This window comes from Ovis aries, chromosome 9 (assembly GCF_016772045.2).
Source record: "Ovis aries strain OAR_USU_Benz2616 breed Rambouillet chromosome 9, ARS-UI_Ramb_v3.0, whole genome shotgun sequence".
Classification (NCBI taxonomy): domain Eukaryota; kingdom Metazoa; phylum Chordata; class Mammalia; order Artiodactyla; family Bovidae; genus Ovis; species Ovis aries.
This window is the reverse complement of record NC_056062.1, coordinates 74,202,291-74,334,809: the sequence shown is the minus strand read 5'-3', so window position 1 is coordinate 74,334,809 and position 132,519 is coordinate 74,202,291. Positions and strand designations below refer to the sequence as shown.

Sequence of the window (132,519 nt, the reverse complement as noted above, 5' to 3'; positions counted from 1 at the left end):
TAGCAGTTTTATTCATGAGAACCAAAACCTGGACACAACCCAAACGCCTATCCACAGGTGAGTAGAGAAGACAATTGTGATCTTTCTGTACAAGGAGTCCTGCTCAGCCATTAGAATAAATAAACAATACATGTGAGTCCTTAGTGAGTCTCAAAAACATTACAGTGAGCCAGAGAAAACAGCCCCAAGATCACCATATGCTTTCCACTTAGGTGAAATTCTGTAATAAGCCAAACTAACCTATAGTGAGAGAAAGCATCTCAGTGGTTGCCTGGGTGGAAGTAGACAAGATTGACTGCAGATGAGAATGAGGGAGCTTTGGGTGATAGTGGATATGTTTTATGTCTTGATTAGGATGGTGGTTGCACAAGCGTATCCATTTATCAAAATAACCCGAACACCTAAAATCAGTTCAGTACAGTCGCTAAATTGTGTCCGACTCTTTGCGACCCCATGGACTGCAGCACACCAGGCCTCCCTGTCCAACACCATCTCCCAGAGTTTGCCCAAACTCATGTCTATCAAGTTGGTGATGCCATCCAGTCATCTCCTCCTCTGTCGTCCCCTTCTCCTCTTGCCTTCAATCTTTCCCAGCATCAGGGTCTTTTCGAGGGAATCAGTTCTTCCCATCAGGTGGCCGAAAATATTCATTCCTTCCAATGAATATTCAGGACTGACTTCCTCTGGGATTGACTGGTTTGATCTCCCTGCTGTCCTAGGAACTCTCAAGAGTCTTCTCCAACACCACAGTTCAAAAGCATCAGCAGTTCTTTGGTGCTCAGCTTTCTTTGTGGTCCAACTCTCACATCCATATATGACTACTGGAAAAACCATAGCTTTGACTGTATGGAACTGAAATAGTCATTGGAAAAGATCCTGATGTTGGGAAAGATTGAATGCAGGAGCAGAAGGGGTTGACAGGATGAGACGGTTGGATGGCATCACCGACTCAATGGACCTGAGTCTGAGCAAGCTCCAGTAACTGCTGATGGGCAGGGAAGCCTGGCATGCTGCAGTCCATGGGATCACAAAGAGTCGGACATGACTGACTGGACTGAACTGAATTATATATAGCATACACTTCAATCAGGTTTCTTCAGGAAAAAATCATTTTCCCCTTTATGCACAAAATTTGAAATTTAAAAAGATGCAGTTTTCTGAATCAGTCAAGGTGACCGGGTCCCTATGAAGATGGGAGCACGGCCCTCCTACAGGGCCCTCTGAATATGTCACAGGCTTACAAGGGCGTTAAGGTTTTCCTAGTCCCCAGTCTCTGAGAAGTAAACAGGGGCCTGGCTCACAATAATGCTCAGCTCGGAGGGAGGGCTATGTTCCCAGATCCCTTCTCTGGGGAAAGCCTGCCCTCTCAGAATAAAGCGCAGCCTACAGCTAGGAGGGTTATTGATGAATCATGAGGCTTTTGTAGGACTTAAAGGGCTGTGATTCACATGTGTCAGAGTTGATGGGAAAATTAAGGGTTCCCTTCCCCAAAGGGGGGGATAGAGAACTCTCTCTTTAAATATTACATTTCTTTAGATAAAAAACTAAGTCACTTCAGCTCCTCCCCACTGATTCATTCGGGAGAAATACCTGTCAGGTTTTATGTCTGGTGAAGTCAAATCCTTTCTCTGAACAAGGTAGTGTAGGGTGAGGGAGATCACTTAGCTCTTGTCAGTGTTTATTTAATGTAGAGAGAAAACCCACTTCTCGGTCACTCAAGCCCTCACTCCTGCTAGGTGAAGGCAGGGACGTCGTCCTTCTCTGACCGGGTTACCAGCCTCAGTCAAGGGTCAGGCAGAAGAAGATGGGCCAGAATGGTAATTCAGTGATTTAAATAGACTTTGTGAAGCCGGCAAATATCTCTAGGATCCCATTCTGATATCTGGGCTTCTCTGGTGGCTCAGACAATAAAGAATCTGCTACAATGCAGGAGACCTGGGTTCGATCCCTGGGTCAGGAAGATCCCCTGGAGAAGGAAACGGAAACCCACTCCAGTAATCTTACCTGGGAAATCCCATGGACAGAGGAGCCTGGTGGGCTACAGTCCGTGAGGTCACAAAGAGTCAGACACAGCTGAGCCACTTAAGCTTTCAGAGATTATTAGAGGCCTTTGTGCATTCATCACATTTCCGTCTGTCTTTTTTCTGTTTTTAAAATTAAAAAAATTGGGGGAGGGGGTCACTGTGCTGAGTCTCTGTGGCTCCTCCGGCTTTCTTTAGTTGCAGTGAGCTGGAGGGGGCTACTGTCTAGTTGCAGTGCCTGGGTTTCTCGTTGAGGTGGCTTCTCATATGGAACACAGGCTCTGCAGTGCCTGGGCTCAGTGCTTGCGGCCTGTGGCTCTAGAATGCAGGCTCAGTGGTTATGGAGAATGGGCTTAGCTGCTCCAAGGCATGTGGGGTCTTCGTTCCCTGGCCAGGGATTGAACTTACGTCCCCTGCATTGGCAGCTGGCAGGCGGATTCTTAACCCCTGGACCACCAGGGAAGTCCTCCATCTGGGTTAAGTGTGGGCTTCCTTGAAGGTGTGGAGGGAAGAAAGTAACAGCAGAGAGCTGAGTGATGCATCTGAGTCCAAGAACACCAAGGACTTCTAGCTGTCCCCAGGAGCGGCAGGCAACAGGTTCAGCCTCAGAGCATCAGAACAAACCAGCCCGGCAGACAACCTGATTTCAGGCTTCTAGCTCAGAACTGTGAGAGAATACATCTCAGCTGTTTTAGTACCCAGTTAGTGGTACTTTGTTCTGGTAGCCCTGGGAAGTGAATACAGGAGGCCTGGCAGGAGAAAGAGCTTTGTGTGCCCGAAGAAAGGGCAAAAGGCCAGCGTGGCTGGAGGTGCTGAGTGAGGCCATCATGGTCCACTCTGGCTGGACTACGGGCTACAGTGACCTGTATGCTGGTGACTGCCCCCAGGGGGCCTTCAGGGGATCTTTACAGGCTTTCATCACAGAACAGACTGAGTCACAGGAGCTGGGTTCAGCCTCCCCTCCCTCTGCTTGGAGCCGTGTAGCTCACATTTCCACTTTCACTGTCTGTAACACAAGAAGATGCTCACGACATGCTTGGTCAGTCCATCTCTCAGGGTGTTAGCTGGGAACGGCGGATCCTATTGAAAAGTCTGCTGTGAACCACGTACCAGGGTTTGAGATGTAACTAACTGCTCCTGTCGGTTCTGAGTTTCATCAGAGACCCACTCTGCCGCCCCCAACCCCTGCAACAAAGGGAAACGAAAACACGGAGCTGCTTATCTAGGCCTTACTAGGAGATTGTGAAGTCAGTGTTGAGATCGTTAACTCATCACCTGCCTGGAGACTACCTAAGACAAGGCTGGGGCACCCAGGAAGAGACAGCGGGGTGGTGCTCTCTAGGGTGAGAGCTGTACAGGAATGGGGGCGGGTGCTTCTCCCCTCACACCTCTGACTGTCTCTCCCCACCATCCCCATCCCCACAAGAGTGCTAAGTCACTCCAGTCATGTTCAACTCTGTGCAACCCTGTGGACTGTAGCCCTCCATGCTCCTCTGTCCATGGGATTTCCCAGGCAAGAATACTGGACTGGATTGCCATGCCCTCCTCCAGGGGACCTTTCAGATCTAGAGATGGAACCAGCGTCTCTTACGTCTCCTGCATTGACAGGCAGGCTCTTAACCAATTGTGCCACGTGGCAAGGCTCGAAGGAAGACATGTGAAATTCTGAGGCTTCAGAAGGCCTGCAGAGAGCTCAACAGGTATCCTCTGGAGTTGGAGGAACAAAGGGATTTATGCCAGAGCCACATTTCAAGCCACAGAGGCAGAGCCTGGTTGGAGTGGTCCCCTAGGGTGGTGGGACAAGGAGAGGGGTACATGGCAGTGAGCTGCACTCAGGGAGGTGGGGCTCAGGAGCGAGTTTCCATGGTGGCAGGAGGGCCTGCAAAAGTGCGCTGGCGTGGAGTTACCTTGAAAGGGACTCAGCCCCAAAGGACGACCTGCAAGGCAAGGTGACCCCAGCAGAGACTCAGGGTGGGGTGGATCGCAGAAGCCAAGGCTGGGGGCTAAGTGGGCATCTGAGGAACAGCACGAATGTCAAATATGGCCCCGCAGAGAGGGATCTCCTCGGGACTGCAGAAGCTCCCCACGGGAGAGAGTAATCACGTGGGTGGGACACCCCTACCACTACCCCAGGCATTGGTTTTGGGGCCCTGCAGTGTCCTGAGTGCCCTGTCCCCTCTCCATGCTCCAAGTCTGGAGGGGCCGGAAGGGGATTTGAGCAGGAGAGGATGGGGGAGACATCCACTGTGTTCCTCCTCCCTGATTTTGAGTTCCTTAGCCTGAGTCAAGCCTGAGTTGTAACTTGGATATGGGGTTATGGCCTTGAGGTAGACTGAACTGGACTTCCCAGGACCTGCGAAGGGAGACTATTCATTAATAAATAGAATGACTGGAAAAGCTCTGGGACTTTACCTGGAATTCATCTGGGGACAGAGGAAAACAACTTTACCAGGAGTTGCTTAAAGAAGCAGTGGCTAGAAAGAGTCAAGATGTTTTTCTCTTTTTTTGGTTAACATCTTTTGATTTTTAATTGGAGAATAATTGCTTTGAAACGTTGTGTTGGGTTCTGCCACACAGCATTGTGAAATTAGCCGAAAGTATACATATATCCCCTCCTTCTTGAAGCTTACTTTGACCAACCTCTCCCATCCCACCTCTCTAGGTTGTCACAGAGAACCAAGCTGAGCTCAGTGCTCTATAGCAAGGTCCCATTAGCTCTCTGTTTTACCTATGGTAATGTATATGTTTCAATGCTACTCAATTCATCCCATCTCTTCTTCCCCTAAAGCTGTCTTTCTGTTTATACCATACTGAATCTTACCCTTTTAACAAAGAGCTTATAGTTGGATAAGTTAACCTTAGAACCTTTCCTGAGAATAAAAGGGTCAACAGAACCCACTCTCTTTACTGTAGATAAACATTCACAGAAAGGAACATGCATTTTTTAAAAATTTTTATTGAATAGTTGATTTGCAATATTGTGTTAATTTCAGGTGTACACCAAAGTGAATCAATTGTACCTGTACATACATCCACTCTATTTTAGACTCTTTCCCCAAATAGGCCATTACAGAGTACTGAGCAGAGTTCCTTGTGGTATACAGTAGGTCCTTGTGTGCGTGCGTGCTCAGTCACTCAATTGTATCTGACTCTTTGTGACCTCATGGACTGTAGCCTGCCAGGCTCCTCCGTCCATGGGATTTTCCAGGCAAGAATACCAGAGTCGGTTGCTATTTTCTACTTCTTATTAGTTATTATTTTATATATAATAGTGTATATATATCAATCCCAGTCTCCCAGTATATCCCTCCCCGCTTCCCCTCTCGTAACCATAAGTTTGTTTTCTACATCTGTGACTCTGTTTGGTAAAGGAACTCTTTGTGCCATTTTTGGATTCCATATACAAGTGATATCTGTCTTTTCTGACTTCACTCAGTATGACCATCTCTAGGCCCACCCATGTTGCTGCAAATGGCATTATTTCATTCTCTTTTATGGCTGAGTAATAAATATTCCATTGTTTATGTGGACCACATCTCTTTATCCACTCCTTTGTCAACGGATATTTAGGTTGCTTTCCTCTCTTAGCTATTGTAACTGGGCCTGTTTTAAACAACGATTAAATATGGGGTGCTAGAAATTGCTGTTCTCTTTTTATGACTTCCCTGCTGGCTCAGATGATAAAGCGTCTGTCTACAATGCGGGAGACCTGGGTTCGATCCCTGGGTTGGGAAGATCCCCTGGAGAAGGAAATGGCAATCCACTCCAGTACTATTGCCTGGAAAATCCCATGGACAGAGGAGCCTGGTGGGCTACAGTCCATGGGGTCGCAAAGAGTCGGACACGACTGAGCGACTTCACTTTCACTTTCATTAGTTTTATTTAGATTGAATTGAGTTAGCAACAGGAGAGACCCAGGGTTTCAAATTTCAAAGCCAATAATTTCAAGGATGGAGGTTGAAAAACCCAGCTACCCAGGAATTCTGCAGGGGTGAGCCAGCCACCTGGATGCTGGACCCTGTGTGGGTAGCTCGCCTAACGCTCCTGCTGCAGCCTGCGGGCCAGTGAGAGCAGGACGATGCTTAGGGTTTCTTCGGCCCCCTTCCTCAACTGTCCCTTTTTAAAATTCCTTTGACAACACCCTAGTCACTCATTTGGCACTTGTGTCTTGTCACCTGTCTATGGTTCATTGATTTTTTTTTTCTGTATGAATACTGACTCAGACTAGACCATAAACCCTTCTTCAAGGTAGGGGTCTTGCTTTGAATATTTCATGACATGAGTCTTTGTTCACCTTAGGGACTTCACAGTCAGCCAGGGAAGATTAGTGAGTGAAGAGAAAGCTCTGGGCCACGCATGGATGGTTCGGGGCCATGCCTTGGCTGTCCTCCTCCTCCACGTTCTTCTCTTAGAAACCGTTCCCTATCTGAGAGGTTGCCTCCTCTCAACTTCAGAGATGGCACCTAGACCTAGACCACAGGTCCAGGCCACAGGTACTAACATCCAGAACTTGTTTCCCCATCCACAGCGAGTGGACATGTGACTTATGAGGGGAGCTTGCTGAGAAACCTGCTTTCCTGCTGAACTTGAACCTGGAGCAGTGGAGGCAGGAACTGCTGTATTCAGGATGCCTCCGATGCCTGAGCCTATACATTCTACTCAGGTTCTGGTCTGGGCTGAATTGTCTATCAACCGATAGAAAATACAGAGAGGTATTATGAGAGAGGGGTGTTATGGAGGCACATATGATTAAATGTCGCACAGATGTATATGTATGTGTGTATATGTGTGTGTGTGTGTGATGGTTTTTAGGAGGCAGTGACACCTGAACCAAACCTGGAAGGACTGGCAAGGGTAACTAGAGCTGTTTCAGGCAGAGAGTGGCAGGTTTGTATTTGCAACCCGACATCAAAGTAGGTGAGATTCCAGAAGCCTCCAGGGCCTCCACATTGCATTCCAGTGCTTCCCCAAACATCTGTGGAGGGAAAAATGCTTTCAGGGGATATTACTAGATAGATGTGCAGAGAGACAACTGTGGACAAAATTCCTGAGAACAAAATCGCTCCACTTCCTGGGTTTTTCTGAGCCTTTAATCTGTTAATGTGCATCCAACAACAGAATGCTTTGCGTGCAGAGCACAAATGATGCTCTCTCTCGAACACTTTTGGAAAATTTATAAAGTGCACTTCTCCCTGAGATGTGGAGTAATAAATCATTCCGCAACACTCACATCCCACCATCCTGGGTCTAATTGGCTCCCCAATTGTAAAACCAAATTACATGGCACCCAAGACAATATAAACACACTCGATTGGCTTGATGGATGACTGTAGACTTATCAAGAGTTCCCGCACATTTCAGCCTTCCTCTGTTTTGCATATGAATGACTCTCAACCAGCATTGTTCTGTAGCTCGTTGGAATACAGTTTAGATGGCTGGGACCAGTGCAATGTGCCATGAGGATGTTGTGAATATTGGCTCAGCGGAACCCTCCAAGAAATGAAGCCATTTTTATTAGTGAGGCCATGGGCATTTGCAGAGACCCTGGATGGACAGGCAGTGGCAGGTACGGGGAGCTGGGATTTCAACAGGGAGTTGAAAGTGAAAGTAACTCACTCGTATCCAACTCTTTGCAACCCCGTGGACTATACAGTCCATGGAATTCTCCAGGCCAGAATACTGGAGTAGCCTTTCTCTTCTCCAGGGGATCTTCCCAACCCAGGGATCGAACCTAGGTCTCCTGCATTGCAGGCGGATTCTTTACCAGCTGAGTCACAAGGGAAGCCCAAAAAGGCAACAATCAGGTGTATTTTAGAAAGCCCATTCTTAGGGCCAGGGAATTTGAAGCGGGAGTGTTCTCAAAGACAAACTAGTTGTTAGCAAGCTATTTCTGTAGTGGGGGAGAAATCATTTAGGTGCTGACCTAGGGGCTTCCCTGGTGGCTCAGATGGTAAAGAATCTGCCCATAATGCGGTAGATCCAGGTTCAATCCCTGGGTTAGGAAGATCTTCCGGAGAAGGGAATGGCTACCCACCCACTCCACTCCAGTATTCTTGCTTGAAGAATTCCGTGGACAGAGGAGCCTGGCAGGCTACAGTCCATGGGGTTGCAGAGAGTCAGACATGACTGAGCAACTCACACTATGGGAGTGGAGGTGTCACGGGACTGGAAGAAAGACAGGATGATCTGAGAAACATTTAGGAGGTAGACCTGGGTCTGAAGCAGCTGTGGGGGGTGAGAGCAGGGGTTAAGGGATGGGAGGATGATCCGTGACTCCTGGTTTGTTCAAACGGAGTGAACCGCTCTGGCCCTGCAGTTGTCAGACAGCCTAGCAAAGAGGAAGCAGTGCAGAAAAGAGCTCAGGTTGCATCCTGGCACTGTCAGCTACTCAGTAGTATGGTTTGTGCAAGTAAGTTCATAACTTGGTTTCTTCACCTGTGACATGGGATGACACCATCTTGCCAGTATAAAGTGACTGGCACACAGGTGATGCTTAAGAAGAGGAAGCTACAGTTCCTGAGATAGAAAGCCCATAGGAGGAGCCACTGAAGGAGAAAGACAATAAGTTTCATTTTAGAAGCACTGCACTGGAGGTGACTTGGGCAGCCACATGGCGGTTTTCAGTAGGAGAGTGGATGTACGGGTATGGAACTTAAGAGAGAGGTCTGGGCTGGAGAGAGAAACTGGAGGTCATCAAGCTTTTAGAATTAGACCAAAGGAAGGAAGGGACTTCTCAGGTGGTGCTAGTGGTAAAGAATCTGCCTGCCAATGCAGGAGACATAAGAGATGCAGGTTTAATCCCTGGGTCGGGAAGATCTCCTGGAGGAGGAAATGGCAACCCACTCCAGTATTCTTGCCTGGAGAATCCCATGGACAGAAGAGCCTGGTGGGCTATGGTCCGAGGTATCACAAAGAGTTGGACACCACTGAAGTGACTTCACACATGCATACCCAAGGGAAGGAAGTAAATGAGAATAACCTGAGATTGTATGGAGAGAGGAAAATGAAGGTCCCGAAAGAGAATCTTGGGAGTGTTGTCATTTAGGAGGTGAGAAGGAGGAGAGTCAGTAAAAAGTCTTGACATGATGAGGAATCAGAAGGAGGCAAGCTGGAGTCTGAAGACCTGGGTTTGAGTCTCAGCGCCATCATTTACTGGCTGTGTGATCCTGGGCAAACTCTGTAGGCCTCAGTTTTCTTATCTGTAAAATGGGAATTTAACCCATACTGCCTACCTCAGTGGACTTTGGTGAGCTAAGGTTTGTGAAAAAGATTTTTTTTCATGAAATTGTTTTTTAAGCTAAAAGCCTTATAAGTGCTTCCATGTGATCAGGTTTCCCCTATAGACTGAATCATCCTGGGCCTAAAAACAAGATAACTTCAAGAGGGTCTTGGCAAGAGGTGAGGCTGGCCACACTCACTTGGCAGGAATTACAGCCCACAAAAATGTCTCCTGGGCAATTCTGGGGTTCCCAGACAGGGGGTACCACCCAGAAGTCTCTTTTGCTCTGAGTAAGGGGTCTGCACCCCATTCTGGGAAAACGAACCCTTATACACAGCCTCGCATACTCTCTCCCCCTTGACCCCATCACCCTGGCTACACCTGGGGGGACTAGGAGTGGGCTGTGCTCCTGGGGTAGCTGTCTGGCCAGTAGCTCCCCAAGCCTGCCCTGCCCTCTCTTGAGTAGAGGTCTGGACTCAGAAGCACTGAGGGCCTTGGGGACGGAGGGAGGGTAGCTCCTGGCACACCTCCCTGCTGATGGGGCTGAGGATACCAAGGCAGGGCTTCTCTGCCTCCTGCTTTTCCAGCTGTTTGTTTCCTTTCTCAGTAAACCCCTGCTCAGCAAGGCAACCTGAGAGTGCTGCTGTGTCTTGCAGCTGAAAGCAGCCCAATTGTCAAGGGAGAGTGTCAAGATGTCTCCAGAGGGAGTGGGAATTTGCTCAGAGCAAAGGCTCCAGCTACTCGAGGAATGGAAACATGGCTCCGTCTATTGCTGGGGACTGTAAACAAGGTCACAGCGCCTCCCCACAGCAGTCAACACTGCAGCTGGAAACAGAGCAAGGATGTTCTCTCTGTGCCTCCATGGAGGGATCCACTGGACGCCTCCCCAAATGAAAAGTGTGAGGCTCAGACCAGTGTGTATAATCTATCACTTACATAGCAAAATGCAATCCATAAACTATCTTGGAAATATCACATAATCTAATGACCTTGGTTGTCTGTGAGGAGGGGAGCCTTGGTGAGAGAATTCTCTCTGTAATAACTTGAAAAAAATTTTTTTAATGTATGTATTAATTTTAATTGGAGGATGATTACTTTTCAATATTGTGATGGCTTTTGCCATACAGCTTGAATCTTGAAATCACCTACTTAAATAATCATGTCAGAAAAAAGTTTTTAAGAACATGGCTGATGACGTTGAGCCATCCTGGGTTCGATCCTGAGTTTGGCTCCACAACTTATTGCTGTGTGATACTGAACAAATTATTCCACCTCTTTGAACTCATTTTTCTCATCTGTGAAATAATAACACGAATGCCTCCGGATAGAGCGGTTGTAATACTCCGCCCTGCCTGGCATGTAGTAGCCATTCGGCTTTGGTTGGCTATTGCTGTCGTTGCCAGTCTCCCCATAAGGCCCTTTCCCTTTTCCTTTTAGCCTCAAGACACTTTCCACTTTCCTCCTCAACTTCCCCGCTCCTTAAGCTACAAAACTTCAAAGCAGCACTTTTGTTTGCATTTTTGCTCTCCCCCCGCCCCCCGCCCCCATACTCCCTGGTAGCTCAGTCAGTAAAGAATCTGCCTGCAGTGCAGGAGACCTGGCTTTGATCCCTGGGTTGCTAAGATCCCCTGGAGAAGGAAATGGCAAACCACTCCAGTATCCTTGCTGGAAAAATCCCATGGACAGAGGAGCCTGGTGGGCTGCAGTCCTCTGCTCTACCCAAATTAGCTCTTCTATATACGATGCATATATGTTCCTATATATGATGTAGTTGTTTTATAGCAGGAGTTGGGGATGGGGCACAAGAGGATTGAATCCACATTTTAGCAGTGGAAGTCCTTTTTTTTTTCAAATGTAGATGTTCTTATTTCTGTGAGATAAAAGGGTAACACAGCCACTGTGAGAGTTACTCCGTCAAGCACAGGCGGTTTGGCACTGCACACCGCAGGAGAGTTGAAGGAACATGCCTGCTTATTAGTGTGTGCGTGTGTTACTGCTCGGCCAACTGCCAGTGTATTGCATCGCGTTCTGCTCTGGGTATCTCGCTGAGGCCTGAGAAGAGGAGAAGCAGGGTCATGGCCGATCCCACAGTTCTATTTGGGTCTGCACCTAGCTTTTCCTCCCCTCTCATTTCCATGAAGGAGGTGTCCCTTCCATATCAAAGCCCACCCCTACCCTGTGGATTGGATTCAACACCTCTAATCTTCTCAGGGACCTTGTTCCCTTGGAATCCTCCTCCTGCAGCAGTTCAAAGGCTGTTCAGGGTACGGTGGTGACCCTGCAGATATAATTCCTTTTTCAACTGAGAATTCTAATGCCTGAGGCCCGGAACAGGTAAGAGGTGGAGGTGGGATTCGGATGAGGTTGCCTGACACTGCTCCACAGGTGCGTGCATGCTCGGTCATGTCTGACTCTTTGCAACCCCGTGGATTGGAGCCCGCCAGGCTCCTCTGTCCATGGGATTCTCTAGGCAAGAATACTGGAATGCGTAGCCATTTCCTTCTCCAGGGGATCTTCTCAACCCAGGGATCAAACCCACGTGTCCTGTGTCTACTGCATTGGTTGGTGGATTCTTTGCCACCGAGCCACCTGGGAAGCCCTACTTTTTCAACAGCTTTCAACCAATTCTCCTTGTTTTAATGCTAGTTCCTAGCCCCTTTGCCTTACCCCCACTTTTTAAGTTTCCTGGTGCCACCACTTCCTCAGACTTTGAAGATGTAAACTGTGTTGGTTTTAAGTTTTTCCACTGCTGGCTTCAAAGTCAGCTTTCTTCAGTCTGCTCAATCAGTTAAAACTTATCTAAATGGTTTCCAGCTCTCAAATTTTTGTGGTTATTTTATTCTGTCCCCTACTCACCATCCCTATGGGTTTATGTTAAACACAATCACTTTATCATTGTTTTTGTGGGTTTCCAGGAGGAAAACGAGATGCCTGTGTTCTCTTGCTCATTAACCCTCTCTCTACGGCTCTGAGTCCACCCCTTCACTCAGACCAAGTTCACCAGTGACCTTCATGTTCTCAAATGAAGTGAGCTGTCTTTCACCCTTGATTACACAACGTCTCAGTAGCCTTAGTCAACACTGAATACATTCACATACGTACTTCTACGTTTATAATGGAAAATCAGCAAGGACCTCCTGTATAGCACAGGGAACTCTGTTCAATGTTATGTAGCAGCCTGGATGGGAGGGGAATTTGGGGGAGAATGGACATACATATGTGTATGGCTGAGTCCCTTTGCTGTCCACCTGAAATTGTCACAACATTGTTAATCGGCTATGTTCCAATATAAACAAAAAGCTGAAAATGAAATAAAGGGTTTCTCTGGTGGCTCAGTGGTAAAGAATCCCCCTGCCAATGCAGGAGATACAGGAGATGAGGGTTCAATCCCTGAGTTGGGAAGATCTCTTGAAGGAAAAAATGGCACCTCATTCCAGGTTCTTGCCTGGAAAATTCCATGAACAGAGGAGCTACGGTCCATGGGGTCCCAAAGAGTCAGACGTGACTGAGTGACAAAGCACACATCCACACTTGCCCGAAATCCTCCTCCCAAGAGGCTTCTCAGCCTCTCAAGCAAATAGAGCCCACCTGAGCCTATGTCCAATAGGTTAGATATATTCTGACAATTTTGCTGTACCCTGTTCCCCACCACCATTACCTACTTTTCAAACATTCTGCAATCATTCCAGGTCCTGCCTTTTCCCCCTAAAATGTCTGCCTACATTTTAGGGGCCAAAAAAAATGCACTGTTCTTTCTGTATGGGGGTATTAGTAAATACACTTTAAAAAAAGCCTAAATTTCTGTTCTTATTTGAGGTGCTTTGATAAGTGTGAAACCACCTGCTGCCTGGCCTGTGTGCTGCAGCAATTCTCCGATTCTTCAGTGAGCTGCTTACTGGTAGCTGAGAACCTGAAATTCACATCAATTCATTCAGCCTTCTGAGAGAATCTATCAGGAGGTAAAATCAATAATGCAGATAATTCAAACGTTCTACCAGCCCACACATAATTTCTACTAGCTTGTTTCTCCCCAGTGCTGCCAGGATAACACCCTATGCAACACAGATAATAAACAAAATCAAATTACTGCTCTCATATTTGTGGCTTGTTCCTGGGTTTGCTCATATGGTTGTTTATGAGGGAGTTCTAAACTGTGGAGGGAGTATTCTTCACCTTATTTCCAGCAACTGTTCTATTTTGCTCGATTTCAAATAGGATTACTCACAGAGTAGACACTGCTTGGAACTGGAAAATTTCTCCCAAGGTCTTTATTAATCTTCATTTTTCTCCCGTGGACAACAGGAGAGCACGCGTAGTTTTCCCACAATGGGATTGCCCTTGGAGAAGACCTTGCAGGTGCTTCACTCAGGGCTGTGACATGAGCAGCTACTTAGACGTTTGTGGGTCACCAGCCCAGGAGAACAGCTCCTAGATGGGAAATCAGCATGGTGATCAATGTGTGTGTGGACTTGGGTGTCATAAAGGCCTGGGTTTAAATCTCAGCTTTGGTGCTATGGTTGACACTGATTAAGACTTGATCTCTCTAGGTTTCAGGGTTCTCATCGTGACATTGGGGCTTTTAATGGCACCTACCTCTTAGCGTTGCTATGAGGAGTCAATGAGCTAATCCACGTTCAAAGTGCTTATTATACAGAGATTGGGACATACAGAGAGTGAAAGTGAAAGTGTTAGTTGCTTACTCATGTCTGACTCTTTACCCACCCCATGGATTATAGCCTATGTCCATGGAATTCTCCAGGCAAGAATACTGGAGTGGGTTGCCATTCTCTTCTCCAAGGGATCTTCCTGACCCAGGGGTAGAACCTGGGTGTTCTGCATTGCAGGTGGATTCTTTGCATCTGAGCCACCAGGGAGGCCATCATTAGTCACAGGAGCTGGAGGATTGCCGCTCCCCTGAGTATACCTGTTCTAGCCTGGAAGCCAACTATGTGCACCCCAGGGCCATCTGATCCACCATCCATCAGAAAGGTCTTCTTGTGGGGATGGATGCCCTCCAGTGGGCCTGGTATGTTTCCATGGCCACCTTTGGGTGCAAAAGGCAGCTGTATCTGTGTAGAAATCTGGTCTTATCTGTGAGCTTTCTGCCTCTCTGGCCAGAGGTGGAAATGCAAAGAAAGGGAGAAGGGCCTCTGTTAGCTTGTCCCCACTCTTTGTCTGCTCTCTGGATTCCAAGGCTTTAAGGACATTGCGAAAGAGCAGATCCGGGCAGCAATGTGAACAGCAGGACAGAAAGAAGACCCAGTGGTCCCAGTCAGTCAAGGAATAACAATGATAAGAATAAAACATGTTTAAAGATTAAAATCATAGCTGCCACCTATTGAAGACTTGCTATATGTTAGGACTTATGTTCAGAACTCTGCATGCACCATTCCCTTCTCCTACTGTGAGGCAGGTCCCATGCTTTTCCATGTCAGAGATGAGACTAAGACACAGAAAGGTGCCTATGGTCTCAGGTAGTAAGTATCAGAGCCAAACACAGGTCTTCTTGAGGGGAGAATGCACAAAACCTTCTAAATCCTTGGTTTACCTACCCCCCAGCTGATGCAGGGCTCAAGGAAACTCATGTGTCCAAGGATGTTCATTGTAGATACTTGGACAATGTCTCTAGTGTGTCCATCAGCAGGGGAATGAATGAACCGTGGTTGGAATACTCTGCGGCCATTAAAAAGATGACATGATTTGGGCTTCCCTGGTGACTCAGACAGTAAAGAACCTGCAATGCAGGAGATCCAGGTTTGATCCCTGGGTCAGTAAGATCTTCTGGAGAAGGGAGTGGCAACCCACTCCTGTGTTCTTGCCTGGAGAATCCGCGTGGATACAGGAGCCTGGCAGATTACAGTCTATGGGGTTGCAGAGTCGGACACGATTGAGCTACCAACCACAAGCACAGTACAGGCAAAGCCAGATGAAGCCCCGCCGCCCTCAACTGGCTGTGCACCAGGAGCTTCAAGCTTCTGAACAACCTCCGCCTTCAAAACACCCGGTGGACTGCCTCGGCTTCTTTTCCATCAGCTCCAGAGCTGCCAGCTCTCTGGGGAGACAATGCTTTCTCCAGATTACTACAAATGAAAGACCTGATTCTCTGCCTGCTCTTTTTTTTCCCCTTCCCCTATTTACTATAATCAGGAAGTCATGTTTTTCATTTAGGATAAGGCAATTATTTTTCTGCTGCTGAAGACTAGCAGAAAGCAAACTGAGCCTCATTTTCACATTACTGTTATGGGGACTGAATTGAGAGATGACCTGACTTCTGGGGTCTCACCCCCTCTCTCTTCTGGATCTATACTTTATCTGACAAAGGCATCAAACACAACAGCTGCCACCAAAATGGCATGGGCAGTGTAAATGACTGTGATCCTTTGTTCCTCACCGGGGAAATGATGAACAGAAGTCAGCGTCTGCTGCCCTGGGCCCTGCTGTCGTGTGGTCTAAGTTTATGTATAGGTCTAGTTAACGGCCTGCCCTGCCTGAAGGAGCAGTGTAATATATATGGAAATCAATTTGTATTTTTTTCGCTTGCCTGGAACTCATTTTTTAATTTGCTCTGACTGAATAGGCAGGCAAGTCTTTGCAAAGGGAAATGAATAAGAAACAGCAGATCTCTTTAGTCATCAGAAGTCCAGGTCAACTGTAGCATGATTAAACAAATAGCAAACAAAAATGGTCTGAAAGTGCTTTCTTTTCTTTCAGAGAAAGAATCTCAATGATCTGGTCTACTGTGTACAACGTGAACATTTCTGAGAACCTTGGAGAGCCCCAGGAACCAAGTTGCCTTCATGGGTCACGATCAGAGCTGAGGAAAACATTCTGTTCTACATCTTGAGCTTTGCCTTAGAAACCCAAGCCCCGCGCTCTGGGCTCCCAGCATTGTAAACTAGCAACCTTTGTTCAAAAGCCTCAGCCACAATGTATTCCCTCTATTTCAATTCTTCTCTTTTCGCCAGATTATGTTCTTAAAGGTGTCTGCCAAGATTCAAAACACTCTTGAGATTAATATGCTGTCAAAACTTTCATGGGTTCAAGGTGAAGGCACACTTAGAGAGAGCTGATGCATGGAAATGGGACCATTTATCTGAATAAACACCATAGAAAGCACTATTCAAATCCATAAAAAATGTTCTTTCTCCAAACTCAGGAAGAAGCTGCATTCTGTCCTTCCCTTCTTCTAAAGAGAATTAAGACTCTGTGTGTCTTGACTAAAATGTCCAGGATCTAATCTTTCTCTCCCTGACATTTAGAGTAACCTTTGATGAATTACTCAACCTTTCCTCATTCGAGATGAAGAGGAAGTGCAGAGGACAATTATTAATTCAGCCACTACAATGTTAGAAGACATAGATAATGATGACTCTAAAGGTCCTTAAGAATATGTAATGCTAGGTGGATACTTAATCAAAACCTTCTCTGGGTTTTCAAAATTCTCTTTGGAATTAGTTCTGTGTGAATATGCCTCTCTGGATCTATTCTCATCTCGAAATGAGTACCCCTCCTTTCAAACTCTCACGATCTACAATTTGAAGTTGTTCTGACAATTAAAAAGATCACCTGCCCACTGCATCATCACCAGATTTTCCTCTCCAGGCCATTTCCAGAAGAATGTATCTCATATTCCTTTGTGAGAGAACAAGCTGGTTATTCCTTACATCTGATCAACAAGCGGTACTATACAGAAAGGAAGTGTAATGAAATCAGAAGCTTGGAAATACCCGTAATGGCTTTGTCTCATGTTTTTATTTGGGATATAATAAAGTGCCACACGGAGGAGGCGATGGCACCCCACTCCAGTACTCTTGCCTGGAAAATCCCATGGACTGAGGAGCCTGGTAGGCTACAGTTCATGGGGTTGCGAAGAGTCGGACACGACTGAGTGACTTCACTTTCACTTTTCACTTTCATGCACTGGAGAAGGAAATGGCAACCCACTCCAGTGTACTTGCCTGGAGAATCCCAGGGACGGGGGAGCCTGGTGGGCTGCCATCTATGTGGTCACACAGAGTTGGACACGACTGAAGTGATTTAGCAGCAGCAGCAGCAAAGTGCCACAGACATTAATCCAGGCACTGAGAGAGCTTCTGAAGATATTAAAAGAACTTGCTAAATTTCTTTAGAATTAGCCCAAAGGAGCAGACCTTTCTTCTCATGAGAATTATTTGGTTTAAAGATTAGTGGAGGGAAAATTAATAGTGTTTTACTTCACATTTCATTTCCTGTATAAATGTTTTGTGGTACCATATTTAATTGCTTTCTTCCCACACCCCCCCCCCCAAATTCTCTCTTCCACCAAGTCAAAAGCTCACGTCTCCTTTTGCCATTTCAACATTTCAGTTTCCCTTTCTTGTTTCCACTCTAGTTGTCATGTTTTCCCCATCATCTGTATCACCTGAATTCCAGGTGCGCTGCGCCTTTCCCCCAGGGCATGAAGTCATTCTTCAATGGTGAGAGATGCATGAACTGGCCCATGTCAAATGGTCAAATGACGCTTGCTGATTATTCACCCAGATGCAGGGAATGGACTCAGATTTTGTGCTTTGGGATACTAATCTTGAGCTCTCTTACTTTAGAACACAATTACAATTTGTAGAATGAGGATGTGTCAGCCAGCCAAGACTGGGGATTGGGAGGTGTGCTCAGTGGAATGCTTTAACATCCCCTCGAGGGAGGGCAGGGACCAGCGTTCTGGTTTGTTCCACTCTGGAGCAGTGGGGTGCTAGTAAAGGGTGCCCAAGAGACTGACCTGGGGTCTGCACCTGGAGGCCAGAATTACTGCTGCTACTGCTGTTCATCTATATTACTTTTTCACTTGGAAAAATGGAAACTTCTAAGGCAATGAATCTATCTTTACTCATTTTCAGATGACTGATCCTGGTGGGAGGTTTGCCCTGGATGCTGTCTGCCTCCTGAAAGGTCTCCTTTCCTTGACTCGTCACAGTGGGCCAGAGCCTTGTGTTACTGGGCTCGAAATATGACCTGGAGGTAGAATGGATTTGGGTCCTCAAGCTCTCTGCTCTGGTTTCCATAGAAATGAGTGTGTGTGGGAGGCAGTATCCACCACAAGAGGTCTTAGAGACTTTATTTTGAGAATCCCATCATGTAACAAATGATGTAACACTCAGCAAAAGTGGATATTTTTTTTTGCATTTTTAAAAGAAAACTTTATTGGGGGTGTGTTCTTATCACACACACATATAAATAATTGTATTCTTACCTTGTTATTCTAATTGAAAGCTGAAAGTTGGAGGAGGGCATAGCACAGGAATTGACTCCTCTATCTACTCATGACAGACTGGTCACTTGACCCTTTAGTGGAGATGGCTGTCAATTGAAAAAAAAAAAAAAAGCACAGCCTTAAAGTTGAGAATTATGTGTTTCTTTTGGTGCACAAAACAGAGGACTTAGGCCCAGAAGACAGCCCCTCAGATAGCTCTGAGGGACTGCTCTGAAAAGGTAAGGTAGAGGCCAGGATATGTAGGGATTTTTGCAACAAAAACAAGGTAGTAGGAATATCAAAAGATTACTGTTAATTAAAGAAAACCAGGCATCTCAAGTTAATGAATTTAGTGCTCTTCTATATATGGGCAGATGTAAGAGTTTGAACTCACTGGAATCACGCCTTTGCTATGCATCTTAACTATCTGGGGCCAGTACCCTGCTTTCCTCAGTCCTAAATCCCCTCTGGGTGCACAGTTGGTGGCTGCAGTGGATGATGGCTAGATGGCTGCAACGTCCTTTATTTACGTATACAGTAGGCAACGTCTGTAACCCACAGCTGGATGTCAGTGGCTTGCAGTGTTTGCCTCTCTGCATTAGTTGCACTTTGCGTCAGTGGGTAGCCTGCTTTGCTTCCATCACTTTTCTCTTGATGCTCACACCCTGGTAAAGTACTTTGCTTATTTAGTGCAGACGTCTCCAGAATGGCATTGCTCTTCTTGTGGCAAAAAGATCAGGACAAATGGAGTAAAGCTTATATAAACACATTTTGAAATTTTTTTGAAAATTGAGGATTTGGTCAGAACATGATTTGGTTAACTCATGTAAGATTATTTTTTCTGTGAAAATGCAGCAAAACTTTTTTAAAGGCATAATTGACTTCACTGATCTGGGTGACTTTGGCTAAGGCTTTCCATTTCCCTGTTGCAATCATACCCACTTAAAAATAATTCATTTTTGAGGTTGTTGTTTTCAAACTTGATGGAAAAAGATGGCTAATTCATGGCAGTTGAGTTCCAGATTCTGAACAGAGGGTTTAACATAATTTATTACACTTTCCATAGTCACATTTAATTCATTATTTATTCTTGAAGTTTTGGGAGAAAATTCAATACCAACTGGAAAGCTGTAATTAAAAGAGCATGGAGGAGCAGGGGCACTTCAGTTGTGTCCACATCTCTGCGACCCTATGGACTGTGTGTAGCCCACGAGGCTCCTCTGTTCATGAGATTCTCCAGGCAAGAGTACTGGAGTGGGTTGCCATGCCCTTATTCTCCAGGGGATATTCCTGATCCAGAAATCGAACTCGAATCTCTTAGCTCTCCTGCATTGGCAGGTGGGTTCTTTACCACTAGCGCCACCTGGGAAGCCCCAGTAACATCATAAAGGGAAAGAAAAGGGAAGAAAGGGAAAGAAAAAAGGCTACCATTTACCAAACTTCTGTTTGTGTGCTAAGCAAATTACAGATATTGGGGGGCTTCCCTAGTGGCCAGTGATTAAGGCTCCATGCTCCCAGTGCAGGGGACCTGGGTTCGATCCCTGGTCAGGAAACTAGATCCCGCATGCTGCAGCTAAAAATCCTAAATGCCGAGATGAAGAGCGAAGGTCTCACATGCTGCAACTAAGATCTGGCTCAGCCAAATAAACTGTTGGGGATTACGAGTGAAATGACACAGAACAAGACACACAAGAGACAGACGACACGCACACTCCGGCCGGAGGAACAGAACTGGGTAAAAAACTAATTGCCGTTTATTATAAAAGCCCCCTAGGCAGAATTCCAGACTGCATGAATAAACCTTTTCAGCACAGCACAGGTGCATACATATTATCGTATAGCAAAGGGGTGTAAAATCCTAGTCTACTGTAGAGTCTGTACAAAGCCCTCTATTCCTTCTTTATCACAAGAAGGGAATGCTCCCTCGTTTGCAAGGGACCATTAAACTCAAGACTGTGTCCAGACTCTTTGGCAGAACGCCTCATTTGCAAGGATGTCCAGCCCTAGCAGATAGGCCCGTTTGCAGGCACATCTCTGCTATTAACCCTTCATAAACAAATATTAAACAAAACCCCCCAAATTAACAGACATTATCTCATGTGAAAACACATAATTTCAGAGATTTGCTCAGTAAGGGAGAGAGATGCTATTGTTGCTGCTTTCCCCTAAGTGCAAAGATACCTGCATTGATCGAGTGTTTCCTGTGTCCCAGGCACTCTTCCAAGCCTTTACATCTACTCACACAATTCATTATCCCCACTTACAGATAAGGAAACTGAGGCACAAGTGATAGCAACTTGTCCAAGGCTATCTAGTTGTAAGTGGCAGAGTCAAGTTCCAAACTCAGAGAGTTGGGCTCTAGAATTCATATTCTTGACCACATCCCCACACTGCCTCTTGTCACTAACAGGCAATTCATTCATTAAGCAAATATTTGATGAGCATCGACTCTCTGAAGCCATTATTCTTTCTTAAGGATTCTAAGCCAAATGAGATAACGCTCTTATCCTTGAGAAGCTTAAAATATACATAGATGTTCAGGAATATGCCTGCAGTCAGTGACCACATTCAACCCAAGAACTTTACAACTAGCTCCTGTTTCCTGGAAGTGTTCACAATTCCATTCAAATCACTGGACAGCATCTGGCAAGAGGGACCCTGTGCTCCTGGCTTCTGTTCTAGAGGCCCTACTCTGGTCCTCTCTGAGGGTAAGGAATCCAGGGGCCATGGGCTTCATCCACCTGGAGTCTGGGCCCCAACTCCTCCCTTCTAACCTCCCTGCTGGGTACCCAGGAACTTGTAATCCCTGCAAAGCCCTGACCCTATTTCCAGAGCTTGCATTGAAAGCAAGCTCCTTCGAGGCAGATTTCAGCCCCCAGCTACAGATTCCTCAGCCAGAGGAGGGGCCAAGGGCATTGATTTGGAGGAGGAGAGCATAAATGGAACACGGACTTGCGGGTTCACAGGGACATGTGTCCATAAGGACTGTTGCAGAGCAAGACTGACATGGGGGCAGGAAGAGGAGTCCCAGACCGGGCAGCTCAGCCCACTCTGCCATGTTCAGCATAGATCTCCAAAGACACAGAGAATCCTACCTTAGAACCTGGCCTTTCAGGTTGTTATGAAGATAATCTGTTGAGATAAGAGAACATATTTTCCCTAAGTGTGCTAACTTTTTTTTAATCAACCTTTAGAAAGTAGATATATGGTACGACGGTTTCCATTTGCACTCTTACCCAGGCCCCACAAGCCTGTTCACAGGTTTTGAGTGGGCAGTTGTCCAATCTCAGCACTTTTTAGGATTCGTTCCACATGGGGTTTCAAAGTCCCTCTGCTTTCTCTGCCATCACCCCCACTTCTCCCAACTGGCCACTGAAGCCCCTACGATGAGTGCTCCTTGGCCACTGGGGGGCCTCCTCCTCCCCCATCAGCTCCCTCCCATCCAGCGGGTTCCATGCACCACTATTTCAGTCACTTCCCAGGCTGTCTGTCCCTCTTACCTTCCCCAGTCTTGCCTGAGCCCTCATTCATCTGGAACTTGCACCCCAGTGGCTGAACTCTGCAGAGGAATCTCCACAATCAGCAGGACGGAGTCAGCAGCCTCAACTGAGCTGAAGACTGGTCCCCTAAAATGCACAGCTCAGTCTCCCAGTCTCTAAAATAATGATGGAATCCTTCTGTGTTTTTCCCAATCTCTGAAACGCTTCTTTACTTCACTCTCAGTGACTAACTGTGTTTCTTGTTTCACAGAGAAAATAAAACCCATCCCTTTGGAGAACCCTCAACATCCTAGTTCTAACCTGGAATCCTCTCAGCCCTCCTCATGCATTCCTGTTACAACAGTGCAGGTAGGGGTGCCCTCCTCCCACGGGAGCCAATCGCATCCCACTGCTGTGGCTCTCTCCCTCTTTATCCCCAGATTTCAGTGTTCTCGCCTCCTTCTCGAGCCATAAACACATGCTTTTGTTGTTATTATTCAGTTGCTCAGCCATGTCCAACTCTTGGCGACCCCATGGACTGCAGCACACCAGGATTCCCTGTCTTTCACGATCCCCTGGAGTTTGCTCAGACTCATGTCCATTGAGTCAGTGATGCCATTCAACCATCCCATCCTCTGTTACCCCCTTCTCCTCCTGCCCTGAATCTTTTCCAATGAGTCGGCTCTTCACATTAGGTAGCCCAAGTATTGGAGCTTCAGCCTCAGCATCAGTCCCTCCAGTGAATATTCAAGATTGAACATTCTCTAGTTTCTTCTATTAAAACAAAAGTTCGAATGTGGACTTTCCCTCCAGCTGCTACATTGCTGCCTCATTCTTCACCCCTCCTTTACTCTTGACCTGAGTCAGTTTGGCTTCCACTGCCAGTATTCCAATGAACTGGACCTCCTTGATGTTAGATCCTGTGGTCCACTTCTCGGTCCCCATGTGGATGCAATCTGCATTGTATAGGTGCACTGTTGGAGAGGTCTCCTCTCTCAGAATCTCTTATGTGCCACTCTCCTCTGATGATTTCCCCTCGATTTCCCTTCCTGGCTCCTTCCCTCTATTCACCCTGCAAATGTTGAACATCCTCTGCGCTCATTCCCAGCCTTCCCTTCCCGTAGTCTCCCCCTGGGATCTCACTAACTCCCGTGGTCCCCATCCAGACCTTTCTTCTGGGCTCCAGCTTTATATTTATCTACTGCCAGTTTGACATCTTCCTACAGATGTCATCTGGGCAGCTCGAAGTCAACAAGATCACAGTTTCACTGCCACTGCTCCCTAATCTGGCTCTGATGACCCCCTATTCCTGTGTCTTTCCACACTCACCACTCCAGCTCAGCAATGTTCTCCTCCTCTAAGAGCCTCAGGAAGCTGGGCTGGTAGAGTAACTTTTGAGGTGCTAATTCACATGGGATGCTGAAACATCGCTGGAGTCAGTCATAAACACAATGCTGGTTCATGTAGGTTTCCATTCCTATCTCCTGTCACTGGCAAAATGTCAGCAGGCCCTATTTCCAACTGGTACACATATTAGATACCTTATTTAGAATGTGAATATGTGTCAAGAAAAATGGATTGTTATTTATTATCCTCCACAGCCTAGTAATAGAGGATTTTTCAAAGCTAGGTGTGGACAATATTTTCATCCTTCAAGTTTTTGAGATGCCTGAATAAATTGTTAAGTTGTGGCTGAAGTATCAAACATGAAGTCAGATGCTGGAACAGGGTTAAGTTGCTTTTCATAAGAAAGAGAGGAAGACTGGGGACATAAGAGATTGAGCTTTAAGGGACAGGGAGCAGGAGGCAGGAGCTGAGGAAGTTACTAAAAAACAAGAACAGAGAAGGCCAAGATATTTGGGGAAGACATTTCTTCAGATATCTTTAATATACTGATACCTCCTAAATTCATTTCTCTAGCCAAGATCTCTCTCCTGAGTTCTAAACTTGGAGCCAGGTGATAAGAAAAACCAGCACTTATAACCAGCTTCCCAGGTGGCGCAGTCGGTAAATAATCTGCCCATGCAGGAGACACAAGAGACACAGGTCTGGGTTGGGAAGATCCCCTGGAGGAGGGAATGGCAGCCCACTGCAGTGTTCTTGCCTGGAGAATCCCCATGGACAGAGGAGCCTGGCAGGCTACAGCCCATGGGGTCGCAAAGAGTTGGACATGACTGAGCACACACACGCATGCACACACACACACACATCACCTACAAAGTCACTCTCACTACATTCTAGCAACTAAGTCAAGTGCTTTACCTATGTGAACTCAAGTCATAGAGGCATCACAAATTCAACTGAAACAGTATTCCTCATCTATCTGCCATTTCCAGACCTCTCCATGCTGATACAATCTTAGTTCACCTCCAGGATTCCTATTCTCAGCAACTGGCAAGCCTGTCCACCCCACTCCTTCCATACTCCAACATCATTGTCTCTAAGAGCCTCTTAATGCTTTCGCAGGACCCACTCCGGCGTCTTTGCCACGTATTCTCCACCTTCCTCCAGAGTGAGAGTTCACAATCACAGATCTGATGTTAACAGTGTATGGCTTCAAGCTTTCCAACATTTCCCATCGCTTTTAAGATGAAGTCCAAATCTCTCTCTTTGGTTGTTTCCATGCCCAAGCTGGTCCAGCCCACTCCTCCACCTCCTCTCATGTTCACCTCATTTCCTTAGCTCACAGTGCTCCAGCTCTGGGGGCCTTTTATATTTTTCTAGAACTCCCTGGCACCTTCCCAGCTCAGACACTCTTTCTGTTTGGACGGCTCTTTGGGTGGTGACTTTTACAAAGTAGTTGGTTATTAAAGGAGCCACTTCACGCTAGAACTGATGGAAGCAGATATTCTGTTAGAGATGTTGAGAATTCTCTGTTCCAGAGGGCTCATTCTTCTTACAATCTTAAGGTTAAGAAAAAAGGCACAGGGCATCTGAATTTCAATGGGCTGGGGAAACCTCCGCATCCTAGATAATTGCACCTCTTCTGCCTCTCACCGCTGAAACCAGATTGAAGACAGTGCCAGGGTGTCTTAAAAGGTGTCTTCCCCTGCAAACCCTGCAGGGGAAGGGCCAGCCTGGGCCCTTGGATTTCGCAGGCTCTGGACTCAGCATGAGGAGGAGTCCCTGATCTTGGCTCAGGGAGTCTTTGCTCACTTCTGCATTATGGGTTCTGATTAGAACCTGCCAGAGGGACATCTAAGAGCTCTGCCCTAAACTAGATCTTCTTTAGCCCACATTATTCATTTCTACTATGTTCCAGGAATGCCCTGAACTTGCCCTGAACTGGATGCTGTTAATACATACTGAATGCTACAGACAATGTAACTTAGCCTACATTCTATATGTTATATAGTATATAATGAATACTATACCTATATTCTGTATACTTTATAAGATATATTAAACAGTACACATTATAGTATATATACAATTGATAATAAAATGTATTAGATGGGTATTATATCTACTGGCAGTGTTTTGTCATAATAGGTATTTAATAATATATGTTGAATGAGGAAAGATACCTCAATATAATAAAGGCCATATATGACAAACCCACAGCTAATATCATACTCAGTGTTGAAAAGTTGAAACCATTTCCTCTAAGATCGGCAATAAGACAAGGATGCCCATTCTCACCAATTTTATTTCACACAGAGGTGGAAGTCCTAGCCACAGTAATTAGGCAATAAAAAGAAATAAAAGGGATTGAAATCAGAAAGGAAGAAGTAAAACTTTCATTGTTTGCAGATGATATAATACATATAGAAAATCCTAAAAATACCACAAAAAACTATTAGAATTACTAAATGAATTCAGTAAAGTTGCAGGATGCAAAATTATTATACAGAAATCTGCTTTATTTCTACTCACTAAAAGTGGGCTTTCAGAAAGAGACATTAGGGAAAAAATTCCATTTACAATTGCATCAAAAAGAATAAAATATTTAAGAATGATTCTAATCAAAGAGATAAAAGACTTGGAGAACTGTAAGATATTGATCAAAAAAATTGAAATGTTATGAACAAATGAAAAGATATACCACACTCATGTCTTTTGGAAATATTAATATTGTTAAAATGATCATACTCTGCAAGACAATCTACAGATTCAACGCAATCCCTATCAAAATACCAATGACATTTTTCACAGAGCTAGCATAGGGCTATAATCCTAAAATTTGTATGGAAATACAAAAGACCCAAATAGACAAGACAATCTCGAGAAAGAACAAAGCTGGAAGTATCACAAGTCCTAATTTTAAACTATAATGCAAAGCTACTGTAATCAAAACAGTATGGTACTGACATAAAACTTACCCATAGATAAGCGGAACAGCACAGAGAGCCCAGAAATAAACCCATGCTTATACGGTTAATTAATCTATGACAAAGAAGCCAGGAAAATACAATGGGGAAAAGACAGCTTCTTCAGTAGATGGTATTGGGAAAATTGGATAGCTTAATGCAACAGCATGAAACTAGACTACTTTTTCACTCTATACAGAAAAATAAATTCAAAATGAATTAAAAATCTGAAACTATAAAAGTCCTAGACGAAAACATAAGCAGTATGTTCTTTGACACTGGTCTTAGCAATAGTTCTTTGGATCTGTCTCCTCATACAAGGGAAACAAAAGCAAAAATAAACAGTACTACATAAAATTAAAAGCTTTTACACAGCCAGTTCAGTTCAGTTCAGTCATTCAGTTGTGTCCGACTCTTTGCGACCCCATGAATCGCAGCACGCTAGGTCTCCCTGTCCATCACCATCTCCCGGAGTTCACTCAGACTCACGTCCATCGAGTCCATGATGCCAGCCAGCCATCTCATCCTGGGTCACCCCCTTCTCCTCCAGGCCCCAATCCCTCCCAGAACCTACTGAATGGGATAAGATGTTTACAAACAATTTATCCATTAAAGGGTTAATATGCAAAATATGCAGAGAACACATACAAGTCAACATAAAATGGGCAGAGGATCTGAACAGACATTTTTCTAAAGAAGACATACACTAAAGGGTGAAGTGACAAACATATATATATTTTACTATAATAAAATTATTTTTAATTCTCAAAAAAAAGACACACAGATGGTCAACATGCACATGAAAAGATGCTCAACATCACTAATTATTAGTGTTGATGACGCAGAGAAAAGGGGAACACTTATGAACTGGTAGTGGGAAAGTAAATTGGTACAACCACTATGGAAAACAGTATAGAGATCCTCAAAAAAGTAACAGTGAAGCTACCATACGATCCAGCAATTTTACTTCTGGATATTTACTGAAAGAAAACAGAAACACTAATTTGAAAAGATATATGGGGACTTCCCTGGTGGTCCAGTGGTTAAGAATCTGCCTTGCAATGCAGGAGATGGGGGTTCAGTCCCCGGTGGAAGAGCTAAGATCCCACAGGCCACAGAGCAACTAAGCACACACACTGCAACTAGAGAGCGCGTGAGCCATAACGAAAGACACTGCATGACACGACGAAGATCCTGCATGCTGCAACGAAGACCTGACGCAGCTAAACAAAGAAATAGACGATATTTGCACCCCTATGTTCATTTCAGCATTATTTACAACAGCCAAGATGTACAAGCAACGTAAGCGTCTATCAACAGAAAGATGGATAAAGAAGATCTGGTATATAGACAATGTAATATTAATCATTTAAGAAGAAATGAAAAGTTGCCATTTGCAACAATGTGGGTGGATCTAGAGAATATCGAGGCAACTGAACCAAGTCAGAGGAAGACAGATTCTGTGTGATCTTATTTAAATGTGGCATCTAAAAGCCAAACAAAACAAGCTGAAAACAGACTCATAGATACAGAGAACAAAAGAACGGTCACCAGATGGACAGGTGAGAAGGTGGGTGAGATAGATGAAAGGGATTAAGAGGTACAAACCTTCAGTGATATAATAAATGAGCCACAAGGATGTAATATACAACACAAGGAATATGGTCAATAATAATTTAATAACTTTGTATGGGGACAGATGGTTATTAGACTTACCATGGTGATCATTTCATAATGGATGCCAATGTCCAATACTATGTAGTACGCCTGAAACTAACCTCCTACTGTACATCAGATACATTTCAACTAAAAAAATAATATATGTATACTTTTGGAAGAATGAAAACAATATTTATTCAACACTATGAAGTTCTGCCAGAGCTTCAATAAATTGAGGATTTATTCTTTCAACCCTTCTTTCTTAGCTGTCTCCTTAAGGCAGTTTCCTTCTTTTCCCAGTGTGTTCTGGTTCCTTTGGGACAAGGGAATTCTTTGGTTTACCCAAGTCTGAGCTCGAGGGGTGCTCCCATCAAGCACACAGAGTTGAGCGTGCACCACGGAATGAAAGGCTGACAGTTGGGGTAGGAACCCTGGGAATATCAAGGCCACTAATGGATTTGGAGGGAAGCCAGCCATGCCTTAACAGAGGATCCAGAGGGACTGTTCCGAGTTCCCTGAGGTTCCTGAGGCTCTTTTGCTTTCTTGAGACCAAAGTTCAAAGTCGCAGAACTGGAAAGGGTATTAGCGACACAGACTCCGGTCCAACTCTCTCAGAAATTATAAGGCCCTACTCCCTGCTTCCCAAACCAAGTAGGAGAGGCAGGGGCTCTGATTCTTCCTTCATTCTTAACAGCAATAGTTTCTTTTCCTGGTTCTGGGTCGTCAGCTCCATTGCTTTAGAAACAGGTGGCCAGAAAGCTTGAGAGTCCCTTGCAAGGTTCCCCGGGATGTTTGAGTGGAACAAATGTGGAAGGGAGGGAGGGAGGGAAGGAGAGAGGAAGAAGGCATGAAGGAATAAATAAGGGGGAGTGGATGGCTGCGCAAGAGCCTGGGAGCCATAACCACAGCTGGAGGGGCTGAACCCCTGGAGGGACATCCACCCCTGGCCCCCCTCCCATTCCCAGGCCGTCGCTCCTAAGTCCCCCGGTCGGCTGGGCGCCCCCAGGGAGGATGCGGGGGAGAGTTTGAATCGGGGACGGGTAGGGAGCGCGGCGAGGGCGAGGGGCGGCAGGGGGCCGAGAGGTGGGGAAGGGGAGGGCCTTGGAGGAGGAGAGGAGGGGCGCGGGGAGTGGGCGCGGCGGAGGAGGCGGCGGGCCCCTGGCTGCGGCGCGGGCGGGAGGGCTGGCGCGGGGACCCGATGCCGCCGCCGCCGCCGCTGCCGCCGCTGCCGCCTCCTCGCGGGCCGGGGCTGCGCCGCCAGGGCTGAGCCGCCGCCGGAACCAAAAACCCAGCGGCTGCTGGGCGCGCCCGCAGTGCGGGAGGGACGATGGGCTGCGGCGGGAGCCGGGCGGATGCCATCGAGCCCCGCTACTACGAGAGCTGGACTCGGGAGACGGAGTCCACCTGGCTCACCTACACCGACTCGGACGCGCCGCCCAGCAACGCCGCCCCGGACAGCGGCCCCGAGGCGGGCGGCCTGCACGCGGGTGAGTGCGCCCGGCCCCGGGCGGCGGGGGCAGCGGGGCGCCAGGCCAGCCCAGACCCCCGCAGCGTTCGGTGCGGAACGGCGGCGGCGGCGGCGGTGGTGGTGGGAGGGGGAGGCGGGAGACAGGCAGACAGACAGACAGACGGGACCTGCCTTGTGACTGACCCGCCCAGGCCCAGGGAGGGGGTGGGCCACCCAGAGACCCTCAGGGAAGCTGAGTTAGTCCCCGAGCCTCGGGGGAACCCCGCACCTCCGGGCCCCCGCCGGTGCCCGCTCATTGGCAGGGTCGGATGGGGCGGGAGGACAGCGCGCCCGGCTCTCACGCCTTCTCCGCAGCCCACCCACGCCTCCAGCCCTCGGGATGCGCCGCCGCCGGGATTTGGCCACTGTGCACCCATCCGAGGCTCTCCATCCACTGGCCTCTTGCCCCTGTCTCCGTTGATGTATAGACTGACCCAGATTACCTGGGTGCAGTCTTCCTCCTGGCTCCTACCTTTTCTCCTGTCTCGGGTTTTTGAAAACCAGAGTCCTAGTTCAGGGCATAATAAATGCCGGCCGCACCATCACCAGTTCTGCACTTAAGCTACTTTACAAGCAGTTGTTTCCTAGTGAAGACTTCCCTCTCCACTCCACCGTGCCCCGACGCTTAATAACAGGCAGGGCATGAGAGTGGATTACTACTGTAAATTAAATCCTCGTACCATTCCCCCTCTGGCAGAAATCTGACAGAAGGATATGTAGAGAACTTTTTGGACCGGTGACAAATAAGATTTTTTTTTTTTTTTAAGCAGAGAGTAATGATTGTAGCGTAGAGATGAAATTAGATTTAACTGTTGCCACAGACTGACCTTTAATCATGAACGCGTTGGTGATGTTAAAAGGAAAAAACTTCCCTGCTTATTACATGGATGTTGTCAAAAGCCATATCAATATTTGTACAACAATCTTTTAACTGTTTCTTGACCCCTTTGTGTTGCTTGCATTTTGAAATATTGAAATCTAAAATAGAAAATGAGGTTAATTGGAAGAGTAACATATGTTATAAGGAGGAGGAAAGAAATGTCAACTGCTCTTAAACCATCCTTAGTCCTAAATTCCTGCCTCCAAAATAAGAGCTGTCCCTTTTAATCCCGAGACTCTGTCTCCATCTTTTGGAACCAAGCTGGCTCCTTTTTCAGATGAACTTTGTGATTCCCTCCTCCCCCTTTTTTAAAGCGAGAATTGTCTGGGAGAACTGCAAGGCAAACGCTACCTTTGTCTCTAATTCCTCTGACTCACAGTAGCAATCGTAATGGTCATTTTGTGTTGCTGAGGCTTTCAGTGCCTTTTCAAATGGTGTGTTGGCTGAATTCCATGTCAGAAGGAGGGTAAGACATGAGCCTTCAAAACTGACCTGGAAAATGTTAGATGTTATAGCATGTCCCAAGGAGGTGTACTGAGGTACTTCCTCAGGAGAGACTCCAAAGACCAGAGCTACACTCCTAGGAAGTAAGGTTAAAAATATCTAATGTGGAAAAGAACAAAATACAGCTTCAGGGAATGGTTGCCTTGGTGACAGGAAGTATATGTGTGTCTGTACACGTGTGCAAGTGTGGGAGAGTTATTATGGGATGGCTAAATATGTCCATATTAATTTGTTTCCAATGCTTATTCATTTTTTACTCTGCCATCCTGAGTCATGTCCCGTCATGCATCATGAGATCTGCAACAGGTGGTATCTGGGGCAATCACGCTCATTCGTGGTACCCTGCCATACGTGGGACAGCCCTGCCAGGCAGGTGGTCCTGAAGACCTGAGTCATTCACAGGAATGGCTCAACTGCTGTCTCAGAACAGCCCCCTAAAATTGGCAAGACTTTTAGATGGGCAGGATCATTTCAATTCCCTAGAAATTTCCATCAGCCTCAGAGGAGAGGAAACATTTCTGAAGGTCAGCATGGAACCAAGCATTCCCTGGGCTATAGTCACCCTGGGCGATTAGCCATGTGTTCTTTATTTTTTTCTTCCCTCCTGCTCCCGGAGTCCTATCCACCCTCTGCCCGTGTGCCACCTGTTAATTCAATTCCAGGCTTCTGGGGGCACTGCACTGGTCCACAGTGATTGTGTTGTGGTAAGAAGCCAGACACCACATTTTCCTGTTCCCATCAACTCTTTTCTGATGGGGGGACAAAAGGAAAACCAGGATTTAGGATAATTCAGATTGTAAATCATCACTGGGCTTCCCTGATAGCTCAGGAAAGACAGGTTCAATTCCTGGGTTGGGAAGATCCGCTGGAGAAGGTAATAGCAACCCACTCTGGTATTCTTGCCTGGGAAATCCCATAGACAGAGGAGCCTGACAGACTACAGTCCGTGGGGTTGCAAAGAGTTGGACACAACTGAATGCTAAACAACAACAAAATCATCACTAATGGCTTCATGGCTAGAATTCTGGAGCTGGCGGGGGTCTCTGTTCAAGGCAGACTGCACAGCTTCCCAGTCCCTTCACACTTCTTGCCCCTAGCTCCCTCAGTCCTCAAGAGTCCTTTCTTTCTGGGCCCCTGGTCACTCTCTTTTAGTATCCCATTGAAACCACTTTTTATTCTGGCCACCCCAGCCTCAGGAGTTCTGAGTGCAGGGAGTGGACTCATAGCACGCTGTGAAGCCGCCCACTGCGGTCCTCTGAATGAGTAGGCGCTTCATCTAAACCTGCCCTCCTCCTGTCCAGTCTTCCTAAGTTTCCTCCTGCTTTCTCTGCCTTACATCTCTTGTTGCTGATGTTTGCTTCCCTGAATAAGTTTAACCTAGACTCTTCAATGGCACCCCACTCCAGTACTGTTGTCTGGAAACTCCCATGGACAGAGGAGCCTGGTAGGCTGCAGTCCATGAGGTAGCTAAGAGTCGGACACCACTGAGCAACTTCACTTTCACTTTTCACTTTCATGCATTGGAGAAGGAAATGGCACCCCGCCCCAGTGTTCTTGCCTGGAGAATCCCAGGGACAGGGGAGCCTGGTGGGCTGCTGTCTATGGGGTCACACAGAGTTGGACACAACTAAAGCGACTTAGCAGTAGCATCAGCAGCAGACTCCTCCAAGGGCAGTCTAGAACAGCAGGAGGGGAGGGAGCTAGGGGAGTGCAGAGAACTGAGTCATTCATTCTGCCTGGGGAGGGGCCCGTGTGCACAGAGCCCTGCAGGAGACCTCCCTTCGGAAACAGGACTGCCCCTGCAGGCCGCACCCAGCCGATGACCCCCGATCCCCTCCCTGAGTGAGGGCACCTGTGGAGAACTGACCTCTGACTGCGTGGTGGATAAGCCTCCCTCTCCGCCAGCTCGACCTATAGACCTGTTACCACTTGGTAATATTTTCAAACAGTTTTTAGAATTGGAGTATAGTTAAATTACAGTGTTGTATTAGTTTTAAATGTACAGCAAAGTGATTTTATATATATATGTTTGGTTGGTCAAAAAGTTTGTTCAAGTTTTTCATAAGATGGTACAGAAAAGCCCAAATGAACTTTTTGGCCAACCTAATATATAATACATATATGTGTGTGTGTATATATATATCCTTTCTCAGATTCTTTTCCATTTAGGTTATTACAAGATAGTCAAATGATTATTGATTAAGGCCTGTACTCTTAGGAATGACAGGGAAGGGGTCTTCCCACTGGCCATTGTAGTCCTGCTCCTAACACTGGGCCTGGTCACAGTAGGACCTCAATCGATCTCTCTTGAATGAATACATCTCCCAAAATGTTTCTGTGTCCATTTCGTTCTTCCTGTAGTCCGCAGAGTTGATGTTTCCTTTCCTCAAGAGTTCTACCCGCTCTTCCTTTTCAGGTTCTCATCCACCTGGTGGGTTGCATAGTAAGAAAACCTCCCCACCTCTCTACACTCCCTTTGCCAAACACAAGCCTGTTTGTTTTAAGGGTGGTTTTGCAAAAATGACTTCAAGGAACAGGTGGCAACAAACCCGGGCCTTTCATCAACATCTGGGAATCTCACCTCTCACGACCCTGGTCTCCCGGGTGGCCGCCCGTCCTGCCCCAGGCTCTCCAGGCGCTTTGTCCAGCCCAGTGAGAGCAGCGGTCACACTGGCTTGTTCCCACCTCCATCTTTTGGATTAGCCTGGGAGCTCCACTAGAGACTTGGGTCCCCCGCTGCCTTTCTGTCTTCATTCTCGTCGGAGCGTGAAAACCTGCCAAGCTCACTTTCTCGCCCGGCTTTCAAGACCTCCTTGAGAGGACGCCCTGTGCCTTCGTGAGCAATACAAGTCCTGTGTGTGGGGTTTATTGGTTTTCTACGTAACCCCAGAGATACTGCTCTCTCTCTGTTTTTCTCTTTCTTTTTGTCGACTCTGGTCCACCAGGTCCCGGTCTGTTAAAGACCACGACACATACTGTTCTTCACAATGGCTATACCAATTCACATTCCCACCAACAGTGTAAGAAGGCTCATTTTTCTCCACACCCTCTGCAGCATTTGTCATCTGTAGGCTTTTTGATCAGGGCTCCTCTGACTGGTGTGAGGTGGTACCTCATTGTGGTTTTGATTTGCATTTGTCTAATAATTAGTGATGTTGATCATTTTTCATGTGCCTGTCAAGCCATCTGAATGTCTTCTTTGGAGAAATATCTTTTTATGCCCATTTTTTGATTGGGTTGTTTGGTTTTTTATTATTGCATTTAATGAGCTGTTTATATATTTTGCAAATTAAGTACTTGTTGGTTGCATCACTTGCAAATATCTTCTCCCAGTCCATAGGTTGTCTTTCTGTTTTGGTTTTGATTTCCTTTGCTCTGCAAAAGCTTATAAGTTTGATTAGGTCCCGTTTATTTTTATTTTTTTCTATTGCCTTGGGAGACTGCGCTAAGGAAACATTGGTACAATTTATGGGTTTGTGTCAGAGAATGTTTTGCCTATGTTCTCTTCCAAAATGTAACCTTTTCAGGAGATAGAGTTCTTACAGAAGTAATCATGTTAAAATGAGGTCATTACAGTAGGCTATAATCCAATGTGACTGGTGTCCTTATGCAAAGGGAAACGTGAGCACACAGACAAATGCCCAGAGATAATGCCATGTGAAGACAAAGGCAGACACTGAAAGCAAGGAAGGCCAAAGACGGCCAGCCAACCAGCAGAAGTTGCAGGAGAGGCATGAAGCAGAGTCTCTGTCACAGCCCCCAGAAGAAATTAACCCCGCCAACACCTTGGTCTCAGACTTCTAGCCTCCAGAACTGTGACGAGACATTTCTGTTAAGCCCCCCAGTTTGTGGTACTTTGTTACAGCCACAGAATACTGATAGAAATGTTCTTGTGAGCCCAGACACTGAACATTTGGAACTAGCAAGAGGATTTCTGTGGTCACTACTTCACACTTCCTTCTGAGATTGCATCTCTTTCCTTGTCATTTATATTCAAATAGCATTTACTGAGCATCTACTATAAGTGAGCATTTTTCTTTGGGGATATTAGTATTCCCTGGGAAAGGAGATGGCAACCCATTCCAGTATTTTTGCCTGGAGAATCCCATGGACAGAGGAGCCTGCTGGGCTACAGTCTATGGGGTCCCAAAGAGTCAGACATGAATAAGAGACATTAGTATTCATAACTCTAAACCTCATACATCATTGCTATCAACATCTACTAGATGAGGAAAAACTGAGGCTTAGTGAGCTTAAGAGACTGAATGGTTTAGACAACATTGTGAGTCAACTATGAAGAAAATTAAAAAAATATAACAATAGAAATATTAAAAGAGATTGAGTGGGGTCACCTATCCAGGAAATAGAAGCACCCAGGTTAGAATCCAGATCTCTTGTTTCTAAATCCAGGGCAGTGCTAACTACTGAGCACAAATTTAGGGCCCTCCTCCACCCCATCTGCCTTTGGCTTATTTGAAAATATGAACCACTTGGAGTGGGAGCCTCCTGCCAGCATTCTTAAGGCGAGAACACGAGTCCTTGAAGTGATGCCTGCAGCTCTGTGGCACAGATGCCACCCCTGCCGGTGCTGAGTGCCCCTGGGCAGGGCTGCCGGAGCTGCCCAGAGAATCACCTGCATCCCACTCACCTGCTGGGCTTGTTACAGATGGAGCAGTCTTTGGGCAGAATAATCTTTTTTCCCGGTTTCAAATGCAGTGTATATTCCTTCAGAGAATTTAAAAAGTGCAGAGAAGCACACAGAAGGAAACACGCCTCCATTTAGGTTTCATCCTTAAGGTCCTGAATCTAGGCGTATGTGGTGTGTGTTGCAGCTTCTGTAGGGGTTGTGTTTAAAGTTTGGTTGGGGGAAATGTAAAAGAGCCTTCGAGTTGCTTAGAAGCCCAAAGGCCAAGGGGGAAAAAAAAAACTTTTTTCTCCTTGTGTTCAAAAAAATATTTAGTTACAGATGGTGTGTTAAGTCACTTTAGTCGTGTCCAACTCTTTGGCACCCCATGGACTGTATAGCCTTCCCAGGCTTCCCTGTCCATGGGTTTTCCAAGCAAGAGTACTGGAGTGGGTTGCCATTTCCTCCTCCAGGGAATCTTCCTGACCCAGGGATTGGATCGTGTCTTAGTTCTGCTGCATTGACAGGCAGGTTCTTTGCCACTAGCACCACCTAGGAAGCCCCTTAGTTACAGATGGTGACAGCCGAAGTCTAGGTGGTATATGGGAAGAGCAGGCGGTGAAGACCATGGATGGGTGAAGGGATTTTTCTTCCTTTTTTTTTTTCTAAGCAATGTAGTTGAATTCAGGTTAATTACATATTGCAGGCTTCCCTGGTGGTTCAGTGGTAAAAGAATCCGCCTGCCAATGCAGGAGATGCACGTTCAATCCCTGGGTCAAAAAGGTCCCCTGGAGAAGGAAACGGCAACCCAGTCCAGTATTCTTGCTTGGAGAATCCCCATGGACTGGAGCTTGCCAGGCTCCTCTGTCCATGGAGTCGCAGAAGAGACTCAACAACAACAACAAATTACATACTAGGCTAATGAGTAGTGTGAATCCATTGTGTGTAAATCTCTTCATGTCCCTTCTACCTCCCTTCCGCCTCCCTACAATTTGCTCAGGTTGAGGATGCTGTTTTACATTCTGCCCAGCTGTTTTCTGGGATTTGTGGTTGCTTTGTGGATGTAGAAACATGATGTGTGTGTGGACCAGCTCTCTGTCTGAGTCTCAAATGCCCACGAAATCATGCAAGTTGGCTGCCCAATGTTGGGGTTGCTTCAACCCCATACGCTCCAGCTCTGGGTCTCTGTGTCAGATGGGATAGGTACTGTCTGCCTACATCTTGCCGTGTGGCTTCTGTGTTATGAAGCAAAGCCAGGAAGAAGTAGATTTTTCTTAATCTAGTCCATCTGCTCTACGAATAGTGCCCGTTTCTCCTAGATTCTGGATTCGGTTGTCTGTTAGTCTTCACTTTAGGGATTGTTGTGAGTCTTGGTTTTTTTCTGTCTTCTAGGCATGTTAACAGCCAGTTGGGCAAGGCTGAGGCAGCTGCTCCTAACCAGATGCCCTTCAGCCTGGAAATCCAGTCCCAAAGTTCTTGCCCTTCTCTTCTCAGTCACTGCAGCAGCCTGAGACAGCCACACACACCGCACCACCTCGCCAGATCTGTCTCTCTGTTTACAGCCTCCTTCTCATGTAACCGTGTCCTAACCTCTCTCTTCATCCTCCTCCTCCTTGTTATTTTGCTTGCAGATAGTATAGTTTGGTGGTTAAGGAATTAGACTTTAACAACAGACATTTCCCAAGTGTGTGACTTGAGCAAGTTTCTTAGCTTCTCTGGGTTTCGGTTTCCACACTGTAGGACGGGAGTCGCTGCAGAATTACTGTGCTCACAAGTGTGAAGGATGCATGTTGTGTTCCAGTGCTGCCTCTCCTGGCACCCAGGATCCCTTTACCTCCTCAGTCTTGCCCTGAGCTGACTGTGCCAACTTCAAACCCAGGGTCACCCCTCCTCTGTTTCTGAGTTGCCCAGAGTTGCTGTGGAAAGTGGTGAGTGTTGGTGATTGCATCCAATAGTGGTTCATGCTTGGAACCTCAGTGTTCTTACCAGTTCTTGGCAGTTCTATTAATTCCTTATTAATATGCTGTTTTAGTCTGTATGTGACACTCCCGACATTATTGTTTCTTGCCCTCTGAATGCTAAAAACATCGAAGACTTGCTGTGAATTCTCTCATCTTTCCCTCCAGTCACCTGCTGTGCGTCCTTCTTGCCACTCCAGCATTTTTAGACGTCTTTAGCCATCCTGTCTCCTTACATCTGCCTGTTTGGATTCTCAGTGCACTGATGGGGTTGCTTCTTGATGTAACAATAGGTGAGGCCATCACAGGAGTTTCCATTATCTTTCCCACTTAACAGAAAGTCTGGAGGTCCAGGAGCCACACCACCACTTAAGGCTGCTATCCAGGCTGGGCTCTTTGAGCTTATTATTTTGCCATCCTTGGTGTGTGGATTTCATCCTCATAGTTGCAAGTTACTATGACATCTTATTTTAGATAGGAAGAAGGGGAAAATGTAGAAAGAAGCATTCCACCTAAGTTGGGTTTTTTTTTTTTTAATCTGTAAAACAGTAGATATCTCAGGACCCAGTAAATTTGCTTACACTTCTCATTGGCCAGAAGCATGTTATATGGCTGTCACAGGCTTCTAGAGTCTAGGAAGTCAAAATTTTTAGCTGGGTTCATGAGACACCTTAAAAGTAGTGGGTCCTTGTGCCAAGAGGAAAAAGGGGAGAGCAGAGGCTAGGTAGACTGCAAGCAGGTGCTGTACCTTTAATCCTAAGACTGTGTCAGAGAGGAGAGAGGATTAGCAGGAGCCAAGGGGAAGGAGAGGAAGTGAGGGGAAGGCAGGTCTGCCAGAAACCCAGATAACATAATGACTGGCGTTAGGAGTTTGCTGCAGTAACAACACATTCTAATAATAATTGTTTGCAGCATTCCCCCGTGTCAAATGAATTGATAAAGGTGAATATTTGCTGAAACAGTTACGTGTGCCAATATTGAGCTAATCTTAGAACTAACGCAGCAATAACTCTAACTGAAATCTTTTGAAACGGTCTCTTGACATCAGACGCTGTGCTGTGTACACAGACATGTGGTGGCCACTTCTTTCTTTGCTGCTTCATTTTCTTGTAAAGTTGATGCCAGCCGGAAGCTGATGTGCCCTCAGGTCCTCTGTGGCACCCATTGCCAATGAGTGGGAACATTTGTGCAGGTTCACTGTGCAGGGTGACTCTAAGGCCCGGGCTGGAGGCTTCTGCTAGGGGAGCAGCAGACAGCCAATTGGCTCGTTTAAAGAATTGACAGTGTTTCTTGTGAAAGTTAAAAAAAAAAAAATCACTCTGCTATTGTCTCTAGGGCCGCTGGACTTTAGGGCATGGGGAAACCGAAAGGATTCGTGGAAAATAGCAGGGCTGTTCGTGAAACTGGTCGTCATAACAACAGGGTGCAGCGGCAGTTACAAGGGAAGTGGCGATGGGCTGGTGCCGATCATAGGAGGAACCATTCACACTTAAACATCTCCATAAACGACAGGTGTGTTTGACCACAAGGCCACAATAGATTATTACGTCCAAGAATCGCTTTTCAAGGACAGTCATCGTAGCAGTCAGGCTCAGATTTGCTTGCTGGGAGATAAATGATGTGTGTGCCAACACTCACAGTCACAACCCCTGCCTGTGAGCGTGGCTTCTGGTAAACTGTGTGCAGAGGACGTGCCAGGCCTTGTGTATTCAGTACCTAGTGCTGTTTACCCCATTTTACAGATTGGGGAAGTCAGGGAGGTGAGGCACCTTGCCCAAGGGCTGCACATCAGGTTCTCTTGGGGATCCTAAAATAAAGCCTGCACCCCAACCCTGGGGCTTCAGATACGGTAGGCGGGTGGGGCCAGAACTCCTGCACGTTTAATAGCTGCTTTAGGTCCGCACTGAGTGGCATTCCCCCTGTCAGTGGTGGGGCCGAGATCCTGCATTTCTAATAAGCTCTTGAGTGATGCTTGGACACTTCTAGATTCTAGATCAGAGGCTGGGAAAACTTTTCGGTGAAGAGTCAGATGGTAAACATTTTAGGCTAAGTGGGCCACTGATCTCTGTTGCAGCCACTCAACTTTGCTGTTTTTAGCACTGGAGCCACCAAAGGAAAAGATACATAAATTAGTGAGCATGGCCATGTACCAATGCTCACTCCTGTGATTCTGAGGCTGAGTCAGGTTTAGGAGCCAATGTCTTTCATCCCAAAGGCAGAGTGGAAGGGAGAAAAGAACAAGATTTGCGGTTACTGGTCCTCGCCCTCAAACACACCTCTGGCAAGCTCAGCACATACAGTAAGCCCTGAAACAATGTTTGTGGAATGAGCAAATAAATGGGATTAAGTGCTTTTCTCACCTGGAAGGCAGTTTTGAAAGACTAGTAAGGTGTCCCTGATAACATTAGGTCATTAAGGTATTAGGTATCTTATTATGCAGCTTCCCCAGTGGCTCAGTAGTAAAGAATCTGCCTGCCAAGCAGAACAGTGACAGACTTTATTTTCTTGGGCTCCAAAATCACTGTGGACAGTGACTGCAGCCATGAAATTAAAAGACACTTGATCCTTGGAAGAAAAGCCATACATAAGCAAACATAGACAGCGTATTAAAAAGCAAAGGCATTACAAAGGTTTGTCTAGTCAAAGCTATGGTTTTTCCAGTAGTCATGTATGGATGTGAGAGTTGAACCATAAAGAAGGCTGAATGCTTTGGAACTGTGGTGTTGGAGAAGACTCTTGAGAGTCCCCTGGACTGCAAGAGTATCACACCAGTCAATCCCAAAGGAAATCAACCCTGAATATTCATTGGAAGGACTGATGCTGAAGCTGAAGCTCCAGTATCGTGGCCACCTCATGTGAAGTGCCAACTCATTGGAGAAGATCCTGATGCTGGGAAAGATCGAAGGAAGGAGGAGAAGGGGACAACAGAGGATGAGATGGTTGGATGGCATCACCGACTCAATGGACATGAGTTGAGCAGCCTCCGGGAGATAGTGAAGGACAGGGAGGCCTGGCCTGCTGCAGTCCATGGGGTTGCATAGTCGGACAAAACTGAAGCGACTTAGCGTGCACACATGTCCTCTTGGGTTGAGTGGGATTTGGGAAGAAAACCTTGTCGCAGCATCACCCAGAGTAAAGCTGGTGTTCCTGGTTCTCTCAGGAGGTGTCCCTGCCTTGGGTCTCCAGGAATGTTGGCATCCTTCTGTCCCTTCATCAGAGGTCGTCGTTGATTCAGAGCCGCGAGGTAGCTGCTGTGGCCTGAAAGGCTTTTTCCCAGCTGCATCCTGTGCTTCCTCTGTGGGTGCGGAGCTGCTGCTGGGAGGTGAGAGGAATAATCAGTCATTTCCTTGTGTCTCTTGGAGCTCTGCTCACCATTCCTTAACACCCAGTTCCTGCCATGGGCTGTAAGGTCAGAGTTGGGGTGTTTAAAAAGTTGCTGTGACTCTCTAAGCTCTGCTTACCATACGGTTGATGATGGTTCTGGGCAGCTGCTTGCTCTTATGATGTTTACTTTTCTGAATCAGGTGTTTCCTTTGTAGAGGCAGGGGCGTCTAGCCATTACATAAATGGAAGCTGCCAGACATGTTAACATAGGAGCCCAAGGAGAGTTTGCCCACGGCCTTTTCTCTTTTGCATGTGAATTCACAATTCAAACGCTGATTATTCCTGCAATCCCCAAATTGCATGTGGTTTGGTGGTTCAGTCGCTAAGTCATGTCCGACTCTTGTGACCCCGTGGACTGTGGCCTCCCAGGCTCCTCTGTCCATGGGATTGTCCAGCCACGAATACTGGAATGCAATGCCATTTTCTTCTCTAGGGGGTCTTCCCAGCCCAGAGATCGAACCCAGAAACCCAGTGCAGAGGTCTCTTGCACTGCCAGCAGTGGGAAATGTAATAAAATCTCATATGACAAGGTGATTTAAACATGCGTGCAGACACCCATACACCGATTATATTTTCGGTTGAGCATGCATACTTCCCAGCAGATACCAACTGGTTGCAGTTGCTCAAAACAGTTCTGGAACCCCACAGTCATAGCCTTAGGCACTTTCTCTTTTCTTTTAAAAAAACTTTGTTTACTTATTTTTATTGAAGTATCCTCAGGCATTTCTAACATTAACATTTCAACTTACATAAAAGTTTAAAACTTTAAAACTATACAAATGAATACGCATACTTCAAACTGGGAGAATAGTGTAATGAACCCCTTTGTACCATCATCCAGCTTCAACATTATCAACACACAGCAAATCTTGTCTCCTTTCTGCATCTATCTGTGTTCACCTACTGGATTATTTTGAAGCAAGTTTGGGAAGTCGTTTAAGTAAGTACTTCAGTATGGCTGTCTAAAACATAAGGATTCTTTTTAAAAAGATACAACGTTGAATTATATGAAACTGTTATTTTTGCAGGTTGAAATGTAATATCAATTCTGTGTTTCAACTGAACTGCAGTACCATTAGCACACCTAAAAAATTGATGAAAATTCCGCTAATATAACCAGATTCAATCACTGGCCAAATCTCACCCATGACCTCATAATGCTTTCTCTACAGTTGGTTTGAATTGGGATGCAAGCAACGTCCATACATTGTGTTTGGTTGATGTTTATCTGGCTATCTCTCAATTTTCTGTTGTTAAGATTGCCTGGGACAATCTAATAACCGTCCACTGTTAAGTTCCTTATTAGCTTTCAGTCATTGATAATCATTGCCCACATCAGTTACTTCATTAGGAATTGCAAAATGGTGATATTCTAACATTTCTTCAACATTCATTAGATATTTTATGAAGAATAACTTCCTTGTTGCCCTTTTGGTTTCCCTGAAAAGGCAGTTAAATGTTCACTTCTTTCCCTTAATTATCAGTTCCCAATTTTTTTCCCGGTTTCCTCCAAAGGTGGAGCTATCATTATGAATTCATGGATTTTTAGCATATTTGATGAGTTTTAGTTTGTTGCATGTATTATTATCTATGTGTGTGTATGTTTCTAAACTGTTCCATCTTTGATGAAAGGGAGCTTCTCAGTTCTATTCCTTTTTACACAACTCCCGTAGTCTTTGATAGTCCTTGCTTTCTGCTGTGATATTTTTTCTAGACTTATATTGTATTTTTTCCTGTGCTAGACTAGGAATTAACCATTTCCCTGAGGAGTCCTGGTTCCTTTCATTGAAATATGATATTTAGAGACTTGAGCTTGGGCACTTGGAGTGTTCATTGCTGTTGGGTTTGTTGTTTATGAACCTTTGCAGTGGACAGAGCTAGGAGTTGTTTTCTTTTTTAAAGAGATATTTGTATAGATATTATTTGTTCAAAATTTGGTTTCCTTATTTTTTTATTTTATATTCTTTTTTTTTAGATGCTGAAAGCCTTGGTTCCTAACAACATTATAAGTCCTTATTTACTTTTTATGTATCTAACAGTATGCTACTGAAAATATTTTTAGATTTTTGTGGGGTTTTGTCCTTAGGGTATAGCATAATAGAACTATATAGTTAGAATGCTATGTTTAACAGTAATCTGAAATAATTTCTTGCTGTATATGGTTAAGCTTAGAAGTAAGTGCATTTGTTCACTTTGTGGCCAAATTGTTGCTTTTTAAAAATTTAGTTTAATTTTGTTTTATACTTAGGTAAAAACTTTATATGGGTCCAATGACAAATCTGCAAAACAAGCTCCATATAAGAAGTCTAACTTCTATTTCTAGCCCCTCTGTACCCTTTGTCCTCCTCGTTTGATACATTTAGGGCTTCCCTTGAGGCCCAGCTGGTAAAGAATGCACCTGCAATGTGGGAGACCTGGGTTCGATCCCTGGGTTGGGAAGATCCCCTGGAGAAGGGAAAGGCTACCCACTCCAGTATTCTGGCCTGGAGAATCCCATGGATTGGATAGTCCATGGGGTCACAGAGAGTCGGACATGACTGAGCAACTTTCACTTTGATATATACACCACCCTTATGGCAGAACGTGAAGAGGAGCTAAAAAGCCTCTTGATGAAAGTGAAAGAGGAGAGCGAAATGTTGGCTTAAAGCTCAACATTCAGAAAACGAAGATCACGGCATCTGGTTCCATTACTTCATGGCAAATAGATGGGGAAACAGTGGAAACAGTGGCTGACTTTATTTTTCTGGGCTCCCAAATCACTGCAGATGGTGACTGCAGCCATGAAATTACAAGATGCTTACTCCTTGGAAGAAAAGTTATGACCAACCTAGATAGTATATTCAAAAGCAGAGACATTACTTTGCCGACTAAGGTCCGTCTAGTCAAGGCTATGGTTTTTCCTGTGGTCATGTATAGATGTGAGAGTTGGACTGTGAAGAAGGCTGAGCACTGAAGAATTGATGCATTTGAACTGTGGTGTTGGAGAAGACTCTTGAGAGTCCCTTGGACTGCAAGGAGATCCAACCAGTCCATTCTGAAGGAGATCAACCCTGGGATTTCTTTGGAAGGAATGATGCTGAAGCTGAAGCTCCAGTACTTTGGCCACCTCATGTGAAGAGTTGACTCACTGGAAAAGACTCTGATGCTGGGAGGGATTGAGGGCAGGAGGAGAAGGGGACAACAGAGGATGAGATGGCTGGATGGCATCACGGACTCGATGGGCATGAGTCTGAGTGAACTCTGGGAGATGGTGATGGACAGGGAGGCCTGGTGTGCTGCGATTCATGGGGTCGCAAAGAGTCGGACACGACTGAGCAACTGAACTGATGTTTATACAGTATGTACACACACACACACATACACGTATAGTCACATGTTCTCCTTTTAAAGATAAAAGGTGGCATACTATACCCTCTGTTTTGTGCCTTGGCCTTTTCACTCAACAATATACTCCAGAGACCACTTCAAAGCAGTATATAAATTCCTCCTTCTTTTTTTATAACTACATAGTACTCCGTTCTGTGGCTGTGTCATAGTTTATTGGGGTTGTTTCTAGACTTTTACTAGGCAACTAGTGTTGTCCATATGTTTTTCACTTCTAATGTATGTTTAGGTAGATTATTAAAAGCGGGATGACTAGGCCAAAGGCTGACTGCAAACAGGTATTGCCAGATCCCCCTCCACAGGATTTCTACCATTTTGCTTTCCCATCAGCAGTGTCTGAAAGTGCCTGTTGTCCCATATGTTTGCCAACAGAGTATACTGTCCAACATAGGGAGTTTTGTCACTTTAATGGGTAAGAAACTGGGTAGTTTTAATGTACATCTCTGTGAGTGAGGTTGCTGTTCTTTTCATGTGATTATGGGCAAATTGCCTTTTTCCCAGACGTATACAATGTGTTTACGTCTCTAGACCTATTTTTTTTGACTATATTCGGTAGTTGCAAATCTTCATTCTTGGAAGATGACTGAGATATTTTGAAGGGCAAAAAGTCCCTATAGTTATTTAGTGAATGAAATTGTTGGGGTTTTGCTCTCGGGTGGAGCAGCTGGAGCTGGCTGGGCATTTCCCTCTGAGTACAGTCCGGGGGCTTCTCCATATGGTCTTTCTGCATGGGCTAGCTTGGGCTTCCTCACAGCATGGTGGCCTCGGGACAGTCAGATTGTTTGCATAACTGTTCTGAGCTCCAGCGCATGTCCCAGCTAAAAAGGCAGAAGCTGTATTAACTCTCACGACCTAGCCTTGGAACTCATGGGGGTGTCACGTCTGCATTCTCTTGCTTACAAGTGAGTCACAAGCCTGGCCAGGTTCAAAGGGAGGGAATTATACACCACCCCTTGAAGAAGGAATGGCAAGGTTCTAGAAGAGCATGGCAGTTTTAACAACTGTGGAAGTTCTGAGATCTTACCTGACTAGTTAGCCTGTGACACTCTCTTGGAAGCTGGTAAGATAGGAGACTCCTGGGTCAGAAACAAAGGGCTTGATCACTGTGGTGTAGTGAGCCTCACTGGAATTACTGTTTGCATCAGTTCCCTCTTGTCCCAAGTCTCACAGGGGTGACGCCTGTGGGTCCAGATGGATTCCTTCACAGGCAGTAGATTGCATTACAGGAGACTTACGTGCCTGCGAATCTACTGAAACTCTTATTACAAAGAGTGGTATTGTAAATGCGGAGTCGGAGCTCTATGCAGTGCGTTGATCTGGCTGATCTCTTCTGCCCACATCAAAGATCAAAATCAACCTTCTCCCTTGGTTTCACCACCCCCACCACTGGTGAGTTTCCCTTCTACCTCTGCGTATGTTTTCTCTGCCTCATTTTCCCTTTTTGACTCCTCTTTCCTGGTTCCCCCTCACCCTCCTCCTATAGGTATGTGGCTCTTCATGTCCTTTCCAGGCTCTCTTTCATTAAGCATGCTCACTCCTGGGGAAATCATCGTATTTCCAACTGCTCCAAAGACATCTGGCTGCTGTCAGCTGTGCATGCGTGCTAAGTCGCTTCAGCTGTGTCTGACTCTGTGCGACCCTTTAGCCTGGAGCCTGCCAGGCTCCTCTGTCCATGGGATTCTCCAGGCAAGAATACTGGAGTGGGTTGCCATGCCCTCCTCCAGTGGATCTTGCCAACTCAGGGATCGAACCCGAGTCTTCTGGGGCTGCAGGCAGATTCTGTACCCCTGAGCCACCGGGGAAGCCCTGCTGTCAGCCAGGTGCTTCCAGTTTGGTTTTCCCACAAACAAATTAACCTCTTCTTCTACACACCTGCCTATCCTGTTGTGCATTCCCTTTCTGTTTACCACAGTCATCCTCTGGTTATCTGGGTGCAAGACTTCAGAGTTATTTTTGTTTTACACCCGCCTTTATCTCTCTTTTTGCACATCTGATATGGAACCGAATCCCACAGACTGTCTCTGAAGTGCCTCTTGGAATGGATTGATTTCTTTAGGCCCCAGACTAGTGCCCTAATTCAGGGCCTCCTTCATGTTCACCTTTGAACAGCCTCCCATTGACCTTCCTGCACGTGGGGCAATCTGGTGGCAAGGCAGGCACCTCTCTCATTATCCCAGGCTTGTCTCTCCCCAGACCACAAGCTCAGTTGAATTGTTTTGGATTTCTCAGCTAGTGAGCAATCATCTTTCTCCTTTCCTTCCTTCCTTTCCACAAATGCTCTTTGGCACCCACTGTGGGTGGGAGGGGCCACTATTTTAGATATTGTAGAAGAGAATCAGACAGACAAGACTCTGCTCTTGGAGCTTATGTTCAGATGGGATGTGATGGTGATAGTAATGGTAATTACCAAGGTGATTTTAGATATTTGTAAGCACCGTGGGGAAAGAAAAAAAAAAAAACACCTAGGTAATGAAAGAGATGGAACTGGGGATAGGGTGGGGGCTAACAGATTGGGTGCTCAGGAAAGGCCTCTTTGAGGAAGTGATATGTGAGTTCAGCTGTGAGTGGAAAGCAGGGTGGGCCATGTGGACGTCGGGCTGACCGGCTCCTGGATAGCCCCGGGCGAGTGCAGAGGCCCTGAGGCTGGAATGAGCTTGATGTGACTGGAGGCAGCTGAGAGAAGGGGTAGGAGGAGAAGATATGTGTAGGGGACGGAATGTGTAGCCCTTGCCTCGTGGGTGATGGGCAAGAGTGTGGGCTTCGCTCCAGGGGCAGTGGAAAGCAGGACTGGGATTACCTCCATGGAGGCTGAGACTGTCGTTTACTTCGTTTGAAAAACACATTTATATTTATTTATGTTGGCTGTGCTGGGTCTGTGTTGCTGTGCACAGGCTTTGTCTGGTTGCAGTGAGTGGGGACTGCTCTTCCTTGTGCCCAGGCTTCTCCCTGCGGTGGCTTCTCCTGTTGCAAAGCACGGGATCTAGGCGTATAGTTGCTCTACTTCGTGTGGAATCTTCCCGGACCAGGGATTGAACCCACGCCCCTTGCATAGGCAGGTGGATTTTTTTTTTTTTTTCCCCACTGCGCCAGCGGGGAAGTCCTCTCGTTTACTTCTGACCTTTCATTTCTTCAGTCATTCCCACACTCCTGCCAGAGTCTGTCTGCAGCATGGATGTGATCCTGTCACTCACGCCCCCGGGTGCTTTGTGACCGCTGTTTCTTACTGGACAGATGATGAAAACTTCAGCCTGGCCTTCCAGGCCCATGCCCCTCTGGCTTGAACCTTCTGTCCCTTCCAGCGCCACACGAGCCTCACATGCTTCCTTGGCCTGCCCTTTCCTTTCTTTTCTACGTCTCGAGTCTTGCTTGCTCAGATGGAACATTTTACCTTCACGTTCACTCATTCTTGTACCAATCCAACCCCGAAGCCATGCCCTCTGTGAAACCACCCTGGGTTCTCCCCAGGCGGAATCAAGTACTGTTTTCCCATTTCCCTATGTTACTTTTTTCCCCTTCTGACCATTATTTCCACTGCACTCTGATCAGCCTTGGGAGAATAAAAGGGGATGGAGGCAGATAAATAAGGAGGAGGCAGAAAGTATTCCTTCATCATTGAGGAGAGAGTTCTACTTTCTCAGGCTGCTCTTTCAGGCCTTGGGAACACTTTCTGTGTTGCCAGGGACCTCCTTGAATCAGGGCTTGAAGTGGAGATGATGTTGGGGGTGAGTGGAGAGGGACCACCTCCCTCCATGTTTTGGGATATGGGAAGGGCACAGGCAAGGGGCTCTTCCATAGCCAGCATGGTGATTTACTGTTATCCAGCAAGACCCAATTTTCTTTTTTAAAAATCTCCAGAGTGGTTAAATAAACATATTTGAATGTGTCTCTGGGTTGTTGAATTTGTACAAACCCGGTGAACACATTAACAATTAATGAGGTACTTGGGCATCTTTATTTTTTATTTTATTTTTTAGTTTTTATTTTTAAATTTTAAAATCTTTAATTCTTACATGCATTCCCAAACATGAACCCCCTCCACCTCCCTCCCCATAACATCTTTCTGGGTCATCCCCATGCACCAGCCCCAAGCATGCTGCATCCTGCGTCAGACATAGACTGGCGATTCAATTCACATGATAGTATACATGTTAGAATGTCATTCTCCCAAATCATCCCACCCTCTCCCTCTCCCTCTGAGTCCAAAAGTCCGTTGTACACATCTGTGTCTCTTTCCCTGTCTTGCATACAGGGTCGTCATTGCCATCTTCCTAAATTCCATATATATGTGTTAGTAGACTGTATTGGTGTTTTTCTTTCTGGCTTACTTCACTCTGTATAATCGGCTCCAGTTTCATCCATCTCATCAGAACTGATTCAAATGAATTCTTTTTAACGGCTGAGTAATACTCCATTGTGTATATGTACCACAGCTTTCTTATCCATTCATCTGCTGATGGACATCTAGGTTGTTTCCATGTCCTGGCTATTATAAACAGTGCTGCAGTGAACATTGGGGTACATGTGTCTCTTTCAATTCTGGTTTCCTCGGTGTGTATGCCCAGAAGTGGGATTGCTGGGTCATAAGGTAGTTCTATTTGCAATTTTTAAGGAATCTCCACACTGTTCTCCATAGTGGCTGTACTAGTTTGCATTCCCACCAACAGTGTAGGAGGGTTCCCTTTTCTCCACACCCTCTCCAGCATTTATTGCTTGCAGATTTTTGGATCGTAGCCATTCTGACTGGTGTGAAGTGGTACCTCATTGTGGTTTTGATTTGCATTTCTCTAATAATGAGTGATGTTGAGCATCTTTTCATGTGTTTGTTAGCCATCCGTATGTCTTCTTTGGAGAAATGTCTATTTAGTTCTTTGGCCCATTTTTGATTGGGTCGTTTATTTTCTGGAATTGAGCTGCATAAGTTGCTTGTATATTTTTGAGATTAGTTGTTTGTCAGTTGCTTCATTTGCTATTATTTTCTCCCATTCAGAAGGCTGTCTTTTCACCTTGCTTATATTTTCCTTTGTTGTGCAGAAGCTTTTAATTTTAATTAGATCCCATTTGTTTATTTTTGCTTTTATTTCCAGAATTCTGGGAGGTGGATCATAGAGGATCCTGCTGTGATTTATGTCAGAGAGTGTTTTGCCTATGTTCTCCTCTAGGAGTTTTATAGTTTCTGGTCTTACATTTAGATCTTTAATCCATTTTGAGTTTATTTTTGTGTGCGGTGTTAGAAAGTGATCTAGTTTCATTCTTTTACAAGTGGTTGACCAGTTTTCCCAGCACCACTTGTTAAAGAGATTGTCTTTACCCCATTGTATATTCTTGCCACCTTTGTCAAAGATAAGGTGTCCATATGTGTGTGGATTTATCTCTGGGCTTTCTATTTTGTTCCATTGATCTATATGTCTGTCTTTGTGCCAGTACCATACTGTCTTGATGACTGTGGCTTTGTAGTAGAGCCTGAAGTCAGGCAAGTTGATTCCTCCAGTTCCATTCTTCTTTCTCAAGATTGCTTTGGCTATTCGAGGTTTTTGTATTTCCATACAAATCTTGAAATTATTTGTTCTAGTTCTGTGAAAATGTGGCTGGTAGCTTGATAGGGATTGCATTGAATTTGTAAATTGCTTTGGGTAGTATACTCATTTTCACTATATTGATTCTTCCAATCCATGAACATGGTATATTTCTCCATCTATTAGTGTCCTCTTTGATTTCTTTCATCAGTGTTTTATAGTTTTCTATATATAGGTCTTTAGTTTCTTTAGGTAGATATATTCCTAAGTATTTTATTCTTTTCGTTGCAATGGTGAATGGAATTGTTTCCTTAATTTCTTTTCTACTTTTTCATTATTCGTGTATAGGAATGCAAGGGATTTCTGTGTGTTGATTTTATATCCTGCAACTTTACTATATTCATTGATTAGCTCTAGTAATTTTCTGGTGGAGTCTTTAGGGTTTTCCATGTAGAGGATCATGTCATCTGCAAACAGTGAGAGTTTTACTTCTTCTTTTCCAATTTGGATTCCTTTTATTTCTTTTTCTGCTCTGATTGCTGTGGCCAAAACTTCCAGAACTATGTTGAATAGTAGCGGTGAAAGTGGACACCCTTGTCTTGTTCCTGACTTTAGGGAAATGCTTTCAATTTTTCACCATTGAGGATAATGTTTGCTGTGGGTTTGTCATAGATAGCTTTTATTATGTTGAGGTATGTTCCTTCTATTCCTGCTTTCTGGAGAGTTTTTATCATAAATGGATGTTGAATTTTGTCAAAGGCCTTCTCTGCATCTATTGAGATAATCATATGGTTTTTATTTTTCAACTTGTTAATGTGGTGAATTACATTGATTGATTTGCGGATATTGAAGAATCCTTGCATCCCTGGGATAAAGCCCACTTGGTCATGGTGTATGATCTTTTTAATGTGTTGTTGGATTCTGATTGCTAGAATTTTGTTGAGGATTTTTGCATCTATGTTCATCAGAGATATTGGCCTGTAGTTTTCTTTTTTGTGACATCTTTGTCAGGTTTTGGTATTAGGGTGATGGTGGCCTCATAGAATGAGTTTGGAAGTTTACCTTCCTCTGCAATTTTCTGGAAGAATTTGAGGAGGATAGGTGTTAGCTCTTCTCGAAATTTTTGGTAGAATTCAGCTGTGAAGCCATCTGGACCTGGGCTTTTGTTTGCTGGAAGATTTCTGATTACAGTATCAATTTCCGTGCTTGTGATGGGTCTGTTAAGATTTTCTATTTCTTCCTGGTTCAGTTTTGGAAAATTGTACTTTTCTAAGAATTTGTCCATTTCTTCCACATTGTCCATTTTATTGGCATACAACTGCTGATAGTAGTCTCTTATGATCCTTTGTATTTCTGTGTTGTCTGTTGTGATCTCTCCATTTTCATTTCTAATTTTATTGATTTGATTTTTCTCTCTTTGCTTCTTGATGAGTCTGGCTAATGGTTTGTCAATTTTATTTATCCTTTCAAAGAACCAGCTTTTGGCTTTGTTGATTTTTGCTATGGTCTCTTTTGTTTCTTTTGCATTTATTTCTGCCCTAATTTTTAAGATTTCTTTCCTTCTACTAACTCTGGGGTTCTCCAACTCTTCCTTTTCTAGTTGCTTTAGTTGTAGAGTTAGGTTATTTATTTGACTTTTTCTTGTTTCTTGAGGTATGCCTGTATTGCTATGAACTTTCCTCTTAGCACTGCTTTTATAGTGTCCCACAGGTTTTGGGTTGTTGTGTTTTCATTTTCATTAGTTTCTATGCATATTTTGATTTCTTTTTGATTTCTTCTGTGATTTGTTGGTTATTCAGAAGTGTGTTGTTCAACCTCCATATGTTGGAATTTTTAATAGTTTTTCTCCTGTAATGGAGATCTAATCTTAATGCATTATGGTCAGAAAAGATGCTTGGAATGATTTCGATTTTTTTGAATTTATCAAGTTTAGATTTATGGCCCAGGATGTGATCTATCCGGGAGAAGGTTCCATGAGCACTTGAAAAAAAGGTGAAATTCGTTGTTTTGGGGTGAAATGTCCTATAGATATCAATTAGGTCTAACTGATCTAATGTATCATTTAAAGTTTGCATTTCTTTGTTAATTTTCTGTTTAGTTGATCTGTCCATAGGTGTAAGTGGGGTATTAAAGTCTCCCACTATTATTGTGTTATTGTTGATTTCCCCTTTCATACTTGTTAGCATTTGTCTTACATGTTGTGGTGCTCCTATATTGGGTGCATATATATTTATAATTGTTATATCTTCTTCTTGGATTGTTCCTTTGATCATTATGTAGTGGCCTTCTTTGTCTCTTTTCACAGCCTTTGTTTTAAAGTCTATTTTATCGGATATGAGTATTGCCACTCCTGCTTTCTTTTGGTCTCTATTCGCGTGGTATATCTTTTTCCAGCCCTTCACTTTCAGTCTGTATGTGTCCCTTGTTTTGAGGTGGGTCTCTTGTAAGCAGCATATAGAAGGGTCTTGTTTTTGTATCCATTCTGCCAGTCTTTGTCTTTTGGTTGGGGCGTTCAACCCATTTACGTTTAAGGTAATTATTGATAAGTATGATCCCGTTGCCATTTACTTTATTGTTTTGGGTTCGGGTTTATACACCCTTTCATGTTTCCTGTCTAGAGGATATCCTTTAGAATTTGTTGGAGAGCTGGTTTGGTGGTGCTGAATTCTCTCAGCTTTTGCTTGTCTGTAAAGCTTTTGATTTCTCCTTCGTATTTGAATGAGATCCTTGCTGGGTACAGTAATCTGGGCTGTAGGTCATTGTCTTTCATCACTTTAAGTATGTCTTGCCATTCCCTCCTGGCCTGAAGAGTTTCTATTGACAGATCAGCTGTTATCCTTATGGGAATCCCCTTGTGTGTTATTTGTTGTTTTTCCCTTGCTGCTTTTAATATTTGTTCTTTGTGTTTGATCTTTGTTAATTTGATTAATATGTGTCTTGGGGTGTTTCGCCTTGGGTTTATCCTATTTGGAACTCTCTGTGTTTCTTGGACTTGGGTGATTATTTCCTTCCCCATTTTAGGGAAGTTTTCAACTATTATCTCCTCAAGTATTTTCTCATGATCTTTCTTTCTGTCTTCTTCTTCTGGGACTCCTATAATTCGAATGTTGGAGCGTTTCATATTGTCCTGGAGGTCTCTGAGATTGTCCTCGTTTCTTTTAATTCGTTTTTCTTGCTTCCTCTCTGATTCATTTATTTCTACCATTCTATCTTCTATTTCACTAATCCTATCTTCTGCCTCCGTTATTCTACTATTTGTTGCCTCCAGAGTGTTTCTGATCTCATTTATTGTGTTATTCATTATATTTTGACTCTTTTTTATTTCTTCTAGGTCCTTGTTAAACCTTTCTTGCATCTTCTCAATCCTTGTCTCTAGGCTATTTATCTGTGTTTCCATTTTGATTTCAAGATTTTGGATGATTTTCACTATCAATATTCGGAGTTCCTTCTCCGGTAGATTCCCTACTTCTTCCTCTTTTGTTTGGTTTGGTGAGCAACTCTCCTGTTCCTTTACCTGCTGTGTATTCCTCTGTCTCTTCATCTTGGTTATATTGCTGCGTTTGGGGTGGCCTTTTTATATTCTGATAATTTGTGGAGTTCTCTTTATTATGGAGCTTCCTCACTTTGGGTGGGGTTCTATCAGTGGCTTGTCAAGGTTTCCTGGTTAGGGAGGCTTGTGTTGGAGTTTTGGTGGGTGGAGCTGGGTTTCTTCTCTCTGGAGTGCAGTGGAGTGACCCGTAATGGGTTATGAGACATCAAAGGTTTTGGGATAATTTTGAGCTGCCTGTATATTGAGGCTCAGGGGAGTGTTCCTGTGTTGCTGGAGAATTTGGGTGGTATGTCTTGTTTTGGAACTTGTTGGCCCTTGGATGGAGCTTGGTTTCGGTGTAGGTATGAAGGCATTTGATGAGCTCCTATTGCTTAATGTTCCCTGAATTCAAGAGTTCTCTAATGTTTTCAGGCTTTGGGTTTAAGCTTCCTGCTTCTGGTTTTCAGTTTTATTTTTACAGTAGCCTCTAGACTTCTCCATCTATACAGCACCAATGATAAAACATCTAGGTTAGAGATGAAAAGTTTCTCCACATTGAGGAAGACTCAGAGAGGTTCACTGAGTTACAAGGAGAAGAGAAGATGGAGGGGTAGTTAGAGGTAACTGGAATGAGATGCGGTGAGATCAAGAGAGGAGAGAGCAAGCTAGCCAGTAGTCACTTCCTTAGGTGCGCTCTATAGTCTGGACCGCTCAGAGGTATTTACAGAGTTATACTGGGAAGAGGAGAGGGAGGAAGTAGACAGAGGTGACCAGGAGGATAAGAGAGAGGAATGAGTAGGAGAGAGACAAATCCTGCCAGTAACCAGTTCCTTATGTGTTCTCCACCGTCTGGAACACACAGAGATTCACAGAGTTGGATAGAGAAGAGATGGGGAGAAAAGAGACAGAGGCCACCTGGTGGAGAAAAGGAGAGGCCAGAGGAGGAGAGAGTGGTCAAGCCAGTAATCTCGCTCTCAGGTAAACTTGGGTAGTGAAGTTTGGGTTTTTAAATGTACAAAATTGACAACAAAAACCTAAGAGCAAAGATTAAAAATCTGGAGTAGAGGTTGGATTTTCAAAGATACAATATTAAAGAAAAGCAGAAGGAAAAAGGAAGAAAGAAAAAAAAAGAATTATTAAAAACAAACAAAAAAACCCAAAACAAAACACCAACAACCATCCAAAGAGTATATATGGTGTTTGCCTTAAAAAAAAAAGTCTTTTTTTTTTAAAATAGTAATACTAGGATATAGAAATAAAAATTAGAGGAGAAATAGAAGACTTAACAATTAAAAAAAGCTCGGAAAAAATGAAAAAAAAGCAAAAAAAAAAGAATGATTTTAAAAATATTAAAAAATTAAAAATATATCTGGCTCTTCTCTGGTGTTATGGGCCATGTGGGCTCACTTCCAAGGTGGTTCCCTCTGTTTAACTTCTTCTGTTTGCTGGTTTTTAGGCTCACTAGTTCAGTCGCGCTGTGGGGAGGGGGGATGCTGCAAACAAATAGCACTGTCGTGTGCACACAGTATCTCTGCCCCGCTTGACCTGTCCTTTCTCGAGGCGCACAAACTGCTCCGGCTCTACGATGCTCAGCCGGGAACCGTCTGGGGCCGGCCCTAGGCTGCGTGCACTTCCCCGGTCCAAGCCGCTCAGGTTCGGCCCTCAGGCAGCCCTCAGAGGCACAAATGCGGCTGGGACTGCGCTTTGTGCCCTTCCCAGGTCCGAGTAGCTCAGGAGTTTGGCGAGCGCGATCGCCGCGGCTTGTCACCTTTTCCGCCGCTGCCGCTCAGCTCTCTGGGTGGACCGCTGGCGCACCCCGTGAGGCAGACTGTGACTGTCCAGCACCCCCAGAAGTCTTAGCAAAGGAGCCTGCTTGCAGTTAGGTAAGTAAAGTCTCTCCGGGTCTGCAATTGCCCCTTTCCAGTCCTTACGGCTCTGGCTGCCTGTCCCCGGCGGGGAATGGTCTGCAGCCGGCTTTTTCCGCTCCGTCCTTTGTTCTGTGCTCGGTCCTGGCGGTGTCTTATGTTCGAGCTTTTCGCGTGGTAGCTATCCCACAGTCTGGTTTGCTAGCCCAAGTTAGATCGTTCTGGTTGCGCGTGGGGCGTTCCTGCCCGATTCTTACAAAGCTCTGCAGCCCGCGCCTCCCGCGCGTCCCTGCCCTGCCCCCACTTCCCAATGGTGGATGCAGGCGTCTGTGCTGCTTTTCCGCTGGGGGAGTTACTGGTGGGCTTGTAATCTCTTGGTTTTAATTATTTATTTTTCCTTCCTGTTATGTTGCCCTCTGTGTTTCCAAGGCTCACCACAGGCTCGGCAGGGAGAGTGTTTCCTGGTGTTTGGAAACCTCTCTTCTTAAAATTGCCTTCCCGGGACGGGCTTCCCTTCTTGGGACGGAGCTCCCTCCCCACCTCCTTTGTCTCCTTTTTTGTCTTTTATATTTTTTCCTACCTGTTTTTGAAGACAATGGTCTGCTTTTCTGGTTGCCTGATGTCCTCTGCCAGCCTACAGATGTTGTTTTGTGGAGTTTGCTCGGCGTTGAAATGTTCTTTTGAGGAATTTGTGAGGGAGAACGTGATCTTCCTGTCCTATTCCTCCGCCATCTTCCCACCGTCCTACTTGGGCATCTTTAAAAGCTTGGTAATAATCCTCTTAAAAGAAAAGCATATCTATTTAATCTCTGCGTGTGTAATTCTGAATACACATCTGAACTGGATTTGTGTTCCACAGTGCCCAAACTGACTTAGCTTGCCGTAGTCACAGGACACATTAGGATGATTAAATCCAATGCACTCTGAAGATACATGTCTTAGAGGTTAATTCTAACGATTGGCTCATATGACAAATCGAGGATCTAATTCTGGATGAAGTGTAATCCTTTTGCCTTGATGAGTCACTTGATTCCCTAATTATGCCTCAAAATGATGCCATGGGTATTTATTTATTTTTTTCCGTAAGTTTTAATTTTCTTTGGTGCAGGTTTTGCTGTTGGGATGATATAGAAGTAGATGTTATTGAAGGGCCTGAGTGGAACCGAGCTAGTTGCAATTGCAGTTATAACATTTTCCATTTGGAAAATTGGAGTTCATTGAGCCTGGTTTAAAAAAAAAGTAAAACCTTGGGTTATAGTATAGAAAAAGGATTTGATGGTTCAGATGGTTTTGTATTGGATGAGATAGTAGATAGACTTGCGGAAAGATCTGTTCAGGTGCTAAGCCCCAGTGACCCTAACCCCTGTGAATGTGATCTTATTTGGTAATAGGGTCTTAGCAGGTGTAATCAAGTTAGGATGGTTTTGCACTGGATTAAGGTGAACTCTGGTCCAGTGACAAACGTCCTTATAAGAAGATTTGGATGCAGACACAAAGCGGGGAATACCACGTGAAGACAGGCAGAGACTGGAGGATGCCTCTACCAGCCCAGGAATACCAAGGATTGCCAGCAACTCCCAGAAGCTGGGAGAGAGACATAGAACAGGCGCTCTCTCAGGGCCTCCAGAAAGAACCAGCTCTGCCAACATCTTCATTTCAGACTGCCAGCCTCTGAAACAAATGTGAGAAAACGAGTTTCTGTTTCTTCCAAGCCACCCAGTTTGTGGTACTTTGTTAGCAGCAGCCCTGAGAAACTAACACGGATGAATATTGCTATGTGGCATAGTGTTCTTAGAAGTGAACTGTGCTTTGAGAAACAGAAGGTGATTCTCTCTGAAACAAGAATTTGTTCTCTGTGCCATTTGTTATTTGGAAGTTTCATTTACTGTATGTCTTAATTTTGAACACTATGAAATGTCATTATGTAGCACACATCTGTGTCTTATTTTTCTGGCTGACTTTTAAGATGTCTATCTGATTTCTTTGGAAAATCATCAAGCTAAGCAGAGCCAGGTGAAGTTTAGGAAAGCCAATCAGGGAAGAAAAAAAAAAAAAAAAGAATCCAAATATGTCCCCATTCATTTTGACCCAAACACTGGAAAATCTTCCAGCAGTGAACTCAGTATGACTTCTTCCTTTATCTTTTGCCACCTCTTTTTCCTGAGATCACTGAGACTCTCCAGAATCCAATTTGGGTCCCCCAAATTGTTCCATGCAACCCAGACTCTAGTAGTGCCGTCACATAGATTCTTCTAAGGACCTCCTGTTGGGTGTATCAGTTCATCCTCCCCTGGTAACTAAATCCTTTGCCTCTGCTGGTGGCCATTGCTCGACTTTCTCCCTTGCCCTGGAAACATGAATTCTTTTTTTAAGATGTATTTATTTATGGCTGTGCTGGGTCTTTATTGCTGCACATGGGTTTTCTGTAGTTGCAGTGCTCGGGCTGCTCATTGTGGTGGCTTCTCATTGCAGAGCATGGGCTCTAGGCATGTGGACTTCAGTGCTTGTGGCATGTGGGCTCAATAGTTGCAGCTCATGGACTCTAGGGCACAGGCTTAGGCTCAATAGTTGTGGTGCATGGGCTTAGCTGTTCTGAGGCATGTGGGATCCTCCCGGACTAGGGTTTGAACCTGTGTCCTCTGCACTGGCAGGCAGATTCTTTACCACTGAGCCACCAGGGAGGCCCTGGGAACATGAATTCTTAAAGCCACATTAACAAATGCTGGGCGACTATGCGACCTCTGCAGAGCAGAGAGCAGCAATGGGGAGACCAGAGCCTCAAGGAAAGTTCTTGATACCAGACTTCCTGCCTCCCCCACCTCTGTTTACCTCTCAGGTTGGAGTGAGGACCTGGCTGAACTCTGGAAGCCCAGGTGAGATGGGCTTCCCACTCAAGATAGAGACTTCTCAGGAAAGCTCAGTTCAAAGCCCAACTCTTCACAAATAAATGAATCCTGTTAGTGAATCCACTGAATAGCTAAGACTTTGCCCCTAGTTTGGGTCTGCCTCAACTTTGCTGCAGCTGCTTTATCTCGGAATTGCTAGTCCAGGATTCTTTTAAGTGTCAATGATGAGACTTTCCTTTAAATCCATTTTTGTTGTCCTTGCTCTCTGGACTTCCACCCTGCGCTTGTTCCACTTCCAGCCCCTGCCCCGCCTTTGTCTGCATCTGCATGGACAGCATATTGTTCTAGCAGACTTTTCCAAACTGCCTGTAAAATAATTGACTGATAGTAAGTACTTGGGGCATTGATCATTTGGCTTTTTTGTTTTTCAGTGAAAAGAGTATTTGACTAATTGTTGTTGGTTAGTTACCCAGTCGTGTCCGGCTCTTTTGAGACCCACCAGGCTCCTCCATCCATGGGATTTCCCAGGCAAGAATATTGGAATGGGTTGCTATTTCCTTCTTCAGGGATCTTCCCAACTCAGGGATGGAACGTGCGTCTCCTGCAATGGCAGGCAGGTTCTTTACCACTGAGCTACCTGGGAAGCCCATTCGACTAGACTTTGGCAAATTGGTCTTCCAGTGAATTGCTTTTGGGTGAATTCCTTTTTGACTAAATGATCCAAAGGTCACGTGTACTATCCAAGGATGCATCTTTGGCTTTAGGAAGGCTGTAAAAGGTTGTGAGAATTATAATAACCTGATTTCTACTCTGGATTGCTTATTTGCCAAGAAAAATTTGTATATCTTCTAAGCTCCAGTTTCCCTATAGAAATGGGAAAAATAATGCCAACTTCACAGGTTTAAAGATTAATTGACCTGTGGATAACAAACTTAAAATTTGCTTAAGTATATACACATTAAATTAGGTAGAGCCACTCCTTACAGCTTATACACAGTCATAAGACAAAGAATAATTCACAAAGGAGAAATTCACAAACAAGAAAGCCTGAAGAATAGTTGAATAATTATTAAATTTTAAAATAATGAATAATTATTATTAATTTGCATTCTGAATAATAGCATTAATTTCACAGGTAATTGTGTAGAAGCTGATTCACAACTGTTAGTTTTAGTGGTAGAAAGATATGTTTGCTTATTTTCTATTCCACTTTCATCCACTTGATGCGTTTGATGTTGGAACACAGTGGACCATCATTTGAGTCATGGTTACTATCGCAGTTACTCTTCATCTTAACGGTGATTCCAGCTTTCAGCATCCAGTACTGTTTCTGCAGGTGGGTTGCTCTAAGGACGGGAGCACAGCTGCTTATGCCGGGATGCCCTTGTTTCCAGATCAGCCCCCTGTATTTCCTTGTGTTGGGGGATGATTCAAATCTCTTACCTTTTCTCCATTTATTTATTTATTTATTTTTGGCTTCATTTTTTATTCGGGACAGAACTCACCCATATTGTCAAGAATAAAATCAACTGGCTGGAGTTTCTTCCATGCCCTGCTTATTTTTTGCCGGGGCCAGTTACAGTGAGGGAAGAGTCAGTACTGACAACTCTGCCAAAGCACTCTTCTGCTTTTGTCACCACAAAAGTTTGCTGATGGAAACAGTATCTAACAAAGCATCACTATATTTCCGGGGCTTAGACCAGCTTCCTTAATGATGACTCAGAGCTCCCAACATCAAGACCTGTGGAGTAAATACAGGTCATGGTAATATAAATACCTTTTCCATCATAAAGGAGAGTATATTTGGTGTAAACATCCTGTACTCAAGAACCATAATTCCTTTATACAAATGTCCAAACCACAGCAATATACGTGTTCCATGTATTATTATATGTCACTTGAATCCACAAAGCTAACTTGCAGGCAGATTCTTTACTATCTGAGCCAGCAGGGAAGCCCTATAATCTTCTACAGAAAGCAAAAATTTCCTTTTCTGCCTTGATTATCTTCTGAACCCTCTTCTAATTGTAAGTTCAAATATTGATTTTTTTTTTTTCCCACGAGTCCATTTCCCCTTCACATATATAGTGCAGAGGTCTTGTTTGTACATTTCTTTTTTCGTACTTCAAGACTATTAAAGCACTTGGTACCAATACAGCCTTAAAAACAATGTAAACGGGCACCAAATCATGGAATTCTACTGAGCTGAAATCCCAGGATGATCACAAATATGCATATAATATTTTTTCACAATTATCATCCAAATGGAAGCACAAGAATATGACCTCGGTCTCCCCAGGACTGTGCTGACCCCTGCATTTTTAGGCACATTGACCCAGATTAAAGAAAGTGTACAGTCGTCCCTGGATAAAGGCGAGTGTGAATGATATTTATGCCAAAACCATCCACTAAGGCCAGAGGTTTCCAACTGTGTATCTAAAGTTAAATCAACTGGTTTCAATAATCTCGTTTCCAAAAATTTCTAAAGGAGCAGGAAAAATATTACTCAATGTAAACCTTAACAGTTTGAGTCTACTAGTATCAGTGGTGCCAGAAATGAATAGCATGAGATGAAGAATGCAAAATTAGTTATGATCCTTGCCCCGATCCTGCAGTCTCCGCAGGAACCAGAAAAAGGAGTTACTTTTCAAACTTATCACATGAAGAAGGAAGAGGCTGTGAAAAGAAAACCATTTTTACAATGAGCAAGAGTTATCCTAGCAGAGATACCCTAGGGCCCATGCTGGACACCTCATTCTGTCCTGGACACCCCAGGGCCCATGACAGATACCCCAGGGCCATATCGGACACCCTGATCCACACTGGACAATGCCAGGTAGTGCCAGATGCCCTGGATCCACGGCAGATGTCTCCAGGATCTATGCTAGACACCCTGGGGCCACATGAGGCACCCTGAATCCATGCCGGACATCCCCAGATACACAACAGATGCTTGAACATTGCAGTCTCTCTGCTAGAAAATATACAAAAGCAGGTACCTCCTCAAAAACTCTTGATAAAAGTCACACCGTAAAAAAATGGCCCTCCCCATACTACTAGAACCTGGAATTATTTTTCCACCTATTCAGATAATGTGGAGATATTGGTATTTGTTTTCATAATGCTCACTTAAATCCACTTGACCCTAACTATGGAATAGAGACACGAAAATTCCACCTTCTGGCACAATTAAATGTGTTTTTGTTGGGAAAATGGCTTTGATCCGTAAACAACTGAGGATGAAAATTCTGCACCCAGTACACAGCACAGCTTCAGAAGAATTTGGACCCCGGAAGCTGATGGTTCATTAAACTCTGAAGGGGGACAAGACCCTGCAGCTACCCCTCTGGCCTCCTGCTTCAAGATGGACTTGGTGCAGGAGAGGACAAGTACACAAATTCTAGTTCAGTTGTCGGGGAAACCCCTCTGGCATATCACCCCTTGAAAAAATGCCAGTGTGTTCTGGGAATAAAGGAGAAAGTTACTTGTGTGTTTGGTGAGAACAAATTGAAACAAGGTCGCTGTTTCTCATGTCAGGCACAGCCAGGAGCAGGCTTTGTTCCAAGCCCTGGGCGGGGCTTCCTGCCTGGTGTTCATGGCACCACTGCCAAGACCTTGGGTATCTGCTATAGGCATGTCAACTCGCTGGTTTTCTGGGCTCACCTTATGAACTACAAAGGTGTGGAAGAGAGCCGGAGGAAACCCTGGAAATGTATGATGTGCAAAGGATGATTCGTGGATGTTTGAACCTGGAGCAGACCTGAGGATACAGAAACCATTTTTTTTTTTTAATTGAAATATAGTTGATTTACAGTGTTGTGTTAATTTCTGCTGTACAACAAAGTGACTCAGTTATATGTATATATACATGTACATATATAACATTCAGTTATACATACATGTACATATATAAACTTTCTTTTGAATATGTTTTCCATTATGACTTATCCCTGGATATTGAATATAGTGCCCTGTGCTATATAGTAGGACCTTGTTGTTTATCTGTTCTCTATATAGTAATTTGTATCTGCTGACCCCAGACTCCCACTCCATCCCTCCGCTGCCGCTACAAGTCTGTTCTCTATGTCTGTGAGTCTGCAAAAACTCTTCTTAGACTCACTACAGGAAGGCGCCTGGGCTTTGCCCTGTGGTTGCATAAGCTTGGAAAATGCTCATGCTATGAATTCCTCTTAGAGTCACAAGACACATGAGACTATAGACTATGAGAAATCCTATAGTAAATAAACCTGTTTACCTGAATGGTGGCCCCATTGCTAGGTGCGTGCATGCATGCTCAGCCGTGTCAGACTCTTTGCAACCCCATGGACTGTAGCCCGCAAACTTCTCTGTCCATGGGATTTTCCAGGCAAGAATACTGGAGTGGATTGCCATTTCCTCTGGCAGGGGATCTTCCTGACCCAGGGATGGAACCCAAGTCTCCTGCCTTGGCAGGCAGATTCTTTACCCCTGAGCCATTGGAGAAGCCCCCAAAGCTTAGTCATTGATTCTAATTCCACAGCATCTGTGAATATTACTTTATATGGCAGAAGAGTATTATCTCATGTGACAGAAGATAGGATGAAGTTAAGGATCTTGAGAGTAATAGCTTATCCTGGAATATTATGATGGGTTCTAAATGCAATCGCATGTAACCTTAAAAGAGAGGACCAGAGGGGGTTTCAGCACCACACCGCTCACAGAGGAAGAAGGCTGATTGGAGAGAGAGGCCGAGATTGTAGCAAAGAAGCCGCAAGCCAAGGAACATGAAGGAGTGGCAGCAGGTGCCAGAAACCAGGTGAGGCCAGGGAGGTCAGAGAGAGGCTGCCCACCCTGCTGGCACCTTGAATTCATCCTTCTGGCCTCAGAGAAACTGGGTTACAGTGGCCTCAGGAACCAAATACACCTTTGTTTAGGGACCTCCCTGATGATCCAATGGTTAAGAATCCTACTTGCAGTGCAATGGATATGGGTTCAGTCGCTGGTCGGGGAACTAAGCCCACACACTGGGACTGCTCTGGAGTCCGTGTGCCTGAACCAGGGAGTCCATGCACCACGATGGAAGATCCTGTGCGCCACGATGGAAGATCCTGTGTGCCACAACGAGGACCCAATGCGGCCAAATAAGTAAATGTTTTTAAAAAGAGAAGAATAACAAATACACTTTTGTTTAATGAAGAGTTGTCCAAACTTAGAATCAGTCAGTTCAGTCGCTCAGTCATGTCCAATTCTTTGCAGCCCCCATGGACTGCAGCATGCCAGGCTTCCCTGTCCATCACCCACTCCTGGAGCTTGCTCAAACTCATGTCCATTGAGTCAGTGATGCCATCCAACTGTCTCATCCTCTGTCATCCCCTTTCTCCTCCTGCTTGGGTATAACAGAATACCCAGTTATCATTCTGGAAACATAATGTTCTGAAGAATTCACTCTGGGAGACAACACTTGAGATGAATTCAGGAGTGACTGATCACAGTGGTGTCACTGAGGAAATTCACAAGTCTGGGTCCATCCTGAGGTTACTGGAGTCCACAGACTGGCCAGAACTACAGGCCACGCCACACAGGTGTTTCTTTGGTCCTCCCATCAGAAAGGGCACCTCCCATTTCCTGCTGCCTCTCACCCATCTTACCTGTTTGTGCTCTTTTACATATATGACCAGACACACACACATCTATGAGGTGTAACATCAGATCCTTCTGACATTTCTGCTTATCACACAGATCGTAAATGCTCTCCCTGAACTGTCTGCCGTCTTTGCTTCCTAAGTGTTCTTGCAATCTCTCCCAAGGTAGTTTGGTTGGAAGAATCCTCTTTCTAAGGCTGGACTGCACAAGGACTGTCAGGATGCCTGGGAACAGAAACTAGACCGAAAGTTTCACGTGGTCTTTTATTCCCTATGAAATTCAGTGCTCAGGCTGTTCTGAGGTATCAACTGCATTGCTTTCAACTCTTTGCCGAGAGGTGGGCACTTCAAAGGACTGTGTGGTCCCAAGGTCCAATACGGTGTTGCTTTCTTGGAGTGGGGAATCTGCAAGGAATCCCACGGTGGGACCTTGGCAGATGATTTCTGCCTCACCTGCTCAGCAACTTGTCCCTTTTAACACTGTCCTATGGGTTATGAGGACAGAGGTTTTGGCTATCTATTCAGCTCCATTCCAACCTCTATGGATTAATGCCATTAGATCTTAGCAAAAGCAGTATCTCAGGGGAATCCTTAAGGGACAACCGACTCTAAATAGCTTAGAAAGTATACCCTGAACAGGGAGAAACTATCAGGGTCTCTAAGAAAAGAATTTTAAAGGAGAGAGTCTTTTCTCAGTGCTCACATGAAAAACTATGGAAACAGGATTCAGTGATCTTTCACAATCCTTAAAAATCGTTATAAGGAAAAAAAATACTTGTTTTCTCACCATTTTGAGTACAGTAAATATTTTATAATGCCCCAGAATTTCGGTATTCAGTATGATGTCCCAAACTTTCAGCATTCGGTGACTGAGAAAAATTGACCCCAGCCCCCACCAAATTGACAGAAAGATATTATGAATTCAATAATGCTTTTCAGTGAGTTTCCTTTTTTTGAGTCTACCTACATTTTGGAAGCAGTAGTTAATATGTGAGACAGCATTATTTCAAGCTACAGGCAGTGCTTAATATATATTTGAGTTTGCAGACAATGCCATAATCCCACCTTAGGCAGTGGTTCTCAAATACGGTGTGTGGACCAGTATCAGTCCTAACCAAGTTATGATTCAATTCAGTTCAGTTCAGTCGCTCAGTCATGTCCGACTCTGCGACCCCATGAACCACAGCACGCCAGGCCTCCCTGTCCATCACCGACTCCTAGAGTCCACCCAAACCCATGTCCATTGAGTTGGTGATGCCATCCAACCATCTCATCCTCTGTCATCCCCTTCTCCTCCTGCCCTCAATCTTTCCCAGCATCAGAGTCTTTTCCAATGAATCAACTCTTCGCATCAGGTGGCCAAAGTATTGGAGTTTCAGCTTCAACATCAGTCCTTCCAGTGAACTCCCAGGACTGATCTCCTTTAGGATGGACAGGTTGGATCTCCTTGCAGTCCAAGGGACTCTCAAGAGTCTTCTCCAGCACCACAGTTCAGAGGCATCAATTCTTTGGCACTCAGTTTTCATTATAGTCCAACTCTCACATCCATTCATGACCGCTGGAAACACCATAGCCTTGACTAGATGGACCTTTGTTGGCAAACTAATGTCTCTGCTTTTGAATATGCTGTCTAGGTTGCTCATAACTTTCCTTCCAAGGAGTAAGCATCTTTTAATTTCATGGCTGCAATCACCATATGCAGTGATTTTGGAGCCCAGAAAGATAAAGTCAGCCACTGTTTCCACTGTTTCTCCATCTATTTGCCATGAAGTGATGGAACTGGATGCCGTGATCTTAGTTTTCTGAATGTTGAGCTTTAAGCCAACTTTTCCACTCTCCTCTTTCACTTTCATCAACAGGCTCTTTAGTTTTTCACTTTCTGCCATAAGGGTGATGTCATCTGCATATCTGAGGTTACTGATATTTCTCCCAGCAATCTTGATTCCAGCTTGTGCTTCATCCAGCCCAGCATTTCTTATGATTTACTCTGCATTTAAGTTAAATAAGCTGGGTGACAATATACAGCCTTGACATACTCCTTTTCCTATTTGGAACTAGTCTATTGTTCCATGTCCAGTTCTAACTGTTGCTTCCTGACCTGCATATAGGTTTCTCAAGAGGCAGGTTAGGTGGTCTGGTATTCCCATCTCTTTCAGAATGTTCCACAGTTTATTGTGATCCACACAGTCAAAGGCTTTGGCATAGTCAATAAAGCAGAAATAGATGTTTTTCTGGAACTCTCTTGCTTTTTCCATGATTCAGCAGATGTTGGCAATTTGATCTCTGGTTCCTCTGCCTTTTCTAAAACCATCTTGAACGTCTGGAAGTTCATGGTTCATGTATTGCTGAAGCCTGGCTTGGAGAATTCTCATCATTACTTCACTAGCATGTGAGATGAGTTCAGTTGTGCAGCAGTTTGAGCATTCTTTGGCATTGCCTTTCTTTGGGATTGGAATAAAAACTGACCTTTTCCAGTCCTGTGGCCACTGCTGAGTTTTCCAAATTTGCTGGTATATTGAGTGCAGCACTTAACAGCCTCATTTTTCAGGATTTGAAATAGCTCCACTGGAATCCCATCGCCTCCACTAGCTTTGTTCATAGTGATGCTTTCTAAGTTCCACTTGACTTCACATTCCAGGATGTCTGGCTTTAGGTGAGTGATCACACCATTGTGATTATCTGGGTCGTGAAGATCTTTTTGTATAGTTCTTCTATTGGAAGAACTTCTTCAAGTTATCACTGGCTTGCAATAAAATGAGAAACAGAGCCAGTTTGGCAAGCTTTACTTCCTTTCCTCCATTTTTTAAAATATTTGTTTACGCATCTTTTTTTTGACTGCGTTGGGCCTAAGCTGTGACAGCAGGGATCTTGCACTGAGTCACATCGGCTTCTCCAGTTGCAGTGCGCAGGTCCAGCTGCCCTGGGGCGTGTGGGATCCTAGTTCCCTGACCAGGGATCCAGCATGCACCTGCCACCCCCCGCCCCCAACACTGCAAGGCAGATTCTTAACCGCTGGACCACCAGGGAAGTCCCTGGCAAGCTTACACAGTGTCACTGCAGTGTTAGCCCTACAAGGGTAAGCGCTATGTCTTCTTCATATGGTCACTGCTGTCTTCCAGGCCCTATGACAGTGCCTGCCACATAGTAAATGTTCAGTGGTTATTGGATGAATAAAAAAAAAGTTATTCAATTCAAAAGACAATTCTTTATTCTGGTATTTCATCATGTGATGATATACAGTAGTTTGATTTTTTAAAGTTTTATTTGGCAAAATAAAAAGTCAAAACCTATATCAATTAGGATTAGGTTTAGTTGTGAAGAAGAAATGTGAAAAAGTAGTGATTTAAAACATGGTAAGCATCTGTTTCCCTCCTGGGCCAATATGGCAAGTCCCAAGTCTTTAGGGACCCAGGCTTCCTCTATCTCAATGCTTTTCCATGAGCTTACTGCCCTGTCATGCTCAGGTGGCCTTTGAACTTATGGTCCAGGCATGGCATCCACATTCCAGATGTTAAGATGGGGGAAGAGAATGGAGAAGGACCTGTCTCATTCCTTTAAAGAAACTTCCTGGTAGCATCATTTGTTACTTCTATGTCATTGGTCAGAATTAGTCACATGACCACATCTAGCTGCAAGTGAAGCTGGGAAATGGCTTTTAGCTGAGTGGCAACATGCCATGCTAAAAACCAAGATTCTGTTATTAAGGCAAAATCAAAGGGCTAACATTCAACAGAAGGCAAGATGGTTGGATGGCATCATCCACTCAATGAACATGAGTTTGAGCAAAGTCTGGGAGGTGGTGAAGGACAGGGAAGCCTGGCATGCCGCAGTCCATGGGGTCACAGTCAGACATAACTGAGCGACTGAACGACAGCAATGTTAGATGGCAGCTAAGAGTCGGGCATGACTGAGCGACTTCACTTTCACTTTTCACTTTCATACATTAGAGAAGGAAATGGCAACCCACTCCGGTACTCTTGCCTGGAGAATCCCAGGGACGGGGAAGCCTGGTGGGCTGCCGTCTATGGGGTTGCACAGAGTCGGACATGACTGAAGCAACTTAGCAGCAGAAGCAGCAGTCTGGCCATGGTTCCCCAAATTTTTTCAGATCATTTAAAAAATATGAGAAACACTGCTGAAAGAGGCTTGCCCACATCCATCTCCATGGATGGAATTACACAGGACAGAGCCTGTCAGATGTGGCAGAACTGTTTTACCCTCTTCGGTTACTCATCATACCCTCCTCCCCCTAAGCAGTTAAAGTCCAGAGACTTCCCTCGATCTCTGCTCTGACTCAGCTCCGTCTTTCTCAAGGCTAAGCAGCAGAGACAGCTCTCTGCTTCTGCAGCTCCCAGTTTAACACTCATTTTTCTTCATTAGCATAGCTTTCCAATACCATGGACTCCAACAAAAGGCAAGTTGAGCTTGAATGAAGGCAAAAAATTAAAAATGTATGCAAATCAAATTGACAGGAAATGATTTCTACGTCCTCAGTTATTTATGTTCTAATTTCAGAATTGTTTTGTCATCATTTCTGAAGGATATCCTTTTGGCAGTGACTTCTGACCTGATTCCTCTCTTTTCTAGTCATACTGGGGAACAGAATTCATTTATCAATCTCTTAATTTATACGATCTCGGAAGTCACCACCTCCAGGCAAGTGGACTTGAGCATCTTGGAAGTAGTGCCTTGAAACCTTTCGATGTTTATCATTTATAGCAAGGGGGTTAAATACCGAGTTAAGATGAGCTCCTTTGAATGTTAGGAAACTGCCTTTGGGTGGCCCATGTCTGGCTTGGGCCCAGGTGTCAGCAGTGTAGCTGGAGCAAAGAGAGCAAACCCCAAAAGGACTTCTGAGATGTGGCCTCTGGAGAAGGCCTGCCTTGAGCACAGCTGAATCACATGCCGAGCATCATTTATTCACTGGACTAAACTCACTCTGTACCGGGTTCCTGCTTTATATATATCATCCTCTCAATGACTATTCCTCTTTTGCAAGTGAGAATATTGAGGCTTAAAGATATAGAGGAATCTGCCTAAGATCAAATGGCTGGTAGAGCTGGGTGCAAACCAAGCCTACCTTTTTCTGAAACTATTCTCTGAGTCCCCAGAGCCCTAAACTTTTAGAATTCATGGGCCAGTAAAATTGTTTTACTTGTGTAAAATTAAAAAGAGAAAAAAGTGTGAGAGTGCGTGAATGGTAATATAGCGTTGCCATTTTAAAAAACTTTTTATTTTGTATTGGAGTATTTGTTGTTGTTTAGTTGCTAACACACGTCTGACTATTTTTGAGATACCATGAAAATAGCCCACCAGGCTCTTCTGTCCAAGGGATGTCCCAGGCAGGAACACTGGAGGGCATTGCCATTTCCTCCTCCAGAGGATCTTCCTGACCCAAGGGTTGAACACGCATCTGGCTGGCAAACTCTTTACCACTGAGCTACCTGGCAAGCCTGTATTGGGGTATGCCAATTAACAGTGTGGTGATGATTTCAGGTAAACAGCAAAGGGACTCAGCCATACATATACATGTATCCATTCTCCCCCAGTAGAGTTGTTAATTTTTAATTTTTCTATTGGGGCTTGAAAAAGGCCTGTCATTTGTTGTTACTACCATTTCATCAGAAAGGATATTTCACAGACATACACACATACAAAAAACCATTTCTAAGTTAATTCAGTGAGTATTTATTGAGAAGCTATTATGTGCCAGATATTATTCTATAGAGAATATTAGAGTGACAAAATGAACAAAAATCTCTGCCCTCGTGCTTAAATTCTAAGTGAGGCATGATGCATTAAAAAAATAATAAGGAAAGCATATGGTATGTAGAAATGAGTGCTATGGGGAGGAAATAAAGTGGGGGAGAGGGATGTGAGTATGTGGGGGAGGAAGCCATTGTTGAGGAAGGAGGCAGAGCACCCCTGTCTTGCTAAGAAGGGGCATGGACCGTCCTAGCACCCACATGCACCTGCTACATGACTGCTTTTTTCTCACTGTGCAGTGCACAGGGGATCTCATTCCTGTGACCCAACAATGTTGGGAACCTCTGCTCTGTGCTGTCCCAGCTCCAAGAAGCTGAGATGGGAGGGACTGGTGAGAAGACTCAATCTCTGCTCACGATCCAGCCTTTTCCAATTCCTGGCTTTCAATTCCTAGGCTACTGATTGGCTGGGATTTTATCTTGCCTAAGTCGTGATCCAGGAAGTTTTTCATTATGCCTCAATGTAAATCAATATGTCAGTAATGAAAGAACTGTGAATCAAAAATTTTCTTTTCTAAGGATGGAGGCTCAGGGTCCTGCTCATGCCTTTCTGCTGTCTAGCTTCCCTTTGCTAGGCGTGCTGAATAAATTTGAGCTGATCAATAGTGATTTCTTTCCCCCATGTGTTTCCAGCTTCGTGTGGGAAGAAATTTTAGAAAAAATATCATTTCACTTGTTTTACAAAAGATTTTCTTTTGGGTTTCTGTTGTTCAGAGGAATAGTCCTCAAACTCTAGAAATAAGATGGGGGGTATTTGGATCTCAGAATTTTTTTTTTTTTTTTTTTTTTGATAGCCACCTATCCTGTGCCACATCCCCACCTTCTCAGCAACCTGTGTTCCTCTGGAACCTGAGTTTCTAGTTTTTACTCTGAATACATCTGCCTCACAGGAGGCTTTCCAGGTAAAGAACCTGCCTTCCAGTGCAGGAGATGTAAGAGATGCGGGTTCCATCCCTGGGTTTGGAAGATCCCCTAGAGGAGGGCACAGTGACCCACTCCAGTATTCTTGCCTGGAGAATCCCATGGCCAGAGGAGCCTGGTATGCTACAGTCCATGGGGTCACCGAGAGTTGGACACAACTGAGGTGACTTAGCCCAGAAGCACGATATTCCCACAGAGTGGGGGCAGAGGTGATACTTGGAGTCACAGAGCCCAGAGTTCTAATCCTGACTCTGTCTCTTACTAGATTAAGACTCTGGGGAAATTACTTGAACTTTCTGAGCTCCGGTTTTTTCATCTGTTGTACTGGAATAATAAGAGCACTTACCTAGTAGGGTAGTTGTGGGTATTAAATGAGAGAACATATCGTAACTGAAATTTATTGAGGATTTATGTGCCACACAATATTCTAAGTGCTTTGTGTGTATTAACCTGTTGAATTCTCCATGATCTTTTTGAAGTAGGGGCTGTTCAGTTCAGTTCAGTTCAGTTCAATCGCTCAGTCTTGTCCGACTCTTTGCAACCCTATGAATCACAGCACAGGCCTCCCTGTCCATCACCAACTCCCAGAGTTCACTCATACTCACGTCCATCGAGTCAGTGATGCCATCTAACCCTCTCATCCTCTGTCATCCCTTTCTCCTCCTGCCCCCATTCCCTCCCATCATCAGGGTCTTTTCTAATGAGTCAACTCTTCACATGAGGTGGTTAAAGTACTGGAGTTTCAGCTTCAGCATCATTCCTTCCAAAGAACACCCAGGACTGATCTCCTTTAGGATAGACTGGTTGGATCTCCTTGCAGTCCAAGGGACTCTCAAGAGTCTTCTCCAACACCACAGTTTAAAAGCATCAATTCTTCAGTGCTCAGCTTTCTTCACAGTCCAACTCTCACATCCATACATGACCCCTGGAAAAACCATAGCCTTGACTAGACGGACCTTAGTCGGCAAAGTAATGTCTCTGCTTTTGAATATGCTATCTAGGTTGGTCATAACTTTCCTTCCAAGGAGTAAGCGTCTTTTAATTTCATGACTGCAGTCACCATCTGCAGTGATTTTGGAGCCCCCCAAAATAAAGTCTGACACTGTTTCCACTGTTTCCCGTCTATTTCCCATGAAGTGATGGGACCAGATGCCATGATCTTAGTTTTCTGAATGTTAAGCTTTACGCCAACTTTTTCACTCTCCTCTTTTACTTTCATCAAGAGTCTTTTTAGTGCCTCTTCAATTTCTGCCATAAGGGTGGTGTCATCTGCATATCTGAGGTTCTTGATATTTCTCCCAGCAATCTTGATTCCAGCTTGTGCTTCTTCCAGCCCAGTGTTTCTCATGATGTACTTTATTATTCCCATTTTTCAGAAGAAGAAACTGAATCACAAAGAAGAGAAGTAGCTTTCTCATGGCCATTCTGTGTTCATGGCTTATAGAAGGATGGTTTTCATTGATATACTCAATGGTGGAGAAATTAGGAACCACTGGTCTACCCTTGTCAGCAGTGCTCAGCCTGGAGCTGCTGCTTAGGTAGAGTAACTTCATAATGGCAAAGGAATATGTCAGCGTGTATTTCTCAGGACTTCCCTGGCTTCCCAGTGGTTAAGACTCTGCTTCCAATGCAGGGTTCCATCCCTGGCTAGGGAACTAAGATCCCACATGCTGCAAGGTGTGGCCAAAATATTAAAAAGAAAAAAACAAAAAAAACCCCAAAGTGTATTTTCTCAAAATGTTAAATTCTCATACAAATAGTAAACAGGTGTTACTAACTCATTAATAAGGGTCACAGCAGGCTGATAAATCCAAGTCAAAAGAGAATATGCTGGTATGGTTACTAAAAGGGCACCAGGAATCCTTGTGGTGATGAAACTATTCTGTCTTGACTGTGGTGATGGTTTCGTGAACCTATGTATGTGTGAAGCTGGATAGGACTAAATGCAAACACACAAATGAATACACGCACAGCTGGGGACATCTGAGTAAGATGGAAGGATTGTACCCGCGTCAGCACCCTGGTTGTGATCTTGTATATGGTTCTTTGTGAAACTGCTAAAGGACCCAGAGAGCTCTGTGCATTACATCTTACAACTGTTTATGAATCTACACAAATAAAAAGTTTAATTTAAAAACAAAATATAATTTTGAAAATAGCTCAGAAAAATACATGAGAAAGTGGTTTCCTGTTTTGTTTGGATATGCCATGTGGAATCTTGGTTCCTTGACAGGGTTTGAACCCGTGTCCTCTGCAGTGCAGAGTCCTAACCACTAGACCACCAGGGAAGTCCGTTCCTTTTCGTTCTTTGATTTGTCTTTATTTTGGCTATGCTGGGTCTTTGTTGCTGCAGGAAGGCTTTCTTTAGTGACAGCGAGCAGGGGCTACTCTCTAGTTGCGGTGTGCGGGCTTCTCATCGTGGTGGCTTCTCCTGGTGTGCAGCATGGGCTCTGGGTGCCCAGGCTTAGTTGCCCTGCAGCATGTGGAATCTCCCCAGACCAGGGATCAAACCCACATCCTTTGCACTGGAGGCCAAATCCCAAACACTGGACCAACAGGGAAGTTCGAAACTGGTTGTTGTTGGTTTTAATAGGTAAAGCAATGGCACCCCACTCCAGTACTCTTGCCTGGAAAATCCCATGGATAGAGGAGCATGGCAGGCTGCAGTCCATGGGGTCACTAAGAGTCGGACACGACTGAGCGACTTCACTTTCATGCATTGGAGAAGGAAATGGCAACCCACTCCAGTGTTCTTAACAGGAGAATCCCAGGGACGGTGGGGCCTGGTGGGCTGCCCTCTGTGGGGTCGCACAGAGTCAGACACAACTGAAGCGACTTAGCAGCAGCAGCAGAAGGAAAGCTGAAGTAAGGATATTAAATATAAAGCTTGTTATAGCCTATGGGACAAAAAGAAAATAAAAGCATAGTGTTTGGGGTTATCCTCTCTAGCCAGTGGAAAAGAAACTCATCACACATTGTCTGTTCTCAGAATTGTAAAATGTTGGGGTTAAGACCAAATGTGGGAACACAATTGCATGCTCGAGGGCAGGATATCTCACCCTCAGCACTGTTGACTCTTTGGGGCTGAAAATCCTCTGTTACAGAGGCTGTCCTGTGCATTATAGGATGTTTAGCAGCATCCCCAGTCTCTACCCACTAGATGCCAATGGGGTGGACAACCCCCAGCTGACAACCAAAACATCTTCAGGGAGTAACATTGCCCCACCTAAGAACCACTAGCCTAGGCTCCAGGGACTCTGGAGCCTGAAGACCTATAGGTGAGCTTGTTAGGAAGTGTTCCTAGGATGACATTTACCATCTCCTCCCAGCGTTGGGGCAATTGTTCCTCACAAATAAAACTACCAATTACAGGGTCACAGGAGCACAATGAGCTCTACCAGGAGTCACAGACTTCTAGCAGATCAGGAGCCTCAGACATGCCCTAGGCCTGGCCCAACCCCCTTATTTTCCAGCTACGAGTAGAGGTGGTTTCTCTACAGGCAGACAGCTGGTTCCTGGCAGAGTGTGTGCAGTTAAGCTCTCTCATTCCAGAATGGATCTGAGACGATCACTGTGGAGTCATTATGACTTTGTGAACATCAGTTATATGCCAGGTGCTATACTGGGCTCCAGGCTTGGATAATGACTAACACTGGGTTCCTGCCCTTAAGGTGCTGATGGTTTTTCTGGGCGGGTGAGGCTACAGGCAAATCATTACTGTGAGATGAATATTCAGTAGTGAGAGTTGGAAATGTTACTAAGATAGATGGGGGTGATAGAGGGTGGCCTTAGGGTCTCAGGGATTAGGGATGTCTCTATTCAGTTCAGTTCAGTTACTCAGTCATGTCCAACTCTTTTCAGTCCCATGGACTGCAGCACACCAGGCTTCCCTGTCCATCACCAACTCCAGGAGCTTGCTCAAACTCATGTCCACTGACTCGGGGATGCCATCCAACTATTTTATCCTCTGTCATCCCCTTCTCCTCCTGCCTTCAGTCTTTCTCAGCATCAGGGTCTTTTCCAACGAGACAGCTCTTTGCATCAGGCAGACAAAGTATTGGAACTTCAGCTTTAGCATCAGTCCTTCCAATGAATATTCAGGACTGATTTCCTTTAGGATTGATTGATTTGATCTTCTTGCAGTCTAAGGGACTCTCAAGAGTCTTCTCCAACACACAGTTCAAAAGCATCAATTCTTTGGTGCTCAGCCTTCTTTGTGGTCCAACTGTCACATCCACACACAACTACTGGAAAAATCATAGCTTTGATTGGATGGACCTTTGTCAGTTATGTCTCTGCTTTCTAATATGCTTTCTAGGTTGGTCATACTCATTGGAAAAGACTCTGATGCTGGGAGGGGTTGGGGGCAGGAGGAGAAGGGGACGACAGAGGATGAGATGTCTGGATGGCGTCACCGACTCAATGGACATGAGTTTGAGCAAGCTCCTGGAGTTGGTGATGGACAGGGAAGCCTGGTGTGCTGCAGTCCATGGGAACTCTGGGAGTTGGTGATGGACAGGGAGGCCTGGCATGCTGCAATTCATGGGGTCACAAAGAGTCGGACACGACTGAGTGACTGAACTGAACTGAACTTAACTAGGTTGGTCATAGCTTTTCTTCCAAGGAGCAAGCATCTTTTAACTTCATGGCTGCAGTCACCGTCTGCATTAATTTTGGAGCCCCCCAAAATAAAGTCTGTCACTATTTCCATTGTTGCAGAATTCTCAGTTCCTGATCAAGGAGGGACAACTCTACCCACTGCAGGAGCCCTGGGTCATTGCTCCTAGCCAGAGGGAATGTGAAGCTCAGGCCAGGTCCTGGGATTCCTGGCAGCCCAGGAGAGAATGATGAGAGGGGGATGCAGAATTGGGAAGTTGTTCAAAACAAGGGAGAGAGAGGAGCAGATTTATAACTAAGAGATAAAGTTAAAGATAGGATAGGATGGGTTAGCGGGAGGAATACCATTGTTACAAGATGGAGAATGGAAGGCAGTGAAGCCCAAGGCAGAGGAAGCGACCGCACAGCGCTCAGAGCCCGCCAGTGCCAGTGGCTCATTGTTACTAGTCATCACGGGTCCTTAGGGAGCTGACTGCACACAAACCTGCATCTGGGCCTTGCAGGCTGTCTGCTCCAGGGCTCACGTGCTTGGCCACAGGGAAGATACAGCCTCTGGAACGGTGGTTTGAATGCTAACCTCCAAAACATTTTTGCAGAGTGCAGGCCTGGCTGGCACAGGGGCTGTTTCCAAAGTATTTGAGATGCAGAGCATCAGCCTTGCACACAGTGGCAGTTCAAGGAAGGAGGCTTCCAGCTTCAGTACCCTTCAAGCTCTTCCCTCCTTCCTCGTGACTCACCGCAGGGCCCAGGGAGAAGTCAAGTAGAAAATAAAGACCAGTGGGAGAGCCTCCCTGACCTGGGTGTCAGGAGGTCCCTGCAGCAGGTGGGCCGTTTAGGGTTCAGTACAGTTCCAATATTTTGGTCACCTGATGTGAAGAGCCGAATCATTGGAAAAGACCCTGATGCTGGGAAAGATTGAAGGCAAAAGGAGAAGGGGGCAAGAGAGGATGAGATGGTTGCTTGGCATCACTAATTCAATGGACACGAACTTAGGCAAACTCTGGGAGATGGTGAGGGACAGGGAGGCCTGATGTGCTGCAGTCCATGGGTTTGCAGTTGGACATGACTTAGTGACTGAACAACAGTCACCACAGAATCGCTAGCACTGGTCAGTTCTTTTACAACACAGATCTTGGGGTGACTACCTACCCAGCCCCATCACCTCTGCTCCATACTCCCCAATAAACTGTTTGGTTAATGACTCAAATTGGTCCTAGGCATAGAAGTCATGGTGGTGGTGTTGGAATACCTAAGGTTGCAGAGCACTGTTGGATACTAACTGAATTCCTTTATGTGGTCTGGATGGAAGAACTCCCATGACACCAGGTGTATTCATTCCCTGTTGCTATTGTAACAAATTACCATATATGTAGCAGTTTAAACAACATAGTTTATTACCTTCCAGTCTGCAGGTTAAAAGCTGTCCGGGGTGGAGAAGGGGGTGTCTTACGGAGAAGGGGGTGTCTTACTGGACTGAAGTGTCAGCAAGGCTGGGTTCCTCTCCGGGGACTCTAGTAGAGAGTTCCTTCTCCAGCTTCTAGAGGCTGCCCACACTTCCTGGTTTACGGCCTCTTCCTCCATCCTCAAAGTCAATGAAATTGCATCTCTCTGCCTTCCTTTTGCAAACACATCATCCTTTAAGTCTTATTCTTCTGCCTCCTCCTACTTTTAAGGACACTTGTGGTTACACTGGATAATCCAGGATAATCTATTTTACGATCATCTTAAAACAGCAACCTTAATTGCAGTTAGCAACCTTGATTCCATCTGCAACCTTAATTCTCCTTTGCCAGGTAACCTAATACATTTATAGGGGATTAAGTGTATTATGGAATTATATGTATTAGGGAACACCCTATTACTTATGGGGATTAAGAACAGGGACTTCCCTGATGGTCCAGTGGTTAAGACTTCATCTCCCAAAGGAAAAATTAAAAAAGATTCCACCTCCCAATGCAGGGGGAGTGGGTCCCATCCCAGGTTGGGAAGCTAAAATCCCACATGTCTTGTGGCAAAAAAAAAAACAAAAAAACAAAAAAACCCCAAACCATAAAACAGGAGCAATATTGTAACAAATTTAATAAAGTTTTTTTAAAAAATGGTTCACATAAAAAAAATCTTAAAGAGCATTATTTAAAAAATATTTGGGGGTGGGGGCATTATTCTGCCTACCACACCATGGCCCCAGTCAGAATTCTGGTCAAAACCTTGAGAGCTACGAAGGAAGAGATCTGCCATTTACTGAGTGCCTACGATGTGTCAGACGGTAAAATAGGTGCTTTATAGATTATCTCATTCAGTCTCCCAGCATTCAAGCCCTAATTTATGAGTGAGAATATGCTGACTCACAGAGGCTTAGTCATGCAGCTGGGGACTGTGGGATTCTGTCTGTATGTCCTTCAGTCCGTGCTACCTTCTGCCACCCTTTGTTTCTTCCAAACAGGCCCAGAGGATTCAAAATGAAGTGTACCTAGGGATGATGGACAAAAAACACAGTAAGAAGTCACCTCTGAACTTGAAGCCAAGGAGAATCAACTTAGATGAGAGGGACAACCAGAAGCGGTGACTCATCCCAAGAGAACTGGTGCCTGTTGGGCTGCTGACAATAGAAGGCCATGGGGCTAGGGGGCAGGCCTGGAGACCCATCTGCTCAGAGAGCTGTCATTTGCTCGGTTGATTTATAATTTGCCTGGCGTAGAGCTGCCTCGAGAGAGTGATCAAAGCAGGATCTGAGTCATAAGAATGTCTCAGTTTTTTATCCAGCCCTCTCTAAAGGGAGGACACACGTGTCATGACACAGACTGGAGCAATCTTCCTGTCCTGGCCTTCACGGCTCCAAAGCCTGGCTGGAACAGCCTCAACACCTCCTTCTTTGTGCTCTGATTTTGTTTGCACCAAGTAACTTTCTGCCTGATTTAGTCTTTTATAGCTGATTGGCTGTCCTCCAAAACCGTGATTTTAATCCTCAGCCAGGTCCTGATGACTGCAAATCGAACCTCTGACTCAGTCTAAATTGGCCTCATCTCCCATTCCTTTCATTGACCCTCCAAACCTTCACCCCCCTCTGCAGGCCGCCATTCCCATCTGTCTCGGGCCCCTTCCTCTCAGGGGACCATGGCACCTCCTACTCCCACTGAGAAATGGACCAGTTTTCTTCTCCCAACTTCTCTATTTCTCCCCACCTCTTTTCAGCTTCTAGATTGTTGTTTTTCTTACTTCTGATGTTTTCCTGAATTCTAGTTTGGAGCTTTTGCATTCTGTTTCTATTGTAGTGGTTATCCCAAAGTTGTAACATATCTCCTTTACCTCTTTAATTACACACACACACACACACACACACACACACACACACACACACACACACACACACACACACACACACACACACACACACACACACACACACACACACACACACACACACACACACACACACACACACACACACACACACACACACACACACACACACACACACACACACCTTGAGAGTTGTGCATGGGGCTCTGTCCCAGACCTCAAAATCAAGTGGTAACACTGATAAAGATTCCTCAGGGAGTGAATTTACTGGAGAGTTTACTCTGTCGATCTCTTATGTCTTTCTTCCCCAAGCAGGGCCACTGAAACAGGATTCAGTTCCCTGTCACTACCTCTGATTCCTGCTAGTCCTTTCTCTTTGATGCTAAGTGTGCTAATTTTCCAGGGCCGCTGCAACAAAGCACCAGAGACAGGATCACTTAAAACAAAAGGAATTGGGACTTCCTCAGTGGCCCATCACTCCTGGTGGCTCAGACAATAAGGCATCTGCCTGTAATTCAGGAGACCCGGATTCTATCCCTGGGTTGGGAAAAGCCCCTGGAGAAGGGAGTGGCTGCCCACTCCAGTATTCTTGCCTGGAGAATTCCATGGACAGAGGAGCCTGGCGGGCTGCAGTCCATGGGGTCGCAGAGTCGGACATGACTGAGGGACCTTCACTTTCTCTTCTGGTAGTCCAGTGGTGGGGAAACTTGCAGGGAACACGGGTTGGATCCCCGGTCCAGGAGGATTCCACATGCTGAGGGGCAGCTGAGCCCTGCGCCGCAACTCCTAAAGCCCACGTGCCCTAGAGCCCCTGCTCTTCAATAAGAGAAGCCTCTGCAAGGAGAAGCCCAAGCACGGCAGCTAGAGAGTGGTCCCCATTTGCGCCAAGTAGAGAAAGTCCATGCATAGCCAAGAAGACCCAGTGCAGCCACAGATTAAATAAATTCAAAAACCAAAACCGAAAAGGGACGAGAATTTATGCTCTCCCAGTTCTGGGGACTTAAGTCCGAGATCATGGTGCCGGTAGGGTGGTTCCTCCTATGGGCGGTGAGCGAGGCTCCGTTTCGTGCCTCTCTCTTAGCCTCGAGCAGTTTGCTGGTGACCTTCTGGGGTCCTTGGCCTGCAGAAGCATCACCTTGATTGTGGCTTTATCTGGCTTCTCCCTGTGTGTGTGTGTCTGTGTCCAAACTTCTCCTTATTATAAGGACACCAGTTATTGTGGATTAGGACAATGATCTCATCTCAACTAAGTTAACTAGTTCCATCTGCCACAACCTCCAAACAAGGTCACATTCTGAGGTTCTGAGGATTAGGACTTCAATATATGAATCTGGGAGGGACACAATTCAACTCATTATACTATTATAGTACATGATAAGCATAATAGGTTAAACTATAATAAGTATATTGATTCTTTCTAATGCATTGTGAAAAAATTCTCTATCTGATGGGTGCTTTTGAACGTAGGGTTTAACCTCAGTGGTACTAATAAAGTACACTTTTTCCCCAGCTTTATTGAGATATAATTGACGTATAACATAAACCAACATAACATACAAGTGTAAGGTGTACAACATGATTTGATATATGTATATATTACAAGATGATTACCAAAATAAGATTAGTTAACATGTTAATCTAATCATACAGTTAACTTTTTTTGTGGTGAGAACTTGATCTGCTCTCTTAGTAACTCTCAATTATATAATATGGTATTGTTAACTATGTAGTCATGAAGATATAGATTAAATCCCCATAGCTTATTCATTGTATAACTGGAGCTTTGAAATTTACTTCCCACCCCCACCGATGACAATTCCCAATCTACTCTCTGTTTCTATGGATTCAGTGTCTTTTTTAGATTCCACATGTAAATGAGATCATACAATGTTTGTCTTTAGATGAGTTATTTCACTTAGCATAATACCCCCAAGAATTATACATGTCACAAACTGTAGGATTTCTCCCTTTTTATGACTGAATAATATTCCATGTGTGTATATATATATATAAACATGCTACATTTTTATCCATTCATCTAGCAATATAATTTTATTGTTTCCATATCTTGACTATTGTGAGTAATACCACAGTGAACAAGGGTGCGGATATCTCTTCAAGACAGTGATTTCATTTCCTTCAGCTCTATAACCATAAGTGGAATTGCTGGAATATATGGTAGTTCTAGTCTCAATATTTTGAGGAACCTCCATACTGTTTTCCTGACTGGCTGCATTAATCTACAGTCCCATGTGTTACCTTTTTCTACATCCTCACCAACATTTTTTAAAAAAATAATAGCCATTCTGACAGGTGTGAGGTGATACCTCATTGTGGTTTTGATTTGCATTTTCCTGATAATTAGTGATGTTGAGCCCCTTTTCATGTACCTGTTGGCCATTTGGGAAAATGTCTGTTTAGATCTTGTGCCCATTTTTAAATTGGGTTGTGTTTTCACTATTAAGCTATGTGAAATCCTTATATATTTTAGATATTAACCCTTTTTCAGATACATGATTTGCAAATATCTTCTCTCATTCTGTAGGTTGCCTTTTCATGTTACTGATATTTTCCTTTGTTCTGCAGAAGAATTTTAGCTTGATGTCATCTCTATTTTTGCTTTTATTGCTTGTGCTTATGCTGTCAAATGCAAAACATCATAATGAAGACTCATGTCAAGGAGCTTTCCTCCCATGTTTTCTTATAGGAGATTTACAGTTTCAGATCTTACATTGAAGGCTTTAATCCATTTCAAATTTTGCGAGTGAAGTAAATCTGGGGTCCAGTTTCATTCTTTTGCATGTGGATATCCAGTTCTCCCCCAATATCATTTACTGAAGAATTTTTTTCCCTAATAAAGCATAATATTTTAGTTTATGCCAGGGCTTCTGCACCCAGCTGGCCTGCATTACTGCCTCACACCTGGTCTGGGAAAATAGATTGCCTTTCATCAAGGGCCAGGTGTGCATTCTTCCCCTGCGGGGACTCTGTTCTTGAAGGTCAGCTGCATTTCATGGAGCACATCCTCCCTCCAGGGCCTGTCTCAGGATGGCAGTTCCAAAGCCGCCATATGGGCTTTCCCCGAGGTCTATTTTATTAGGTACACCTGCCTTAAATATGCGTCTGTTTCCTTCTTCCAAATTCACCTGTGGGAAAGTGTCTTTCTTAGGGTTGAATGATGGGGCGTCTCAGTCCCTGAATTTTGAGGGGCACTGGAACTGGGATGGACACCCATCCCTCACCTCTGACGCGGGGGGAGGAGATTGCAGCAGTGTGCCTCTCCCTGCCCGCATTGTTCAGTTAGCTAGGAAACGCCTTTCTACAGTTCTAAAAACTCTGCAGATTGTGAGATCAGTTTCATAGTGGCTTTTAAGGAGAGGGACTTCCCTGGTGGTCCAGTGGCTGAGTCCATGCTCCCAATGGAGGGGGCCTGGGATCGATCCCTGGCTGGGAAACTAGATTGCCCGTGTGGCAGCTAAGAGTTCAAATGCCGCAACTAAGGTGTGGTGCAGCCAAATACATTTTCTTTTTTAAAAAGAGGAGACGTTGAGCAGATTAAATGTGACATCAATTTCAAAATATACTTTAATTTCAGAAACAGAAATGTACTATTTGGGACTCAAGATGTACACTATTTCTTTTTGTTTTTAATTGAAATTCAGTTCAGTCGCTCAGTTATGTCCAACTCTTTGTGACCCCATGAACTGCAGTTCTTTGGCACTTGGCTTTCATTATTGAAGTATAGTTGATGTATAATATTTATATAAATTACAGGTGTACAACATAGTGATTCACAATTTTTAAAGATTATACTACATTTATAGTTATTGTAAAATATTGGCCATATTCCCTGTGTTGAGCAGTATGTCCTTGTAGCTTATTTTGTACATAATAGTACCAGTAAAGTCCCTACCTTTCCCTTATATAGCCTCTCCCCGCTTCTCCCCATAACTACTAATTTATTCTCTATATCTGTGAATCTGTTTCATTTTTGTTATATTTACTAGTTTGCTGTATTTTTTAGATTCTACATATATCATACAGTTATTTTTCTCTCTGTGACTTATTTCACTTAGCATAATGCCCTCCAAGTCCATCTGTGTTGTTGTAAATGGCAAAATTTTATTCTTTTTTGTGACTGAGTAGTATTCCTTTCCGTATGCAAATATACATACACATACATACACACATCTTATTTAACCATTCATCTATTGATAGACATTTAGGTTGCTTGGCAATTGTAAATAATGTGACTGTGAACATTGGGTGCATGTATCTTTTTGAATTAATATTGTCAGGGTCTTTTGGATGTATACCCGGGTGTGGAACTGCTGAGACGTATGGTAGTTCTGATTTTGGTGTTCTGAGAAACTTCCATACTGTTTTCCACAATGGCTGCACCAATCTACATTCCCACTAACAGTGTACGATGGTTTCCTTTTCTCCTCATTCTTGCCAACATTTGTCATTTGCATTGTTTTTGATGAAAGGCATTCTAACAGGTGTGAAGTGATATCTCGTTGTGATTTTGATTTGCATTTCCCTGATGATTAGAGTTGCTGAGCATCTTTTCGTGTACTTGTTGGCCATCTGCATTTCCTCTTTGGAAAAAATGTCCATTCAGATCTTCTGTCCATTTGTCAGTCGGGTTGTTTGCTTCTCTGTTATTGAGTAGTGTGAGCTTTTGGAAATTAAACCCTTGTCAGTCATATCACCTGCAGTTATTTCCTCCCTGTCCATCGGTTGTCTTTTCATTTGTTTATAGTTTCCTTTGCTGTGTAAAAGCTTGTACGTTTGATTAGGTCCCATTTGTTTATTTTTGCCTTTATTTCTGTTGCTTAGGGAGACTTAGTGAAGAAGACATTGGTATGGTTTATGCCAGAGAATGTTTTGCCTATGTCCTCTTCTAGGAGTTTTAAGTATCATACTGTTTTGATTACTGTAGCTTTGTAGTATAGCCTGAAATCAGGGAGTGTGATTCCTTTGGCTATGTTTTTTTTTCAAGATTGTTTTGGCTATTCATGGTCTTTTGTGTTGCCATACAAAATTTTAAAATTATTTGTTCTAGTTCTGTGAAAAATACTGTTGGTATTTTGATAGGGATTGCATTGAACCTTTAGATTGCCTTGGCTATCTAAAGTAGTATGGCTATTTTAACGATATTAATTCTTCTAATACAAGAACATGGTATATCTTTCCATCTGCTCATGTCGTGTTCAATTTGTTTCATCCTTATCTTGTAGTTTTTTGGCTACAGGTCTTTTACCTCCTGAGGTAAGTTTATTTCTAGGTATTTTATTCTTTTTGATGTAATAGTAAATGGGAGAATTTCCTTAGTTTCTCTTTCATTGTCAGTGTATAAAAGGCAATATTTTTATATTAATTTTGTATCTGGCAAGTTTACCGAATTCATTAAAGAGCTATAGTAGTTTTCCAGGGCCATCTTTAGGATTTTCTGTGTATAGCATCATATCAAGATGTACACTATTTCTCAGTGTCTTCTAAATGCTGGTACTAAAAGTATAGTGTAGAGCAAGTGAGACACAGTTTCTGCCTTTATGGGGAATATCCTCTAACACCGGAGACAAACAGTAGCCAAGTCATTAGTAAAATAGACACAAATGTGCAAAGGGCTTTGAACTTGAAATCCAAGAAACCCTGTGGTATGGACATTTTTGAGTTCACCACTTTATCTCCTTTGCCACTTATTACATGCCTGAAGAGTGGGGCCCAACCTCACTTTCCTTTTTCTCCTTTTCTTTCTTCTACTTGTTGCCAGGGTCTTGTGTTAGCACTCACTATAGCCAGTGAGTGCTAACACAAGCCACTCATCATGCCCAGTTCTGTACTTGCATGTAATTTAAATGTTTGTTCAGTGGGATTGAAAATAAGATGTCAAGCTTCTTTGGGGCGGGGACAGCCTCATCGGTCTGTGATCCCCACTACCGGGGCTGTCAGCTAATGCATCCAGTGATCCCTGTCCACTGAAAGAATGTCCAGGAGTCACCCTCCACTTCCCTTTGTGGAATGTCAGCTAGCATGTGGTAAGGCACCTCCTAAGTGTCCAGCCTGCTCTAGCTGCTTTATTAGATGAGGAAACTGACCTTTAGAGAAGTAACTTACTCAAGATCATTTAACAAATAGGTGAAGGGCTTGGACCCCAGCTCTGTCTGACGGCAAAGCCAGTTCTCATGACGTCTCATCGTCAGACATAAGAGGCCAAGGAAAATGTGGTGAATCTGAATCCGATTCCTTTTGAAAATCCCAAGAGGCTTTTCTGCTCATCACCAAACTCTGCTTCTGTTACCAGCAGGGATTATTTTCTGTCTGTCTCAATGTCTCCTTTTCACTCAGGCTAATCTTCCTGCTTTCTTGAAGACTCTTGATTAAATTTTCCAAGGAAATACCTTCCTGCATTCTCTTCTTTCAGTACACATACTGGAACATCCAAGCCCCAGAAATAGAGGCTGGAGTTTATTCCTTGTGGCTGTAGGTAGATTTACTTATGACTAAGAGAATAGTAGTGGGTCATCCTGAGCCAAAGTTATTTGATATAATTCAAAGTTATGGGATTTTCCAGATTTAATCCAAAGGTCCTCAGATCTCACTGGCCTCTTGGTACAGAGAGGCTCACAGGAAGAACAAAGAGCATATTTCACTGCTTCTCACCACCACTTACTTGTTCTCTCAGCCCCCCAGCCCTTTACCATCTCCCAAAGGATTTCAGGGAGTCCTCAGGGTAGGACTAGCCAGCTGCTATTCTGCTAAGATGGGGTCCTATTTTTGTTTGGGATTTTCTTTTTACTTTTTGTTTTAGAAACTGCCCCCTCACTTGCTGTCCCCACCCTCCCCACACACAGACACCCATATCCCGCGCAGGCACTGGCATATCTTCCAGGCACCTTTATTTTTGCAACTGGGCATCACTGTCACTTCTAGTGGGCACTGAAGTCCCCCTTTAGTTATTGCCATAACCACTGAGACTCTAAAGCAGTGGTTCTCAACCAGGTAATTTACCCAGCTTCCAGGATCTAATGCCTGATGATCTGAGGTTGAGCTGATGTCATGATAATAGAAATAGAGTGCACAGTAAATGTAATGACTTGAGTGATCCTGAAATCATCTCCACCCCATCCCCCCATGCGTAAAAAAATTGTCTTCCACGAAACCCAGATCCTGGTGCCAAAACGGCTGGGGACTACCCATGGACAGAGAAGCCTGGCGGGCCGTAGTCCGTGGGGTTGCAAAGAGTCCCGGCACAACTGAGTAACTAAGCACAGCTCCGCCCTGGGAACAAGATCTGGAGACATTTTGGAATGTCACCACTAGGGGGCGGGTGGTGTAGGCATCTAGAGGGTAGAGGCCAGGGGTGTGCTGAACACCCTGCAGTGCTCAGGACAGTCCCAACAGGCAGAGATTATCCATCCCCAAAGGGCATAGTACTGAGTTTGAGAAACTCTGCTCTAGTGGATGTCCAGGATGAGCAGAGTTATATTACAAAGCAGGAAAGAAGACTTCTCTCCCCTTTTTGTGTTATGTTGTAGTTTGAGAGGGGCCCCCCTGTAGTGTGGTTTGTACCCTATGAGTTAAGATAAGATTTTGACCAGCAGCTTTCTTAATTTTTGCTTGTGCTCTCTGGGGTCAGGTTGTGGACAGAAGACGGAGCTCAGGGATAAAGGATGAATTCTTTTTTTTTGCTCCTCTCCTCCCCTCGAGCCGTGAGGCTTGGCTCTTCTGCTTCCTAGGTGACGCCCACTGGGCCTGGCTCCTCTCCCCTTAGGGCAAGTTATTTTGGGGAGGATAATACACATATGCTGCTAGTTGCCCCCCCGCACTGGTTTGCCCTGACATGTCTGAACTCCAGTGCAGATCCTAGCTCAAACAAGAGAGAATCTTTTATGAGTTGGTGTCCAGGTACTGCAGAACTTAAGTACTTTTGAAGTGTAAAGCTTGTGGTCTACACTATGAGTCAGTTAGGACACTTTTGGTGGCAAGTAATAAAAATAATCAACATCTACCAAGATAAAACTTTAAGCAAAAGAAAGGACTGTGGGGGATTTCCCTGGCAGTCCAGTGGTTAAGACTCCAAACTTCCAATGCACAGGGCACGGGTTAGATCCCCAACCAGAGAGCTAAGGTCTCACATGTTGCATAGCACAGACAAAAACATATAAATAAAATAAACCGTTCTGCCCTTCTCCCCCCACGAAAAAAATAGTAGGGGAAATACTGTATTGGTTCAGGTAACAGAAATGCCAAGTGTAGGACTGTCTGGGGGTGAGGCTGGGTTCAAGGCTCATGTGATGTCAGGGACCCCGTGTCTCCCTCTCCACGTCTTAAGTCCCTTCTTCTGTGTGGGCTCCATTCTCAGAAAGTGTTTTCCCTAGGACTGGCACAGCCCAATGTCAAAGCTCCCAGAGTCCAGCCCAGTGGGAAAAAGAGCCTCTTCGGTTAACTCCTGCTAATGGGTTCTGAGGGAGAAGGCAATGGTAACCCACTCCAGTACTCTTGCTTAGAGAATCCCATGGACGGAGGAGCCTGGTAGGCTGCAGTCCATGAGGTTGCGAAGATTCGGACACGACTGAGCGACTTCACTTTCACTTTTCACTTTCATGCATTGGAGAAGGCAATGGCACCCCACTCCAGTACTCTTGCCTGGAGAATCCCAGGAACGGCGGAGCCTGGTGGGCTGCCATCTATGGGGTCGCACAGAGTCAGACACAACTGAGGCGACTTAGCAGCAATGGGTTCTGAGAGTTACTGACCTGGGTCATGTGATGCCCCTGAGCCAGTCACATGGTCCCTGAGAATGTAGAGTGCTGACTGGCTTTGCCCTTGATCTCTAACTCAGATCTTTAACTCAGATCTCTAACTGGGTGATCTTAACTCAGATCACCCAGTCTGAAGTTGGGAGGGTGAGGTTGCTGGGAAAAAAGTACTGAAGTAGTGGGGGACAAGCCCACTGCAGTGGTTTAGAATCTTAGGTTCTATCAAAGGAGCTACAGGGCTACTAGGTAGGTCAGGGAGAGAATCTCTAATGAAGAATATGTCATTTTAAAATGAGAAAGGGTTGATAGTTTTATGCTTAAAACAGATTGGACTGCAGGACATGGGGAGCATGGGGTCTGGGAAGGTGCAGGGAACTCTATAGTAACCTCTGATAGAAAGGAAATATTGCCTACATGTTCCTCCTGTTACGCTGTTTATAGGCTCCTCATTTGACACACTGTGCTCTGCCTCAACCTTTCAATACATGAAATATATAAATGCTGTTTGATATGTGCCTGATTATATGCCATGGTGTATTCAACTGTGATGAACACTTAAACATTTTTCTATATCTTAATTTATTCAGATTTATTCCTAAAATTGCTTGTGAAATCTCACAACTTTATTTTACTAAGCAACTATCTAAAACAGTGTTTCATTAGTTTCTTTTAAAAGCCAAAATGTGGCAATTGAAGTACTTTTAATTTCCATTAGACTTTAAAGTTCAGTTCTTCAACTTCATACCCAAGTGCTATTTTAAGGATATCTTTTAAATAGAAGTCAATTTTAAAGGAAAAAAAACCCACAAAAAACCTTTGTACCTAACTCAGTAGAGTAGGGATGCTTAAAAGAAAGCAACTAGTCCGTGCCTGACATGTGATGGGCTCTCTGTAGATAGAAACTCCTTTCTGATTCTTTTTAATACCTTTAAAAATCCGATAAAGGAAAAGAAATGGACCATATCCACTACAGTTTGCAGAGACTGCGATATTCATGTTTTCCAAGAGGTTATATGACTTAAACCTAAGTTATAGTTTCATTTTAAATAAAGTATGTAATTTAATAATTAAAAATGAATTAGAATTGTGTGCAAATTTGTTCCAAAATTACTGTTATATTTCCCATGGTTTATATAAGAAAAGCATAGTGTTTTTCTTAAAATGAGAGCAAAACTGAAGACGCCAAAGCTTCCTTGAGATCTTTCTTCTTCTCAGGTTAGCAGAGGTAGCTGGGCACAGTGGCAGAATTCACTCCCTGGAGAGAGAGCATCCGAGCTAGGGAGAGAAACCTTTGGCACGCGGAATGAGAAGGAGTCATTCAGTGCTGAGCTGGGTGATGTTGACACCAGGTGTGTTTGTTGTTGAGTAAACACAGGTCTCTGTTGCCCCTCACCAGGTTGAAAAGGTGAAGGAGTGAGGGAGACCCCCTGCAGGGAAGAGGTCATCCCCAGCAGTGTCACCGAGGTGGGCATGAGGCTGCACTTACGAGGAACAGGAGGACACCAGCCTGCCTGGAGGATAAGATGTGTAGTGAGAACCAAGCCACGTAAGGACTGAGCCCACACGGCTGAGCTCTTTAGAGCCAGCAGAGGTGTTTGGATCTGATGCGGTGTGGCAATGTGATGCGAGGAGGGAAGCCACGCGTTGGGAAGACTCGTCTTTCTGTCATGATATGAATGTTCTGGACAGTGGTGAGAGACTATAGTCAAGGAGGCCAGCTGTCGCCTTTGCAATCATCTAGAGGAGAGGCGAGCTGGACCCCACCAGTGGGAACATAAAAGGACAGTAAAGAGCTACTTGGTAAGATGTATAAAAGGAAGAAATGACAAAGCTTAGTGTCAGACTTGATTATTGGGAAGGAAGGAAAAGGGAAAGGAAATAACTCACAAACATTTTTTAAGACCAGAGGCTAGAAAGTTCTTGGGCTCATGACATACAGGACAGAGCCAGGTAGAAGAACTGTATTGAAGGCAACATCAGCTCAGTTTGGACGTGCTGAGTCTAAGGAGACCTGAGCGACTTCCATGTGGAAGAGTTGGACTGCCATCGACACTGCAGGACTGCGGGCATCTCCTCCCGAATCTCTCCCTCCCTTCTCCCCTAACTGTGTCTTGAATCCATCCTGTTCAGCCCATCCCCACCCTACTGTTTGAGTTGAGGTTTTCATCCCCTCCTGCCTTCAGAGAGTATAATAGTCCTAACCAAGTTTCCTTCCTCCAGACTCATCCTCTTTAATCCATCGTCTTCCATGTCATTGAACTTTTCCTCTTATTTCTCATATGCCCATAATTTGGTTTTCCAGATTACTAATTCAGTATGGATCTAGGGAGACTGTAAAGTGTTGTGGTGGATTATGAATGGAACTGCCTTTGCTTATCTCTAAAAAAAATCAAGTAAAGGGTTTAAATTAGTTTCTAATAACTTACAAGTGTTGAACATGATTTCCATCAGAGTCCCTTGGACTGCAAGGAGATCCAACCAGTCCATTCTAAAGGAGATCAGTCCTGGGTGTTCTTTGGAAGGAATGATGCTAAAGCTGAAATTCCAATACTTTGGCCACCTCATGCGAAGAGTTGGCCCATTGGAAAAGACTCTGATGCTGGGAGGGATTGGGGGCAGGAGGAGAAGGGGATGACAGAGGATGAGATGGCTGGACGGTATCACCGACTCGATGGAGATGAGTTTGGGTGAACTCCGGGAGCTGGTGATGGACAGGGAGGCCTGGCATGTTGCAGTTCATGGGGTCACAAAGAGTCAGACACGACTGAGCGACTGATCTGAACTGAACTGAATGTTATTCTGAAACTGGACCACAAGGATGACTTGATTTATAAGAACTGCAGTGATTTCTGTATCTGACTCTCACTAAATGTGAGTACCTGTGGGGCAAAGACTGTAACTATGTGTCTGTGAGACACCAGAGTCCGGTGAAATGTCTGGGCATGTGTGGGTTCAGCAGATACTGGCTGAGATGAACTGATGGAAGCAGAGGGTTGAGTGTCAGATATGAGTCAAATTGGTGAAGATGGTTGTAGTCTCTGAGAGAGGAATGACAACGAAAAGCAGGGAAAAGACTTTTAGAGTGGCTGTCTTTTCAGAAATGTATGGGCCACCATGTGCTTATTGTTGTTTTTTTTTTTTAAAAAAAACAACAGCTACAGAGCTTCCGTGGTGGCTCAGAGGTTAAAGCGTCTGCTTCCAATGTGTCTGCCTCCAATGCAGGAGACCGGGGTTTGATCCCTGGGTTGGGAAGATCCCCTGGAGAAGGAAATGGTAACCCACTCCAGTATTCTTGCCTGGAGAATCCCATGGACAGAGGAGCCTGGCAGGCTACAGTCCACGGGGTCGCAAAGAGTCGGACACGACTGAGCAACTTTGCTTCACTTCACTTCATAGAGCCAGGGGGTCAGTAGTGTGGGGCTTGAGTAAGCCAGTCCTGGGATTGCATCTGTCTAAGGCCCTGCATGCCCTTGGGCTCTTGAAGTTTCCCACAGGGCTACCTACCTTCTTGTATATTATTGAGGTCTGATCCAGACACTCAGGGAAACTTGGAGAAAAATCAGCTTTGATATTGTCTTACAATGAAGAACATCCCTAGAAGGGATTTCGGTTTTTCTCAGACTTCACATCCCTTGGTTCTGTTATGCCAAACTCAGCAGAACCTTTTGCCTTCAGTCTTTCCCAGCATCAGGGTCTTTTCCAATAAGCTGACTTTTTGAAGGCAAAAGGAGAAGAGGGTGGCAGAGGATGAGATGGTTTAGATGGCATCACTGATTCAATGGACATGAACTTGGGGGCAAACTCTGGGAGATGGTGAGGGACAGGGAAGCCTGGAGTGCTGCAGTCCATGGTGTCGCAGAGTCAGACATCACTGAGTGACTGAACAGCCACAGCAGAACCTGTTTCAAAACAGAATCCATGTGTTTGGGGTGGAGTTAGGTCACACAAGCAGACTATTGACTCTACAGGCAATGTTGTCCAAGCCCATCCATTGGAAGAGGCACCTCCTTCTGTAAATATCAAGAGTGGTAATAGGATTTAAAGCAAAACCAACCACTCCTACTTCTGGATTCTTGCAGGAACTTGTTGAGGGTGGGGAGCTTGAACTTGACTTCTCAGAAGAAAATGTTAAGCTTAAACCTGCTTTAGAAACTATCCAGGGAGAGCTCAGAGACAGGAACTGGGGATATAAGAGCCAATTACTGCATTTCAGAGATAGAAAATCAAATCAGCCCAACTGGAGGGTTTTTTTTTTTTTTTTTTCTGCTTCTGATAGAACACTCACAGTGTCTGTCTTATCTGATGCTGCTGCTGCTGCTGCTGCTAAGTCGCTTCAGTCGTGTCCGACTCTGGGCCACCCCATAGACGGCAGCCCACCAGGCTCCACCATCCCTGGGATTCTCCAGGCAAGAACACTGGAGTGGGTTACCGTTTCCTTCTCCAGTGCAAAAAAGTGAAAAGTGAAAGTGAAAAGCGAAAGTGAAGTCGCTCAGTCTCGATGCCATGGACTGCAGCCCACCAGGCTCCTCCGTCCATGGATTTTCCAGGCAAGAGTACTGGAGTAGGGTGATGCTATAGAAGGGGTTTTAGATCTCACCAACTGTCTAAGCATTCATAGTGAACTGTAGTGAGTGGCCTGGGAAGCTTAATTCTGTCCATTCTGCCTGTGTCGTTTTGAAATTGTTATTGAAAATCTTTTCATCTAGATCGTGGTTACAGATGATTATTCCAATTAATTTACGATTGTTTTCCTTTCCTCGCCTTTCTTTCTAAATATTCAGTTGCACTTGTCAGGTGTGTATTTTGGCAAACACTATCTGCAGTGGCGTTATTGCCAGTCACAGCCTTCTGAGAGTGGTTTCCAATTTGGTGATCCCAGCTGGGAAGATTATCACCTCAACAGTGCATTCAAAGGGCTAACGACACTCCAGAAGCAGGCAGAGCCCCAAAGGCAAGGCTCTCCTGGCTGGACTCCCTGCCTCCAGGCTTAAGCCCTTGGAATGGATCCTCCATACTGTTCTCAGGCTGCCACTGCCCACAGGACGTCGTCCAAACTCCTTGACAAGGTTTGACACCCATGATTTGGCCTCTGCGTCTCTTTGGCCAATTTTGTTCTTTGCCACCAGCAATATGCCTTGGACATCTTTCTTGCCCGTGTCCTGAATATCTCCACCAAAGGGCAAGGATTGAGTCTCTCCTCCACTGCTGACTCCCAGCCCTAGAGTAGAGCCCAGCACGTCGGAGGAGTGCAGTAAATATTCCTGACCCTCTGGCCCCTGCTGTCTTCTCTGGCTCAGCACAGCGAAAGCCATTTCTTTTCAGCACAACAAAGGTCCATAGGTGGCCAAGCTCCAAATGATCTTTCCTTTAACGAAGATGGGGCCCAGTGAGGGCTGGTGGATACTGTGTTTTATCTTTTATCCCTGTCACGTGTGTCACGTAACAGCTCTCTAATGACAGTATAGTAAAGAGACCCTCATCTGCCAGCCATGTGCTCTGTCATCTGGGGCTCCTATGTTAGCTCAACCTTCTGAGCTTTTCACGCGTCTCCTGGGCCCCATAGTCTCTGGGTCTTGGACTTTTTGCACACGGGCGGGCTCAGTCATGTCTGACTCTCTGCCACCCCATGGACTGAAGCCTGTCAAGCTTCCCTGTCCATGGGATTTTCCTGGCAAGAATAATGGAGTGGGTTGCTATTTCCTTCTCCAAGGGATCTTTCCACCCCGGGGATCGAGCCCAGGTCTCCTGTATTGCAGGCAGATTCTTTAGCATCTGAGCCACCAACGAAGTCTTGGACTCTTTAGGGGTTGCTGTGCCCTGACCGGACCTGAAACAGAGCTGTGGTCTTGGCAGAGTTGGTCTTTGATAATACCCTCTTGTCCTCATCTCTTTTCTCCATTTTCTGTCACCCGCCTAGTACCCCTCCCCCCACCCTCTCCCTTTACTCTTGAGTAAAGATCTGGAATCAACATCTTGTTGTGCCTGGGGGTAGAAAGTTGAGAAATCAACCCTGACTATGTGCCAGGCCCAGAGCCGGTCTCACCTGCCCTTTCTGCCTTTGATCACCAATCTTTGATGCACATATCATAATTCTCATTCTTTACCCAAGAAAATTGAAGCTTAATGATGCTGAGTAGTGGAGCAAAGACAGAAACAGAGATAGGGACAAGATGTCTTTGGAGTCACACAGATCTGAGGATTGAGTCTTGGTTCCACCATTGGCAGACTGTTTGAGCAGGTTACTTGGCCTCTCTTAGATAGTGTTCTAGCCTGTAAAATGGGAATAATCATAGCAAAGAGTTTGATACTTGGTAGCCTAAAAGGCAATGGCACCCCATTCCAGTACTCTTACCTGGAAAATCCCATGGACGGAGGAGCCTGGTAGGCTGCATTCCGTGGGGTCGCTGAGAGTCGGACATGACTGAAATGGCAACCCACTCCAGTGTTCTTTCCTGGAGAGTCCCAGGGATGGGGGAGCCTGGTGGCCTGCTGTCTATGGGTTGCACAGAGTCGGACATGACTGAAGCGACTTAGCAGCAGCAGCAGCAGCAGCCCAAAAGGGGAAAAAAAATGGAAAATGTTATTATTTAGTCACTTCAGAAAGGTCACACAGCTTGTCAGGGGTAGAGCTGGGATTTGAACCCAGGCCTGCGTGGCTGCAGATGCAGTGCCGCCCACTGTAGCAGACGCCTCTTGGACACATAGCTGCCAGTCACACCTGTTGAATTAATGTGTATTTAAATCATTCAGCTCACAGACACTTGGGGCCCCCAGAGGTGCAGGCTCAAAATGGAGGCAGATTCAGAGACATGGAATAAAGGGAAAAATACAATTCAATTCCTGCTTTATCTTACAAGAAAAGTATCACAAAAGAAGGAATTTTTAATTCTTTTCATTAAAAAATTAAAGTCATTATTGACAAGTAAAATTGTAAGATACTTAAAGTATACTACATGACAGGCTTCCCTTGTGGCTCAGATGATAAAGAAACTACCTGCAATACAGGAGGCCCGGGTTTGATCCTTGGGTCAGGAAGATCCCTGGAGAAGGGAATGGCTACACCCACTCCAGTATTCTTGCCTGGAAAATTACATGGACAGGGGAGCCTGATGGGCTACAGGCCTTGGGGTTGCAAAGAGTCAGACATGACTGAGCGACTAACACACTGACTTGATATATATGTGCATTGTGAAAGAATTTCCCCCTGTGTAATTAATACATACTCATCGCCTAAGCTTTACTCTACTAGCAAATTTCAGTAATACAATACTGTATTGTCAACTATAGTCACCATGCTATGCTTTAGATCCTCAGATCTTATTCATCTAAAAGCTGATAGCTTGTACCCTTTTAACAACCTCTCCCTATTTCCCCTACCCTTAGCCCCTGGCAACCACTTTTCTACTCTCCAGTAGTAGTTTAGTCGCTAAGACGTGTCTGACTCTTGTGACCCCATGGACTATAGCCTGCCAGGCGCCTCTGTCCATGATATTCTCCAGGCATAAATACTGGAGTGGGTTGCCATTTCCTTCTCCAGGGGATCTTCCCAACCCAGGAATCGAACCCGGGCCTCCTGCATTGCAGCCAGATTGTTTACCGACTGAGCTATAAGGGAAGCCCTATCTACTCTCTATCTCCATGCGTTTAATTTGTTGTTGCTGTTAAGATTACACATATAAGTGATGTCATATAGTATCTGTCTTTCTTTGGTTTATTTCACTAAGCACAATGCCCTCCAGGTTCATCCACGTTGTCACAAATGGCAGGATTTTGGAAGGAGTTTACTTTTGATACATAACTAAACCTCTTTGAAATCCTCTGACTCAGATATTTTTTTTCTACAAACCTGGCAGTGACTCCCCTCTCCCTCCTCTTTCTGTCCCTGACATGGCTTTTTTGCTTCCTGCTTCTTCACCTAGACCCTAATAAATAAGTCAACCTTCAGTTCATTTTAGTCTCTCAATCGTGTCTGACTCTTTGCAACCGCATGGACTGCAGCATGCCAGGCTTTCTTGCCTATCACCAACCCCCAGAGTTTACTCAAACTCATGTCCATTGAGTAGGTGATGCCATCTAACCATCTCATCCTCTGTCGAACCCTTCTCCTCCTGCTTCCAGTCTTTCCCAGCATCAGGGTATTTTCAAATGAGTCAGTTCTTCAAATCAGGTGGCCAAAGTATTAGACTTTCAGCTTCAGCATCAGTCCTTCCAATGAATATTCACGACTGATTTCCTTTAGGATGAACTGGTTAGATCTCCTTGCAGTCTAAGGGACTCTCAAGAGTCTTCTCCAACACCACAGTTCAAAAGTATCAATTCTTCAGTGCTCAGCTTTCTTTATAGTCCAACTCTCACATCCATACATGACTGCTGGAAAACCATAGCCTTGACTAGACGGACCTTTGTTGGCAAAGTATTGTCTCTGCTTTTTAATATGCTGTCTGGGTTGGTCATAACTTTTCTTTCAAGGAGTAAGCATCTTTTAATTTCATGGCTTCAGTCACCATCTGCAGTCAACCTAAGTGAACCTAATGTCTCCCTTTTCTTTGATTTCCTTTCCACCGGTTAATTACCTGGATTCTTCAACTCAGAAGCAAGGCATGAGGTCATTCTAGCGTACAAGAATCCTCTCTGCTTTTAAAAGATTAAGAGAGGTGGAGAGAGGTGAATTTCAATTACCATGTTCTCTCTCCTGGAACTAACTAAAATTTAAACCTTAGTGCTAATCATAGTATAAAAGATACTGGGAAGGAATTTTAAGCATCACTGGAAAGTGGGAGCACTTTGGAGGCTGGGGGGGTTCTTATTCTGCACAAAGTTGACCCTGTAGACCTTTCAGCCTGAACTCAAATGCCCAGAGGTCAGGGCCTTGGCACCTTTCGCATGTCCCATCCCAACCCCCATCAAAGCCCCTTCCCTGCAGCGAGGCAGCCATCTGTAGAGAGAGGAAAGGAAAGGCCAGTGTGACTCACCTCTTGCTTTACCATCGCCAGCCCCTAGGCAGCATTGCACTGCCCTGTCACCAGCCCTTCCTGTAGCTGGGTACAGGATGACCTTATTGGGCTGAGGTTGTGGGAGAACTGCTCTTGCCAGAGGGTCGTGACATTCATGATGAGGGAAAGCCATCCCTCCTTCCTGCAGCATGATCCCCGAAAGGGCAACTGGACTTAGAGTTTGCACTCAGCCCCAAATCCTGGAAAGACATCTGTCCTGATTGGGAGCTCCTGAGAGTCACAGTGACCTGAAGAGGGGTGTGGGGTGAGTGGCCAGCAGCCTTTAACAGGTCTCTCCTGGGGAGTCATTATGCTGTTTATGTGAGCTCTTTCCTCCACTTCCTGATACCGCCGCAGTCATGGGAACCGCTGGCCTGCTGCACCTTTGCATTTGCTTCTTTGGGATTCCAGCTCTTCAGTCCATCACAGGAGGAAACACTGAACACACAGAGGTCTATAGACAGCTTCTTTCTAAGTGATGATTCTAGCTCTGGCAACCTGCTCAACGGTTCAGGACTCTTCCAACAAACATTTCTTGAATGCCTAATACATGCCAGATCTTGTCATGAACAAGACAGGTATGGTCCTTGGCTTTGTGGAGCAACCAGACTAGTGGAGCAGGCAGACCTGGAACAAAAAATTCCAACAGTGATGAATGGTGTGTACACACGTGTGTATATACACATGTGTGTATGTATCATGCAAAAATATAATAATAACGTAGTATGTAATATAGTTTTTTCTTTCCTATATAAAAACTGTCATTCTTACATGTTTATCATCTAATTGCTTTATTCCACTTATTATTATATACTGATGGAGTAGGAAATGGCAACCAACTCCAGTATTCTTTCCTGGAAAATTCTATGGACAGAGGAACCTGGCAGGCTACAGTCCATGCAGTTGCAGAGAATCAAACACCACTGAGCTTGCCAAGAAAGAGATTATATACTGGATTTTTACCTACATAAATCTTTATGCTTTTTAAATTACTGTATAGAATTTCACAATGTAGGTAAAACACAGTTAATTTAGTAATTATCCAACTAATGAATGGCTACGTTGATTCCATTTTTCACTGTTATAGGGGTGTAAAGAATGTCCTCAACAGGCCTGGGTGCCAATGTAAAGAGATTTTCTACAGTAGATAGAAAGTAGTAGTAGCAGACTCTTTCTAAGTAGTAGACTCAGAAAATGCTGAGTCAAGGGGGACTTCCCTGGATGCCCAGTGGTTAAGAATCCAGGCTTCCACTGCATGGGGTGAGGGGTGGGAGGGGAGTGGTCATGGGTTTGATCCCTGTTCTGGAAACTAAAATCCCACATGCCTCAAGGTGCAGCCAGCAAAAGAAATTTAAAAAAGAAATTGCTGAGTCATGATGTGCACAATTCTAAACTTGCCTAAATTCTACCAGTGGTCCTCTAAAATAGATAGTTCTATTTGCACTCCCACCAGCAATTTATAAGAGAATTCACTCGCTGACACCTTTCAACATTTAATATTATCAGACTTCTTAACTTTTGCCACTCTGAAGGGTGAGAAATGATACCTTGTTATTTAAATTTTGCATGGGTCTATTTTCCAGTAATTCTTAAATAAGCTATTGAATTTCTAATTAAATTACAGAAGTAGGAAGGATTCAGGCAGGCAGGCCTTTTCCATCCTCCAAGGACAGCCCAGTGCTGGTAGGCACAGAGGAGGTGCTCGGAGATGCTAGAGAATTGATTGATTGCTTTGGATAATTTTAAATTTCCAAGAATTAAAATTTCAATTCAGTTGACCTAAATCTCCTGATTCTGATTGACCCAAATGTATTTCTTATATCTAATGAGGTTTTATCACTAAATTTCTAATGTCTACCTAAGAGAACAATTCAGTACCAGCTAAAGCTGGCCTACAAAAGCCTGCTATAAAAGCTAGTTGTACTAAATTTAGAAATGTCAAGGAATTTTTTTTTAAAAAAGCAAGAAACCAGCTGCCCCTTCCTTAAAGGGCTATCCATCCCCAAAGCGACTGAACCAAGGCAAAAAGAAAACAGGCAGGAAAATTGCATTGGAAGACTTCCCTGAGGACAATTTCACCAGCTAAGCAGATGTCCAGGGCAGGCTGAGGAGACGAGCGTGGAGCCAGCCACCTTTGGAGCCGTGTGAGAGGTAACCCCTGGGGTGTTTTTAAATCCCTGACTGATTAGATCTGCAGACGTTGTGGAAAAAAGCCAGGCCACAAGCAGGATATGTTGTCTGAACACATAAGGATGTGGGGTAAGAAAAAATGATCAAAGTAAGCCTCCCCTTTCAAGCTTGCTTACCAAAAAATGGGACCATGATGGGCAGGGCCTTGGCCAAGGAATGTCACAGCCCTTGGAGGGGACCTGTCCCACCCGACTCCTGGGACTTCCTTCTGAGGCATCGGTTCATTGCCCTGTTCTGTGATAAGGACACCGCTGTTCAGGGTTCCTGGGGTTGCTCAGATAAACAGTTCTCTGAAGAGGCAATTTCAGCCTGAGTAGGATGGTGCACTCCAGACCAGACCATGTGGGTGAGGAAGGGGGCATCAGATACGTGATGGATGTGACTTACTGTCTTGCAAATGCCCTTCTGCCTTGCCTCGCCCTTCATCCCTCATAGAGAATTATGTCTACACCAGTTCAATTTCTTGTCTTCCTTCTGCCACCAATGAGAATTCAATCTTTCCCTCCATCCCTGGTATTCCCTCTGGTGTGGAAGTGGGGGACTTAGAAGAGACGGGGAGGGGCGGTAAGAAAAGGAAGGTGGGCTGGGGGAGGCCTGAGCTGCAACCCTGCTGGGCTGTAAGCCTCAGGTGTAACCCAGCACCCAGCGTAGCGCCTGGCACGTAACAGGCACTGTGTGTTGTGTTAGTTGCTCAGTCGTGTACCATTCTTGTGACCCCATGGACTGCGGTCCGCCAGGCTCCTCTGTGCATGGAATCCTCCAGGCAAGAATACTGGAGTGGGTTGCCATGCCCTCCTCCAGGGGATCTTCCTGACCCAGGGATCAAAGCCAGATGTCCTGCATTACTATCTGAGTCACCAGGGAAGCCCCAGTAGGCAGTGAATATTTTTCAAATGATTGGTTAATTGAAAGACAGATGATAAAAGTGTAAGTGATCTATGAAGACGAAGAAGCAGATGAAGGAGGAACAAGGCTGAGTAGAAATGGTGATAGGTAAGGGGGAAAATGGAGCAGGATTAGGGCCTCATCTCATTTCTTAAAAGCTGTATGTTTAAGCAGTGAAAAATGTTTAGGGACATAGTAGGTAAAACGTCAACTCACAGCTATCCCTGGTTGGTGGGATTATGAATAATTTTCATTTTCTTATATATATTTTTACCAATATAGTCAATTTTGTATATGAAATATCTATTTCTCATACAAGCAAAATATAAACATTTATTTATAAAAGGAAAAACATTTATTTTATAAAAGGAAAAGCGAGATGATACAGTCCCCTCAAAATTGAGATATTGATAACCCAATCCCTAGTACCTCAGAATATGATTATATTTGGAGACAGACTCTTAAAGAGGTAATTAAGGTAAAATTAGGTCATGAATTCTATTGTTTTAAACCACTCAACCTGTGGTACTTTGTTGTGATGGCCCTAGCAAGCTAATACACAAGGGAGACATTTTTAAAGTTTAAGATAATTATTCAATACATTTGTAACTTATGTATTACTGCATTGTACTTCAGCTATACTTCAATTAAAGAATATTTCTTCGATACAGACAAAAATAACTTTGTAACTTCATAACTACCAAAAGAAAAAAAGAAAAATTTTTCAAGGAAAGACAAAATGAGCAGAGAATATCAGAGAAGTGTTTTGGGCAATTTGGGAGGAAGACTATGGAAAAGCATATGGCATTGTTATGTTCATAGCATAGCAGTATTGTGTACCTTTGAAACAATAAGCTCTTTGATGGGAGAGAGAGGTGAGTTTTTATTACAGAGTCGAGACAGCCCCGAGGTAATTAACTCAGAGATATGGCCATCCCCTCCCTGGAGTATCTACTCTGTAATGATCTCTGAGCAGAGGTGGAAGCTTCAAGGAAGGGAGGTGCCACCGAGGGGATCAAAGTGAGAGCAAAGGCTAAGACCGATAGGTTCTAAGGGTATTGGTCAGGAGAAGAAAAGGAAGACTGTGAGTTTTCCTTTTGGCTACCTCCCAGTTTATTGCTTGTTTGTGATCTCCTGAGTGTCTCATTCGGAGAAGGCAATGGCACCCCACTCCAGTACTTTTGCCTGGAAAATCCCATGGGGAGAGAATCCTGGTAAGGCTGCAGTCCATGGGGTCGAGAAGAGTCGGACACAACTGAGCGACTTCACTTTCATGCATCGGAGAAGGAAATGGCAACCCACTCCAGTACTCTTGCCTGGAGAATTCCAGAGACAGGGAAGCCTGGTGGGCTGCTGTCTATGGGATCACACAGAGTCGGACATGACTGAAGCGACTTAGCAGCAGCAGAGTGTCTCATTGGGGAGAGAATTCAGGCTCCCAGTTCATTGCTTGTGTGCATTCTCCTGAGTGTTTCTTTGGGAATAGAATTCAGGGGTGGTTTCACTGGGGACAGATGAGACTTTCCTTCCTTCTTGGGGCCCGCTGCTCTCAGCAGATGTCTTTCTTGCACACTGCTGGGTATCATGGCAGGGGACAAGGGGAGCCATTTTCACCACCAAGCCCCACAGGCAAGGGCAGGTGTGGCAGGCTGGAGCTCCATCTCCGGGGCTCTCCCAGGTGGGACTCATGACCTTCGGGGACTGAGAAGTGAGTACTGCCGGCATCCTTATGGACTTGAAGTCCATCAGTCGGTCTCTCTCCCTGACTGTTGCTGTTCAAATCCAAATGTGCTCTGTTTTCTCAAGACGATATACCATTCTAAAATGTGTTGCTCACCATTTTAAAATTACAGCTCATTGAGCTATAATTCACACACCATACAATTCACCTATTTCAAGTGTACAATTAAATGGCTGCTCATATATTCTCAGAACTCTGCAACCGTCCCCACAATTTTAGAACATTTTCATCACTTAAAAAGAATCCTGTATCTATTAACAGGCACTCGTCATTGCCCCTCCAACCTCCCCAGCTCCAGGCAACCACTAATCTACATTTCTGTCTACAGATTTGCCTCTTTTCTGATCTTTTCTCATAAATGGAATCATACCATATGTGGCCTTCTGTAACTGGCTTCTTTCACTTAGCATAATGTTGTCAAGGTTTACCAATGTTGCAACTTGTCTCAGTATTTCATTGTGTTTGCTGCTAATAGTCTACTGTAGGTATATACCTTATTTTATTCATCCATCAGCTGGTGGATTTTTAGGGTATTTCCACTTTGGGGCTGTTATAATGCTGCTGTGAACATTCATGTACAAGTCTTTGTGTGGATATAGGTTTTCATTTCTCTTGGGGGTATACTTAAGACTGGAATTTCTGGGTCCTGTGGCAACTATGTCTAACCTTTGGAGGATCGGCCAGACTGATTTCTAAAGTGACTGGACCATTTTATGTTCCCATTAGCAGTATAAAAGTGTTCTAAATTCTCCACATCTTCATCAAAAGTTGTCATTATTTGTCCTTTTTATAGCCATTCCATTGGGTTTGAAGTGATATTGTGGTTTTTATTTGTATTTTCCTGGTAACTAGTGACCTTGAACATCTTTTCATGTGCTTATTAGCTGTTAGCGTATCTTTTTTGGAAAACTGTCTCTTCACCTCCTTTGCCTATATTTTAATTGAGCTGTATGTCTTTTTATTGTTGAGTTGTATGTTTTGGGTAGTAAGACTCCCTTGCTGCTGCTGCTGCTGCTAAGTCGCTTCAGTTGTGTCCGACTCTGTGCGACCCCAGAGACGGCAGCCCACCAGGCTCCCCCATCCCTGGGATTCTCCAGGCAAGAGTACTGGAGTGGGTTGCCATTTCCTTCTCCAGTGCATGAAAGTGAAGTCGCTCAGTCATGTCCAACTCTTCGCAACCCCATGGACTGCAGCCTACCAGGCTCCTCCGGCCATGGGATTTTCCAGGCAAGAGTACTGGAGTGGGGTGCCATCGCCTTTTCCGAAGACTCCCTTACCAGATATCTAATTTCAAAAATTGTTCTCCTGTTCAGTGAATTGTCTTCTCACTTTACACATGGTATCCTTTGAAGCACAAAAGTTTAAAATTTTGATGATCTGTAATTTATTCTTGTTGCTTTTGGGGTCATTTTTAAGAAACCATTGCCTAATCCAAGGTTGTGAAAATTTACATCAATGTTTTCTTTTAAGTGTTTAATAGTTTAAGCGATTACATTTAGATCTTTGATCCACTTTGGGTTAACTTTTGTATATCGTGAGAAACAGGGCCCAACTTCAGTCTTTTTTGTGTAGATATTCAGTTATCCCATACACTTGAAAAAACAATTCTTTCCCCATCCTTCCCCAAGATCAAGTGACAGTGATTGTAAGGGTTGCTAACCATTTTAAGGATTTTCTTATACCAGTCACACAAAAAGTCACACGTAGGGACTTTCCTGATGATCCAGTGGTTAAGAATCTGCCTTACAATGCAGGTGACTCCGGTTCAATCCTTGGTCGGAGAGTTAAGATCCCACAGGCTTGGGAGCAACTAAGCCTTCGAGCCACATCTAGAGAGTTCCATGAGTTGCAACGAAAACTCCTGCCTGCCGCAACCAAGACCTGAGCAGCCAAATAAATAAATAAATATTTTCCAAAAGTCACATATAAGCTTCTTACCCGTCATGTGTGTAATCAGAAATTACCCACAAGCATGAAGAAATGACAAACACCTTCCCATTCTAGTTCATTTTGAAAAATTGAGGGAACAAATTCTCAGTAAGTGGCTGGGTAGTTGCAGTTTATGTAACTTATAACTCAGTTCAGACAGACTTATCATCAGCCACATAGTCAGAGCCTGAGCCCAGATAGTGTTTGGTGAGCCAGAATTTTATCTGATGTGACTTTAGAAGATTCTTCCCAAACAGACTGCTAATGGCTCAGCATTTTGGATTTTGAGCGTTGAGGGAATGACTTGCAGGTGGTTTCAGTGACTGAAATCTGTGATCACCTTCAACAAGGGTTAAGGAGAAATGGCCCTTTGTCCTGCTTCCCGCACAGTTCCTGGCTATCTTTTTTAACTTCTATGCTCTGCCCCTCTCCCAGTTCCATTTCCAAAAATAGCAAGAAACTGGCAAGAAGTCCTGGGTTGCAATTTGTCATCCAGCTTTGGACACAACTGTTTCCCCTCTTCTGGCAGAGTCAGTGATTTGGCTTGTCTTCTGGATGGAATGAACATTTTGTGAAGGGTGTCCAAAAAGGACATACCCCAGGGGCACACAAATGTCCCTCAATTTACTGCTACAGAATTCACTGTGGAAAGAAATGGCGGTAGGCATTTTTCAGTGAACCTTCAAAACTAGTAGGAGTGTTGATCTCTATGCCAGGAGCGTAGAAGTGTAGTCTTTAGAATTCCTTGCCTCAGAATCACTGGAGGTGGGGAAGGATGGAAAGAACTTGTTAAAATGTATATTCCTGAGCCCCCAATGAATCAGAAATTCTGGGGTGGGGGTGGATGTAAGGACCTGTATTTTAACAGGGACTTTAGGTGGCTCTCTTGGGCTTCCCTTGTAGCTCAGCTGGTAAAGAATCTGCCTGCAATACGGGAGACCTGGGTTCAATCCGTGAGTTGGGAAGATCCCCTGGAGAAGGGAAAGGCTCCCCACTCCAGTATTCGGCCTGGAGAATTTCATGGACTGTAAATAGTTGGACACGACTGAGTGACTTTTTCTTTCACTTAGGTGGCTCTCGCAAACACTAAAATTTGAGAACTGCCTCCTTGGGAGCTTTTCCTCGAAGGTAATGTGAATGAATACTTGCTGAGACCACCAGCTTTGGACATATACAGAACCGGAGTTAAACTTCAGTTTCTTTTCCTACAGAATAAGGTTCACTCCCCCAGGTCCCAGGTAGGAGAGGGCTGGCCTGGAGGAGGGATGCGGATGAAGCTCGGGATCTAGTACAACGCAACTTTCACAACAGCGTCCCCCCAGTCTGGGTGACTTGGCACCCTATAGGGTTGCCAGATAAAATTCAGGACACCTGGTTAACTTGAATTTCAGAAAAACAACAATAGTTTTTCAGTGTAACTGTGGCAACAATGCCAAGGTGAGTTTCCATGGTCCAGGGGCTGCTAGGACAAGCTCCATAGAAGGATTTGGGACATTGTTCCTCGATTGACAGCCTCTGTGTCTCAGTCTCCAGCCCTTCCAGATATTCTGTGAGCTTCTCGGATTATTTAAATGAATCACTTTTAGACTTTAATTCACTGGCGTCAATTTTTGTTGCTTGCAGCTCTGCACTCTGACTGATACAGCATCTGTAGCTCCCTACTCAACAGCTTACCATCTGTTCTCTCTTACCATCACTCCTCTGAGCTCCCCTCGAAGCCACCAGGAGCCTCCCAATGACACAGTCTCTCTGGCTTTTCTTGATTCTATACCCTTTTCTGGTGGAGGAGTGTGTAGAGGACACAGGCACCCATGGAAACTCTACTGGAAGGGAGCTAGGAAAGTAAAGGCCCTACCTCAGTGTACTACTGCAGAGACCCCAGCTCAATAGCTCGTGATGCCCACTGGCACACCCAACTAGAAGCCAGTGGGCAAGGGAGCCTGTGAATATGGTGCTTTTCAAGTCAGAGTTCTAGGACCTGGAGCAGGGCGAAGACGAGGGGAAGGTCAGTGTGATGAGGCAGAAAGAATATATTGAGCATGCAGGGAATATATGCTGTCTGAAGTTTGGTTCTCCTGAAGCAGAGCCCGAGATGGGGATTGTATGCAGCTGACTCCTGGAGATACTCCTGGGAGGAGAACCATGTGAGGGAGGGAGCCAAGGAAGCAGGGTGGGCCAGGGGAGGGCGCTGGGCGAAGATGTGTTAGTTTCAGGATGAGTCTAGTCCCAGCTTCCTCCCCGAGTTACTTTGGAGAAAAGTTTTTTGTAGAAATTATCCTGCTCAGAGGCGTGGGTAACTGGGCTCTTATACACACACCCCTACACACTTTTTATTGGCCGTGGACTATACCTGACATAATCAACTGAGCCTCTCCCGGTGAGGGGGCCTCCTTTGACCAAAGACAGGCCTTAGGAGAAGGGGGCAGGCATGAGCTATTGGCCACCAGCATGCACCATAGCTGGGGTCAGATAACTGAACCTGGGTGGGGGCACCAGTAGCATCTGTCAGAAGGACATCACCTCCTTGTTATCTGGGCACGATGAGGTAAAAATTCTTTTCCCCTTGTGTACTTTTATAGTTGACAGGTTTTCTAATATTATTTTTGGAACTAGACACGTCAAATTAAATCCATGCAGTGAAACCACCTGATGGATTGTAGGCAGAAGTAACAGTAAATTACTCCGTATCCTTGACCCCCTGCAGTGACCTCTTGACCACACTGAGCAGATGGTCCTGCTCACTGGCAATGCCAGGCTCCAAGCTTGGCCCTGTTTCACTGCTTATGATCAGGGATTTTCTTATTTATCAGATTCAGTATGAGCTTCCCAGGTGGTTTGGTGGTAAAGAGTCTGCCAGCCAGTGAAGGAGACACGGGTTCAATCCCTGGGTTGGGAAGATCCCCTGGAGCAGGAAGTGGCAACCCACTCCAGTATTCTTGTCGGGAAAATTCCATGGACAGAGGAGCCTGGTGGGCTACAGTCCATGGTGTCGCAAAGAGTTAGACACAACTGAACAACTGAGCACACACACACACACACACACACACGCGCGCGCGCGTGCTCGCATCAGGCTCAGTGGGCCAGTCGTTGAGCTTTCCATAGACCCTGCTTGTGTGACTCATAGATCAAGAATGTAATTAATATGGCTGATAGAGGGGGGCACCTGAGGAGTCAAGGCGGCTGGTGTTGGACCTTAAATAATAATAAGAGCAAAGTGACATGCATGCTCAATCACTTCAGTCATGTCTGACTCTTTGCGACCTTGTGGACGATAGCCCACCAGGCTCCTCTGTCCATGGGGATTCTCCAGGAAAAAAATACTGGAGTGGGTTGCTATGCCCTCCTCCAGGGAATCTTACCAACTTGAGAATCAAACTCACATCTGCCTGCATCTCCAGCATTGCAGGCAGATTCTTTACCCTCTGAGCCATCTGGGAAGCCCATGTGCCAAACATATTCAGTTCAGTTCAGTCAGTTCAGTTCAGTCGCTCAGTCGTGTCCGACTCTTCGTGACCCCATGAATCGCAGCACGCCAGGCCTCCCTGTCCATCACCAACTCCCAGAGCTCACTCAGACTCACGTCCATCGAGTCAGTGATGCCATCCAGCCATCTCATCCTGGGTCGTCCCCTTCTCCTCCTGCCCCCAATCCCTCCCAGCATCAGAGTCTTTTCCAATGGGTCAACTCTTCGCATGAGGTGGCCAAAATACTGGAGCTTCAGCTTTAGCATCATTCCTTCCAAAGAAATCCCAGGGTTGAGCTCCTTCAGAATGGACTGGTTGGATCTCCTTGCAGTCCAAGGGACTCTCAAGAGTCTTCTCCAACACCACAGTTCAAAAGCATCAATTCTTCAGCGCTCAGCCTTCTTCACAGTCCAACTGTCACATCCATACATGACCACTGGAAAACCATAGCCTTGACTAGACGGACCTCAGTCAGCAAAGTAATGTCTCTGCTTTTGAATATACTCTCTAGGTTGGTCATAACTTTTCTTCCAAGGAGTAAGCATCTTTTAATTTCATGGCTGCACTCACCATCTGCAGTGATTTTGGAGCCCAAAGAAATAAAGTCTGACACTGTTTCTACTGTTTCCTCATCTATTTCCCATGAAGTGATGGGACCAGATGCCATGATCTTCGTTTTCTGAATGTTGAGCTTTAAGCCAACTTTTTCTCTCTCCTCTTTCACTTTCATCAAGAGGCTTTTTAGTTCCTCTTCACTTTCTGCCATAAGGGTGGTATCCTCTGCATATCTGAGGTTCTTGATATTTCTCCCGGCAATCTTGATTCCAGCTTGTGTTTCTTCCAGTCCAGCGTTTCTCATGATGTGCTCTGCATAGAAGTTAAATAAGCAGGGGGACAATATACAGCCTTGACGTTCTCCTTTTCCTATTTGGAACCAGTCTGTTGTTCCATGTTCAGTTCTAACTGTTACTTCCTGACCTGCATACAGATTTCTCAAGAGGCAGGTTAGGTGGTCTGGTATTCCCATCTCTTGAAGAATTTTCCACAGTTTATTGTGATCCACACAGTCAAAGGCTTTGGCATAGTCAATAAAGCAGAAATAAATGTTTTTCTGGAACTCTCTTGCTTTTTTGATGATCCAGGGGATGTTGGCAATTTGATCTCTGGTTTTTCTGCCTTTTCTAAAACCAGCTTGAACATCAGGGAGTTCATGGTTCACATATTGCTGAAGTCTTAGAACCTTAATATATGTTGTCTTGTTTAACCCTTACAATAGCCCAGGAAGTGGGAATTATTCTTCCCATTTAATCGTTGAGGAAGTCCCTAGACTGGGGATTAAGAAGGAGCTCTAACTTTTGTTCAGCCACCAGTGAAAACTGAAAACACTAGACCAAATGAATGGCAATGTTTCTAGGAGTCGTGAGCCTCAGCAGAGACACGCAGGGAGTCAGCGGGCTGCTGAGAGGGTAGGACTGACCATATGCACTGCAGCCACAGCAGCTCTGCCTCGATCTGTGTTGTCAGGACTGCCTCTTCCTGGGGGTGCCACCAGGGCAGCCCCGCAGGGCCTGCCAGGCTCAGAAGGGGTCTGTGCTTAGGATTTAATGCCCTGCAGGTGCCATCCTGAAATTCTTAATAGTTCTGTCTAAATTTGCTTTTTGTAAGTGAAATACTACAGGACAGTAGAACAGGTGCCAGGAGCTTGGAGCTCTGCCTTGTGCCCGGTCCCACTTCCTGTTGCCTCTCGGCTTCTGTGTTCTCCACTGTCTGCTCTTGGCCAAGTTGCTTTTCTTTTTCCCAGTCCATCACAGACAAATAAATGGTCCTATGTATATGATTAACACCCCTCTCGCAGCAATTGTGGCTCACCTCATGAGTTTGACAACACTAAAACTGGTCTATACCCTCTTCAACCAGATAAGTTCAGTCGGACAGGTTCACCCTTGGATGTTCCAGTGATGTCAGATGGTCATTTGTTGTTGTTGCTCAGTTGTGTCCGACTCTTTGAGACCCCATGGACTGCAGCATGACAGGCTCCCCTGTCCCTTACTATCTCCTGGAGCTTGCTCAAGTTCATGTACATTGAGTCAGTGATGCCATCCAACCATCTCATCCTCTGTCATCCCCTTTTCCTGTTGCCCTCAATCTTTTCCAGCATCAGGGTCTTTTCCAGTGAGTCGGCTTTACACATCAGGTGGCCAAAGTATTAGAGGTTCAGCTTCAGCTTCAGCATCGGTCCTTCCGATGAATATTCAGGGTTGATTTCCTTTAGGATTGACTGGTTTCGTCTCCTTGCAGCCCAAGGGACTATCAAGAGTCACCACAATTCGAAAGCATCAATTCTTCCATGCTCAGCCTTCTTTATGGTCCAGCTCTCACATCCGTACATTTCCAAATGCTTGTGTTCAGTTCTTATAGTTATCCTACAGCAGACCAGTAACAACAGTGGACCATGATAAGAAGCTCTGCTTTAGACTCTTCTGTGGGTGCCAGGATCCTGGAATTACCCGTCCAAATCACACAGACCTGCTTCCAGGGTCTTCATGGGCCTCTTCACCTGAGTCATTCTCCTGGTTTGCGGTTTGCATTTCCCTAGGCTGAGGGGCAGCTGTTTGCAGGGGGCAGTGGGGATGGAGATTGAGTATGTATGCTGGGGTGTCTGCATATGCGTTTGAAGCACTGCTGATGCAGGATGGAGGGAGGATGGGAAGAGAAGGGGGGCAGGCTGCCAGCTGGTGGAGGAAGAGGAGCACAGAGATTTGGGGTGAACCCAGCTGAAGGAATCCAGCCATTTCTCAACACATCTGGAGCTTATCCAGAGTGCCTGCCAGTCAGGAAACTTTCGATCAGGCATCGTCCATATTGACTTAGTGTTTTGAATTTGGATTTCTATCCTGTGACCATGGTCAGGAGCCTCCTAGCACTTTGCAGAGCAGGTGGGTGGCATGTGGACATGTGTGTCCTTCAGGTCCCTCCCTTAGCTGCACGGAGACTGCAGCCTCATCAGCTCTGCCCCTCCCTCTCTTAGTGTATCAGATACACAGCTTCTGATGCCTGCCTCGTGCCAGATTTCTCAACACTCTGGGAAAGGATTTTGTTTATTTTCCTTAAGTTTGAAAGCAAACACCCCAAAATTAAGACCCCCAAAGTAACACCCCAACACCCCAAAAGTAAGACAGGCAAAGACTCAAAAATTTAAACACACACACACAATTAGCCAATAGGCATATAAGTAATATATCTTATGTTTACATTTTATTTGTAAAGGATATTATGGATGATCCAAATGAACAGCTGGATAAAGAGGTACACAGGGCAGGGTCTGAAAGAGTTCTAAGCACAGGATCTGAGCTGTGGAGCTGCGGTGTGCACCCTCCCAGCATCTGTATGCTTTCACCAACTTGGAAGCTCCCCCAAACACTGTCACGTAGGGATGTTTAGGGAGGTTTAATCATGTAGGCATCATCAGTTACCAACTCAAGTTCCCAGTCCCTCTCCGCTCCCCAGAGGCTGGAAGGTGGGGCTGAAAGTTCCAAGCTCCTACTCAAGGTCAGGTCTTCCTGGCAACTAGCCCTCATCCTGAAGGGGGCCACCTAGGGGGCCACCAGGAGTGGCCTCCTTATAACAAATAGCGCTCCTCTCTTTCCTGTCACTCATGAAATTCCAAGGAGTTTGGGAGCTCTGCGTCAGGAAACATGAGCAAATACAAAATGTTGTCACCGAAGGTGCTGCTGTCCCCGTTATTACTCGGGAAATGACAAGGGTTTTAGGAGCTCTGTGCCGGGAACCGGGGACCAAGACCAAATGTATGTTTCTTTTTGTATCACAGCGTCCTACCCTCACAGACAGCTCCGTCATTGCCGACTGGCCTTGGAGGAGCAGAGGGACTGGCCTGCCCTGCTGCCCTGGGCCTCCCTGTGGCCATCACAGCCTCTGCTGTCTTCCTGTCTCGCCCTTGCCACCCCCACCCCCAGTGCTCCCTGGACCACCTTTTGTCTTTTCAATTAAATACTCTTTATCCATGAAGTCCTCCTCTTGCTTTTCTTTTTCCTTTTTTTCTTTTTTTTTGGCCTCCCCCCACAACTCGTGGGATCTTAGTTCCCTGACTGACCAGGGATTGAACCCTCGCCCTCAGCAGTGACAGCTCGGAGTCCTAACCACTGGACCACCAGGGAATTACACCCTCTTGCTTTTCACTGAGGCCATATTTAAACTTCATTCTGTCCTTTCCTGGCCTTCCCTGGGAGGAACCACCTACTCAGTCCAACACCTTGAAATGGAATTATGTAAAAAACAATGTGTTACCTTCAAACTAGTAATCCCACCTCTAGGAATTTATCCTAGGAGATAATTAAGAATAAAACTTTAGCCCCACTGGCTTTCATCACTGTAACATTTGATGTGAAAAGGTAAAAATAAATATCCAATTAGAGGGCATTAGTTAAATAAATAGTGACATATCCATACAGTGACAGACCAGACAAAGTGTATGGCAGAATACTTAAGGGTGTGGGAAAATGTCAATGATGTATTATTAAGTAATAATTTGAGGTTACAAAATTATTTTAAAGTCTCATTTTTGTAAAAACGGAGACTTGTCTGGTGGTTAAGACTACAGGCTTTCAACACACAGGGGTTACAGGTTCGATCTCTGGTCAAGGAAATAAGACTGCACGTGGCATGCCATGTGGTCAAAAATTATTTTTTTAATTTTTTTTTAAAAAGGAAGAGGAAAAAACCCACACGTCGTCTTATAGAAAAATGTAGCTCTGCATGATGGGATTTCTGGATGACATTTATTTCTTCATTTCTGCTGTCTTGGGGATTGTTTGCAGCAACTGCCATGGGCAAGACTCTAGTCCCCTGCTCTGTTTCCCTCCCCGCAGGTGTGCTGGAAGATGGTGTGACCTCCAACGGCGTGCCCCGATCGACAGCCCCGAGCGGAATATCCAACCCAGAGAAGAAGATGAGCTGTGGGACCCAGTGCCCGAACCCTCAGAGCCTCAGCTCAGGCCCCCTGGCCCAGAAACAGAACAGCCTGCGAACTGCAGAGGTAGGTCACAGCCGCAGAACAGACTGGGGACCGGAGTCAGGGGGGAGAAGGTTGCTTTCAGGTAGAGCCACGCTGAGACTGCATCCACGGAAGCAGCCGTGATGGTTCACCTTGCCAAAGGAAATTCTGCACCCACCCGTGTGAAAATCATTGCAAAGAAAACAGCACGGCCCCACCTCCCACCTCCTGCCTTGAGGGCTGCTGTGTTTAGTTCAATCAGCGGAAATGGGTCCTTGATATTTGGGCTCTAGAGGAAGTGTGTGTTTGTTTAAATACAGCTTTGTTCAAGGGTCTCTTTGCTGTCACATCTTGATAGTGAGGACTGTACTGGTTGCAGGAACTATCCCAGGCCAGGCAGTCAGCCGTCACAGGGCTTGGCAGGGAACGAGACCAGAGCCCAGCATGTAGGAGGCAAGCCTGGAGTCTTACCTCACCCTCCAGCCAGGCGGGCAGCAGGAGGGTCCCCGGGGCGGGGCTCCTGTTGTAGGATGTGGTGACGGCACCACCCCACACTGTTGCTATTGGAGATGGAGTGGGGCTGCAGAGTCCCTGGACCTGGCTGGCATCCTTTCTGATTCTTTCTTTTCTCTCAGAGCCATTCTTGGGAAGTACTCTTTCTGCTGCTGCTCCTTAGCAGATCAGCACAGGGGTCTGCAGTCTTTCCGCACCTGCCCTGACTCCATTCTTCCCTCTCACTCCCTCACCACCCCCCATAACCCACTTCAAAGTCCACTACTTACCTGCTCACTCAATACCTGTCTTTTCCGTCTCCTCTGTCAAAATTCACTGCTCCTATCCCTCAGGCCACTGCCACCTATTGTATGTCTGAAGATCCGACTGGATTATCTAATGATAGAATTCTTGCCCATATCAGTGAGTTGCCTCTCTAAGCTTTGGTCAGAAAACCTGTTGCAAATTTAGCTCCAATACTCCTGGACTAAGTGGCTTTGCAGAAATCACTTAGTCCTCCAGAGTCTCAGATTTCTTATCCACACAGTGGAAATGATACCAAAATGGGAAAACAGATGGGCCTGCTCTTTGGGAACTGAGAAGTGCAGTGAGAAAGGCAGTAAGGATTCAACAGGGGCTGGTTAGACACCCAGCACCATAACCCCGTGAAAGGAAACACTGATGGTAGTTCTTCAGACACACAGAGGGTCATGGCTGGGGGGTAGATTTGAGGGCAGCGGTGGCCTTCCTGGGGTCCTGTATGGTCTGCTGACCTTCTAGAGGCCCAAGCATCATTGCCATCTCCCAAGGCAGTCTGGGTCCCACAGAGCGACCCCCAGAAGCTTGGTCACTGCTCTAGGGCAGGCCCTGACTTTTGTTCTCCAGCCTGCTCCCCACACCGCAGCCTCACCTTTTGAGCCAAGATGTGCACAAAAGGAAGGAAGCAGCTTCACCCGGTGTGAGTGTGCCTTCACTTTAAAATCCATCGCTTTAAAATTGTGTCATGCTTTCAGGTCTTCTGGGCTTCTCAGGTGGCTCAGTGGCAAAGAATCCACCTGCCAGTGCAGGAAATGTGGGTTTGATCCCTGGGTCAGGAAGATCCCCTGGAGGAAGAAATGACAACCCACTCCAGTGTTCTTGCCTGGAGAATCCCAAGGACAGAGGAGCCTGGTGGGCTATACTCCATGTGGTCGCAAAGAGTCAGCACGACTGAGCACGCACGCTTTAGGTCTCCTGGCTCACTCATTCCACCCAAGAGCGTGTAAAGTAAGCACCATCCCATTTTATAGACAAGGAAACTGAAATTCACTTGATAGATGACATGAATAGGTCCTATAAGTGCTAGAGATGGGTGTCACTAACATTAAGTTAAAACAAGTGACTATAAGAAAAACAGAGCAGTTAGATCTTAAAGTCCTTTTTTTGTTGAAGAATAATGTATTAGTCAGCTATTGCCACAATAATGCTGCATGACAAAGCAAATCAACATTCAGTGGCTTAAAACAGGAATCTTTCTCCTCGCAATCAACCACAACTTGAATGGCTAGACCTGACTTCAGGCTCCAGGTCTAGCTTAGTCTGTTCCGTGTATATTATTCTGGGAATCAGGCTAAAAGAGCAGCGGCTCTCTGGGGTTTATTATGCCTGTGGGAAACCCAAGAGGGCAAAACCATTTCATGTCATTGCTCCCATCAGACCCTCTGACCTCCTATTGGTCAAAGTAAGTCACATGGACAAACCCAACATCAGCAAGACAAGGAAGTGGAGTCTGTCTGCAGTGGATAGACAGCAAAGGATTAGCAATCTACTACATACACCATACATATAGAAAAATGTTCAAGTCAGTCCTAAGTGTGATGAATTTTAATAAGGTGACACACACATGTAGCCATTATCTGTAAGGAGACACAGAACAGTATCATTACTCCAAATATCCCATGTGCCCCTGACCATAGGGACTTGGATGCGCCAGTCACCATCCACCCCCATAACATAACCAGTCTCTGACATTTAGCATTAGAGATCAGTTTTGTTTATTTCTGACTTTTATAAATGGAATCATATAGTATGTGCTCTTTTGGGTCCAGCTTCTTTTGTTCAGCATTATGCTAGTGGGAATCATCCATGGTGTTGTGAGTTGCAAAAATTTCCTCATCTCCACTGCCATGTATATTCCGTTAAATGAATACACCACCATTTAACTCGTACTTGAAGGACATTGGGTTGTTTCCAGTTTAGGGCTGTTGTAAACAATACAGCTGTTGATGTTCTTTTTTAAAATTAATTTTTATTAGAGTAAAGGTGATTGCAGCCATGAAATTAAAAGAGACGCTTACTCCTTGGAAGGAAAGTTATGACTGTTAGGGACCAAACGATGGTCTCTAGGACCTGAGTCATGTTTACCAGAAAGAGACAGGATATGTGCTCATCCTGCCTGGCCAATCATGTAACGCCAGCTACTCCTGTAACTGAGACAAAGAACTGCCTGTATATAAGCCGCCATACTCCTTTGTTCGGGGCTCTTGTCGGATTCCCTTGTGTGGGATGAGACTTGGGCCCTAGCACACTAGGAATAAACAAACTCCCTTCTTGCCTTTGCATTACTGTGGTGGACTTGCTCTCTCGGTCGGTTCGGAGATACGGGCTCGGAGCATAACAATGACCAACTTAGAAAGCATATTCAAAAGCAGAGACATTACTTTGCCAACAAAGGTCCGTCTAGTCAAGGCTATGGTTTTTCCTGTGGTCATGTATGGATGCAAGAGTTGGACTGTGAAGAAGGCTGAGCGCTGAAGAATTGATGCTTTTGAACTGTGGTGTTGGAGAAAACTCTTGAGAGTCCCTTGGACCGCAAGGAGATCCAAACAGTCCATTCTGAAGGAGCTCAACCCTGGGATTTCTTTGGAAGGAATGATGCTAAAGCTGAAACTCCAGTACTTTGGCCACCTGATGCGAAGAGTTGACTCATTGGAAAAGACTCTGATGCTGGGAGGGATTGGGGGCAGGAGGAGAAGGGGATGACAGAGGATGAGACGGCTGGATGGCATCACTGACTCGATGGACATGAGTCTGAGTGAACTCCGGGAGATGGTGATGGACAGGGAGGCCTGGCGTGCTGCGATTCATGGGGTCGCAGAGTCGGGCATGACTGAGCGACTGAACTGAACTGATAGTTGCTTAAAGTGAATGTTACATATATACATGTATATTTAGTCTTTTTTGTATTCTTTTTTTCCTTTTTGTCCACATCATGTGGCATGTGTGATCTCAGTTCCCTGACCAGGAATTGAACCTGTGTCCCCTGCACTGGCAGCTGGGAGTTTTAACCACTGGACCACCAGGGAAGTCCCAACTGTTAACATGCTTGTGCCCTTTGGTAGACATTCCCTTCTCTGGGGTATATACCCAGAGGTAGAATTCCTGGCTCATAGGGTGGGTATATATTTGACTTTAACAGATACTGACACAGTTTTCCAAAGTGGTTATATCACTTAACATGCTAACTGGCAGCAGATGAGTTCCAGTTAGGGACCATAAGAATGAAAGGCCAGTAAGCTGTGCTTAGTCCCATCTTTCTTAGGTCTTCTACATGCAGCCTGGGGTCTAAGCACTTCATCATATCACTGATCCTCACAGTGTGGATATTGTTGTCTCCAGTGTACAGATAAGAATGGAGCCTGGGGTGCTTCAGGAAAGCTCTCTCCACTGTATGGTAGTTAAAAGGGGGCCAGGTAGAGCCCACCCCGCCTAGGCTCCAGCCTCACTGAAAACTGTGTGGCTGGGAGTGAGGATCACACATCTGAGCAACATGACCAGCACAGCACTGGGGGGGAGATGGCACACACTGATAAGCCCAACACACAGCTTTTGTGTTTTCAGATTCAGCGAACAATGCTGTGTACTAAGTATTTCCAAAATAAGATCAAGGAGCAGATAGCTTCAGTTTTAAGCGTTCAGACAATTGCTAAAGTGCATCAGTGGTGTTCCAGTTCTGAGACCTCACCAGCCACAAGTTGTCCTGTCTTCCTCAAGGGCAAAGATTTCTACCAAAGGTGTCAGCTTACAAGACAGGCCCACCTCTGATTGAAGCTTCTGTTAACACAGCTCTTAGCTGCCTAGAATCTGCTTTAAAAAAAAAAAAAAAAGGATTGGGCTTCCCTGGTGATCTAGTGGTTAACAGTCTGCCTGCCAATGTAAGGGACAGCAGTTCAATCCCTGGTCTTGGAAGATCCCACATGCCAGAGAGCAACTAAAGCTTGTGTGCCTCAATGACTGAGCTGCTGTAACTAGAGAAAGCCCGCACGCAGCAACAAAGACCCAGCACAGCCAAAAAACACACAAATACATAAATCTTTTAAATAAAGAGAAAATTATTTTCTTCCTATTCCATCCAGGGCTTTTGACACACTGTCTCTTCCTGGTGTGTCTCGTACTCCAGGCTAGAGCTTCCTGCGTCTTCTGTGTCTGGCTCAGGCAGTATCCACTGGCCTCTTCTGATCTGCCTTTGGCTCCCGCGAGATCACCTATTAGTACTTCACATCGTTCCCCTGGAGATCATCAGGCCACCAGCTAAGGGTTCTTGGGCACTTTTTTTAAAGCTTCCCTTCTCCAGAAGAACCTGTTCATGAAGCATGCATCATCATGCCCATGTCTACTCAGTAGTCCAGTTCAGATTGACAGACCGTGTTTGTGGGTTAAAGGCAATCCTCACCTGGTGTGGAAAATTTCCTTGTCGGGTAGTGTAAGAACGTTTTGGATTCATTCATCTGATGCTCACCCACGGAGTGCTGTCTGGGTGCCAGGCACTGTTCTGATGCCAAGGGTCCAGGAGTGGAAGAGGCAGCTGCCGATTTTAATGGCACTGAGCCTGGGGAGGCAGGTAACACAGGGTAAATGAACAGAGCCTTACAGATTCGAAATGGTGTTGCGAAGGAAATGAAAGGTCACTGGTAGGGGATGGTAGTTCAGCTCAGTTCAGTCGCTCAGTCGTGTCCGACTCTTTGCGACCCCATGAATCACAGCATGCCAGGCCTCCCTGTCCATCACCAACTCCCGCAGCTTACTCAAACTCATGTCCATTGAGTTGGTGAGGCCATCCAATCATCTCATCCTCTGTCATCCCCTTCTCCTCCCTAGCGATCCCCACAGTTCAGATCACTTTCCGAAGGGTGATGGGGCAGCTGATGCCTATGAGCAGCCGCACCTCGCATTCGGAGCCCTGCTCCAATCCATACCGCATCAGACCAACCACATCTTTCTTTCAGTTCCCACTGGCCTCTGTCTCATGCCTGGTGTTAATAGGTGATAACTGGCAGAAAGAATGTGACAGAAGTGATGCTTCACGAGTTGGAACTGTCTCGGTGGGGCGCTGTTTCTCTGTTAAACCTTGATTTGCTCCAGTCACCTGGGACCTTTTTGATTGAAAAGCAGCTGATAGATCATTGGCTGTCTCCTCCCCACCCCTCCCTGAGCCCAGCAGACAACACAAGGGGAGCTCTGTAGCTGCCTGTTCTCCCATGCCAATGAATTGCTCGGGAGCTCAGGGCCGCCTCCAGACATGACTCTCCAACCCGTTTCTCCAGGCCGAGGACTCCTGTTTCCCTCCTCCAGAGCTGTCTCCTCAACTATTCAGCTAAGGTAGAGAAGTAAATATGGATGTAGCTCTGGGCACACGAAACTCTGGTCTGTGGCTGGCCTTCACATCCTCAGAAGCTTCATCCTTTTGGGTTTGCTTTATTATTCTCGTTAGAGTAGCCAGACCTTGCCAAACAAATTAGCCGATGCCTGGGCTGGTTCTCGGCTGAGTAGCCTCTCCCTTCTTTGCTCCCAGCCCCCTCCTCTCTCCAGTGTCTAATTGTCAGCAAGGCTTGTCACGGTCCAGGAAAGGTAGGTGAAGCCTCAGAGATGTGGATGTGGATGTGACCTGAAGGCAGGGGCGTAATCCCAAAAGGAGGATGAAACCAACCCAGAATTTCTCCTGGTGGCGGTAATATAAGATCCATGAGTTTGGAAAGGAAATGTGAGTTTCTCTTGGAGAAACAAAAACATGACCTTAAAAGGAGAGAGAGAAAAAAAAGGCACATTTAGGACAACAGGAAAGGAAGACCGGGTAGAAGGGGCCTCCTGTGATGCATGTTCTAGTTTGAGCCTGGGAAAAGGAAGCAAAAAGCAGTTCAGGGGTGGGGTGTGTGTGTGGTGATTTCCACAATTGCATGTATATATTAGCTGCTACCTTATGTAGATGAAGAATCGCAAGACTGGCTGTTCACCTAAGGGTCTGCAGAAAAACCAGTTTGATGAGAAGACTCAGGGCAGAGATGGAGAAGGAAATGGCACCCCACTCCAGTATTCTTGCCTAGAGAATCCTGTGGACAGAGGAGCCTGGTGGGCTGCTGTCCATAGGGTTGCACAGAGTCAGACACAACTGAAGCGACTTAGCAGGCACGCATGCATTGGAGAAGGAAATGGCAGCCCACTCCATATTCTTGCCTGGAGAATCCCAGGGATGGAGGAGCCTGGTGGGCTGCCCTCTGTGGGGTTGTGCAGAGTCGGACACGACTGAAGCAACTTAGCGGCAGCAGCAGCAGCAGCAGGGCAGAGACCTTCTTATTCTCTTTTGTATTCTTCCATTGTCCCTTGAGCCTGCTTCAGGAGTGTGCACCTAGCATGTACTCACTGATTGGTTTTTTAATTGATTTTTTAATTGGAGGAAAATCGCTTTACAAATTGTGATGGTTTTTGTCCTACAACAACACAAATCAGCCATAATTACACATATATCACCTCTCTCCGCTCCTCTCACCCCACCCCTCTAGATCATCAGAGTGCCTGGCTGGGTTCCCTGTACTATACAGCAATGTCTCGAGCCTGTTATACAGAGTGAAGTAAGTCAGAAAGAGAAAAACAAATATGGTATATTAACTCACCAATTGTTAATGAATGCGGTCAGCCTGGGACTTCATTAAGACTAGAAAGATTTCCCACGGGTCCACTCCCAACTCACCCAACCCCACCCCCCGTGCCACCATCATATGATTGATGACTGTTCCCTTGGAGCCAACTGTTTTTCTAAAGCAGGTTCTACTGCCCTCCTAGCATTTGATCTATCTGAGGTTTAAGTTGAAAAGCAACAACTCCTTTTGGCACCAGATACCTGATAAATAAAAACCCCTAGACTTGGTTAGCCTGAACTAGCACAAGTGGCTGTGTTCTGTGTAGGATTTGCTTTAGGTTTGGGGAGCTCTTGAGAATTTTACCCAAGGCATGGTCTGACCCCTGCCTTTGGAGGCTAGTATCCTGGGCCTTGGTGGAGTTGCTGAGATCAAATGTTTCCTGAACAACCTCATGTTAATGCCACCCTGGAGAAGGAAATGGCAACCCACTCCAGTATTCTTGCCTGGAGAACTCCACGGACACAGGAGCCTGGCAGGCTACCGTCCATGGGGTTGCAGAGAGTAGGACACTAATGAGCAGCTAACATAACATATTGAGAGTTTTGCCCGAGGCATGGCCTGACTCCTGCCTTTGGAGGCTAGTATCCTGGCTCTCAGCAGAGTTGCTGCGATCAAATGTTTCCTGAACAACCTCACATTAATGCCAAATAAATTCCTGGAATTGGGGGAACAGCCAGAAGTCTGTTATTGTGCATCTCCTTTTAATGGGGTGTGATGGAAAAGAAGAAAAATGTCTTGAGTTGTAGCTGTCAAGGCTCAAGTTTTCATCTTTTGGGAAGGCGAAGAGGAAGAACCAACATTTCAGTGTCTACTGTGAACCAGACACCCTGTGTATATACATGGCATTATCTTTCCCCCTCACAGTGTAAGTGGTCAGCAGCATCATTCATTCCCCGGCTGGGAAACAGGCTTGGAAAGGTAAGGCCACCGCGGCACAGGGAGTAGTGTCTGGCTGTGTTGGAGTTCAAATCCAGGTCTGTCTGCCTCCAAACCCTACGATCTTTGTCCCATTTCCTGAAGCAAAGTGGTGGAGAGTTTAGTGTGCGTGCTGGCGATTGTAGGAATCTACATGTGAGACCCAAAGCCCACATCCACCCTCCTACCATCTTTAGTTCAACTCACCACCCCTGTTGACATTGTGAAAGAAAATGAAAGTGAGTCATTCAGTTGTGTCCAACTTTTTGTGACCCCCATGGACTGTAGCCTGCCACGTTCCTCTGTCCATGGAATTCTCCAGGCAAGAATACTGGAGTACATAGCCATTCCCTTCTCCAGGGCATCTTCCCAACCCAGGGATCAAACCCAGGTCTTCCTGCATTATAGACAGATTCTTTACCTGTTGACGCTGACTTTGGGCAAATTGCTTTAGCCTGAGTGACTTCAGCTGCCTCCTCAGAAAAAGAGTACACAGCTGCATTCCTGGCCATTTTTCAGGGATGGTCCAAGGAACAATTAATGATGAGCATGATTGAAATCCTGTAGGAAAGTTCTAGAATGTTTAGGCAGGGCAATACAAACAGGTTCTCCTCCCAGGGATTGTTTTTCTCTTTCTTTCTGAAGATGTATCTTTACACTTAAGTCCGTCATCAGATTGTCAGGTGTCTATTATGTATTAGGCAGTAAATTAGATGCTGGGAATACCAGACTGGGTCCCTACCCCCTTGAAGTTTTAATCTAACGAAGATGTAAAAATAAGCATGTAAACAAGCAGATAAATAGATAACCCAATCTCTGGTTAAAGGCCAAGAAGAAAGTACAGAGTACCAGGAGAGGAAATGAGACAGCCTCATACTGTGTCCACTTAGAAAATCCCTTCAACACTCTCTAAGAAATGATTAGCTGTGATCACCTCTGGGGAAAGCATGGTGTGGCCCCAGCATGGGAGCAAGTGTTGCTCATCACTGTACCCTTCCCTACTCTGTGAATTTCTTTTTACCATAATTACATATCATTTTTATAATTTATAAAAAATACTAGTTACATAGAACATTGGTGTCTGATAAATCATGATCTCATGGACTTCCAGGTGGTCCAATGGTTAAGAATCTGCCTGCCATTGCAGGGGACGCCGGGTTAGATCCCTGGTTGGGGAACTAAGATCCCACAGGCCGCATAGCAGTTAAATCTGTGCTCTGCAACTAGGGAAGCCAGTGCAATGAGAAGCCTGTGTACTGCAGCAAAAAGCAGGCCCTGCTCACTGCAACTAGAGAAGCTCATCCACAGCAGTGAAGACCCAGCACAGTCATCAATAAATAAATACATTTTCAAAAAACATTTTGATCTCAAGAAGCCTTGTTTTTCTTCATTGTCTACAAGGACCTGCAAAAAGGTCAGCACAGCCCTGTTAGGTATATTCGTGGAGTCAAAATAAAGCAAAGAACATCACCATTTCCATTTGGGAGAAAAGTGAGAAAAGGCTGAGGAGATGTAGCTGCCCTCTTGAGTTCAGGTCTCCTTTTGCGGGAATGAGCTGGCTCATTGACTTTTAAAACCTCGAAAGAAGCACATCCATCTGCCAGGAAGTTATCACAGTCAGTCTGGTTGCCCTTGAGAAATGGCAGCCAGTAAGTTACTATTAATTAAAAAGGCAGTATCGAGAGGACTAAAATCTATGGTTCTAAACCTGCAGAAATTAAAACAAGGTGAGGGGGAAAATAGAAAAGCTGTAAAACTGGGTGAGAAATAAGAGTGTGGCCATTAACAAAAGCCAATGGTGATAAAACTCGCAAGACAAGAATTTTAAAAGTGGAAGGACTGAATTAACAGCCAGCCACAAAAGCAAAAGGTGCCAAACAGGCTTCTCTCAGCATTGAGTTAAGGACCATAAGATTTTCTTTTTTAAGCCAATAATTGCAATAGGGACACATTTTGCTTTCCTGTCATTGAATAAAAAGAGTTGGCTGTTAAATTAAAAGGCTCGGATGGCTAAAAACCACATCAGAGGGGGAAATATCTGTGTCATACAAAATGCCATGGTCCCAGAAGCACAAGTGGTATAATTCTTCTGTGTATCTATTTAGCTCTTCTCAAAAGAGGGCAAAACAGCTTACTTCTTGGAACTTCTAGACAAATCCTCTGGCCTTGTGGTTCTCTTTCTCATTCATCTTCTTTGTCCCTCTCATTTGGGCTTCAAATCTGAGGTTTCCAAGTTGTAACTACATTTTAGCAACTGCCAACCTCCTAGATAATTGTGCCATTATAAAAAGGGTGGTTGCCTCTCTGAGGTCTCAGACTCGGAAGTTTCTCTTTCCTGTTTTAAGTCAATGCACTGTTGTTCTAATTGTTTCATTTGTCATATTAAATATACTGTAATTATTTGAAAGTGGATTTATGGCTTGGAATCATCTGTGCCCGTTATTAGAATACAGAACTCCAGTTTGTTCTTTATTCAAAGACAGATCATGTAGAGTTATTATTATTGTTGGTATTTAGAAGTAGCCTCACCAATAGGGTTCTGGCCTGGAGAATTCCATGGACTGTATAGTCATGGGGTTGCAAAGAGCTGGACACGACTGAGCGACTTTCACTTTCACCGATAGTGATGGTTTCAGTAGAACAAGAAAGATTCCCAGAATGTGGGATTTTATTTGAAGACAGTCTTGGGCAAGCCAGGATAAGCTGATCACCCTATTAATGTTAAGTCCGTCTAGTCAAGGCTATGGTTTTTCCAGTAGTTGTATATGGATGTGAGAGTTGGACTATAAAGAAAGCTGAGCACTGAAGAATTGATGCTTTTGAACTGTGGTGTTGGAGAAGACTCTTGAGAGTCCCTTGGACTGCAAGGAGATCCAACCAGTCCATTCTGAAGGAGATCAGCCCTGGGATTTCTTTGGAAGGAATGATGCTAAAGCTGAAACTCTAGTACTTTGGCCACCTCATGCAAAGAGTTGACTCATTGGAAAAGACTCTGATGCTGGGAGAGATTGGGGGCAGGAGGAGAAGGGGATGACAGAGAATGAGATGGCTGGATGGCATCACTGACTCGATGGACATGAGTTTGAGTGAACTCCGGGAGTTGGTGATGGACAGAGAGGCCTGGCATGCTGCGATTCATGGGGTTGCAGAGTCGGACACGACTGAGCGACTGAACTGAACTGACATGCTTAATTCTTTCCCAAACCCTCCTTACAAAAACCACTAAGAAACAAGCATTATTCCCTCTTTCAGATAAGGGAGCTGAGTTTCAGAGGTTAAAGCAATGTCTTGTACAGCTTCTTGTTTAGTTGCTAAGCTGTGTCCAATTCTTTTGCGACCCTGTGGACTGCAGCCCGCTCTTAGGCTAACTAATGGCAAAGCCTCATGCCAAGTCTATCTGGCCCCCAAAGCTTGTCCTTTGAACGTCTTCATTGTCAGGCTTTTTATTCACAGATTTAAGAAATTGCCCCATGGACTTCCCTGGTTGTCCAGAGGCTGGGACTCAGGGCTCCCAACTCAGGGGGTGGGTTCGATCCCTAGTCAGGGAATTGGATCCCACCTGCCTCAACTGCTGCCATTAAAGATTTCATATGCCACCACAAAGATAGAAGACTCAGCACAACCAAATAAATTTTTTTAAATTGCTCCAGTGTACTTGAGATGCAAACTGTACATATTCTGCGGCTTTTCTGGGAATGACTGCTTTGTAGCCTTTAACTCTTAAACAGGCTGAATAACTAACGATCATCCAACTATTAAATGTTTACTTGGATTTTTTTAAACTTATGAAGGCAGATTGAACCATGGAGCAAGAGCACTTTCTGTGTAGAATTTTTAATAACTTTGTGAAACCTTGCCAATAACTCTAAAGAAAAGCAGTTCTACAGTTCAGAAAGTTTACATTTCCATTCTGGAAAGCTCTCTTACTGCCTACTGGTTTGATGGGAATGCCGCCCTCCACTTGGCTCATTTCAAATAAGGCCTCTGTGTCTCTCCTCCGTGCTGCAGCCCTCTAAGCTTTTATGCAATAACACCCAAAATTGAAATCAGATGGAATCAACTTCATAATCACTACCGTTATATTTCGGAAACAAAAATGGTTGTGGACTCTATAGGTTTTCTGCTTTTAGGAAAAAAATAAACCCATAAAAGTCACTGCTAGGCCCTAGTGCCAGGTAAGGCGTGGAGGATCTAAGTGAAAAGTGAAAGCGTCAGTCGAGTCTGACTCTTTGCAACCCTGTGGGCTGTAGCCCACCAGGCTCCTCTGTCCATGGAATTCTCCAGGCAAGCATACTGGAGTGGGTAGCCATTCCCCTCTCCAGGGGCTCTTCCAGACCCAGGTTTGATCCCTGGGTCTGGAAGATCAAACCTGGGTCTCCTGCATTGCAGGCAAATTCTTTACCATCTGAGCCACCAGGGAAGCCCCAAGTGCAAGACTAAATTCTTAGACAGTATTGACTACTGATAGTTAAAGAAAGGGTACATTCTCAGATATGTGTTTATTCATTCATTCACCCATTTATTCAACCAAAGTTAAATTGAAGGCTTAGGGCTTCCCTGGTGGCTCAGAGGTTAAAGTGTCTGCCTGCAATGCAGGAGACCTGGGTTCGATCCCTGGGTCGGAAAGATCCCCTGGAGAAGGAAATGGCAACCCACTCCAGTATTCTTGCCTGCAGAATCCCATGGATGGAGGAGCCTGGTGGCCTACAGTCCACGGGGTCGCAAAGAGTCGGACACGACTGAGTGACTTCATTTTTCTATGTCTCAGACTATGCTAGGTGCTGGGAACTTGATGAGGAAAACAATGAAATCCTATCTCATGAAATCAGTGAATAAGGCTAAAGTTGCATATAGTCAAAATGATCGATAAACATCCCCCAAATTACCCATGAAGTATTATCTTAGGTCAGGTTCCCTGGAAGCAGAGCTTGGCGTGAGGATTCTTGTGCAAGTAAGTGAGTAAAAGCATAGTCTTAGGTGAAGCCCTTAAGGTGATGGGATGCAGGGTGGGGCAGAGGACCAAGTTCTGCAAATACTGAGCTCAGCTGAATAGCTGTAGCTGCAGCCTCAGCCTGATCCCACAGGGAGCTCCAGAGCATGAATGGCATCATGGATTTATACCCCCTTGAGGCAAAAGGGCCAGTCTTTATATTCCCCATGATCAGGCATTAGCTTTGGGCTATCTCTAGAAATTCAGGTATAACCTGTTTGGTATTTCTGGGTGAGATGGCTCCAATCAGATGAAGGCAATTCTCAAAAGAAGGGTGCAGCTCTGCGTGATTAGCAGCCAGAACTCAAAACAGTTGAGGGATGGAGGCACCAGCCAAGTAGACAGCATCTAAGAGCAGCATCGCCAGCAGCCACTACACAGGATTTATGCGACCTGTTCAGTTCAATTCAGTTCAGTCACTCAGTTGTGTCCGACCCTTTGCAACCCCATGGACTGCAACACACCAGGTCTCCCTGTCCATCACCAACTCCCAGAGTTCACTCAAACTCATGTCCATCGAGTTGGTGATGCCATCCAGCCATCTCATCCTCTGTCATCCCCTTCTCCTCCTGCCTTCAATCTTTCCCAGCATCAGGGTCTTTTCAAATGAGTCAGTTCTTCACATCAGGTGGCTAAAGTATTGGAGTTTCAGCTTCAACATCAGTCCTTCCAGTGAACATTCAGGACTGATTTCCTTTAGGATGGACTAGTTGGATCTCCTGGCAGTCCAAGGGATTCTCAAAAGTCTTCTCCAACACCACAATTCAAAAGCATCAACTCTTCAGTGCTCAGCTTTCTTTATAGTCCAACTCTCACATCCATATACAACTGCTGGAAAAACCATAGCCTTGACTAGACGGACCTTTGTTGGGAAAGTAATGTCTGCTTTTTAATATGCTGTCTAGGTTGGTCATAACTTTTCTTCCAAGGAGTAAGCATCTGTTAGAAACCTGCATTTCATCTGTTTAAATACAACAGGGCAGTTATTATCCAGTGAGGCAACAGGCTACCACGTCTTAGGATGCACTACAGAGGAAATCATTGGCTTATGTTTAGGGACCATGTTGTATGAAAAAGAGGCTTCTATCAACTCTAGACTCACACCCAGAATGGGGAGATGCTTATGCTGTGAGAGATGCTCCCACACATCTGAGACTTGTTTTCCAGGAAGCCAGCTCTGAGATGTCATCCTGTGGGATGTTCTTTGGGAAGTCAGCACTGTGGGAGAGGGGGCCAGAAGCAGGAGTGGGGCAGAGGAAGTGGAGCCACAGTGAGGCCCTGACCATAGCCTCGGCGACCCCACCCCACGGGGGGCCCTGGAGCTAAATGGCCGCAGGGCTGGTCTGCTTTGGGTCAGATAGCTAGGCATTTATACCCCTGTGGCACCCTCTCGTTGGGCCACCTCAGGGAAGGAGGGCCCAGGGTGAGGGGGCTTTCTGCAGCTGAGACCACCCTGAAGAGACACCCTGAGGCTGTTTGATGGCTGCACTCTCTGCAGCTGGGCAGAGGGCCACCCTGGTGTGGGGGTTGGGAGCACACACATCTCTGTCCAAGATGGCGACGACTCAGGAGGCCTGTCTGTTGCTCACTTGACGCACGTGATCACTGAGAAGAGGCTCAGAATTACCCTCCCCCACCCCACCCCCCACCCCCCAACTGGTTAAGGTTGTCTTCTCTTGAGGGGAAATGTGAGGATTGTGCACATATGCTTGAAGAATCTGCAATTTAGTCAGTGCTTTAGTATTTAATATGAATCCTGGACTTATCTCACTGGTGTGTCTTCACTTAGAAGTGGATAATCTACAGATTTAGAGAACAAACATGCGCAGAGAGGTAAGGAGAGAGGGGGCAATAATAGGGTTTTGGTGGTGGGGCGGGGGGAAACAGTTATTATAGGATTATATGAAATCATGTGTGTAAAACTTTCAAAAATTGTAAGGCACTGTGGAATTTAAAGTATCTTTCATTTAACTAAAAAATTGAAGAAAAAAGAAGTGGACAATTCATCCTATTTTACTTATTCTACTTATCATACTTATCAGGTCTTTTTTTTTTTTTTTCTCATTTTGGTTAGTGACAGGCATTGTATCTTATATTCATTATCTTAGTTCAGTCGCTCAGTCGTGTCCGACTCTTTGCAACCCCGTGAATTGCAGCATGCCAGGCCTCTCTGTCCATCACCAACTCCCAGAGTTCACTTAAACTCACGTCCATCGAGTCAGTGATGCCATCCAGCCATCTCATCCTCGGTCGGCCCCTTCTCCTCCTGCCCCCAATTCCTCCCAGCATCAGGGTCTTTTCCAATGAGTCAACTCTTCACATCAGGTGGCCAAAGTACTGGAGTTTCAGCTTTAGTGTCATTCCTTCCAAAGAACACCCAAGACTGATCTCCTTTAGAATGGACTGGTTGGATCTCCTTGCAGTCCAAGGGACTCTCAAGAGTCTTCTCCAACACCACAGTTCAAAAGCATCAATTCTTCGGCACTCAGCTTTATCTTAGTTAGTGCTTATAATAACCGTATGAGTTAGGCACTGTTATTATCTTCCATCTTACAGATGAGGAAACTCATCTAAGGGTTAGAGAGGTTAGAAAAAAACTTGCCTACAGTGAAATTATAAAGTCAGTGTTCAAACCAAAGTCTGTCTGACTCCAAAGCTCAAACCCTTAGCTATTCTACCAAAGCCAACCGTGAAATCCTTCACATTGCCCTTTGATGGACCTTTGCTAATTGATCCATTCATTCCTTCAACACTGCTTTACCAAGCATCTCTTATGCCAAGCTCTGCGCTAGGTTGCTAAAAGAGATTCAACAGAATAGCCTATGAAAAGGAGTATTCGTGCATGTGTCCTTATGAGTTATTCTTCCTGCCTCTGTGTGTGTGTGTGTGTGTGTGTGTGTGTGTGTGTGTGTGTAACAACTTCAAGAGATTAATGCCAATATGAGGACCTTTGGATATTTCCTAGTAACTCAATTCACTGCATTAAACTTTTTAACAGGCTAAAAAGGACACTAAGCGGACGTCTGCAAAAGAAGTCACCATTAATGTCGCAGACAGCATCCGACAGGTGGACAGAAGTCGAAGAATCACAAAGAACTGCATCAACTAGCAGAGTGTTCCGCCAGCTGAAGGGCAGAGGGACTTCCTTGGTGCCCTTCACATCCTGGATACCGTCAAGGAAGTTTGAAGAAGAGGTTGCCCTTGCTGCATGGGAGCACGGCCAAGGGCTTTGGGATGCTGTCTTCGCCTGTTGAGACATTCTCAGCCTCCTGTATATCACATAAATGCACTGGCACAGTATTCCCATAGGGTAATAAACCACAAATGTGTGTTCAGTTTGCCTCTGGTAACTCCTGCAGTATGGTCTGATAGAAAAATGGTGAGCAAAAGCCACGGGCCAATTTAGGAAACAAAAGTGGGAGGGGTGGGTTTCCAGCTGAGTCATGGGCAGTTCTGTGCTCTCCTGTTTCAGGCCAGCTTATTCCTTCATTCTTCCTTTATTTTAAAATACTACTATCACAAAGCTTACTTAAAAGCTGGCTTTCACCCAATTTTCTTGAATGAGGAATCAAGAAACAGGAAAACTGTTACTCTTGTTTCCTTAGCTCAGTATGAGACAGATTCAGATCCAATTTTATATGAACTAACCCCACCAACAACCAGTGTGTCCCAAGGAGGCCTCGGTGATACAGTCACACCCATTTCTCTCTCACCTGTCTTCAGCATCCCCCCAGGCCGGGGTCCACAACAGCCTCTGAACAACAGTATTACAATTTTGGTCACTTCAAATGTCCTCAGGGCTCTGCAGATGTTGCATTTTTTCAGCTTCCCACTTTGCTTGTTTTCTTGAGTATTTTTTCTCTCCAGTAAGACCTTTGGCCCAATCAAAGACTAGGCTCACAAGAGGGAGAAAATCTGGAACATGTTGGCTTCCCTTAGGCCTCTCTGCATAGCTCAGGACTGTGTCATTTGGTATCTGCAAAGAAATCCCTTAAGGAAGTTAGTACCTGGTTGGTGTGAAGTCCCATGGACTTTAGATCAACATGCGCTCTGTTAGAAGTCAAGTAGCTGAGGGGGTAAATAAAACAATTTTTTCTGATAGGAATAAAGTTTTCTAGCATTTCTTTAAGTGGACATATTTTCCTCCAAAGTAATGTAGCCTGATTTTTAAATAACTGTCAACAGGCCTGGGGTTGGGAAAGGCAGGACTAAAGTTGTACTGAATGATACCAATAAACTCCATGTTTAGCAGAAATGCACAGTCTCATGGTGTATGTTTATCTAACATAGTCCAGAGAATTGACACTAGCTGGCTAAAAATTCAGATCCTTGGCCTCGTTACCTCCCAGCTATGTTATTCCTCAAACACAAGCGGGCAGTGTCCTTCCTTCCTTCAGTGGACTGTATATTCATTAAACATTAAATGACAACCTTGTGTAAGGCAGATGCTGAGAGATTTAGAGTCTGGCCAGTCACTGCTGTGGGCTTCCCAGGTGGCACTAGTGGTAAAGAACCTGCTTGCCAATGCAGAGATGAAGAGATGTGGGTTCGATCCCAGGGTGGGGAAGATCCCCTGGAGAAGAAAATGGCAACCCACTCCAGTATTCTGTCCTGGAGAATCCCACGGACAAAGGAGCCTGGTAGGCTGTGGCCCATGGGTTCACAAAGAGTCAGACACGACTGAAGTGACTTAGCACACATACATGCACAGTCACGGTTGTATATCCTGAATCTGATGGTAAAATAACTAGGAGGCTGGTTTACATTGAGATATATGTGGTGTGAATTGCTCTGCAGTGTAACCTCATTTTTATGGTCAAGTTAGGTTTCTCTCTCAAACTACAGATCTGGGCTTCCTTCTGGTCACTCTACAAGACTCCATCATACACAAAACTACAGTTTTACCGTCTTTATCATTGTGTGATTCTTTGAGAAAGGGCTTTTAGGGAACTTTAGGTTCCAAAACTTTTACAAATAATAATAAAGCAAAACCTGTGACTCTGGCGTCCCCTCTGGCATTACTCAGCAGGAGCCACCCACTGCCCAAACTTGGCGTTCGTCCACCCACTGCCAAAGCTTGGTGCTCATCGAGCCAGCAAGTCCAAGGGCTCGTGCACCACGCTTCTGTGCAAGGTGTCCCTGCACCAGTCACCCTGCCAGTTGCCAGCTGGGCCCCCTTCCTCTTCACAACCTTGTTTTTTGCATCACTTAACTACTGTAGGTTGTTTGGAATTTATTAACTTGAGAGGGTGTCTCTGGTTTATCTAGAAACAGTTTCCACTTCTGGAGGAGAGGGGAATAAAGGGCATTACATGATCTTTCCTGCTCCAGAACAATCTGGATGGGTCATGGTGGAGGGGTCTGACAGAACGTGGTCCACTGAAGAAGGGAATGGCAAACCACTCAGTATTCTTGCCTTGAGAACCCTTTGAATAGTATGAAAAGGCAAATTTGTGTACATAGCTGCTTAGATATCTTGTTTCTTTTAAACAAAGGGCTTTGGGCTTCCCTGGTGGCTCAGTGGTAAAGAATCCGCCTGCCAGTGCAGGAGACCTGGGTTCAATCCCTGATCCGGGAAGATCCCACGTGCCTCGGAGCAACCAAGCCTGGGAACCACAATTACTGAGCCCACGTGCCACAACCACTGAAATCGGAACGCTCTAGAGCTCGTGCTGTGCAACAGGGGAAGCCGCTGCAATGAGAAGCCCTCGCACCACAACCAGAGAGTGGCCCTTGCTTTCCACAACTAGAGAAAGCCCCCACGCAGCACGGAAGAGCCAGCCCAGCCAAATAAATAAATTATTTTTAAAAATAAATAAACAATGGGCTTTTACATAAGTGATACACGAAATGTATCACTTTGAGTCCTCCCCAAATCCTCATGAAGCAGGTAAGGGGAACACTGTTCCCATTTACAGTTTAAAAAGTATTTATGGTCTATTCAGCCAGTACGTGGCAGAACAAGGATTCAAGTGAGGAAGTTTGCCTGCAGATCCAGTGGTTTTCCTACCATGATCACAGGAGGGCTTGCCCAGCCGGAAGGTCTAGCATGGCCAGGAGATGGACTTGGAAAAACTTAGATGGACTTTGCAGGTCATTACTCCCAGCCAAACCTAATTCTAAAGAATATACTAACTTTCCATCTTTGAAAACTTGGAAAATCTTTCATCCCTGGGTCCTTATTGTCACTTACATACAGTCAGCTGGAGTTGATAAGGTTGTGTTAGCTGAAGTTGGGAGTCTCCAGCTTGTGAGGGTCCCCACCACTCACTGTGGTCAACACATTGCAGCCTCCCCATTTGTTACCTGCCAAGCCAGGCTTCAGCAATATGTGAACCGTGAACTTCCAGATGTTCAACCTGGTTTTAGAAAAGGCAGAGGAACCAGAGATCAAATTGCCAACATCTGCTGGATCATGGAAAAAGCAAGAGAGTTCCAGAAAAACATCTATTTCTGCTTTCTTGACTATGTCAAAGCCTTTGATTGTGTGGATCACAATAAACTGTGGAAAATTCTGAAAGAGATGGGAATACCAGACCACCTGACCTGCCTCTTGAGATATCTGTATGCAGGCCAGGAAGCAACAGTTAGAACTGGACATGGAACAACAGACTGGTTCCAAATAGGGAAAGGAGTACGTCAAGGCTGTTTATTGTCACCCTGCTTATTTAACTTCTATGCAGAGTACATCATGAGAAACGCTGGGCTGGAAGAAACACAAGCTGGAATCAAGATTGCTGGGAGAAATATCAAGAACCTCAGATATGCAGATGACACCACCCTTATGGCAGAAAGTGAAGAGGAACTAAAAAGCCTCTTGATGAAAGTGAAAGAGGAGAGTGAAAAAGTTGGCTTAAAGCTCAACATTCAGAAAACGAAGATCATGGCATCTGGTCCCATCACTTCATGGGAAATAGATGGGGAAACAGTGGAAACAGTGTCAGACTTTATTTTTGGGGGCTCCAAAAGCACTGCAGATGGTGACTGCAGCCATGAAATTAAAAGACGCCTAGTCCTTGGAAGAAAAGTTATGACCAACCTAGATAGCATATTCAAAAGCAGAGACATTACTTTGCCGACTAAGGTCCATCTAGTCAAGGCTATGGTTTTCCAGTAGTCATGTATGGATGCAAGAGTTGGGAGTGTGAAGAAGGCTGAAAGCCAAAGAATTTATGCTTTTGAACTGTGGTGTTGGAGAAGACTCTTGAGAGTCCATTGGACTGCAAGGAGATCCAACCAGTCCATTCTGAAGGAGATCAGCCCTGGGATTTCTTTGGAAGGAATGATGCTAAAGCTGAAACTCCAGTACTTTGGCCACCTGATGTGAAGAGTGACTCACTGGAAAAGACTCTGATGCTGGGAGGGATTGGGGGCAGGAGGAGAAGGGGCCGACCGAGGATGAGATGGCTGGATGGCATCACTGACTCGATGGACGCGAGTCTGAGTGAACTCCGGGAGTTGGTGATGGACAGGGAGGCCTGGCGTGCTGCGATTCATGGGGTCGCAAAGAGTCGGACACGACTGAGTGACTGAACTGAACTGAACTGAGCTCTGAGACATTTGTGTTTGCAACCCCTGCTCCAAATTCTGTTTCCAGTATATCGTTTTCATGTTCTTTTCAGGAGTCATCAAAGTATACAAGGTCCTTTTACTGCATTCCCACCATTCTGGGAAGTCAAACTTGGGAAAATTTTCTGAGTAGGCAAACTCTGAACGTGATTTCATTTTTTAAGTTCTGTATTCACCTCCTCTTTCATTTACTCCATAGGAATTTCTCAAGAAGCTTCAGTGTGTTCAAAATTGAGATACAGTGAAGAATAAACAGACTTGTCCCATGCCCTCATGGAGCTGCTGTTTTAATGGAGAAAACAGACAATAATGACATAAAGAAATGATCACAATAACTTAAGATGGTGATGAATGCTGAAAAGAAGACAGGAGTTAACAGGAGAATGGATTGGAAGGAGGCAGAAATGGAAGCAGGGGCCATTTAGGAATCACTACAGCAGCCCTGGAGAGAGATGCAAGGAGCCGAGGAATGGCTTTGAAGATGGAT

The 132,519-nt window shown here is 45.1% G+C and overlaps 1 protein-coding gene across 1 annotated transcript; it reads left to right on the top strand.

Annotated features, from left to right (window-relative positions):
* The first annotated feature begins 29,138 nt into the window (after positions 1 to 29,138).
* BAALC (BAALC binder of MAP3K1 and KLF4) lies at positions 29,139 to 128,718 on the top strand. Its single transcript, XM_027973154.3, has 3 exons — positions 29,139 to 29,401; positions 110,989 to 111,155; positions 127,462 to 128,718. Exons 1-3 carry the CDS (start codon positions 29,242 to 29,244, stop codon positions 127,570 to 127,572), a joined length of 438 nt encoding a protein of 145 aa, XP_027828955.1. The 5' UTR covers positions 29,139 to 29,241; the 3' UTR covers positions 127,573 to 128,718.
* The last annotated feature ends 3,801 nt before the right edge of the window (positions 128,719 to 132,519 follow it).

Excerpts from the sequence above, each read along its gene's own strand:
- BAALC (XM_027973154.3), top strand. The coding sequence starts at position 29,242 with ATGGGCTGCGGCGGGAGCCGGGCGGATGCCATCGAGCCCCGCTACTAC. Across the intron at positions 29,402-110,988 it reads GGCGGGCGGCCTGCACGCGG|GTGTGCTGGAAGATGGTGTG; the intron begins GTGAGTGCGCCC and ends CCCTCCCCGCAG. Across the intron at positions 111,156-127,461 it reads ACAGCCTGCGAACTGCAGAG|GCTAAAAAGGACACTAAGCG; the intron begins GTAGGTCACAGC and ends ACTTTTTAACAG.